Below are 144,179 nucleotides of genomic sequence, written 5' to 3'. Positions count from 1 at the left end.
TCAATACGTGAATCTACCTACTAGAGAAGGTGCAACACTTGCCTTACTCTTGGGAAATAAGGCAGGGCAGGTGACTGAGGTGTCAGTGGGGCCAGTAACCATAGTTCGATTAGTTTTAAAATAGTGATGGAAAAGAATAGACTGAATCTAAAAGTTAAAGTTCTAAATTGGAGGAAGGCTGATTTTGACGGTAATAGGCAAAAACTTTCTAAAGCTGACTGGGGGCAGATGTTCGCAGGTAAATGGACGGCTGGAAAACGGGAAGTCTTCAGAAATGAGATAATGAGAGTCCAGATGCAGTATATTCCTGTTAAGGTGAAAGGAAAGTCTGGTAGGTATAAGGAATGCTGGATGATGAAAGAAATTGATAGTTAGGTTAAGAAATAGAAGGAAGCATATGTCAGGTATAGACAGGATAGATTGAGTGAATCCTTAGAAGAATATAAAGGCAGTAGGAGTATAATTAAGAGGGAAATCAGGAGGGCAAAAAGTGGACATGAGATAGCTTTGGAAAATAGGGTGAAGGAGAATCCAAAAGGTTTTTACAAATACATTAAGGTCGAAAGGGTAATGAGGGAGAGAAAAGAGCCCTCAAAGATCCGCAAGGCGGACTTTTGTGTGGAGCCACTGGAGATTCGGGAGATACTAAACGAGTATTTTGCATCAGTGTTTACTGTGGAGAAGGACGTGGACTGTAGGGAAATAGATGGTGACATCTTGAAGAATGTCCATAACACAGAGGAGGAAGTGCTGGATGTCTTGAAATGCATAAAGATGGATAAATCCCCAGGACCTGATCGGGTGTATACCCTAGAACTCTGTGGAAAGCTAGGGAAGTGATTGCTGGGCCTCTTGCTGAGATATTTGCATCTTCGATAGTCACAGGTGAGGTGCAGGAAGACTGGAGGTTGGCTAACGTGGTGCCACTGTTTAAGAACGGTGGTCAGGCCAAGCCAGGATCTATAGACCAGTGAGCCTGATGTCGGTGGTGGGCAAGTTGTTGGAGGGAATCCTGAGGGATAGGACGTACATGTATTTGGAAAGGCAAGGACTGATTAGGGATAGTCAACATGGCTTTGTGCATGGGAAATCATGTCTCACAAACTCAATTGAGTTTTTTGAAGAAGTAACAAAGAGGATTGATGAGGGCAGAGGATGGATGTGATCCATATGGACTTCAATAAGCCATTTGACAAGGTTCCCCATAGGAGACTGATTAGCAAGGTTAGATCTCATGGAATACAGGGAGAACTAGCCATTTGGATACCGAACTGGCTCAAAGATAGAAGAAAGAGGGTGGTGAAGGGTTTTTCAGATTGGAGGCCAGTGACCAGTGAAGTGCCACAAGGATCAGTGCTTGGTGCACTACTTTTTGTCATTTATATAAATGATTTGATTTGAACATAGAAGGTGTAGTTAGTAAGTTTGCAGCTGACACCAAAATTGGAGGTGTAGTAGAGAGCGAAGAAGGTTTCCTCAGATTACAATGGGATCTTGATTAGATGGGCTAATGGGCTGAGGAGTGGCAGAAATTGTTTAATTTAAATAAATACGAGGTTTGCTAAGATTCTACAATCTTTCCCCTTTTGGGAAAGCAAATCTTAGCTGGTCTTATACACTTAATGGTAAGGTCCGAGGGAGTGTTGCTGAACAAAGAGACCTTAGAGTGCAGTTTTATAGCTCCTTGAAAGTAGAGTCACAGGTAGATAGGATAGTGAAGAAGGCATTTGGTATGCATTCCTTTATTGGTCAGAGCATCGAGTACAGGATTTGGGAGGTCATGTTGCAGCTGTACAGGACATTGGTTAGGCCACTGTTGGAATATTGCATGCAATTCTGGTCTCCTTCCTATTGGAAGATGTTGTGAAACTTGAAAGGGTTAAGAAAAGATTTACAAGGATGTTGCCAGGGTTGGAGGATTCGAGCTATAGGGAGAGGTTGAATAGGCTAGGGCTGTTTTCCATGGAGCGTCGGAGGCTTAGGGGTGACCTTATCAAGGTTTATAAAATGATGAGGGGCATGGATAGGGTAAATAAACAAGGTCTTTACCCTGGGGTAGGGGAGTCTAGAACTAGAGGGCAGTGGTTTAGGGTGAGACAGGCAATATATAAAAGAGACCTAAGGGGCAACATTTTCATGAAGAGAGTGGTGCATGTGTGGAATGAGCTGCCAGAGGATGTGGTGGAGGCTGGTACAATTGCAACGTTTAAGAGGCATCTGGATGGGTTTATGAATTATGAGGATTTGGAGGGATATGGGCTGGGTGCTGGCAAATAGGACTAGATTAGGTAGGGATATCTGGTTGGCATGGACAAGATGGACTGAAGGGTTGTTTCTATGATGTACATATCTATGACTCTATGACATGTATCCATAGACACTGGTTGAACCAAACACCTGACTGACGATGGCCAAATTCCTGGAATCAGTCGTTGACTTTCAAGCATAGTCATTTATTTGAAGCAGATACAATATGTTTGCTGCATTCAATGGCAGATGTTGCAGGTGTGACATTGACACATGTTGGGACATGCCCACTCCTTTGGCTGTTCGGTGTTCTCCACCAAGAAAAGCTCCCGTCCCTTCCTCTGCACTGAAAAACAAAGCAGAATGGTTGGCATCCTGCAACTGAGAACTAAATATTCAGTAAACTCAGAGAACAATGGGAGCCACAAATTTGCTGGCAGCCTCTAATTCTGTGCTTAAGTCAGTGAGTGTGCATTATGAATTAGATAGAGAATGCCAGTCTCTGAGTACACTCAGAGTGAGTTAAGAAAACAAGAAAAGAGCCATCAGATGCATCTTGTGCATCTCCATGAAATGCATTCAGGTCCCTGTGTGCAAAGCAGCCTGGGAGAAGTATGCATGTTGTAAGTGTCCCTGATTGCCAAAGAGCTGAGCAACAGAGAGCTATTAGGGTTGGTCTAACAGCAGGCATGGTGAGGTAGGTGGTTTCAAATGTCCACTTGCTTGGATGAAAGTTCAAATAGGGTGGCATCAATGAAGCATGCAGTGACCGTGTGCTGAAGACATGACTGAATAATTGCTGGGACAAGCAATCAGTAAGCTGCAGCTACTATATACTGTTATGACATGGGGTAAACCCTCCGCTTAATTTAAACCAGCAACACAGAAATGATTAATCCCGTGCAATAATCTGTGAAAATTCAAGGTCAAGAGCTATTTAAAGTCCAAGTTAACAACTTTATTTCTTAAAATATAACAGAGAATAATTAATTAACAACTATTTACAACTCCTTTCTCGAACCTATCTTTTACTTTCCCTCTACAATATTGGTCCGATAAAAATCTCGATTAAGATTTACAAAGCAAAACAGCTTATCTCAAAACCAGGCAGCTTTTGGCTCTTCTCTGTATTCCTGTCTTCTTTTCTTCTTGGGGGATTCTGCTTCATAGGTTACTGATTGATAAAGGTACCTTTAAGAGAGCTTTTTTTTGGCAGTTTTCACATGCTGGTGGCTTGACAGTTCTCCTCCCAACTGTTCAATTTTCCCCAGTCTTATACCCCCAAAGCATCAGATTGTGTCATTGACTTTTAAGATTGTCAATATACTAAATTCAAACTGGATTGGAGTTTGATGTTAGCATCTGGCAGAAAACCTCTGGAGGTTACCATTCGAGACTTGAAGTGAAAATTGCAGGACTTTTTCTCATTGCCAAGATTCTGATTCTATCATTCTCTCGTTTTTTTCCCAAGAAAGAGGTCAGTAGGACTTTTCTTTGTAAATCATCATAATCTTTTCATTTTCGCAATGTCTACTTTGAAGTTTATTGAAAATAACATTTATGAAGAAAGACACCAACAAGACGAAAAAAAATCAGTTTACCAAATAAGTAAATATTATAATCATAACATCCAGTCCACATGTGAGAAACTCGAGCTTCAAATACAGAAAACAACTTTTAGAAAATATTCAGAATCATTTGCAAGTTATTCTGGAGTACAATAGATAGCTTCTTAAAAATAGAGTCAATAGCTTCCCAAACCTGCTTTTGAAACCAATGAACAAAGATGGACAGATATTAACTTTTCCCAGTCCAGTCGATATTGCACCATTGTCAGATTTTGTGTGTCACACAAGTTACATTCTTTAATCCATCCAAAAGTGAAAAAAAATTAAAATTCCGTTTGAAAACCAAACAAGTCAAAACAATCTTGAGCACTTCCTCTCTAAAGAAATGAGGGGACATCATTTACATTGCTATCTACTTGAAATACATTTTGAGCCAATTTGCTCGCTCTCCACTTTTGAAATGAAATGCTACTGATAACTTCTTTTTAGCACCACATATGTGAGTACATGCTGCATTTATCTTTTAGCTCTAACTTAACTCTTTAATAATGGAGTCTCAATTCTTTATGGAAGGGGGATGACAGCAGCAATAGATTTCAAGAGTAATAAATCAAGTGGCTTTGATGGAGGAGGCTAAAGTCATGCTTCATTTATTTCATGGTCAGAAACAGAATTCATTATCCCCCAGAAAGAGGTCAGTAGGACTTTTCTTTGTAAATCATCATAATCTTTTCATTTTCGCAATGTCTACTTTGAAGTCTATTGAAAATAACATTTATGAAGAAAGACACCAACAAGACGAAAAAAATCTTTTCCTTTGCTAATACCATTCTCAAAATCAACTGAAAAGCTAATGTTGGCATTCAAATAATGAAAGATGTGTAAAGGTAGAGGAAAGATAAATGGTCAGCAGAGCAAGAGGATGGAAAAATACTATAAATGCTGACAGGAGATTGAAGTGATGGTACCTCAAATATTTAATTCGAGTCAAAACTTACCTGAGAGGGCCTGTAAAATAAATAGGGTCATTCAACACTGTCAGAAGATTTCTCTTTTTCAAGGGAGAGTATTCTCTATTCAAGGAGGTTGCTTAAGGCACTGTCCACAAACATCCTGTGGACAATCTTAAAAGAAAAGCAAAGACGTAGTCATAATATCCTATAAATGCATAGCAAACAAAATAAGACACAATTTGACACATCGTTTGGGATTCTCTAATTCGGGCAAGGCAACATTTTCACTTGTCTTCATAATTCCACCCCCAGGTCTGAGCACTTTTGTATGTCAAGCTGTTAACATGACTTTTATTATCTAATTGTGAGCCCACCATCAGCTTCAAAGTAAATGTGGGAACTCCCTCCTATATCCTAAGGACTGAGTACAGAATTAGAAGGCAGAAGCACCCCCAAAGACCTATGGTCAATCATCCTTGAAGGCAGAGATCAGGACCAATGCAAGTTTCACAGCAGCTCAAGTTGGAGGAAGGGGATTCCTGTTTGAAGCTTTCTTCTTATTTAAAAGAACCCAAGACTGTTAGTTCCTTCTGGACCATATATTATTGCCTCTTAGGACAGCATTTGAGAATATGGCAGGTAGTGAAGAAACTCCTCATCTGCTTTGGACCTATCCTTTCTACTATCACTTTTAAAAGTTGTTTTAAGTGTAAAAAAATTGTATTTTTAAGGGTCTGGAGACGATTTTAGGGAACACAAGCATAAAATCTGATGATGGTTTAGCAGTGGGATGTTGGGCAAACACTAAGAAGGCCTGCAAAATATTTCAGAAATCTATCAGGAACTGGCAGAACAACCAGAAGGTTGTGAGGTAATATCTTCTGGGAGGTTACACTTCATGGAAAGACAGTGAAAGGTTTTGATGAACAGAGAGACTTAGGGGTTCAAATATATCATGCTGGATAAGTAATTACTTGTGGGACACTAAATTAATAAGCAAAGGATAATAATTAATTTTTACTGTTGGTAAGCCACACTTGGAATACCTGTGTTTACTTTAGGAAAACCTTATAACCATTTGGTAATGTTCACCAGGGAAGAAAACTATAAAGAATATTTATGTAGTTCAGGTAGTATCTCCATTGGAGAAGTGACACTGTACAGATTAATGTTTCTTTAAAAAAGAAATAATGTTTTTTGATGGAATGAATGGAGAAACATCATTTTTGCTGTCCAGCAAGCCAGGAACCATTTTCCATCGTCGCAGACTGAGAGTGCAGATTGAGAGACGATGAGATATCTTTCACACACATGTCTATAGCAGCATGAATTGTCAAGCATGAGGAAAAATTAGACAAATTGATACTGTTATTCTTGGAGGAAGGAATGCTGAAAAGAAGTTTGATCGAGATATTTGAAATCATGAAGGGTGTGGACAGAGAGAAACTGCTACTACTTGGAAAGGATCAAGAAAGCGAGGGCACTGATTTCATGATGTTTAGTTAATGAGCTGGTGCAGGGATGATGGACTGAGGGGCTTCCTTTTGTGTCACTAACAGTTTTGTGAACACTTCTATGAAGTGGCTGGCAAAAAGTGCAAAAGTGACATGAGGTGAATGTTCGAGTACACGCGGGGAGTGGTTAAGGTCTGAAATGCACTTATGTGAGATGTGGGTATTGCTCGCTACTCTACATAGAGTCTCACATAAGACAGACATACATGAGGCGTGGGCATCAGTGGTTGGTCAGGTATTTATTGCCCATTCCCAGTTGTCCTTGTGAAGGTGGTGGTGAGCTGCCTTCTTGAACCGCTACAGTCCATTTGATTTAGGTACATCCATTCATACACATTGTGAATTCACTTTTAATTAATTCAATGTTAACTCCACCTGATGCCATCGGTGATTGAACCCAAAACCCCATAGCATTAACCTGGGCCTCAGGATCACCACTGTGCCACCTCCTTCCTACAACTGAAGAATTTAAAGGGACTGAGATTGTTATTTGAAAAGTTATAATTTGCAATGTTGCAGGAGAAGGTGGTTAATTGAATTGGGTGAATTGCACTTTTGGGAATATGGTGTGGACACAATGGGCTGAATGACCTCCTTCCAGACTCAAACAGTTCTCTGATTCTATAAAATAGTGCATTACCAGTGCAGTGTGAGTCCACTTGTGGCAATTAGTTTTCTGGGGCCATGAAGAAACTAAACCAGCAAGCCTTAAAGGAGTCCCTTTTAACTATAACCAAGTAGGAACCATTGCAGATTGTTCTCTGCACTCCCTCCCCCCCCTCCACTCCCGCCACTACCCAATGTTCTCTCTGCTTTCCAGACTTCCTATGGGATATTCATCTTCAACAGAAAAGTTGCATTGGTTCTTAGGGCATGACTGGCACTCCATAAAACTTTTATGGTAATATTCCAGTTTCAAATGATTCTTATCTCACAGTTGCTCAAACAAACCTTTATTCCTTCATGTTGTTCGGAAGGTTATTGTAATTGGATGGAGCATTCATCTCATTTGACTGATATTGTTACATTGCACTTGCTCTTAATCCAAATTTCTAAATATGTAGGACTGAATCTTTTTATTTAGTGAACTGTGAGGTGTGTCATTTTTAGGAGAGTTTAGCACTGCAAAACCTAACATGTATTGTCACCATATCTTAGCAACCTCACCTACCCTGTATCCAATTCAGTCCCATCTGACCATGTGTTGTTCTCAGAACTATTTGCCAAACACTGGCTAGCTACTGAAAGACCAGTATCACTTTTGTCATAGAGTCATAGAGATGTACAGCATGGAAACAGATCCTTTGGTCCAACCCATCCATGCTGACCAGATATCCCAACCCAATCTAGTCCCACCTGCCAGCACCCGGCCCATATCCCTCCAAACTCTTCCTATTCATATACCCATCCAAATGCCTCTTAAATGTTGTAATTGTACCAGCCTCCACCACTTCCTCTGACAGCTCATTCCATACACGTACCCACCCTCTGTGTGAAAAAGTTGCCCCTTAGGTCTCTTTTATATCTTTGCCCTCTCAACCTATGCCCTCTAGTTCTGGACTCCCCCATCCCAGGGAAAATACTTTGCATATTTATCCTATCCATGCCCCTCATAATTTTGTAAACTTCTATAAGGTCACCCCTCAGCCTCCGACGCTCCAGGGAAAACAGACCCAGCCTGTTCAGCCTCTCCCTATAGCTCAGATCTTCCAACTCTGGCAACATCCTTGTAAATCGTTTCTGAATCCTTTCAAGTTTCACAACATCTTTCCGATAGGAAGGAGACCAGACTTGCATGCAATATTCCAACAGTGGCCTAACCAATGTCCTGTACAGCCGCAACATGACCTCCCAATTCTTCTACTCAGTACTCTGACCAATAAAGGAAAGCATACCAAACGCCTTCTTCACTATCCTATCTACCTGCAACTCCACTTTCACGGAGCTATGATCCTGCAATCCAAGGTCTTTTTGTTCAGCAAGACTTCCTATGACCTTACCATTCAGTGTATACGTCCTGCTAAGATTTGCTTCGCCAAAATGCAGCACTTTGCATTTATCTGAATTAAACTCCACCTGCCACTTCTCAGCCCATTGGCCCATTTGGTCCAGATCCTGTTGTAATCTGAGGTAACCCTCTTTGCTGTCCGCTACACCTCCAATTTTTGTGTCATCTGCAAGCTTACTAACTGTACCTCTTATGCTCTCAACTAAATCATTTATGTAAATGACAAAAAAATAGAGGACCCAGCACCAATCCTTATGGCACTCCACTGGTCACAGGCCTCCAGTCTGAAAAACAACCCTCCACCACCACCCTCTGTCTTCTACCTTTCAGCCAGTTCGGTATCCAAATGGCTAGTTTTTTTAGATTAGATTACTTACAGTGTGGAAACAGGCCCTTCGGCCCAACAAGTCCACACCGACCCGCCGAAGCGCAACCCACCCATACCCCTACATTTACCCCTTCCTAACACTACGGGCAATTTAGCGTGGCCAATTCACCTGACCTGCATATCTTTGGACTGTGGGAGGAAACCGGAGCACCTGGAGGAAACCCACGCAGACACGGGGAGAACGTGCAAACTCCACACAGTTAGTCGCCTGAGGCGGGAATTGAACCCGGGTCTCTGGCGCTGTGAGGCAGCAGTGCTAACCACTGTGCCACCGTGCCGCCCATAAGAATTTTTTTTTTTACCTGTTTCCCCCCCCCCCCCCCACCAGCCAGCCTCCAGAAAAGATTACCCTTCCCCTCCCAGTTCTCCCTATATTCCGTGAGATCTAACCTTGCTAATCAGTCTCCTATGGGGAACCTTGTCGAACGCCTCCCTGAAGTCCATATAGATCACAATCTACCACTCTGCCCTCATCAATCCTCTTTGTTACTTCCTCAAAAAACTCAATCAAGTTTGTGAGACATGATTTCCCACGCACAAAGCTATGTTGACTATCCCTAATCAGTCCTTGCTTTTCCAAATACACGTACATCCTGTCCCTCAGGATTCCCTCCAACAACTCGCCCACCACCGACGTCAGGCTCATTGGTCTATAGTTCCCTGGCTTGTCCTTACCACCCTTCTTAAACAGTGGCACCACGTTAGGTAACCTCCAGTCTTCCAGCACCTCACCTGTGACTATCGATGATACAAATAACTCAGCAAGAGGCCCAGCAATCACTTCCCTAGCTTCCCACAGAGTTCTAGGGTACACCTGATCAGGTCCTGGGGATTTATCCACCTTTAACTGTTTCAAGACATCCAGCACTTCCGCCTTTTGCAAGATGTCACCATCCCTACTGTCTATATCTTCCATATCCTTACAGGTCTCTGTGCACCCAGCCACACTGGCATTCTGAAGCTGCCTTGCTCTGTCCAGGAAGTTTCAAGAAGGCGTTGGAGTAGGGGAATGTGGCTCTTCAATTCATCGGCAGACACCTGGAGCTCTTAGTTGAGGAAGAAGTGCAAACGAAAGGAATCCTTTTCCTGGAAGGTTAGCGGAGAAGATCTACTCCTTGTTTTCTGAAGGTATGAATAGTGAGGCTTGAGTGAAAGTATCAACAAACATATCTCCTGCACCCCACTCCAGCCCAAAGACTGATCCCTCGGGGGGAATACAATCCAGTGAGCACTGTGGCTAAGGAAGAAACACCCCAGGCTGCTGACACTTGAAGGCTAGCTGGTGACTCCTCTTGAAGTCAGGATGCTCTTGAACGTGTACGAATCCCCTCTGCCACATGAGTTCTTCCTATCCTGGCTTTACCATATTCCCCCCCCTTTGTATATACACTTGTCCCCTCTTTACAATTATCTTCCACCTTCCCACAAACTACAGCCCCCAGGCCCAAAGAATAAGAGAAGATAATACCAGAAGACATGGAAGTAGTAGTTAGCCATTCAGTCAAGAATGCACCACCATTCAATATGATTAAAACTGATCTGACTGTAGCCTATAGTCCACTTTCCTATTTATCTGCATAGCCTTTGACTTCCTTGTTGATTAGAAATATGTCTAACTCAATCTTCAATACATTTGCTGATCCACTCTCCATTACTCTCAATCAAACAGAATTCTAAAGACTAGTAAATCCTCTGAGAGAAGAAATTCATCTTCATCTCTAACTTAAGTAGTACACCTCACATTTTTAAAATGGACACCCTTGTTCTGGATTCTTTGTGAATGGAAATATCTTCTCAACATTTACCCTTTCAAAACAACCTTACTAATAACATCCACATTCAAGATTTGTCCAGTATTATAAAGAATGTTCAACATTAGAAATGCTGTAAATAACTGGAAAAGGAATAAAAATGTAATATGGAACAACAGTGAGGCATTTTCACATCACTTTCATTCACTAAGGAAACATATTATTATAAATCCAAGACTGCCTGACTTTTAAGTTGATTCAGGTCTTCATCTGCTTGTCCTTCTACTGTCAGCAGTAAGGACTGCTGAGGTGGTTTCAATGGGCATGTATCACTTATAGCCCTGCCAATATCTTACTGTCAATCAGCTATGGAACTGCCACAGGGAACTTTCCAACACTAGACAAATGACAACATATTTTCCAGACTGGCAATGATTCAGGTGGATGTGCACGAAACCACTCTGCTGACTTTTTACTAGCAAACCCAATAAGGGAAAAGTCTGTTATTCCAACTTCTGGAGACAATTAAACATAACTGCCAAAACTAATAGCTCAGAACCTTTCCCCAGTTGAGTTGAAGAGAAAAAAAAGCTTTATAGATAAAATAGGTCAATGGTGGAAGTTACGGTTTGAAAATCAAAAGCATTGCAATTTTTTATTTTTATGACCTTGGCAAAACTGGGCATATGATAATTTTGTAAAAGCAAAGGAACAGAAGTGTATTTCCAAGCCTAATAATCTGATCTTTTTCTGTGTGTCCATGGGATGAGGGCATCACTGACAAGGTGATCATTTACTAATTGCTATGGAGAATGAGCTGCTCAGCTTCCTTCTTGAACGAGAGCAATCCCTGGGCTGGCGGGATAACCACAATGTTGTTCGGTGAAAGGGAATTCCAGGACTTTGATTCAGCCGCAGTTAAGGGTTGGTGATATATTCCAAGTGATATATTCCCGAGGAATCACGATTATCTGGCAAGATGCAAGGTCTTAATACTCGGCTAAGTAATGTTACCTGGCATTTGATTATCCGGAATTTGCTTGTTTGAACGAAATACTCCCCGCGGTGTCTTTCGGATAATCAAGATTCTTCTGTCGGTAGTACACACTGCCACCACTGTGTGTCAGTGATGAAGGAAGTGCAAGTTGAAGTTGGTAGATCAGGTAGCAACCAGTACGAGCTGTTTTGTCCTTGATAGCTTCTTCAGTGTTCTTCAAGCTGCACCCATCCAAGCAAGTGGGGAGGATGTCTTCAGTTGTGTCTTGTAGATGGGGCATTGGGACAACAGGAGGTGAGTTACTTGCTGTAGAATTCCTCGCCTCTGACCTTCTCTTGTAATTACAAGATATCTGTGGCTAGACCAGTTGAGCTTCTGGTTTCAATCATATATGGGTTCATCTAGAAACAAATATCTTCCAAAATTGAAAATACACTTCTGTTCCTTTGGCTTCACAAAATTGTCATATGTCCAGTTTTCCCAAGGTCATAAAAATTAAAAATTTGCAATGCTTTTGATTCCCTTATTCTCATTCCATCCAACTAAAAAATTCTCTGTTAATACAATTCACTAATTAATAAAGATCTACATTCAAATATTTAATAAGAATGAATAATTTCTGTAAATTACCAATCTGATCATATTTGATATTGATTTTTTTTCCTCATTTAGTTGTTACTGTAAACACTGGCAGATTTACTGAGCATGATGAGAAGAAAGCTAAGGACAAAATGTTTTCTCTCTATAATATCACTGAAAGTCTCTGCGATGAGGATAAGCCATGCAGGCACTGAAAAGTAGAGAGTTTGTAGGAGAACGTCCTGATGGAATAGTCAGAGGACACCAAGCTATTACTGCTGTCTCAGAAGAAAGATGATCATAGTGGCTGTGCTACAAATTGAAGCAGTGAGAAGATGAAAGGTAGGATTTATGTGAGTATTTATAACCCATCCGATAAAATGGTGACATTGAAATCAAGAGAGCTGTAAACAGTAAAATGCTTTCAGTATAATTGCAAATATTCACAGCAGCAATCCTCAATCCTTTATTTCTTTCTTTATTCCATTCTTTGTGTTGAAGGTTAACTCAATGGTTATTATCTTGATCATGTCATTCATTTCTGTTTTTAAAAATAAATCATTGCTGGGATGTGAGCATCACAGGGACATTTGGATTTTTTGCTTATCGTCTGTCACCCTTGGAAAGAAAATGATGTATAGTTTTGTGCTGCTATAGACAATGTGCTAAAGGGTGGTGGGCAGGGAGTTCCAGGATGTTTACTCAGAACCAGTAAATGTCTAACCTGGGGATATCTGGAAAATTTCTGGTCTCTTATTCGGCCCTTGTATCTGGTTTATACCAGTAGACTGATACCATGCGATATGCTTGCTAGTTAACAACAAGCCTATTTGATCCTGAGTGGTCTTGACAGGGTAAATGTGGGAAGCACAGTTCCTCTTTGGAAGAAACTGGCTCTAGGGATCAGTGATTAAATATTGGGGTCCTCCTTTTTCAACAGAGATTTAGGCAATTATTTTTTTCTTTTAGAGGGTCATGAATCATTGAAAACTTATTTCTGAAAAGGTGACAATAAGCCTAGAAGACATAGGAGCAGAAGGATGCCATTCGGCTTATCAGGTTTGCCCCACCAATCAATGAGATAAGATTAATGACTGACATTGAAATCAAGAAAGCTATAAACAGTAAAATGCTTTCAATATAATTGCAAATATTAACATCAACAATTCTCAATCCTTTATTCCTTTCTTTAATCCTTTCTTTGGGTTGAAGGTTAACTCAATGATATTATAACCCTCAACTCCACAATCCTGCCTTTTCATCATAACCTTTGATTTCCTTACTGCTGAAAAATTTGTCTAACCCAGCCTTGAATATGTTAATGACTGAGCCTCAATAGCCCTCTGTGGTAATGAATTTCACAAATTCATTTACCCTCAGAGAGAAAAATATTTCCCACATCTGTGTTTTAAATAGGAATCTGCTTACTCTGAAACTGTGCCCTCTGGTCCTACAGGTGGAAACAACCTTTAGCATTTAGGGTGGCATTGTATCTTAAGTGGTTAGCACTGCTGCCTCACAGTGCCAGGAACCCGGGTTTTATTTCCAGCCTTGGGCTGCTGTCTGTGTAGAGTTTGCACATTCACCTCATGTCTGCGTGGGTTTCCTCTGGCTGCTCTGGCTTCCTCCCGCAGTACAAAGATGTGCAGATTAGGTAGATCAGTCATGCTAAATTGCTCATAGTGTCCAGGGATGTGCAGCCTTGGTGGATTAGCCAGAGGAAGTGCAGGGTTAAAGGTAAGGTGGTAGGTCTAATAGGATGGTTATCAGAGGGTTGGTGTGGACTTAATGGGCTGAATGGCCTGTTTCCATGTTGTAAGGATGCTATTATTTACCCCATTAAGCTGCCTAAGAATCTTGTATGCTTAAATAAGGTCTATTCTCAATCTTCTAAACTCCAAATACAAGCCCAACATACTCAAACTCTCCTTAAAAGAAAGTTCATTCATGCACAAATCAACCTAGAATTTCTGGACATCCTTCAATGCCCATATATTCTTCCTTCAATAAGGGGACAACAATTGTTTACATTCTTCCAGGTCTTGCCTGACTAATGCCTTGCATAGTTTTCACAAAATCTCCCACTTTTATATTTCATTTCCTTTAAAATCAAATGTCCATTGTCTTCCTTACTAGACATTGAACTTGAATGCTAGCTATTTAGGATTTGTTCACAAGGATCTTAACACCCCTCTGTGTTGCAGCTTCCTGCAGTCTTTCCCCATTTGAATAATATGCAGCTCTTCTGTTCTTCCAGCCAAAGTGATTACCCTCACATTTTCCCACACTATGCTCTCGATTCCAACATTCTGTACACTACCTTAGGGGTAGGCAGGATTTGAGACATGAACGTAACATTCATAAACTTGTTTTGTATACCTCAGAACAGTGCTCCTGTATGGCTAATTTATTCATTTCCAAGTGTTACTTTTTTAAAATGCTAGTTTGCCCTCTATCCAATTACTTGTCAGTTTCCTACTATTACCATTCATTCCCTCTATGTAATTAGTAATGTTCCAATTTACTCCTTTAGTCCCAATTTACTCCTCAGCCCAGGCCTTTGTGAGTTTCCATGCCTTGTTAGCCATATGCACTTCTCATACTGAGGCCAGAGTTATTCTGAATTTTGAGATGCCATCTCTGTCAGTTTACCGTCCTCTTCCATGCCGAATGGAGCCCCAACCCCCTATATGGAATTACCCCTTTTCATCAACATTAGTCCTCAGTGACAGAGTCCTATCTCCAGACTTGAGCTTTGCATTTTTCTCAGGACTCCATGAACTGCACCCTGATTAGCCTTCATTATTCCCGATGCCCAAATCTCCAGAACTGATTCTGACACAGCCTCAGATTAATTTAGCAGGACAGCCCTGACTGAGAATGACACATCCACTGGACTGATGTCTCCACACATTCGTGATTGGTTTGGGGGGAGAGGGAGATGGGGATGCTGACTCAGTACCCCTGACTGATCTAACTGTAATCCTTGGACTAGTTACACTTGACCTTCAAGGCTAACTGTGGGCCAACCCCAGACAGTAAGGACAATGATTCACAGACTCTGACAGGATCAGGTATATCACTGTGATCAACTCCAGACTGAGACTGGTCAAGCCTGTTGAGTGTAGCAGCATCCCTGGTCTGATCATAGTTCCCTTAGCTCCAATAAGAACTGGGCCTCTTTGACTTTCAGACATGGCCATTTGATTGAAGCACATGCAACATGTCTTCTATGTAAGCTGTTGGCACATGCTGTACATGTGACAGTGACTTAACATGGCACTACATGTCTGCCTCCATGACTGTTCAGTTCTCTTCACAGTGGCAGGCTGCCTGCCTTTCCCTCTGTGCTAAAGAGCAATGCAAACTGTCATGTCACCTAATCAGTACAACATGAGTGAACACTGAGGCAGCAAGGTGGGAGCTGTAAGATAAATCTTGTGCAGAGGCATGAGATGCATGGTGTCTCTGCACACAAAGTAGCCTGCCATAAACATGCAAGATATAAGTGCATCAGAGCTGCAAAGGCCTGATACACTTATGAAGTGGTGTGTGAGTTGATCTAAAAGCCAACCATGGTGAAGCTCCTGGTTTGGCAATGCCCACCCACATTCATGAAGTGTAGAAGAGGATGGCATCCCTGGAGCATGCAAGGATGTCATGATGAAGACAGAGTTGGAGGAAACCCTGTAGAAGCAAGTGGTGATCTGCTGCCATTCGGATGTTCATGTTAGAAATTGGCATGTCTGGTATCTCAGGGAGGGAGGGGATAATTGGGAGCTGCACAAAAGATGAGTTGAGTTTAGCTCTGATTGAGATATAAATGCCTGGAACTGAGGTAGTCACTGCTCATTAATGAGATTCAAAACTCACCATTTGAAATGGAAGGTGAAAATTGGAAATTTCTTTCTCAGCATTGGGAATCTGTTATTTCACCTTCTTGCCATATTTTCAAAGCTGTTTCACCATTTCCCATGCTGCTGAAGGCAGAAGCAAGTTCTGCTTTATGTCTTGACCCTCTCCTCTTTTCTCTCACACTTATTTTCTTATTTTCCCTCTTCTGCTCTGTCTCTTACCTCTCTCTCCTGCAGCCTAGTTGCCTTTTATGCTCTTTCTCTCCTTCAGCCACATGCAGGCATTGAGTTTGGAAAGGACCAGCCCAGGCTATCCACCAGCGAGAGGATGGAAATGGATAACGCCGTCAGATGAACACAAGTATCTTTGTTGAAGCCAGCTCTATGAGCATTCAGGCAAAATCTGTGCTGAGCTAATTGTAATGGACTGGATACATGGTTAAAAAGCATCTCCCCAAACAGTTCCTATTCTGTCAATACTCAATGGCCTCAATTCTGTTGGTGGATGAAAAAATGCTACAAAATCATTCAGAAACTCTCCTTGAAATGCAGAGATATTGACATTAAAGACTGGAGAAGCTTGCTACAAATTAGTCAAAACTGTAAAAACTTTGTCCAATAAGCAATGTCATACTTTGAGTCTAAGAGCCTGAATGATGAGTGAGAACAATGGCTCAGAATAAAAACAAAGGGCTCAACGGTAGACGTCCGGTACATGGCCACCGCCATCCGACGCCTTAAAACGGCGGTGCTCGGACCCGACGTAGTGCACCAGTTGGAGGACGCTCAGGTGTGCGGTGGGATCCCGTCCGCGCTCACCCCAGCCCGGATGGAATTTCACATTGGCCCCAAGGTCCCGTACTTCCCGCGGGAGCCTGTGCCCCACAACCTGAGCCGCCTCCGGAATTTTAATTTTGTTCCCTTAAGGGATATAAAAAGGAAGGCCCTGTATTGACTGCTGCTGCACACCGTCCACCTCTTCTCCCTCATCCACCGTCCGGACACGCCTTGGCGTGCCCATTTGCCACCGGGCGGTGGAGATCCCCAGTGGAGGGCTCTCTACGCGGGAGTCCTCCCCCTTTCTCTCGGGGATCTGGGGTGGAAGGTGCTGCACGCAGCAGTCCCCTGCAACCGCAGGTTGCGGTTGTTCACGGACTCCCAGCCCAACTGCTTGTTCTGTGGCATTGTGGAGTCCGTGGACCATGTATATATTGGGTGTGGGCGTTTGCACTCCCTTTTTGATTTTCTCAAAAACCTTCTCCTCTGTTTCTGGCTGCACTTCAGTCCCACGCTCCTGATCTTCGGGCACCCGGTACGGAGGAGGGAGGGCAGGTCCGAAGGCCTCCTCGTGGGTCTGCTCCTGGGCCTGGCCAAACTGGCCATCAACAGGTCGAGGCAGCGGGCCGTGGAGGGGGTCGTTAGGGCCGACTGCCTGCCCCTCTTCCAGGGTTATGCTGGAGCCCGGGTGTCCTTGGAGAAGGAGCACGCGGTGTCCACCAACACCCTGGAGTCGTTCAGGGAGAGGTGGGCGCCGCAGGGAGTGGAGTGCATTATTTCCCCCTCCAACTCTATTTTGATTTAGTCCCTACCCTCCCCTTCACTGTTTTGCTCACACAGCATTGCCCCTTGATGTGAAGGGCAGTGCCTGTCATTGGCCACTCGGGTGTTTTTCATATCTTCCTGGTGGTGGAAATTGAATAAAGATTCGTGCACTTTGTGTCTTTTCACTGTGTCTCACACCTGCACACACACACCATGGGTGCTGGGGAAAAAATAAGCACTACCGCAGTTAGGCGGTAGTGTGGAGAAAAGAAAAAAAAATAACCAGGAGATTTGATTGCCCTTTGATGTGAAGGGCAGTGCTTGTCACTGGCCACTAGGGTGTTAAGAAAAAAGAAAAAAAAATAAAAACAAAGGGCTCAAGTCCACCGTTCCGTCTCCCACTATAGTCTGGACATCCTAACCCATGTAACCCTAAGATTCATGGGTTAAGTATAAGCATGTACATTCATGTGAAGTCCCACAGCAGAAACTCATGATAGAGTTGATGTCATTCTCAAATTGAGGGACAAGTGAGAATGAATGATTAAAAAAAAATGCATAGCAGCTTGTGAAAATGGCTGGTTTATGGACGTTGCTAATTTTCAGATAGCCAGATGTGTGAGACAGTATCTCTATTACACAATTTCAATATGTGTATTATTAAGGAATAAAAACAGCTGAGTCACTGTATTGATATTATGACTACGGCTTGAATTTTAGAAAGAATATATAGAAGTGATTTGTGGTCCATTGTTGTACTTATGTCGGTGGTAATTAAACAGTTGGGACTACAGATTGTAACCCAGCCTCTGACTCAGAATCCCTGCTAGCCCAGCTTCTGGGAATAGAGAATTATGGTATCATCCTTACATTTATATTAATAATAAAAATGACCTACTCAGATTTAGTAGATAAAAAACCTAAATAAACAGAAGTAATAGGATGCCCAGGTCTTGTGGATTTCACAAAGGTCAAAAATCATTTATTTAACTTATTTGATTTGACATCAATAATAAGTTCCCTTCCATTTATTTTGGGGAAATAAGTCACTGGATGACAAGGGATTTATGAGTCATTTATCTTGACATACTGGACTCTTAATGTAGCGGCTGCTTGCATTGGAACCTGCTGAAGTGAGCTCTCCATGTTCACTGCTTGGCTCGAGAATGTGATCTGCTATATTTAAATGCTACCCTTCTAGTTTTGCTCTTGTGGTTTTGGCTGGAGGAGCTGGGGAAGTGCTTCACAGTTCTGTTGAAAGCAAAATATAAAAAAGTTGCTTTTTACAAACTTGAATCAATTGCAGTTGCTTTTAATAGTCTAGTAGTGTTTTAATAATGAAAGGTAGTGAGCAAAGTCATGGGTGAGTCTTTCAGTAGCAAGCATGGAGAGGAGTGAGGCTGGCACGGCTGGTTGATAGGGCTGTAAAGTGGGAAAAAGAAGCTGCAATGGGGTAGAGAGACTATCAGGGAGAGAAACAGCTTTAAACCTGTGAATAAATTCATATTCTGCTAATTGGGACTCAAGGAAAGCTGAAGTCTCTGAAGCAAGTAATACGTTGTGACAGGATATGGACACCCTAATTTAAGGCTGCGCAGGTGGACTCACTGTTGAGAAGGTCTTAGATGTTAAAAGCTACAGATAGTCAGAAGAGGAGCTGTACTGACTGTGGGTAGACTACATCTTCAAGTGAAGAAAGTGAAGACTGCAGATGCTGGAGATCTGAGTAAAGAGTGTGGCACTGGAAAAGTACAACAGCTCAGGCAGCGTCCGAGGAGGAGGAGAAACAATGTTTCGAGCATAAGCTCTTCATCAGGAAGGGGGTAGGGAGGGGGGGCACCCAAGGGGGCTGAGAGATAAATGGGAGGGGGTGTGGCTTTAGTAGATGAAGGCTGAGGATAATGGTGATAGGTTGGAGTGCAGGATGGAGTGGATAAGTGGGAAGGAAGATAGACAGGTAGGACAGTTCAAGAGGATGGTGCCGAGTTGGAGAGTTGGATCTGGGATAAGGTGGGGAAGGGGAGATGAGGAAACTGGTGAAATCGACATTGATTCCATGCAGTTGGAGGGTCCCAAAGTGGAAGATGAAGTGTTCTTCCTCCAGGCATTGGGTGGTTCAGGTTTGGTGGTGGAGGAGGTCCAGGACTTGCATGTCCGTGATGGAGTGGGAGGGGGAGTTAAAGTGGTTGGTCACCGAACGGTGGGGTTGTTCAGATGTTCTCTGAAATGTTCTGCAAGTTGGCGTCATGTGTCCCCAGTGTAGAAGAGATCACATCAAGAGCAACAGACACAGTAGATGAGGTGTTTGGATGTGCAGGAAAATCTCTCTTAGATGAGGAAGGATGCTTTGGGGCCTTGGATGGAGGTGAGGTGGCAGGTGTGGACAGAGATTTTATACCTCTAGTGGTGGCAAGGGAAGGTGCTGGGAGTGGAGGGTGGTTTGATGGCAGGCGTGGAACTAAAGCAGGAGTTGCGGAGGGAATGGTCTCTATGGAATGCAGATAAAGGTGGAGAGGGAAATATATCTATGTGCTAGGGTATTACTGTAGTTGGCAGGAGTGGAGAAGGATAATGTATTGTATCCAGAGATTGGTGGGGTGGAAGATAAGGACTGGGGTATTCTATCCTTGTTGGGGTTGGAGGGGTAGGGTTCAAGGGCAGAGGTGCAGGAAGTGGAGGAGACGCGCTGGAGGGCATTGTTGACCATGTGGGAAGTGAAGGAACTGCTTGGACCCCATTAGTAGCATGGTCACTACAGTCACCATAGCGGCAAATGATGACATCAGTTCCACCTTCGCCGCGCCACATGACTGTGGCCACCACTGACTATACTGCCTCCCTGATCACTGCCAGGACCTCTGCCTCCATGATTGCCATTAGCACCACCGAAACCACCACGAAATCTAGCCATCACATCACTTCTGCCCCCATAGTTGCCACTGTCTCAGCCACTTCCGCCCCTCTCGACCTCACTCACTGGAACACCGTGGCTGAACACGTAGCCACCACCAAAGGCATTGCAAATGCCACATAGAAAGTCACTTTTGCCCCTGTGAATGCCACCGAATGCATTGCTTCCGCACTCCTGATCCCCACGGTGTGTGTCACTTCCTTGCTGACATCATCCACTTGAGAGAGTTTCTGACCCCACTCCCAATTCCAGCCCCATACCAGGTCCTAGCCCCCAACCCTGCCGTGCTTTTACCACCCCCCCCAGATCTTTCCCTCACTGACAATGAACGATCAGTCCTCAGCAAAGGCCTCACCTTCATTTCACTACACTCCCAGATCAACAAATTCAACACGCATTGCGGCATCGAATTTGTCTTCCACAGCCTTTGTCTCCGTGCTTACTTTTTCCATCAGGATTCCTACCTACCTTCCGAGGACCCCTTCGCTTACCTTGAAAATACCCCATCCACTTGACACCCCGTGCTGGTCTGTTACCTGCCTTCAATCTCTTCATCTCCAACTGCCTCAACCTGTCCATCTCACTCACCCCCTCCAGCATCTCACCTGCACAACGCATAGTCTTCCACTCCCTCTGCTTCAACCCCAACCTCACATCAAACAGCGTTAAAGGTCGGGTGGGGTGCGGGGGCAGTGGTAGATTGCTGCACTGACTTGAACATCACTGAAGCCAGGCACCAATAAACAGACACCTCCTCCTACTGCCCCCTCATTTCCCATCACCAAATTATCATCTCCCAGACCATCCACAGCCTCAACACCTCAGGGGATCTCCCTTCCATAGCCTCTAACCTTATAGTCCAGGAACCCCGCACTGACCGGTTCTACCACTGGGCTACACCTCCTCTCACTGCGCCTCCCCTCACCCCCCGGTAAAAAGGTTATCCCTTACTCCTAATTCCTCCAGCTCCGACATATCTGCTCCCAGGAGGAGCAATTCCACTCCAGGATATCCCAGATGGCGCCCTATTTCAAGGACCACAATTTCGCCTCCCACGTGGTCAACAATGCCCTCCAGCACATCACCGCCACTTCCCGAACCTCTGCCCTTGAACCAACCTCAACAAAGATAGAATACACCTGCTCCTCAACTTCTACCCCACCAATCTCCTGATAGAGCATTATCATCGTCCGCCATTTCTGCCACCTACAGTCAGACCCCACTGCCAGTGATATATTTTCCTCTCCTATGCGACTCCCTCTTTATGTCTACGCCCCCCCAACAAACACACCATCCATTTCCCGACATCTTTCCTTGCCACTGCATGTAGTGTAAAACCTGCACCCATACCTGCTCACTCACCTCCATCCAAGGCCCCAAAGGATCCTTCCACATCTGACAGAGATTTTCCTGCATATCCAAACACCTCACCTACTGTGTCCGTTGCTCTTGATGTGACCTCCTCTACATTGGGGAGACAGGACACCAACTTCTGGAACATTTCAGAGAACATCTTAGGGATACACACACTAAACAACTCTACCGCCCTGTGGCCGACCACTTCAGCTCTCCCTCCCACTCCGCCAAGGACATATAAGTCCTGGGCCTCATCCACCACCCCTAACCACCTGACGACCTTACCTTCTGCCTTGAGACCCTCCAACTGCATGGAGTCAATGTTGATTTCATCAGTTTCCTCATCTCCCCTTCCCCCACCTTATCCCAGATCCAACCCTCCAACTCGGCACACCCTCTTGAACTGTTCCACCTGGCCATTGTCCTTCCCAACTATTCACTCCACCCTCCTCACCAACCTATCGCCATTGTGCCCCACCTTCATCCACTTATCACCTTCCAAGCTATGCCCTCCCCAGCCCCACCCCCCTCCTATTCATCTCTCAGCCCCCTTGGCACCACCCCCCCATCCCCCCCTGCCCCCACCCCGGGCCACATTCCTGATGAAGAGCTTATGCTCAAAACGTCAACTCTCCTGCTCGTGGGATGTTGCCTGACCGGCTGTGCTTTTCCAGCAGCACACCTTTGACTACTGGTCTCCAAGAGTTTAAGATGCTGGGAATGCCAGGCTTTATAAATAGTTATGCTTTAAACTGTGTTTGATTCCAAAGTAAAATAGAGTTAGAAGACAGTTGACATGGATACAAATCCCATATGACTTACTTTAGAGATGCGTTTTGTGAAGGATAGAGTAAAAAGTATTAAATTATTAACTTACATTATGATCTGTGGTATCAGATAATGAGTTTTCCAAGATATTGCTAAAACTCATAGACATAAGTTGGTTTGCAAGAATCTGAGAAAGAGAGCAGGAAAACACAACAACCAGTCTTGTTGAGAGTAGAGAAAATGCTACGTCAATGGGCGGCCTCATAATCTGTAGTTTTGAACTCATTTTCAATTTGAAGGCATTGTATTTTTGAGGATTTAAATAAGGCTGGAAGGTTCATTTAGCTGAACTAGATGGTGAAATCTCTGGTGCAATGCTCACAGTGGAAATCGTTCTGGGATTGAAAATTAATTCTGTCAAAGGAAGGGAAAAAGAAGCAAGCCATCAGGAGCTGAGAGTAGCTTTGAGCTGGTTCCTAAAGAGGAAAATGTCTATTCGGGGAATAGTGTAATGTATAACCGGGCAGGGGATTTTCTGCTATGTTCAAAAGCAAATGGGGAATTCCTTATCTGTCATTTAAGTTAGTTGAATAACCTTTAAATAATGTTGCTGTTACTGTGCTTGGCACAGTAAAGAGTTTTAAACTTAAGACTTTATAGTGTAATTGACATGGAAACTGGAAATTCCAATATCTATTTAAAAATTATTGGCCTCTACAGGGAGTGTAGCATATGTTGCCAACTTGTTCATTGTACTAAAAGGTATATAAGCTGTGTTTTGTACCGACATATCAATACTACAAATTAAATCTTAAGAGTAAAAAACAATACAATAGATTGAAGTTAAATATTTAAACATATCGCATTTGCCTCATATTAAAGAACCATTAATACAAATGTGTATTTGCAAATGAGCATTTATTTATACAATCACAGTCAGGACTTCAATTCACTTTTGATTAGATAATCAAAAGTAAGTTATCTAACATATTTTCTTTGTATAATAATGTCAAGCACATCTTAATGATCTGCTATTATTATACTTCAACTTCTTCTATGTACATACTACGATTGTTATAATAATAACCAAAAAAACATCAGCCACACAGGAATCATATAACCTTTGTTTCCATTTTCAAGAATCTCCTGAGTAGAGTCAATCCTTTGGATTTTACTGCAAGCAACAGTATATTAAACAATTTTGGAGTGTCTTGCTTAGGCCTTATTAGGAATATTGACGTATTAGCAGGATTACATTTGCTTTTAGACTTGTCTTTTTCGACTGGGAATAATTTTCTGAAAAACAAAATGATTTATGATGTTTAAAAAACATGTAACATTTCAAAACTATAAAGGTAATTATTCATATTTACGGTGATAGGTTATCTTCACATCCATGAGATTCTGCTAAATTCAAAGATTTTATGATAATGTGTTCATTGAATATTGAAGTAGGTAATTTTAAAAGCTGCTGTGAATTAGTCACTGTGGTCTATCTGGAATTTGAAGGTTATTTACATTCCACTATCAATCTGTTGTGCAATGAATTATACAAGCTGTAATTCTCCCCATTTACTCACCAATCACATGAAGTTCACAATCCAGCAAGAATCAGAATTTAATGCACTGATAAGTCTTATTCTTTAAAAGACCTTTACCCATTGTCACTCTGCACCAGTGACAAATACCTTTGTTCATGTTCAGCATTGTCTTCTATTGAAGCTTCTTGAAGTCATATATTTGACTTTTTTGTTGAGTTAGTCAGTTGTTGAACTACTTAATACTATGTCAACTGACTCTTCATTTTATAATATTATCAAACATACAATCCATTTAAACACATGACAATACTTTTAATCACATCAACTCATCTTCACAATGTGTGAATGAGTAATTGATAAAAGGAGAAATTGGGTCTTAATTATGTTATTGTAACTAAAAACATCTAAATTTGACACGTATTGTCTAGCTTCTGTTGCATTGCCACTAAAATACATGCATATTTGTGGTATAAAACTGTTATCAGCTCCATTTGCACTGTGACCGGCGATTCCTTTTAAAATTCACTAAAATATACAAAAATGACATACAGATCAAGTAAGCATCATCAAAAGATGCAAATTATTACTGAATAATTACAGCAATTTCAAATTTGCAGGATTCTGATTTTGAGCTTCAGAATCAGGTCCAGATGAGTACAGAGCTGCAAAACATGTGCGAGATGGTTCTTGTGGAGAATAAAGCAATTGACCTGAGGTCAAGTCGAGGCTGGCTACATATCTGGAGGAAACTGTCAGCGATAATCTCCAAGCTTCTGGTTTGCTTACGATAACATTCAATATCTCAAATGAGGCGAACAGGTCAGTTTGTTACTATGGAAACTGTCTGAATGATGGAAGGATTAGTGTGTTGCGTGGAAGTTCATTTGTAATAAAACAGGGCTACTTATAATCCTTATAAAATATGTTAACTCTTCTTTTAATGTATTATTATCATAGAATACATTCCCTACAGTGTGGAAACAGGCCATTTGGTCCAAGTCCATGCCAACCCTCCAAAGACTATCCCACCCAGACCCATTCCCCCAAGCTATTAGACTACATTTCCAATGATTGGTACACCTAACCTATACATCCCTGGACACTACAGGCAATTCAGCATGGCCAATCCACCTAAACTGCACATCTTTGGACTGTGGGAGGAATCTGAAACACCCGGAGAAAACACACGCAGACACGGAGAGAAGGTGCAAACTCCATTTAGACAGTTGCCCAAGGCTGGAGTTGAACCTGGGTCCCTGGTGCCATGAGGCAGCAGTGCTAAAAAAACTGAATCACTATGCCACCCAATTTTAACACATTTATTCCTGAAGTAGCTTACAAAGTGCTCTTTATTACACAGTCATAATAAAATATTTACCAATAAAGAACTTATATAAAGTTCTTGTACAGTCATTGTAATATATTTTGTAATAATCAGCTGCATGAAACACTATTTATATCTTACTTCTGTGACTTTACATGGATATTGATGGTAACATTACAGACAGGGTCAAAGTAATAACAAAGAAAAATAATTATTGTTTAATTGTAATAATACAATGTGCAAATATTAAGAAGTGCAATAAAAAACTTGCAGGTGGCACAGTGGTTAGCCCTGCTGCCTCACAGTGCTGGGGCCTGGGTTTGATTCCCACCTTGGGTGACTGTCTGTGTGGAAATTGCATGTTCTCCCCATGTCTGTGTGGATTTCCTTTGGGTGCTCCAGTTTCCTCCCACAGTCCAAAGATGTGCAGATTAGGTGGCTTGGTCATGCTAAATTGCCCATAGCGTTAGATGCATTAGTCAGGGATAAATGTAAGGTAGGGGAATGGACCTGGGTGGGTTACTCTTTGGAGAGTCAGTGTGGACTTTTTGGGCCAAATGGCCTGTGCCACCTGCAAGTTTTTATTGCATTTCTTAATATTTGCACATTGCATTATTACAATTAAACAATAATTATTTTTCTTGTTATTACTTTGACCCTGTCTGTAATGTTACCATCAATATCCATGTAAAGTCACAGAAGTAAGATATAAATAGTGTAGGGAATCTAATCTAAAAATGTTCCTAATTTTCCACTAGTACTAAATCAGTGGGAGGCTGTTGATAACTATCATTGTGATAGATCTTAATAACATTACTAAGACACACTTTGAATATTGGAGATATTTTTGAAGCCTTGTTGATGACAATGTTTTGGGATTGGATGGGCAGGTCATAGAGTCATATTAAGAACTTTAAATTCCACAAACTCAGTTCTAATTCACTCCAAAAGTGCCAACTTAAAGTTTGAATTCAGGCAGATAGGGAATGGAGAAGCAGTCTACTTTTAAGAAGACTAGTCACAAAATCACCAATATAAACTCATCACCAGTTTTAACACGTAAAGGAGGGGATTCCCAGGCTTTGGCAATTCTGATAGATTAATTAAGGGAATAAAGACCTTCTTCTTAATGATCTTGACTTGGGTGTGCAGGACCACATTACAAAATTTGCAGATGATAAAAACTTGGAAGTATTATGAGTTCTTTGAAAAAAGAGTCCTGCTACCAGACCTGCTTAGTTTCTCCAGCCTTCTCTGTGGTTGTTTCAAATTTCCAGCAGTTGCAGCACTTTGTTCGTATTTAAGACTCTTAAGTAGTCAATTAAGAACAACCACCACTGCTGAGATGAACCTCAGCTTCAATTGTAAAGGGCCTGTTACTATGCGAGGCCTGGTATCTCTGGCTGAAGAGGCAAAGTTTCAACAGGCAAGACACGGTAAGGCAGGAATGCACTGAGCATCGAAATAGTCTTGAAATGAGTGAGCACAATGGAAGCGAGTAGGGAGCTCGGAGATGCAGCCTTGTCTAGTCCATGATTAGATACATGTGTATCCCTGAGTGCACAGTGCCAATATTGCAGCATTACAGTGGAAGTTGCCAGTGCAATATTGAAGTGTGAAAGTTACCTCTAAGTGGATTGGAGATGTGCAATAAGAGTTCTTAGAGGCTTGCACATATCAGATGCCAATGTTCAGTGTCAAACATGGAGGTCATATAGAGCAGGCAGGGAGATGAATCTACCAGGTACATGGTCTGGTCAAGTGTTCCTGATGTCAAATCTTTTTTGACAAGTTTGGCAAGATGGTAGCCAGAATATTAAAGTGGTGAATTTGGCTGTTAGCAAGGTGGTTAACAATCAGTAATGGCAGTCAATCGGCAATTTGCCACTGCCCAGTGAGACTTTAAGAGGCCACTTGTGAAAAGCGTAAAAGGCGGAGTGAATTGATTTCGACAGCACAATGGACTGTGCCAGGCTCCTCACCCGATTGTATCACACATCTCACCATAGCTCCTATTGCTCAGACTCTGAGAAGATTCCTCCTGTTGTTTCTTCACTGTTGTGAATTAAAATCTTGGAATGCCACCCTGGGGTTTGTTGTACCTTATAGTCTACAACGATAAAGGAAGACAGCTCACCCCTAGTGTTTTCCAGGACATTTAGGGATGGGCAAAAATTTTTGGCTTAGCCAGTGATGTGCACAACCCATGAATGAATGAATGAGAAAAAGGGGCAGATGCTTTTGAAAATTGCCTACTAAAAGCTTTGGATTAAACCATTGCTTATTTTGTAGGCAGAAATTAAATATAAATGTCCAATACCAGGTTCTCTTCTCATGGCTTTCTTAGCAATGCATCCACGCTCAGGTCTTACCTGTGATCTCAGGTATAGGAGAAGGCAACGCAAACAGCTCTTGCTTATCCCCCTTTCCCCGCTCACCATCATTAAACTTGGTGGGAAGGTCAACAGCTGGTTGGCAAGGTAACAACAGGTTGGGGACAGGGAGATTCTTCATAACATTTTCAGTGAGAAGAGCCTGGTGAAAAGTCATACTGTCCATCTTCCCTGCTGTCCTCACATTGGACCAGCCAATATTTTATGATGCTCGGAAATCCACTTGGATAACCTCCACCATTCATCCTCCATATGAATGCCATTTTCTATTCAACCTTACAATTTCTGTAACTGTTCTTTGACTTGTAACATGTGTTTCAGATCTTTTGGTGGATTTTGCTGGAGGATAGGTGAACCACCCCTCCTAATGTGAAAACTGTGGTGATATTGGACTGAGGGGGACCTTAATTATCTGCCTCTCAGGGATAATTATTTTTTTTTATGGAGAGCTTTGTAGTTTCAGTGTCAGAGACTATGAATGGCACTACAACCGGTTCATACAATAAAGTGAAGATCCCTGATTCTGGATTTCAGATAGGTCTGAGAGTTTGGACTTGCGATTCTCATGAAGGTGGTGGAGAGGGTAATCAGGTACGAGACTGAGGCCAGATGGAAGTGACATAGGAGATGGAGAGGTAACTACCCCCTAAAGGTTGTTACATACCTTCTGCCTGACAGCTGTCTGTGCAGGCACAGTGACTGGGTAGATTGCTTTCCCCTGAGGAGTGAAAAATGTCAGCAATGGCAGAATGAAGCCCTGAAGTGGCAGTTAATGTCCAGCTGAAGGGCCACAATAGGTTTAAGCTTGTCTGGTGCTTCACTTACCCATTGTAACATGGGGGATGAGATCAGGAAGGTGTCCTGAATGCAAAGATACTTATGGGGGAGGTGTGAAGGTTACTCCTTTACAATTTCTCTTAGATACTTGGTTTTCTTTACACTTTTTATGATTTCTGGTCTGTTATGTGTTTACATTCTTTTTTTAATGTAATATTAGCTCCAGGCTTGTTTCATACCTCATTATAAACCTACTTTTAATTGCCATACAGATCAAAGAACTTGGTTTATCTTATTCTGACAGTATCCTATTTGAACTTTCTTGTTGTAAGTATTTTTCTTATTTGACAATTTAGCTTTTTGATCTTTAACTTTTTTTAACCTGGACTAGTTGTCTTTTTATTTCTTTGAAGTGGGCTTTATTTCACCTGCTTTTTTCTCAATAAGTTCCTGTTTCTTAAATGTTCCCCTTTCCTTATACAACCTCTTTGTTGCATTGCATTCCATATAACTACATTTAGCATGCCCTGTTTCCTTATTGAGCAAAATATATAATGAAAAGGTTCATTATAATTCCTGCAGCAGTGATATGAAGGTGTTAGTGAAAAACATAACAAACGAGGAAGAATATAAAAATAATTGCAGAAGTTCAACACCCCTCAATTTAACCTAATAAGGTGTTTGGGAAAATTGATGCATCGAGGTGCTGGAACTGAAAAACTTGACTTTTATCTTATTGGCATTGAACAAAAGAAATTTTAACCCATGTACAGTCAGCAGTGGGAATGTCAGTTTGATAATATTTTAAGAAACTTGCGTAGAAGAATAGGACATATATTGTACAAAACCAGATTCATATGGCATGAAAAGATTGCATGAAAATGATGAATAAGAAATTACCAAAGATACAAAGAAATGAACATGGAATATAGAACATTACAGCTCAGTGCAGGCCCTTCAGCCCTCGATGGTGCACCACCCTGTGAAACCAATCTGAAGCCCATCTAACCTACACTATTCCATTCTCATCCATACGTCCATCCAATGGCCATTTAAATACTCGTAAAGTTGGCGAGTCTATAACTGTTGCAGTCATTTCGTTCCACACCCCTACTATTGTCTGAGTAAAGAACTACCTCTGACATCTATCCTATATTTATCACCCAGATAAAGGCCGATAAACTTTGAGATGGTGGCAAGATCATTTTGTCAGTTAGTTCTGGCCTCAAAGATGGACAGAATCACAGAATTATTACAATGCAAAAGATCACTTAGTTCAATATGCCTGCACCAGCTTGCTGTACACCATAACTTAGTTCCATTCTCCTGCCTTTTCTTTGTAACTCAGCACATTACTTCTATTTAAATAATGACCCAATATCCTCTGAGATACCTTGATTGAACCTACCACTAACACACTTCTGGGCACTGTATTCTAGACTCTCATGACTTGCTGTGAGAAAAAGGTATTTCTTCCATTAGATTTGCTTCTTTTGAAAGTTACTTCAAATTCTTGCCCTCCTATTTACAATCCTTTTATGAGCGTGGACAGTTTCTCTGTTTCTACTTTGTCCAGACTCCTCATGATTTGAAAACTTCAATAAAATGTCCTCTTAGTCTTCATTCAAGAAAAGCAGTCCCAACTCCTCCAATCTACTCACAACTACAGTTTCCCATTCCTGGAACCGTTCTTGTAAACCTCTTCTGAACTCACTCCAAAGAGTTCACATCCTATCTGAAGTGTTGTTCTCAAGACTGTACACAATTCTCCAGCTAAGATCTAACCCAGTGTCTTATACAAATTCAGCATCAGCTCCTTGCTCTTGTACTCTATATTCAAACTAATAAAGCCCAGGATACTGTATGGTTTATTAATTGCTTTTGCCACCTACCCTGTCACTTTGATGACCTTTGCACATATACTCCCAGGCCCCTCTGCTCCTGCATATCCCTTATAATAGTAGCATTTATTTTATGCAGCCTTTTAACCAAAATGTATAACCTAACACTTGTCAGCAATGAACTTTATTTGCCACCTATTCACCTACTCCACCAACTTGTCAATATCTTACAAAGTTCTACACTGCCCTCCTCACAGTTTAAAAAGCTTCAAAGTTTTTCATTATCTGCAAACTTAGATACTGCTTCATAGACCAAGGTCAAATTGATAGTATATATCAAGGAAAACAATACTTTTTTGAGGTCTAATTGGCTCATAGTTCTGTAGTGTAACACTGTATCAAACACCTTTGGAAATCCATACAACATTAATTGTGTTACTCTTATCAACTGTCTAGATTATGCTTCTAGAAATCTCCAGCAAAATAATTAAATAGAGTCTTCCCTTAAGGGATCCATGCTGGCTCTTCTTAACTAACCCACATTTGTCCACGTGATTATTAAACCTATGGTGAATGATCATGTGTAGATTTTGCCCCATCACTTAAACTAAACTGATTGGTCTGCGATAATTGCTAAAGTTATGCTTCAGCCCTTTTTGGAACAATGTTTGCATTTCTCCAGTCCTCTGGAACCATCCTTGTGTGTAATAGTGACTGAAAAATTATGGCCATGTGTCATGAAGCAAATCTCTCTCGTCTCCACCTTGGGTCAAGCTTAACCATGAAGTGTGTATGTGTCAGAATACTATATGTAACTTCCATATCTATGTTAGCTGAAACATGGCTTGTGAAATACCCATAATCTAGATGGAATTGATGATTTCCTGAATGTTTTTGATTTATAAATATGTATTTAATGTTCTATCTAAATGAAAGAGGGGAGTGCAAAAATAAACTGTGACTGTGAAGAGATCTCTTTTACTATCATCTTAACAGAATACTGTGGTCCTTAGATTAAGGGATGCAGGTGATGGTTTGTTTATTCAGCAATATAATTTTAAACTATTCTTATTGCTTTAAATATTCTTTACTTACCTGGCCTTCCTTTTAAGAACCTTTTGTGAATCTGGATAATTCATAAGAATTTCATTCAGAGTCTTCTTGTCCAAAATAAATAAATTTGTAAATCCACTTGCAATCACATTAGCAGTTCGCCGATTCCCTCCAACTCCAGCCAGAAGACTGCAACAATAAGAAAATATAGTCTGGTCAAAAAAAGACTTAATCAGGAGGATGAGTAACTCACGGTGGTCAAGGAGAGAATTTATTAAAAACTAAAACTTACAACACAGCAGAAACTAGTGGTAGGTCAGAAGATTGTGAATACTTTAGGAACCAGTAGCAGATGGTTAGGAAGCTAATAAAAAGGTAATGAAAGTAAATTGGCCAGAAGTAGAACACTATATAGCAAGTGCTTCTATGGGTTTTTAAGAAGACAGTAGCTAAAGTAAGTACAGGATCTTTGGAAGTTACAGCTGGGGAATTGATAACGGGGAAGAGGGAAACGGCAGATAATTTAAAGCAATATTTTGTTCATGGTTGAGGACACTATAACCATCCCAAATATAACAGATAAACAAGTTGCTAATGGGAGGAAAGATTTTGTAAAAGTCTTTATAACGAAGGATAAGTAGCTGATAAACTAAAAGGATTAAAGACAGACAAGTCACCAGGATTTGATGGCTGGCATCCAAGGATTTTAAAGAAAGTGGATGAAGGATTTGTGGAGACGTTAGGTGGAATATTCCAGATCTCACTGGATTCCGGGAAGGTTTCATTGGATTGAAAAATTGCTTATGTGATTTCCCTGTTCGAGAAAGGAGGGAGACAGAAAGTTGGAATCTGTGGCCAGTTAGCCCAAGACCTATCACTGGAAAAATGCTGGAGTCCAATATTATGGAAGAAATAGCAGGGCATTTAGTAAAAGGTCAATATCATTTTGTGAAAGGAATTAGACTTAAATAAAATAGCATTAAATTGCTGTAGAACGGTCCTAGGATCATGGACTGGATCACACAGAGGGGAGAGGATCCCCATAAAATTCAACCTAGTTATCTAGAGATTATTGGGAAGCTTCCTGGAAAGGATAGACTAATGAACAGAGTGAAGATTGAGTGATTAAAGACAAAAGATGTTTATCAAACTTGACTGAGCTTTTTGATGAGCTAACAGAAATACTGGATGAGGATAAAGCAGTTGATATTCTGGAAGTGGACTTTCAAAAGTCTCTTGATACAGTACCACATGATGGCCCAGATATTGTGAATACCAGAGAGTTGTTGGAGCAGCATAACCAGGAGGTGCACATCAGGCCAATGGAGATACACCAACACTGTAGACACTATAGGAATTGCCTCGGAAATTCAAACTTTTAATGAGCGTACCCTCTGCATCTGGAACCCTCTGTAGTGGAGTATAGATTAAAAGTGATTGCCACAAAGAACCAATGAAGATTTTTTTAAATGTACTGAATGGTTAAGATTGGAATGCATCACCTGATAGGTTGGTGGATACAGATTCAATAGTAGACTTCAAAAGGAAGAAAAATCTAGCCCAAGTAGGGTGTAGCAGGGAATGGGGTGAATTGTATTACTTTTTAATGGAAGAATGTGAATCCCACACTATTCCATAATTGCACATAAAGGTTAGAAGTTCTGAGTTAGGAACATGGGCGATATGATCTTTAATGCTCTGTTGCCGTTGAAGTTGGTTGATAGATACAATTCAATGCAATGCAAGTGTGATGTGATACTTTGAGTATAACTTTAAGGTCTAAAAGGAGAGACAGACAAATCGTAAATCATATTTCCTGTTTTGTTTGTTCATTCAGGGCCACAGGCAACGTTACAGATGAAGTATAGATTGTTAGCTCAGTTGGCTAGACTGCTGGCTTGTAATCCAAAATGATGCCAACAGTGCTGTTTCAGTTCTGGCAGCAGATAAGTGTATTGTTAAGGACTCTCCTTCTCAACCTCTACTCTTACTGATGAAGGGCCTTTGCCTGAAACTTTGATGTTTCTGCTCTGTGGATGCTGCCTGACCTGCTGTGCTTTTTCAGCACCACGCTCTTGACTCTAACCTCCAGCGTCTGCAGAATGCACTTTTGCCTGGGTTAGCTGCATTGTTCAGGGGTAAATATCGGGTAATAGCTTAGGGGAATGAGTCTGGGTGGGTTACTCTTCGGAAGGTTGGTGTTGGGCCGAAGGACCTGTTTCCACACTATAGGGATTCTATGATAATCATGAACAGCTTAACAGATGGAAGTTTATTAATTTGTTGTGGTTGGAGACAATCATCATAAATCTTGATTTCAGAGTTTACACCTACTTGTTGATAAATATTTTTCAGCAATGGTACAACAAAAATCAATTACTAGGACTGTCTGTGACCTCTACTACTGAGATATTTGCATCTAACATAATTGGTTGTAAAACGGATTATTGTGCCATATTGCCTATTCCAAAGATCACTGCTCCAAGTCAGAGAAGGCTTGCATAAATAAAGTATTTGAATTCATAATTGTGCTCATATAATTTATATTAGCTATGTTTTCATTTGACTGTAGCATAGGTAATCCTTAGTGATGAACAGAAAAATATAATATCTGTTCAAGCTTGACAAAGCTATATTGGGGAAAAATATATGTGCGCTGGTGCCACTTCAAGTTGTGTTATGCAGAATTAGATTGATTTCCCAGCAACAAAGTCACAGCCAATTTGCCCTGAATGGATATCCTCATTGTCGAAGGCTGCACAGGTCATGCAAGGAGTGGTGTGCAACACCATCTGTCAGAATTGATGTGGTCTATTAGGCACAATGTGAACAGGTTTTTATCCCCATTGAAATTGGAGACGTACAAAACCTGATTCAGCAAACCAATACCAGAGCTTAATGGGGATAGGTTGCATAAACTTGACTTGAGAATGTTGAAAGTGAGGACTGCAGATGCTGGAGATCAGAGCTTAAAAATGTGTTGCTGGAAAAGCGCAGCAGGTCAGGCAGCATCAAAGGAACAGGAGAATCGATGTTTCGGGCATAAGCCCTTCTTCAGGAATGTTGAAGTATAGTTGAAGTGTATTTTAAAAGATTAAGGGCTCTGATAGGATTGAGAAAATGAACAATTTCTTCTTGAATAGAGAACACTCATTGTTGCTGGTGCTTCTTTCTCATGTCATTCTTGAGCTTCTCTTAGGATTCCAAACATTACAGGTCAACACTTCAGTGATTTAATTCACTCCTGTGATATCAAGAGACAATTGACGTCACTGAAAATTGCAAAGGCTCTGTGTCTTCATAGTGTCCTGGCTGTAGTAATGAAAACTTGTGCTCCAGAACTAGTTAAGCTGTTCCAGGGTAGCTACAACACTGGTATCTATCCAGCAAAGTGGAACGTTGACCAGGTATGCAGGACCAAATCTAGTAAAGAGCAGAATAAAATCCAACTCAACAAATTACCATCCTATCAGACCACTCTCCATCTTCAGCAATGCTATTGATGATGATTCAAGCCATGTATTGACCTTAATCAACAGTAGCAATATAATCCACTTACCTACCCTCCCTGTATCTGTCTGAAATTTAATTACTGACGGCTTTGTTGGTCAAATAGTGTCAAGGGAACGCTTATGGGATAGACCATTGGGAAGCCTGTCAACTTTCGCTGTGCGGATTGGTGTTGGGTTGGAGCAGTGTGGGCAACTCCTATATGGTTTTCCTGTGCCTATTATTGACAACTCACCCCAGGTTATCTGTCTGTTTAACTTTGCCCTGGTTCTTTGAGTCTAGTCACCAGCTTGTCATACCTCAGACTTAGCTGGTGTCCTTGGTGAGGGTTGGAGCTGCTTGAAGTCTCAGTGGTGGCCATCAATCTGCTGCTGGATATACAGTGCTGCTAGTCTATTCCATTGGCCAATAGTACTTTAATTCACACATGTAAACATGAAAAGTACCAGGAGAAATAAACCATTCGGCCCCTTGAGGCTGCAGTATGGTTAAATAAGATATGGCTCTGAACTATTTTTGTTTCACCTTCTACATTTTCATCTACCCCTTAGAATATTAGATTCCTTGCCTAACAAGAATGATCTACGTCTGTCTTAGACTAATTCACTAATCCCTAGCCACTGCCTTCTGAGGCAGAGAATTCAAAAGTCACTCACCCCCTATGAAATAAATCTTCGACTATCTGTCCTAAAGGGTGACCCCTAATTTTAAAACAGTTCTCCTTAGCTCAAGAGGAAATGTCCATCCACTTATGCTTTATCAAGATTGTTAAAGTCTGTGTATCTCTCACTCTCTGAACTCCAGTGATGCCAATGAAAATGGAGGAATGTTTCCCTTAAAGCAATCAATGCTGCTCCCAGCATAAAATCCAGGATTATGGTTACTTGGCTTTTAGGTGGAGTTGGTATGGATCCTATGTGTTAGAGTGTATGAGCCATTACATTAATTTGGGGGGAACTAGTTTGCTGAACCAATAGATCTTTTCCTGTTCAGAAGTTATTAGCCTATCTTGTCACAGACAGAAATGGGTATTTTTTTTCACGACACCACAAATTAAAAATTAAAAATTTAAGAAATTCAGCCACGGTTATGAATTGAATTCAAAATATAACTGGAACTCTATGTGTTTCGTGAATTGCATGCCATTTGTGTTGGCAACAAGAAACTGAGCTATACTTAGAACAATAATAACAAATAACAAAAAAACCCCTCAAGATTTAAAATTCCCTTATCCATGGCAATAATAAAGAATTACATTCTATAGCTTTGGAGCAGAACATGAATTATATTGAGGCCTGACCATGGATTTGTTTCTGAAACTGAAAAGATATTTGATTCATAAAGTGTTGCTAACTGGTTTCAGTTGTTTACTCTCATGAATCCTTTTTTTTCTCTCTACTAAGTCTAAGGCATGTCTAATTATCAGTGAAGAAAAGCAGAACACATCTGCTGTTTTTGGAACACATGCAGATCTTAACTGCTTCTGCATAAAAAAAAGTAACATTATCAGATTGGGTAGACTTTAGTACAATTTCCATATTACTTTATACCGTGTCTCCTCACTTTTTCCATTGCATTACACCTTTATGCATATAACTGCTTTTACATTTATCACATTCCATCTCACCTCAAGTCTCTGGTTTCACAAATGCAAGTAGTCTGGACATTTTATAATTCTTCCAGAAGGCACTGTCTTCTAAGAATGCTAAGTCTTTGCTTGAGAACTGTTGACCTTGATTCTGAATTATTTCTCCTCTGAAGAGTCTTTTACTTCTTGGATATCCTTTCTGATGAATTGTGTTCCTGTTCGACTAATGGAATTAGTCCATTATCATCAATGGAGGATTTGTAAACTCCTTAATTTCCTTTGTAGAGCAACCCCTCTTCCATGCCAACTCAATGAGCTTCCCTAAAATATCTTCTGGGCCTCTGATAATTTCATGATTATGGGTTCAGTTGACTGAACAACTGGTTTGTAATGCAGAGTGATGCTTACAGCATCGGTTCAATTTTCACACTGATTGAGGTTACCATGAAGGTTCTGCTTTATCGACCTGGTCTCTCGCCTCAGGCAGGGTGAGCCCCAGGTTAAACGATCGCAAGTCGTCTCTCTCTAAAAGAGAGCAGAACAACACCATTTTTAATTTCATGAATATCCATCATGGGAGATGGTTGCTCTGTTCAAACAAATACTTTCTTCCATACTGTAGTCAGGATGACTGGACCAGGCAATTACCTTTTAAATTGAATAAGCATTTTCATTTTTACAATATCATCCTGCCTTTCATGGCTCAAAACACAATGCATTTTCTACAGCACAAATGTTTAAATGAAGTTCTCTGGCTGAATAAATCTGGCTTTATAAATCTTCCCACTGAAATTACAGTTACTTGTGAGTAACCTGATTCTTTCAAATCTTCAGTTGATTCTGACTTTCTCCAACTCTATCTACATTTTTCTTTTCTATTTTAAATAAGTTCTGAGGCCTTCCTGATGCTGCAGCCCTATTACAATTACTTTTCTGCCTCATTCATGACTCTTTGCAGATGTACCTCATGGAACCTATTCACGATGGTGACAATGCTAATTCTTGTGAGATGAAAATTTACTTGAGAGCTTTTGTTTCCTGGTCTTTGTGCTACTTTTCTGAAGTTTTTTTTCTCCTTACTTTTACAGATATCTAACCTTATTTTTGGAAACCTTCATTCACTTCATTCAACTAACTTCACGAAAGCCTTTAACTTTTTCTCAATTTGGCTACTTTTCCCCCTAACTCACCCTGTTCTCCCTGCACCCCTTATCAGTTTCTTAGTGAAGATTTGTCTCCGGAATGTTGACATTACTCAGTTGTTACTCGCACAGTTACTGCTGACTGTCAATCTTCATGTTTCAGTTGTTGACTGAGCCTTTATAAAGCAGTAATGCTCCTTCAAAAAATCTTCCTTCAGCATCAAAGGAGATTCTGTCTGTCCACTGCTGACTACCATATCCTATTGCTGCCAACAGTCCTCCTTTCTCTATGTTGAGTCTAGGAATTGTCTCATTATGGTGGAGAGTAGACCACTGATGAGTTTTAACAGTAAAGACATTTGTCTACTTTAATAAGGTAATTCATTGAAGTAACACTAGTCACACTTCACATTAACTTGCTTGGCATAATTACTAAGCTGTACAGCACATACCTGCTCCTTTCATCAACTCTTTGCAGATCTCAGCTGTTTTCATACAAAGTCTATGTGGCATCAACATTAACTCCTCCAGAACCATGACTTATACAACACACACATTCTTCCATTGAAATCCTTCCAGCAGCTGGAAGGCCCTTGTGTGATGTACAAAATAAAGATCACAAGTTGCATAGCTGCAGCATTAGTGTAGCTCATTTTTCATCAGGTGCTGCAGATTATAAGTTACAATGAAACATTTATCAATTTCTATAGAGTTGTATTTGATTAAATGTCCACTTAATGTGAAATGACACATACCTATAGTCAAACTGCCCTCAAGATTTACTCAGGAATTTTAAAATTAGATTTATGGCATGAATAATTGCCTAAATAGGACAAATTTCCTCCAAATAATAGAGAATTTGGAGAACAGTGACAGATTTAGATGTCATGAACTGACCTTTGTTATTATCATTTTGAGGTTTTCATTTCTCATTAATCCATAATTAGACATAGCCCGCAAAAGACTACAGGCACCTTTCTCAGTTTCTTGAAGAGAAGATGGAGTGGAGATCTGATTAAAGTATTAAAAATTATGAGGGGTCTGGATAGAGAAAGTAGAATGAAAATGTTCCTACTCATGAAAGGATTGATAAAAGAGTCAAACTAATTCGTAAAAGAAGCAGAATTGAGAGAAAGAAAAAACTTTTCATGGAATGAATAGTTTGGGCCTGGTCAAGCCTTGGTGTGAGGTGGAGACAATTTCAGTTGAGCCATTCAGAAGGCAATTCGGTGGTCATTTAGCATTTTAATGCTGTCTCTTTATCATCACTTTACTTCTGGTGTTGCCTTTGATTGTGTGGTAGTTGGCGTCATGAGGATTTGTAAGAAATTGCCTCAGCTCCACTATTTAACGTGACAATCCAAAGATGGAATTTGGAGCAATTGAGAGTTGGAACAAGAGAAGACAAATTTTAAGAATGGATTCTGGAAAGTCAAATTCTCACCCTTGCCTTAATGATGTCTCCCTTGATGTACTTCTGGGGCCAATGAGGAACCCAGAAGGTCAGCATTTGGAGCACTGGAGCCACACACGAATTCAGTGCATGAAGGATCTTATGATCTAAGCAGGTAGGAAAGGTGAGTACAGCTGCATATTCACATAAATCCCGTTGTCTACATCACCCCATCCCTTAACTCTGCCTGTAACAAGCTTATCCCAGATTGGCAATCTCACTGCAGCATTGCATATATAGAATTGAAGAATCCCAACAGCATGGAAGCAGGTCATTCGGACTATTGAGTACTTTGACCCTCCTATTAACAGCCTACCCAGATCTACTCCCCCTAATCTATCCCTGTAACCCTGCATTTCCCATGCCCAATCCACCTAACCTACACATCCTTGGTCGATGGGAGGAAACCAGAACACACAGAGGAAACCCACAGAAACACAGGGAGAGTGTGAAAACTCCACACAATTGAACCCGGGTGCCTGGCACTGTGAGGCAGCAGGGCTAATTGCTGAGCTGTCATGCCATAGAGGAACACATGCCATTATACCCACTCATTAGAGGAGTAAAAGACACAAATAGTAAAGGAGAGGGAGAAAGAACACAAGGTCACTCTCAACACATCATAGAATTGAGAACTGCAGAGGAGGCAGTACACTGTTCCAGGATTTCTAATTTACAGAGAGAACGAGGGAGGAAAGATGTGCTCCATCACCCAACCCACCCTTACACCTCAGCTATCTGTTAACAAAAACAAACATACACTCATATGCAAAGGGTCTTCTGGTGCTTTGGTGGTCTCTCTACTTTTAAACCCGAAGAACTGGGTTCAAATCCAACCTGTCTTGGATGCTAATGTACCAGGCATTTCTAATAGGAAGACAGTTTAACTTGCTCTTGCCCTTCAAGAAATCACGGTCATTGTTTTATTCAATGTGGGATGGATGTGGCCTGAATTTGGTACCCATTGCTAACTGCCCTTGAGAAAGGGATGGTGAGTTGTTTTCTTGAACTACTCATGTCACTGTGGTATAGGAAAATCCTAATGCCATTTGGGAGGCAGTTCCCAGGTTTTGATCAGCAGCAATGAAGGAATGGCAATATATTTTCAAGAAAGATACATATGTGACTTGTGAGCTTGCAGATGGCATACTCCTATACATATACCACCTTTGTTCTTCAAAGTGATGGATGTCAAGAGTTTGGAAGGGGATGTGAGAGAAGTTTCCTGATGGTAAAGCAGTTTGCCGAAATGTGCTGTTTGTTGATCATGTTGATAATGACTTCAGCTAAAGCATTATAGGGGTCAACAAGCAGTGCAAGTGGATAGTTTGTATCAGAACTGTCTCCACTATCAGCTGACAGAATGTGGTGGAATTGGGATCATTGGATATTTTTAAGACATAGGTTGACAGTTTCTTGTTGCCAAGGGAATCAAGTGTACCTAGGCACGAGGGGCTGAATAGGATACTTTTACTTCTATATCATATGGTCCTACATTAGTATGTAGCTGCTACTACATTTCTATTTGCTTTCCTACTCCTTGTTATCCTTGTTTTCTCTCTCCTGCTCCTTGGATTTAACTGCAAGCAAACTGCAGCTTGTTCTTCCTGCAAGACCAAACTTCACTGCTGTAAAATATTGTGTCATGTGCAGCCCAACATGACAATTCTGGAGACTTTGGTGCATGAACACTGACTGGCAGCAGCTCCTGTTTCATTTCAGCACAATTTGAAGCATATCTTCATTGTGCTGATGACTTGTTCAATCATAACTTTGGTGGTCATCTAGTATTCATGGGTTTCTGACAACTGTCATCAAAGTTTGAAGGGCATATTCTGTGTCCTTTTGCAGGCAGTTCTTAAGTCTACTTACAGTTTGAAAATCTAAAGCATCGTGGATGAAAGCATCTTGGCAACCCTCCAGTCAGCACAAATAGCTTCCTGTGCTTGGACAGTAGCAATACATTTATTGATTGGAAGTCCTTCTGGCTTCCCAATATACCTGCTTCATCTGGAGGTCTGTAGATTGCCGTACAATTGTGCAATGGTGATACCCTGTAAGCAATTCACCTGAATGTCTCCTCTTTCTGACTGGTAACATCAGGTGAAGGTCAGATCAGTGGCAGCTTTGACAAACAACCCATCAGTCCTTTCCCTTATACAATGCTTATACATTGGCTACATTTCCAACAAAAGTTGAAAATGGTGTTAGCTTTGATAGCCACTGGTAATGACCACTGAGTCAGTAACATGCAGGGTCTCTTCAATGACGCTGCAGATATATGTTATTGTCTAACATGGCAATCTGGGCTTCCTAAAAACACTGCAGCCTCAACATCTCATAGAAGTACAGCCCAGTACACCCTGTGACATAGTCATGTCCCCTGTGAACTGGCTCCTCTTTGTTGCTCCCCAATTCACTGCTCCACTCTTTGTCCAGTTGCACATCGTTTAACATCAAGCCACTGCCAATGGGTATATTGCTCATTGCCTGAGGTCCAGTGCAATGCAGCAAAGACAACATCTACCTTAATGTGATTCAATAAAGATTCAACGTGTAAAAGTAAATTCTCTGCAAGAGTAATGTGAACAAGCCCTTTTCCACTAGTAAACAAGAAAGTTGCTGTGAGTAAGTAACATGAATTGTGTTTTCATCAGTCTTTGTATCATGCAATTGTGTTCTCCCATGGCTTTCAATGGCAAGTTTCCTGTGCAAACATCGCGGATGAGATCTTAATTTAAAAAATGTTGAAATATCAATCCAGTTGAAATATTGCATGTACTTTACAGCTTTAAACACCCATTGAGCCGAACCCATGTGTTCCTCAGTGCTAAATTCATCCTAAACAAGCTTTGCTTCCTATTCTAACAGACAAAAGTTCTGCATTTTCCGGTGAATTCTAAATATCAGTTCACACTTAGATGACTGATTTAACTGATAAGAAAACATATCCTTTGTCAATTATGTTGCATTCCCAGAACTTTCAGAAAAAGAGGGTGGGGATTTAAAAATTGCTGCCAAGCAGCCTGCAAACCGTCTTAGGCTGTGGAAGCAGCTTCAAAGAATTTCCTACATTTAGTCCAACAGAATTTTCCCAACAGTAATAGTAAATATCATCGACCTAGGAATACTGGCCATGATGAGAGACACAACCACAGGACAATTCTGTCCTGTTTCCAAATGGCCTCAATGGCTTCCCCTGAAAATTTGCACCAATATATTCAACTTCCATTGTTTCAATATTGTGTGATCTTCAGCAATATTTCAAAGGTTTCTCCTGAACCTTTTTGGATAGCTTAAAATTTTACAATTTTATACATACTATGTGTTTATTTTCCAACTTAGCATTGTTCATTAATTCCATTCCTAAATTGAAACACAATTACCTGATTTCTCCAAATACAGATCCCGCCTTCAAGGTAACCAAAACTTCTTTGTCATCAGGTCCACCAAGCACCTGGACTTGTCCTGTCTTGATGATATACATTTCCTTGCCTACATCTCCCTAAAATGTAAAATATGAGGTTAAAACTGTCATGAATTTGTGCCACATTCTCCCTTATTGCAGTCCTGAAATTATAGTCAACTGAGCCTTCACACCGATCTCTGAGTCAGAGGCTTGTGAATTTAATATTGATTACAGGTTGACAACACATAATGCTGCTGTGTACTATTTAGAGAATGCTGCACTTGTCCATGGGTTCTGCATATCTTTGAAGTAGACCCCAGTTCTCCATTGGTATTCAGCCAAAATTCATCCATTACACAATAACAATTTAAAAGCAATAATTAGTTGTTTAACTCATTGCTGTTTGTGAGACTTTACTATGTTCTCATTGGCCACCATATTTATCTACAAAAACAGCTCTTGTCCCAAGAAGTAATGTATTGGCCAAGTAACCTGATTAGCCAAATAAAATAAACCATTTAATTTATTGCCAAAAATCCACAATATTGACTGAATATAAATAGAAACATAATGAGTTTTGTGTCTATATTAATATTATTTACTGCATGTAAATATAAAACCAGAGCTGGGAACACGTAGCAGGGTTTGGAGCATTTGGTTTTCTCAATTAAGGTAGCTTTTGTCAACACGTTAACATAGAATTCATGAGCAAATTAAATCTCAAGGATGCATCCATGAAATGAAAACAATTTCAACCTGGAAACATGGAAATGGAACTTTAAGACGAACCATTAAGTATGCTGTCAAGACAGATCAAATGCTCATTGGTAACTTAAGGCTATGGCTTGTGTGAAAGAGCCACAAGATTTACTGATTGTGTGGAAAAGACAATGGCTGGTTCATGGATGGTTGTAGGTGCAAGTGGCAGAATTTCCTTGTTGAATTTACCATGCACATCCAGTTAATGACCCACAGTCAGCCAATCGTGGTCTATGGATGGGTGTTCTTACTTTTGATACACCTCACTTTTGGGTCATTACTTGTCATCAAGACGTAAAGGTTAGAATTATAGACCAGTCTGTGACCATTACTGTAATATAGCTATTTATTTTGAGGCATAAAAAATGTTTGCAGACACATTATCAATATGGAGTTCTGGGCATTAGGGAACAAATCCTTGTTGGGAAGTAGCAACAGGAGTCAGCCATTCTGCCCATCGGGCCTGCCTCACCATTCTAGATCCTGGGTGATTACTTCCACATTGCTAATTTTCTGGATGTCTCCAAAATCTTTTAATTTTATTGTTTTCCAGAAGTCGATTGATTTTTGTCTGGAACCTATCCAATGATTGAACTCCCACAGCCTGCTTTAAGGATTGAGTTATTTTCAACAATGAATACTTTTGAGTTGATTTAGCAATTGAGGGATCACAGAATATTCGATTTAATTGTGGTTGGTTGTTAAACAGTTTCTGTAAAGAAGAGATCATGTGGCCAGGTGAAAAGGAACATTGATGGTTTTAAGACTATTTTATGCCTCAAACTAATCTAAATTTAGGCTAACACACATGCTTTGTTGTAAAAAGGATTTTATTCATATAAACTGCTGTGTTCTAAAACTCATGTAACAAAGTTTGTAACATGACTTGTTTTATATATATCCTAAATTGACTGGTATCCTTGACATCGGCACCATTTTTAATATTCTGTTGTGAACCCAAACAATCACTGTCAGCTTGGAGCTGCCCTATATTGTTTCTGATATTTGCCCTGAACATGGCAGATAAGGGGGAAATTTGACATCCTGATTTGTGTGCAGAGATCTAAAGGCCATGCTGTTTGGGGTGGTGCACAGATGGGATGTCTTCTTTCCCCAGGATCAACAGAAGAGGCCATGATCACAGACTATGCCACCCTCATACTTGGTTGGCACTTGGGTCAGTGCAGTCTTAGTCATCTGGAAGTATGCACTAAATTGTCATAAGAAAGTCTTTGAAATTCGCCACTCTGCCAGTGGAAGTCTTTCCTTTGATGTCTTACTCGCATTCTATCTCCACTGCTGTACCCACCTCCCCCTGACAAGATCCAAACCCCACCACTCTCACTATTGCCTGCAACACCTTCCCTCACATTGTCACTGACTCTAACTCCAACACTACTAACACTCCCTCACACTCTGTGCTGCCTCACACACTTGCTTTGGACACTTTCTCATTTGCAAGAAGTAACAACCATGCCACCCACTTTAATTTCCCTTACTACTTGTATCCTTCTCATTCCAGGAGGAAATTGGCCCTCAGGTAGGGCAGAAATACAGGTGACAAACTACCCTCTACATACCATGCTAGGACACCCTGCCTCAAGGATTTTTTTAATAGAATCCCTACAGTATGAAAACAGGCCCTTCAGCACAGCGAGTCCACACCGACACTTTGAAGAATAACCCACCCAGACCCATTCCCCTATATTTACACCTGACTAATGCACCTAACCTAGGCATCCCTGAACACTATGGGCAATTTAGCATGGCCAATTCACCTAAGCTGCACATCTTTGGATTGGGGAGGAAACACACACAGACATGGGGAGAATGTGCAAACTCCACACAGACGGTCACCCAAAGATTAAATCGAACCCGGGTCCCTGGCAGTGTGAGGCAGCAGTGCTAACCACTGAGCCACTGTGCCACCCACATCTCCCTCTCTCTTCACTTAATGAAAGACTGGTGACAAACATGACACACTTCTTGTATTTGGGTCTGTGTGAGGCACAATGCTAAAACAGCTGTACTTTAAGGCTGGCATCCCTGACTGAGGGAAGGCAAAACAATGCAGGCAGGGTGCTGTGAGCATCCAAGTAGGATTCAAGTGAGTGAATGTTAGAAAATGAGCAGATTAGAGCTGCATCCTTGTTTAGGACATGTGCTGAGTTGGGTGGTGGCAATGGTAGTGCAGGAGGATTGCATACTTATTGCTTCTGTTATAGTCAAGCAGGAAACTCCAAAATCTGAAAAATCTTGCCGAAACCACAGTAGAAATATTTTACATCCGATGCCCCCTTCTAGCCAACTGTTGTAAATGCAAATCTGAAATATGTCACTCAAAGATCTTTATAAATATAATCTCATGCTCACACAATCATTTTGTCATTCATCTTTCACAGTATGTGAACACAACTGCTCAGTGCAGCAATATTTCTCTATCCCGAGGTGCCCTTAACAATGTGGTGTTGAGCTGCTTCTTTGAATTATTACTGCCTATGTGGTCCATGTCATCAAGACCCAGTGTACACATAAGAAGGGAGCTCCATGATTTTGACACATTGGTAGTAAAGAGACTCTGGCTAGAGGTAAAAATTATATGATCATTCCTACTTGCCTTTTAGAAGGTCGTGGTGAGCTGCCTTCTTGAACCGCTGCAGTCCATTTGGTCTACACACACCCACAATGCTGTTAGGGAAAGAGGTTCTGGGGTTGGACCCAATAACAGTAAAGGAATGGCAATATATGTCCAGATATGGGTGGGAAGTGGTTTGGAGGGAAACTTGCAGTTGGTAATATTCCTAATTAACAGCTCTTGATTAATTTCTGTAGTACATCCTGTAGATGTTACTCGCTGCTGCTATGGTGTACTGGCGATGGAGGGAATGGATGCTACTAGATACATTGCCAATCAAGTGGGTTGCTTTGTCTTGAATGATGCCTGGCTTCTTGAGTATTGTAAGAGCAGCACAATCAAGGCAAGTAGAAAGGTCATGGTGATTTACTCACTGCAGGATTCCTAGCCTCTGACTTGTTGTTGTAGCCACAAATGGCTTAGTGAACTAGTTAAACAGCTGCAAAATAATAAGGAATGAAACTTGATGGACCACACATTTGTACCAGAAACGATAACTGCAAATCCAGATCTGTTAACCTTGCAAAGTTATCAGAACTTGGGTTGTGTGACAAAATTGGTTCCACAGACTAGTCAAGGAACAGCCTGATCTAGCCCCACAAACAGAATCTCGTTGGTTGGACTCATACCTGGAACAAAAGAAGATGGTTATAGTTGTTGGAGGTGAGTTATTTCATCTCCAGAACATCTCTGTAGGAGTTCCTCAGGGAAATGTCCTAGGACCAGCCAGCTTCAGCTTCTTCATCAATGATTTTCGATCCAGAATAAGGTCAGAAGCGAGGAGGTTCACTGGTGATTGCACGATGTTCAGTAACATGTGTGACTCCTCAAATACTGAAGCATTCCATACAGCAGATCTTGGACAATATACAGATCTGGGCTGAGAAGTGGCAAGTAACATTCATGCCACACAAATGCCAGACAATGACCATCTCTAAAAAGAGAGAAACTAACCATTTTTTCCCTTGATATTCAATGGTATTACCATTAATGAATCCCCAACTATCCTCATCCTAGGGTTCACCATTGATCAGAAACTGAACTGGACCAGCCATACAGCCTACAAGAGCAGGTCAGATGCTAGGAATACTACAGCAAGTAACTCACCTCTTGTCTCCGAAAGCTTGATCAGATGTTCCCTATTTGCTTGCATGAGTGCAGCTCCATCAAAAAATGAAATTCATGACCTGATCATTCATTTAAGGTGCTAGAAGAGAGATATGTGTGGCCAGGATACTGGATAGACTCCTCTACTCTTTTTTGACTATTAACATGAAATCTTTTACTTTCACCTGAGAGGGTAGAAGGGGCTTTATTTAATGTCTCAGCTGAAAAGATATGCCTTCAATAGTGTAGCCCTCCCTCAACTTGGTACTTAAATGTAAGCCTTGATTACTTGCTCAATTCACTGAAATGGGATTTATGTTAACAATTTTCTGATGCATGGGCAAAAGTATTCTCACTGAGCCAAAGCTAATGCTGTTTAGCTTGTTTGGAAAAGCTTGGTTTGTTTAGATAAATTTCATTAAGATGTGATACCATCATGAGTGAAGTGATACATAACACATACCCCTCCCTGAACCAAAAAAGGATTTATCAGAAGTCTTTTCAGACAAGCAGCTGTGGTTTGGTTTTTAACAATAGTTTTATCATAATTATAAATGAACAAACAAATATTCTCTCACAAGAGAACACAGTAAATCAAACAATTAAAAAATAAAGTTCAGATTTTAGTCATGAATGGCAACCACAGTTTCCATACACAGGTTTGGAAGTATAACCAGCAATATAACAGGAAAAACAGATGAACACTATGTTACAAATAATAATGAATAGGAAGAAGGATTTCAATGCTTGAATTATTTTTGGTGGCCTGGGAATTTTTATCTCAAAGCCACTTTGCTAATAATATATCATTAAACATCCCAATAATAATTTGTATTAATAGTGAAAGCTTTTGACAGTCTTTATTTTTTTTAGGACATGACTAAAAGGTAATTAAATTACTATGTTTCCATAATTGCAACTTGCAAACATTTTTGTAAAGTGAGACTTGTAAGCCTCAGTTCTTGATGCATTTGTAATTTCACATCAGTGCTAATTCTGAGAAAAATAATGTTTATCCATGAGTGAACTGTATGACTGTATTTAGTTAGGCACATTTGACAATGATGAACCTAAAAATAATTAAAATTACCTTCTTACATACAAAATCACCAGGCAAATACACAACTGATTTTAGCTTGAGCAGCATGTCATATGTCATTTGTTTGTCACACTCCTAGAGAGAAGCAAGGAAATATAATATTGATTAAAGACTAATCAGGTAAGTATTTTAGTAGCTTTTAGACACTAACAATGACAAAGGAAATGGAGCTTATTTCTTATTTACTGAATTATGTATGTAGCTGGAGGTTGGTGCAACAAATCCTTCATTTTGATGCTGTTCTTTCAAAGTATCGCATGAATTCGAAGTTGGATTGATTCAGGAATTTTTGAAGCTGAATGTTTGGGTTGAGTTTTAACAGATGGGGCTTTGGTGGACATGGTCTGTACAGGTTGGGAGGTGGGAAATTAAATATCCAATAGATGTTGAGGCATTGAAACTATACATGATCCTTTTCACTTCCAACAAAACCCAGTCTGGTTGATCCTGCAAAGACTTGAGTAGATGATACTTTCTCTTAAGGTTCCCAGCATCACAGATGTCATTCTTTAGCCAATTCGATTCACTCACATGATATCAAGAAATGGCTGAAGGCAGTGGATATTGCAAAGACCATGGCCTGGACAACATTCTGGCAATAGCACCAAAGATTTGTGATCCAAGGTTAGCCACATCTAGTCCATAACACTGGCATCTACGCAACAATCTGAACAATTGTCCAGTACACCCAGTCCATTAAAAAAAAGGACAAATCCAACTTAGTCATTTATCATCATATCAGTATTCACTCAAACAGTGCTAGTAGGCATCATTAACAACAATAACCTACTAACTGAGGCTGAGTCTAGATTCTGACAGGGCCACTCAGCTTCTGAACTCATTCTAGCCTTGGTCCAAAAATCACCAAAGTAACTAAATTCCACAGCTGAGATGAGACACACCAACCTGGGAAACAAGGCATGATTTCACTGAGTGTGGCAGTGAGGCATTCTGGTAGAATTGGAATCAATGGGAAACAGCTAGTTAGATTCATATCCATGGTAAAGGAGAATGGTTTTGGTTGTTAGAGATTAATTATCTGATCGCCAGGAAATCCCACTGCAGGAGTTCCGAAATTTCTGGGATCCATCTGAAATGAAGTCATTCTAACTCCTCAGGCAACTGTCTGTGTGGAGTTTGCATGTTCTCCTTGTACCTGCATGGGTTTCCTCTGGGTGCTCCGGTTTCCTCCCACAGTCCAAAGATGTGCAGGTTAAGTGGATTGGCTGTGCTAAATTTCCCATAGTGTCCAGGGATGTTCAGGCTAGGTGGATTAACCATGGGAAATGCAGGGTTGCAGGAATGGCTTGGGTCTCGTTAGGATGCCGTTCAGAGGGTCGGTGTAGACTCGATGGCCTGCTTCCACACTGTAGGGAGTCTGTGATTCTATCACCCCTGTTGGTGACTTTGAAACATAAATCCTTCTTTTCATTCTGTATTTACTTGGGAAACCAGGAAGTCAGGTGCTACTATTGGAGTTGAGTTAAACAGTGTGTTAGTTACATGAAAACTGTCACCCTGTTTCTTTGACTTCTGGACTTTGGCAGGCTTTCAAACCCTGAAACAATGGCCTGAGTCCACTGAATCTAGATCTTGTCTAGGTCAAACAAGTATACTGTCTGTTATAATTTCACCAAAGTACAAAACATGCATGTTTAAAATATTTTAGATAGGATACAGTGCAGAGCATATTATTTGTAATGATTCTCTTGGCAAAAGCACAAAGTCAGTTGACATTGAAAAGAAGAAGATACAGCCGAGGTTACCATGTTTCTTATAATTGCTCTCCAAATCTAACCATCCACAATAAATGCTCATGTACAGCTGGAGGCTGATGCATATTTCATTAAGAAACTATGTATTGAGTTTGATCATTTCACGGCAGGGTGTAAGTTAATTTCTCTGCAGCATACCATTAACAGTACACTGAGTATGGGTTTCAGAAAAAGGAATTATATTTTCAATTTTTTTGTTGGCCTTTGAAGTGATAATTGTTCACGTTGGTAATAGAATACTTTGCTACTCACATAAGTGCTGTGCAATTTTAGAAGCAGAGTAGAGCTTACTCAACTCAGTCTCATTAATCTGTCTTGCAGTCAACTTAATAATAATAATTAAAATAATTTTGTTGTGCAAATAGATTTTTATTCTTTTTCTCACGGTAACCACCTTAATGGGGATCTCTGAGTCATAGTCAATTTCCATCAAATTATGTGCATTCTTGTAATGCCACTTCAGTCATTCCTGGGAGCTTGAATGCCTGTTTGCTATGTAAGCTCAATCTGGTGCTTGCTATTTTGGAAATAAAATGCTCTACTTTGAGAGCTGCTGGCTTATCACATGGTACCTTCGTAGAGCATGGAGAGCACTTTCCACCAGCTGAACCCTTCAGGAAACATAGGGTGCCTGACTAGGAGGGCTCCCCTCCTTTACCCCAAGTGCAGGTTGCCAGGACATAGCTGGTCTAACCACATGGCAAGGACTTCCCACGTGGCAGGATCAGGCCCCTAAGTGGCCCTTAATTAACCCCTGATTTAGCCTATGGGTGAGAAACTCATGTTTACATAACATTTTAAACCCAGCAGTCGCCACAGGAGTCAAATCCAGGACAGTACCTTAACTAACCTTGTCACAGAACTCATTATGTTGCTTCCTGGTTTGTAGATCATAATACAATCTGAAATGGTGTGGAGCTAGGGTAGAGCTTCATTGATTGAATCAGAAATTAGAGACATCGTAACACCTTTCAATGCAATTGAAATACACCTTTCCTACTCCTATGTCAGTATAGTACCAGATGTTCAAAGTTTGTGAGAAGATTTGTAGCTCGGGTGCTCGTTGTTATGGTTCTGTTCACCGAGCTGAGAATTTGTGTTGCAGACGTTTCGTCTCCTGTCTAGGTGACATCCTCAGTGCTTGGGAGTCTCCTGTGAAGCGCTTCTATGATGTTTCCTCCGGCATTTATAGTGGCCTGTCTCTGCCGCTTCCAGTTGTCAGTTCCAGCTGTCAGTCACTGCAGCGGACAGCTGGAACTGACAACCGGAAGTGGTAGGGACAAACCACTATAAATGCCGGAGGAAACATCATAGAAGCGCTTCACAGGAGACTCCCAAGCACTGAGGATGTCACCAAGACAGGGGACGAAACGTCTCCAACACAAATTCCCAGCTCGGCGAACAGAATCACAACAAGTACCAGATGTATTGCTCATTTATTGTTGCTAAGGGGATTAGCGACAAGTAGGAATTAGTTTAAATGCAAGGCATCTTTAAGTGAAAAGTTTTTTGCATATTTAGGATTTTCTAACTTTTTTGTGTTCCATTATTTCTTTCCATTTAGGCTTTCACATGTCTTTGTGTTAACTTAATGCTGTGATTTGTCTTTACTTCCGTTACTATCTGCGTGAACCCGTGTTTTCCAAATTTATGCACAGCAACGTGAACTGCATGTCTGTCCAGGATGCTCAGTTGATTTTAGTAGCTAGACTTCAACTGGATACTACTTACCCAACTAACTGTTTGTGACCGGCTGTCTGGATGATGAAGTGGAGGTTACTGGAGACCAGAACTAGAGATGTGGAACAAAGCTATGTGGATAGATCGGGTGGAAGAGATAATCAGTTTGAGAGAAGATTAAAGGTTATTGTGGGATTCTGTGCATTGTTTGTGATCCTTAAGGGATATTAAACAATGTAATTAATGATTAATGAACAATTGAGAGCCTTGCTAATGTTTTTGACAGGGTTAGTTTGATGGACTGCTCTGTTTCTCTGCTTACATCTCAAATTAAATTGACTAAGTGACAGGGAAGCAAGACCAATGACCAATGGATATTATTTTGGACAGGAAGAAAGTTTATAGTGAATTTCCAAGGATTGATTTTGGAGCCCTTGCTTTGCCTGTTATATATTAATGATCTGGATTTGGTGTGCAGGGGACAATTTTAAAGTTTTCAAGTGATATGAACCTTGGAAGAATTGTAAACTGTACGGAAAACTCTAAAAGGATATTTCTAAATGGTGGAGTGTGTTGATAGGTGGTGGATCTGGATTAATGCAGAGGAGTGTGAGGTGACACAATTTGGTGGGAAGAACATTGAAAAACAATATAAAACAGGGGCTACAATTCTAAAGATGTTGAAGGAGCAGAGGAACCTGGGTACATATGAACACAGATCATTGAAGGTGGCAGGACAGGTGGAGAATGCAATTTAGAAAGCATGCAATGTCTGTGGCTTTACTAGTAGTATATAGCATAAAACAGAGGGAATGATACAAGACCATAAAATATAGGAGTTGAAAAGTGTGGCATTGGAAAAGCACAGCAGGTCAGGTAGTATCCAAGGAGCAGGAACCTTTCATGATCATCATCATCTTGATCATCGTTCTATAATTCTGTGATTCATGCCCTGATAATGGCTATCAGAGATGGATCTTCATGTTTAAGGAGAAACCTGGCAGCGTGGGCAAGGTAAAACTATAAACTTGCAATTGGTTAGTGGGAATAGATTGGGTAGGTTCTTCATTCCCTTTTTACCTTCTTCATTGCCTAATATCACCCCAGTGGGGATAGATGACATGTAAAATTACTCATTCCTAGTTTATCCCAGGAGATCAATTAAAATCAAGGTCAAAGGATTGTGTTTTTTTAGGACTTAACAGTGGTGACTGAAAAGCTAATAACAAAAGATAAAATTGATTATAAACATAAATTGGCATATAAAAACAGACTGCAAGTGTCTATATGAATATAAAAAGAAAAACAGGAGCTAACATAAGCATAGGACCTATGGATGCAACTGGTGAATTGATAATGGGAAATAGGGAAATGGCAGATAATTTTAACCAATATTTTGCTTCAACCTTCATGTAGCAGGATCCTATAAACACCCCAAAGATATCAGATAAGCCAAGGTGTTAATGGGACAAAATACTCTTATATCAGTCTCTAAAACGAGGGACAATGTAATGGGTCTAAAGGCAGACAAATCACCAGGGCCTAATGGTCTGCATCCCAGAGTTTTAAAGCAAGTGGCTGGAGAGATAGTAGAAGCATTGGTTGAAATATTCCGGAACTCACTGGATTCTGGAAGGGTACCAGTGGATTGGAAAACTGTTAATGTGATACAGAAAACTAAAAGCAAGTTTATTTAACATCTGTCATAACCTATCTATTATTATGGATAAAATGGTAGAACATTTAGAAAAGTTTATCACAATCAAACAGGGTCAACATGGATTTGTGCAAGGGAAATCATGCTTGACAAATTTGCTAGAGTTCTTTGAGGATGTACAAGCAGAATTGATAAATGGGAACAGATAGATGGAGTGCATTTACTTTTCAGTAGGCATTTCATATGATGCCACATTGAAGTTATTGCACAAGATCTAAGCTCATGGTATTGCGGGTAATTTATTAGAATGGCTTGTGACTGGTTAACACACAGAAGACAGTCAGGATTAAGGGTCTTTTACGTCTCACTGATCAAAATTTAGTTGGAGAATCAGTCTTTTTTAACATTGCAAATCTAATTTCTCTCTCTATTTTCTCAACCGTGTCACCAATGCCAACTGACTCATCAGTCACAATTGCCAAGGTTCTGTCTCTTGAAACATATTAGCTTTAGAGGTACCTGTCATATACAAATTCTGATTTTTAACAGACTTGTTAAAATGTTTGCATCAAATTTTTGAATACTCTATTATTTTAGCTGAGTTAAGAAATATGTTAAAAAGACACAGCAAGGAAACTAAAGCAAACATGTAAAACAGTTCTTAAAAATAACACTGGTGAATTTCAAAGCACATTGTCAATAGCTTACTTGATTAAAATACACATACCTTAAACAGGTCAACTTTGCTGACTATTGCATAGTTTTGATCAATAGCAATTGATAGTTGCATCTTTACTGGCAAATTTTCCAATAGCTCAGATGATGCTGAAGGAAATAAAGTTCATTTTTAGTGTAAAAGAAGTTACCAGAGAAATTTCCAAAAAACAAGCAAGGGGTAAGCTTAATTTACATACCCAGCAGGCCTTGTGATTCCCAAGTGTATTCATACCACTTACGCACACGATTTTGCACACATTTTGAAACTGAATATGCATTCATGTAATTCATTGTGTTGTCAATTGAACTTTGGTAATAACTAAATTCCGTAGTGGCTTTGCCAATGATATCGCGCATCTGAAAATGGGGAAAAAAAAACAATTCATCGAACATTTCCATTAATTGCTATGGTGAGCTTGCTACATTCTCTGTTGTCAGGAGAGCCCAGTTTACTCTTTAACAGAAAATCTCAGAGACTACTTAATAATGACTGTATTGTTTACTCTGTCTATATGAACTTGTAAGTCAATATTGATAAAAGCAAATGTTTTGTATTTTTCAGCCCACATGCAATAGGGTAATTTTGACTTTGAGCAATGTTGGAAAATGGATGTTACCTGTTCAGTGTCTCTCTCTAATTTAATTGTTATTGCTCACACTGATCAGTGGATGGAGGGGTGACTGTGGGGTGGTGTGGTGGGATTGATATAAGATCACATGCTATCTCTATTATGGAAATGTGGAAAAATGTTTTGATGGCCACACTTTCAATAAATGCTAAGCATTTGCTTATGTAAGGCCATCAAAACCAGCCATCAGTTCTTCCTGAAATTGAAATCACTTTGATAAATTTGGATGATTTACTCAAGTAATTAAGATCAGATAATTTACCTATGGTTAAAAGAATAATCAAATGATTGTTTGAAAAGGAAAATACAGAATAAACATTTTCTTCCCAGTTCTGTGCATCAAACAAGAAGGTTCACTTTAGAAAAGTATAATTGAACTTTGCAGGTGTGAGGAGTCTAGCAAGTCTACTTTATAGTGGATTATATTGCAGGGCTGACTTTTAACATGAATTTGGATTTGGATGGAATGCGGCAAAAAGTGTCAAAGATAGGAAAAATTTAAGATCATAAGACCATAAAGTTATAAGACCATCAGAAATAGAAATAGAAATAACCTGGAGAGCTTGCTCCATCATTCAATAGGATCATGGCTGAGCCAACATTCTTCATGCCTAATGACCCTAGATTTCCCTACTGATCAAAAATCTCTCCCCCATTAGCTCTCTGCGGCAAAACATTCCGAAGACTCTCAACCCTCTGAGTGAAGACATTTCTTCGGATCTAAGGCTGAAATTGGCACCCCTTTTCTCTGAGATTATGCCCTCTGGTTCTAGATATCCCTATGAGGTGAAACATGCTTTCAGCATTTTCCCTATCCAACCCTTGAAGAATCCTACATGTTTCAATAAGATCACCTCTCATTCTTCTAAACTCCGGTGAGTAGATCCAAACCTGTTTAGCCTGCGCTCATAAGGCAATCCCTCCAAAACAGGCATCATCTTAGTGAACCTTCTCTGAACTGCCTCCAATGAAATACCTTTCCTTAAGTAAAGGGACTAAACTGCTCTCAGTACTCCAGATGTGGTCTCAACCAGCACCTTGTATAGTCGCAGTAAGACTTCCCTACTCTTATCGTCCAACATCCTTGAAATATAGTCCGACATTCCATTAGCCTTCCTGATTACCAGCTGCACCTGTTTGCACCTGTTTTTTGTACAAGTATATTCACGTGACTTTGTATTGCAGCTTTCTGCAATTTTTCTCCATTTCAATAATATTCTGCTCATTTGTTATCCCTGCAAAATGAAAAACTTTACATTTTTCCAGATTATATTCCATTTGTCAACTTATTAGTCACTTATTTAATCTATCAATATCTCTCTGTTAACCGTCTATATCCCTCTTGCAACGTGCCTTTCTACTTCTTATTGTGTTGTTTGCAAATTTGGCTACAGTATATTTGCTTCCTTCTTCCAAGTCATTAATGTATATTGTTAACAGTTGCAGTACCATCACTGATCCCTGTGGAACTCCGCTGGTTATAGGTTACAAGCCTGAAAAAGTACCCCCTATCCCAACTCGCTATTTCCTGCAGATTTACTACTTCTCTATTCGTGCCAATATACTACCTCCAAGACTATATGTCTCCTATCTTACCATTTAACCTCCTGTGAGATCTTTGCACTGAGAAGCATACAGAACTGAAGGAGGTCAATTGGCCCATTCTGCATGTAACAGCTCTTTAATATTAGTTGCACAGTTCTGTCCTTCCATGCCACCTTGCAAATGTTTTTGTTTTATTTATATATTCACTTTCTTTTTGAAAGTTTTGTTGACTCCATTTCAACACCATTTCAGAAAATGTGTCATAGGTTATAAAAAAAAACCGGAAGAAATTGTTCTCATCCTATTTCTGCTCTGTTCTTTTATCTGTCAACTAGCTGAGACGTTTACTAACATATTTTGGGTGAGATACCCCTTCCAACTAAAAACAGTCTTTTAATTTTGTTGAATATATCAATTCAACATTGAGAATCCATTGTAATTTTGCTATGTGATACACTCCTTATGGATTAATGTAAGTTCAAAGGCACACTAGTTTGTTGGAAAACAATTCTGCCTCATGTCAAACTTCTGAAACAAAGTTTTCTAATATAGTGCAATAAAGTTTTGAAAACAAATTACTTCATAGTATTTGACTAAGGGATCATTAGCTTCAAATCTTTCCTTTAGTTGTCACTTTCATTCTTTATCCTAATCCATAACTGATAAGTGATACAATGAATACACTGTAGTGAACAGTGATTCATTTTGAGGTGTGTCCATTTACCTGTCCAAGTAAGCTGGAGAAAACAAAGACACCTATGAAATAATTGCACCCCTGAAAGATTATTTCAAAGAGGGTGACTGGTTCGGAAATACCACCAATAGTGATCAAAGAGCGGACTGCCCAATAATAACATCTCAGGTACCTGGAGAACACAAATATTTTTTAGTAGTTGAAACTTTGCTTAAATTAAGGGAAAATTTTGGAATGAAAGTTGTTGGTTAGCACAACAGTATTTCTAGAAACAAGAAGGATTTAAAAAAAACGTTGCTTTTACATCATGCCTTCCTCATTCTCTCAGCTGTTCATTGCACATTATAAGCACTTAATTACTTAAGTTGGCATCTTACATAATTAAAGTGCAGAAGTACCCACACTAAAGAACTTCAAAAGTACAAAAGAGAGGCCACCATACTAACTATAGGTGCAAAAAAACCATTCCTCAGTTCCATTGAGCAAAATACAATACATAATTTTAAAAAACTAGATCAACTATGAGTCTGAATGGTGACCTTATAGAGGTTTATAAAATCATGAGGGGCATGGATATAGTAAATAGACAAGGTTTCTTCCCCTGGGGTGGGAGAGTCCAGAACTAGAGGGCATAGGTTTAGTGTGAGAGGGGGAAAAATTTAAAAGGGATCCAAGGAGCAACTTTTTCACACAGAGGGTGGTGAATGTATGGAATGAGCTGCCAGAGGAAGTGGTGGAGGCTGGTACAATTACTACATTTAAAAGGCATCAGGATAGGTATATGAATAGTAAGGGTTTAGAGGGATATGAGCCACGTGCTGACAAATGAGACAAGATTAAGTTAGGACATCTGGTTAGCATGGACGAGTTGGACGGAAGGTTTTATTTCCATGCTATGCATTTTCTATGACTACAAAGTCATTCACAGTGTTGTTTGGGCAATATCCACTTGATTGTATAACAAGAATCAGTTTATCCCTATACTAACTATTCAGTGAATGTTTTGTGAGATATTCACAGAATCATAGAATCCCTATAGTGTGCAAGAGCTGGCCATTCAGCCCACTAAGTCCACACCGACCCTCCAAAGATCATCCCAACCAGACCCATTTCATCCCTGTCATGTTGCGTTTCCCATGGCTAGTCTTCACATCCCTAGACACAATGGGCAATTTAGCATGATTAATCCGCCTAACCTGCACATCTTTGTACTGTGGGAGGAAACCAGAGCACCAAGAGGAAACCCATGCAGATCCTTCCAGAATGTGCAAAATATGCTTTCGTTACTCCCTACCTACTTGCATGGCCACTTTCAGAGAACTTTGGACTTGAATCCCAAGATCTCTCTGTACATCGGTGCTGTTCAGGATCCTGCCATTAACTGTATACTTTTCCTTAACATTTGGTCTCCCAAAGTGCAGCACCTCACACTTACAGAGATTAAACTCCATCTGCTATTTCTCCACATATCTGCAGTTGATCTCTATCCCTCATCAGTTGCTGATTTTTAGCTGAGTTGGTTGAAACTAAACTGGAGATCTGCCAACTTATAAAGAACAAAGTACACAAACAACACATAAAAATCAGGTCCAAAAGGACTTTGTTCATCAAATAATAAGCAGTTTAAAGAAAACAAATTCTGTAATTTGAATAAAGTGCCAAAGTTATTAAGTGCAGCTAACCCCAAAATATAATTGCACATGTACAATACTTGCTCAAGTCCATTTGGAATCTTAGCAAGCCTCAGAAGGGATTTCTGGGTATAAAGGAAACAGCTGATGTCTTAAAAAAAAACTACCAACAGGCCAAGAAGGAAAAAAAAACTGAATAAAGAAAAACAGTAAAAGATTTTCAGCTTCTAGCATAAATCTAAATGGATGTCAATACTTAAAACTAAGTTACCGTCAAAGTTCCATGTTAAATTGTAAAGAAAATATATAAACATTGTTCTTAATAAGCTTTAAGCACTCTGCATGGTTAAAGAGAAGAAACTATTCAATATGCAGAGGTGAAACAATCAGAACTTAATTGAAAATAAAAGCCAATTGACAAACAGTCAGATTTTGATAAATGAATAGTATATGATTTGAACTTGATCCTTATTGTAATGATTTTAATAAATTATTGAATTGCATTTCTACATTCTGCCCATAAATCTCTCAGTGTGATTATGAGGCAATGTACTGAATTGAAACTGCAGTAGCAGCTCTGAAACAGAGATCACCTCGACCCCAAAACTGGAAAACGGTTTTATTAATCTACAAAGTCAGATAATTGTTTAAATTTGTCCAGACTTCTTTTTAACATGGAGTATTAATATAATGTTTGCATCCTAGATTTTAACTGCAGAATTGAAACAGTAAAATCTTCAGTGTTCAAAAATGAACAAGTTATAATTGTACACAGATGCGATGGTTTCAAGTTCAGTGAAGTAATGTAATACAGCCAAAAACACTTAAATTGTTCTTGTACAGTGGACTTCAATATTTTTGTTTGTCAGGTAGCAAATATTAAACATGAATAAGTTTGAATTTTAAAACATATCTTACTCTTTTCCTATTTTGCAGCTAACTCAAAATGGAAAAAAAAATTACCTATTTCCTTTGCCATTGTAGACCCATTTAGTGCTGCTAATACCTTCATACACTGATGCCCAGTAATAAATGCAAGCATTTATATGCAAGAGGTAAAGCAGGTATCCTGTTGTTCGTACAATTCTATAAAGAGAATGAAATGAGTGTGCTAGTTAGCTAGTTAATGAATCACTTGCTTTGCAACAAATTAGCTGCAGCATTGGTTTTCTGATTTGCTATTTATTTGAGTATTCTCAGATTATATTAAAATCACTGGGACAGCACTGAGGAGCAATTATACTAAAGCACCTTGTATGATAAATATTATACATACAAGCATATACAGAGGATAAATATTATAACCCACATTGGGACTAAGTTTAATCTGTGTGTTAAGTGAAAGTGTTAAAAATTTCAAATCTGAGAACTCAAGCCATGTCAAATCCATTCACTTCCATTATTATCAAAGGGATGGGTGACCAATATGCTCTCAGGAGATGTATCTTTTATTTACGTATTTTTATTGGGCTGTTTGTTTCAAAGTTTGGGCTCAGTTTTAACTCTGTAAAAGTGAATGGGTTCTGAGTGAGATAAAACCTCACCCAGGATCTCTGGTTCAGCTGTAGAACTGGTCAGCACGAGAAGGGACATGAGGATAGCTTTTCTCATTGCTTGTGTACCAGAAGGAGCAGGAGCGTTTTAACTGCACCATCTATTGGACCACCCTCTGCAATCAAACTTTTTACTCTGGAAACTAGTCTTCTCCAATGTGCACTACGGCCCTTGACGTTTGGCTGGTACACCCCACCCCATGATCACTTTCCTAAATATCCTCCCTCCTCCCTCCTGTCAACTTGCATCTTCTACTTGGCCTGTGAGCTCCCAGGCCCTCCTCCCCCACTGACAACTCCACAATCTTTCTGTCCAAACATCCTTCATGCTCCTTGAGTCACCAGCCTGACATCCAAACTATCTTTCTATTGGCTGCCTTTGATCAGGAAATGGATTCCAAAACAATAATCATATCCGACCATGACGTTCTGATGACTAGAGAAAGCCTCATGCTTATAAGAGCATCATAAACTGCTTTCTTACTTGTCAGTTTCAAATACCATTTGGTTACACCATGAACCTACTTCTCCAATATTTATTTCATGATTTGCATATCGTTATAATTTTCTATTTTGCTTTACCTTCATAATTGTATCATAATGTCTCAGTAAATCTTTGACAACCTTTTAGGGATAAATGTTATGATTTCCTAGGTACTGGAATTCATCATCCTGTAATGCCAGGTTTGTCACTTAACATTCCACAAAATATTGAAGAGAATTGTAATGTAATACTCAATATTAGCAATGGATAATATCATCCGGCTCTCAGTGTCGATAAAGAACAGTGACAACCATCAGGAGAGACCACTCTGATCTATAATTTACTATTAGGGAAGCCTTTACATTGTTCTGATCTACCATTTAATGCCTTAAAGAAGGGCAATTTATTAGATTAGATTCCCTACAGTGTGGAAACAGGCCCTTTGGCCCAACAAGTCCACACCGACCCTCTGAAGAGTAACCCACCCAGACCCATCTCCCTCTGATTAATGCACCTAACACTATGGGCAATTTAGCATGGCCAATTCACCTGATCTGCACATGTTTGGACTGTGGGAGGAAACCGGAGCAACCCAGGGAGAGTGTGCAAACTCCACACAGAGAGTTGCTCGAGGCTGGAATCGAACCTGGATCCCTGATGCTGTGAGGCAGCAGTGCTAACCACTGAGCCAGTGTGCCGCCCCCATTACCTAAATGAATATTTTTGCTTGGGCAGTTAACATCTCACCAGAAGTGCTCATTCCATCATTTTGACAAATCCTAAGCCAATGCATGAGTTCATTATTTAAATTATTAAACTCTCCTTCCTTTAATGTCTTGTGAACTGCTGTAACTTTCTCACTTCCACTTTGTTAAAAAATAAATGATCTGATCCTTTTGGATCTTTAAATCATGCACTATGGCTAATCCGACATTATAAGCCTCACACAGTGCGGATACTGATGAGTCTCAATCTAACTTTGTCAATGATTCTATTGCTGTGTTCATCAAGCTATGTTTATGCTTTGCTACTCTCTTTAATGCTATTTCAAACTCTTTAATGGTGAAAAGCCAAGAAGTGTGACAGGTATTAAATGCTGGAAATATTTATTTGCTGCCTGCTCTTTAAAATGTGATTTCTGGGATCTATCACCTTTCTGTGATTTGAAGTCCCTTTTCAGCCCTTCAATCTGGAGTATGGTGTAGAGTTTTGGACACCTCACTTGATGAAGGATGTAACTGCATTGGAGGCAGTTCAGAGAATGTTCACCAGATTAATTCCAGAGATGAAAGGCTTGTCCTGAGGAGAGATTGAGCAGCTTTGGCCGTTATTTGCAAAGTTTACAAGAATGAGAGAAAATCCAGTTGAGGGATATAAGATACTAAATGGGATTCTCAATGTAGTTGTAGACAGGGTGTTTTCTCATGTGAAGCACTTTATAACGAGGTGTCATAGTTTTAAACTCAAGGTGGAAGATTTAAAACAGAGATGAGAGTGAATTTCTTCTCTCAAAAGGTCATAAATCTGTGGAATTCACAACTCAGAGTGTGATGAATGTTGGTACATTGACTAAATTTAAGGAGGACATATGTTTTTAATTAGTAATAGGTTGAAAGTTTGAAGCGAGTGGGCAGAAAAAATGGTATTGAGACCAAGATGAGATCAGCCATGATTGTAATAAATGACAAAGCAGGCTTGGAGGAGCTGAATTGCCTACTCCCACTCTTAGTTCTTACGTTCTTCAATGCTGGGAATGATGACATTTAAATGAGTGGAACTTTGTTTTCTGTCCATCAAACCACCTTTACAGCAGTTAAATGCCTGGAAATTTTCAGTGCTGCTTGTAAAATGTGTCTTCTTTAGAAAATCTGAAACATCTGCACAGAGGGTTCTTCAGAATACCGGATTGGAGGTGCCAGAGCACCAAGATTGCCAGAACAGAGACTGCCAGATTAGCGAGGTACAACCTATATGGGTAGACACCCAATACCCGGGGATACACAGAAGTATATATCACACTATGGCAGCAGCATATTGAACCATGATGAACTTGGTATTAAAGTAATAGGGATTGCTAACTCTGGTTGGACATATTCCAGAGGATGTGGGCAGAACAATTGCCCTGAAAGTTTCTGGAAAATGACATCATGTAAAGCTTAGCAAGAGTGGGTGATATGAATTCCACTGTTAGTGAAAACCAAGGAGGAGACATAATCTTAGAGTATGAGATATGCCTAGTAAATTATACTCCAATGCAAACTGCTAGTTTCACTGCAAAAATATATTAACACAATTTATTTTGATTTAAAAGAGAGGCAATTTTTCAATTATGTCTTTTGTGCCAAAATCTACTGCATTTCGTAATATTGATTCAATAAACATGGCATTTTATTACCAAAGACTTTCACAAAAAATGTATATTTATTTGTCTTTTAGATGGTTGCTTACCTGTATATATAGGCTTTTTCCATTATCGCCTCCAATCGATAATTAAATTCAAAGAATGCTAAATACTGGAGCAATAAAAAGTGAAGAAATCAGAACAATGCTCTTGATTATTTCTATTCAAACATTTTCTGGTAGCTGCAGTGTTTAGCTCTGTAGAGGTTTCATTGTTGGTGTTGTTATTTATCCACAATATTGATATTTTAATGCACCTTATTATGTCTCCTAGAGATCCCAAGTACTTCAAATTTAATTAGATACTGTTGATGTGCAATCATTATTGTTATGTAGTTAAATTAGTTATAATAAAAAAAAACCATATGAGAGTGGGTGAACCCTTAGTTGAGTGAAGGCTGTTTACTTTTATATCTAGAAGTGCTCTTACACATAACTGAATAGCTTTTTCCATCACATATGGTATTTGTTCATCTATTAAGCACGACTGTGTTTTCTAAAGGATTAATTTACATGCAAAGCCTATTAAGGACAATGCGGATCATACAATGTGAGGGAGAGGTAGGGAAAAAGGGAGGGGGCTAAATTAAAATGGAGTTGGAAGGTAAACTAACTCCACAGAGATCGATATCCCACAAACCGAGTGACCCTTTATTTACATGTGGGCAGTCCTTGACACTGACCCAGCTTCCTCACAGCAGCTATCAGAAAACAATCACAAAACACCAGGTTATAGTCCACCAAGTTTATTTGGAAGCACTAGCTTTCAGAGCACTGCTCCTTCATCAGGTGGTTGTACACCAGTTCAACACCAACATCTCCAAATCTCAGCTCTCAGAGTGAACAGGATGTCTGACACTCCTGTTCTTATCTTTCAGCCAGGGGTCCCTGATTGGACCAGATTAAGAACCCCAATCAGATAACTCATATTCTATTAGGTCTCCCTGGCTGACTTCATTACAATCACCACAGAAGGAGAGATAAAATATTCTATCCCCTGCCACTTCTCTTTAAAGGTTGTGAAGACTGCTCATTCCAGATGACTAATTAATCTCACCATGAAAAAGAGTTTAACAACTGAAATCAGCAGCAAAAAGAATGAGTACTATTGTTTAAGTTTATATTACCCTTTGCCAAATCCAAAACTAGGCATGGTCTAGGAAGAGCTTGCACAATGAGTTGGAATTAAGTGAAAGCATTTGTGAATTTTACAGTGACACATTTTTTAAAAAGTTCTTAATTTATCAAAGTTTTGTACACAGAATGAAGTCCAAATACCAGGAAATGTATTTAAAATAGCTTATAGATGAATTGCACCATGCAATATTTTATTTTCTGTTAACAAGAAAATTACTTGGAAACATTAGCAATTAAAAATTGAAATCACTTCATCCTGAGACACAAAAGGATGGATGAAGTAAATCACTGTTGTACAAAATACAAGGATATCTGAAGGTAACTTGAATGACTCTACCCAGCTGGTTTACACTCTCTTTTAATGGGAGTAGATTAAAATTAGTTCCTGGAAAACCAAATGTGCTGAACTCCACACCCAGTTCTTGATTTACAGTCCCTATACGTGCTGGGAGTATAAAATGAGCGAATTAACCATTGTTGTCTGGTTTGCAATTCAGTGATTTCTGGTTACCCAACTGAAAGAATGAACTGCCCATTTGCAACTAACTAACAGTAACCCCAGTCTCGTGAATATCACAATACATGTATTTTCTAAATTTGTGACTGCTGCATAGTCCAATTATTGCTTTAATGGTTAATAATTGCACCAAGAAAACAAGTCCTGAACATCTCAGACAAAAGTTAGGCTTTATGACTGTGGTGCATCAGTCAAATATACACCAGGTCTTTTCAGTTTGAATTCATTTTGAACACTATTCATTACTTCCATGTAAATGATATTTTTGGCTGCAGAATGTTGGCCTGGGGTGAAGAAAATTAGGAAGAATAAACATTCCTAATGATGAAAATTGATTTTGCTGAAAGGTGTGCATAAGTGGGTTTTAGATTAAGACAGGCCCTTGTTTACAGTGGACAGATGAATTATCATTATTCATTGTCTATATTTACACATCAAACTGTAACATATGGGCAATAACTCCAAGTAGAGCCCCAGTCAGCCTTTTCTGTTTCGAAAAAACTAGAACCTATTCAGTTTCTCTTCATTGTTAACATGCTCAATCCAAGGCAAATCTTCGTGAATCTCTTCTGCACCACATATCATGTAAACACATCAATCCCATAGTGAGGCAACAGAACTGCACTCAATACTCCTGCTGCAGATGTGTCAAAGTTTTGTTCGGCTCTAACATTGGCTTGAAGATAGCATCCAGAGGGTGGTGGTAGACGGTTGTTTGTTGGACTGGAGGCCTGTGACCAGTGGTGTGCCGCAAGATTAGTGCTGGGCCCACTGCTTTTTGTCATTTATATGAATGATTTGGATGTGAATATGGGAAGCATGGTTCGCAAGTTTGCAGATGACCAAAATTGGTGGAGCAGTGGACAGAGCAGCAGGTTATCTCAGAGTACAATGGGATCTTAATCTGCAGCAGGAGTATTGTGTGCAGTTCTGTCACCTCATTATGGGATTGATGTGTTTACATGACATGGGGTGCAGAAGAGATTCATAAAGATGTTGCCTTGTATTGAGCATGGGCCAATGGGCTGAGGGGTGGCAAGTGGAGTTTCTTTTAGATAAATGTGAGGTGTTGCATTTTGGTAAGGCAAATCAGGACAGGACTTATACAGTTAATAGTTGGGCCCTGGAGAGTATTGCTGAACATAGAGACATAGAGGTGCAAATGCATAGTTCCTTGAAAGTGAAGTTATAAGTAGATAGGCTGGTGAAGAAGGCATTTGCATGCTTGCCTTTATTGGTCTCCGCATTGAATGCAGACATTGGTTAGGCCATTTTTAGAATACTGTGTTCAGTTCTCATCTCCATGCTATATGAATGATGTTGTTCAACTTGAAAGGCTTCAGAAAAGATTTACAAGGACATTGTTGGGATTGGAGAATTTGAACTATAGGGAGAGGGTGAATAGGCTGGGACTATTTTCCCTGGAATGTCAGAAGCTGAGGGGTGACCTTATAGAGGTTTGTAAAATCGTGATAGGATGAATAGCCAAGGTCTTTTTCCCAGAGGATTCCAAAAGTAGAGGGCATATATTTAAGAGGGAAAAGATTTAAAAGGGACCTAAGGGACAACCTTTTCACGCAGAGGGTGGTGCGTGTATGGAATGACCTGCCAGAGGAAGTGGTGGAGGCTGGTACAATTACAATATTTAAAAGGCATCTGGATGGGTATATGAAGAGGCAGAGTTGAGAGGGATATGGGCTAAATGCTGGTAAATGGGACTGGATCAGTTTAGGATATCTAGTCTGCATAGATGAGTTGCACCGAATGACCTATTTCCATCCTGTACAACTGTATGACTCAATGACTCTAAAAACTCCCTGATTTAATCTATGCCAAGACTGACAAAGACAAGTGTATCTGGCTTCTTAATATGCCTTCTCAATTACCCTATTGACCTGTCCTGTCACCTTCAGGGATATGAAACCCCAAAATCCTTCTATTCCTCTACATTTCTAGTGTCCTCCATTCATTGAGTACCCCCTTGTCTTGTTGTTGTCTTGACTATGGAAGTATAGCTTAGCTTTCCTGAAATTACATGAGTCGTGTACTTCGGGAAGGGTGGAAGAGACACAGGGCTGGAAAGAAGCAGTCCTGAGATTCTTCCAAGGTTGCTGCCTTTACATTGCCACTTATATTGTTGGCTATTTAGTTCTCACCTAGGACCACAGAAAAAGGCCATTCAGCCCATCATATCTGCAGTAGGTAAGTAATCTATTCAAGCATGTGGGACCTCTGTTCATAAATAGAGCTATTCAGTAGAAATCTAGGAAAGTTATGCTGAACTGATATAAAGCTGTGCTGCAGCCATAAGTAGAATATTTAATTCTTTTCTGGTCACCTCACTCCAGGAAGGAAATGAGGTACATTGTGAAGATACAAAGGCAATTCCAAAATGCTTTCAGGGATAGGTGATTTTGGTTGCAAAGTAGGGTTGGAGAATTTATTCTCCTTGGAGCAATGGTTGAGGAGGATTTGATAAAGGTTTACAACATTGTGACAGGTTTAGATATAGTAGTATTATTGAAAGTACAAGCACCAGGGGACACAGATTTAAAGTCTCATGCAATAGATATCAAGGGGATGTGAATCCGAACATTTTAAAAATAACTAGCGCCAATATGTGGTGCTCACTTCCTATGAGGGTAGTGGAACAGCAACAATAAGTGATTTTAAAATGAGAGCATGTCTGCTGATATCCCCAAAATACTCTCATGATTTATATAAGAAAAGCAGGCCTGTGGAGTACCCCTGTCAATAAAGCTAGTAATGTCATTCAATCTCATTTGCTTATATTGGCGATGCTTATTTTGGTGCAGCCATTTTCTTTTTACTGTCAGGGTGTTTCACTAAGTGTGTATGTGCAGAACCTTCTGCATACACAGTGTCAACATTGCAAGAGCATCAGGGGATATGGTCTTAAAGTAAATCAGATCAGAACTTGAGGAAGATAACCTTACAGTATAAAGAGGCTATAGCTGGGGAATGGGATTGATTAGATTGCTTTAGAGAGAGCCAGCCTGGAGTCTGTGAGCTGAATATTTTTCTTTTAAGCTACTATGACTTTATTATTTGATAATGTTATGATTCTATGAATCTCTGTATCGTAGCATCATGGAGTTATAAATTAGACTGTTTTCTAGAGCAGGGTGTATTCTGTTTTGACTAATAGTATTTTCCCAGTCCTCGAGTGGCAGGGAAATAGTGAGAAATTTGGGAGAATTTCTCCTTAAAGTATCAATAAGAACCTCACTAGTAAATGAATGAAGACCCCGGTTGCATTCATTAGCATTTCACTATAAGCTAATCTTGCCTACTTCTATGCAGTTTGTGATTTGCTCAGGTACCAGTGAAAAATTAAAAGGTGCCAATTGAATGTCTGAGTATTTACCTTGCAGCTGCAGCTTGCTAAATTCCTCGTATTCATGTTGGCACAGCGACTGACCCCAACCTCCATTCACATTGGAAAACACTTGCCTTACAATATCATTACTGCCCACTGTATAGGATGGGCCAAACAGCTAAAAGTTAGTGATCCTATTTGACAGCTGCATGAGAAAGTAGATTGCATTGGATGGGCTGAAGGGCTGAAATTGTTGATGACACTCAACAAGCTGCATGACCTTAATGAATGTGCCACAGGCAGCACATTCAAAACTTGTTTTCAGTACTAGCAAGCAATTTTGTCTTCTGTAACTGTTTTTCCTCTGTGCTGGAAGGTTTGTAACACTGTATAAGAGAGAGAGAGAGTTTCATTCTAAGTTGTTGAACTTCACCTTGGAATCGCGAATGGTTCCAGGAACAAACTAAGCTTCCAGACCAGCCGACGATCGAGGGGTCCCTGACATGCAGGAGGGTATGAGGCTCATTGCTTTCTTTTCCATTTTTTAAATTACTTAATAAATGTTCATAGTTCAGTCTTTTATTTTTCCTTCTTTTTACATCTTTTATCATTACTCAATAAAGTCTGTTCAGCCTCTTATCACTGCAGATGATGAGCTAAAGTGGTGGGTCAATGCACCCATCATTGTCATCCTAAGTTATGTTGTCCCTATAATCCCAAAACCCTGATGGTCAGGTCCGTAAGATATGAGGCACTGTGACTCACAGTGCTTCACAGTGCCAGGGATCTGGGTTCAATTCTAGTTTCCTCCAACAGGTGGATTGGCCATGGGAAATGCAGGGTTATAGGGATAAGGTAGGGGGGTTAATCTGAGTGGGCTGCCGTTTGGATGGTTAGCGCGGATGGTTGGTCTCTATGGGCCAAATGGTCTGCTTCTGCACTATAAGGACTTTATGTGGCAAAGCAGATAGGAGCAATGAGGAAGTGAATTCCATATTTGTGACCCATCAACACTGAAGTTACGGTGCTATATTTTCAAGTCAGGATCTTGGAGGGGAAGATAGCAATGGTATTTGCTAACATTGTCTTTCCATATGGTGGACAATGTTGGTTTCGAAGTTGTTCTGTGAGTAGCCTTGCTGAGTTGCGAGTTTTAATTTTTTACGATATAGTTACAGGTATAATTTTACTGCCCTGTCCCAAGTCATTCTCTTACTCTTAATACATTTGGATTTTCCTCAATTTTACCTAACAATACAATTTCATATCTTCTATTTGATTTCCTAATTTCAATCTGTCAGTTCACCTCTGTACATTTTATAAGCACTTGAGCTTCCTAAAGTATTACTTTTCCTGAAATTGCCAATAAGCTGCATTTTATAGAGTCATAGAGTCATAGAGATGTACAGCATGGAAACAGACCCTTCGGTCCAACCCATCCACGCCGACCAGATATCCCAACCCAATCTAGTCCCACCTGCCAGTACCCGGCCCATATCCCTCCAAACCCTTCCTATTCATATACTCATCCAAATGCCTCTTACATTGTACCAGCCTCCACCACATCCTCTGGCAGCTCATTCCATACACGTACCACTCTCTGTGTGAAAAAGTTGCCCCTTAGGTCTCTTTTATATCTTTCCTCTCTCACCCTAAACCTATGCCCTCTAGGTCTGGACTCCCTGACCCCAGTGAAAAGACTTTGTCTATTTATCCTATCCATGCACCTCATAATTTTGTAAACCTCTATAAGGTCACCCCTCAGCCTCCGATGCTCCAGGGAAAACAGCCCCAGCTTGTTCAGCTTCTCCCTGTAGCTCAGATCCTCCAACCCTGGCAACATCCTTGTAAATCTTTTCTGAACCCATTCAAGTTTCACAACATCTTAACTGGTATGCTTCTGGATAACCAAGGTCCTCCAGGTTTGTCAGTATCATCCTTTTACTTTGTCAGGATATGTCTACACTGTGCCATTAGAACCTATGACACCCCTGCTCCATTGGGAAAATATTCCTTGTTTTTCCACAGAATTGGTCAACCTGGTGGAATGTCAGAGAGGTCAGTCTGGTGGAGTGGGCACAGCAGCACCAGAAGGAAAGCTAGCAGGCCAATTGGAATGGGATGGGTGAGTTAAAATGCTTATGATTGCTCCCACAGCCCTAACAAGCTGGGATTACTTTTGAATGCTTTAATCCTGGATCATGAATATCTGTGATCAAGAGTGGTTCCAAATTATGCAACTTGTTTTCAAATGATTTACTGATACATTTCAAATATCATTTGGATAAAATGAATCAAACAATACCATCATTTTCTAGTTGGGAAAGCTTGCCTTCCATGTTGATTCAAAATCTTTCAAATGCAAATAATATATTCAAAATATTTGGCCTTTCCTTCTCACTGAAGAAGTGACTTGCCAGACTAATGCTATCTGAGAAGGAATTTCTCCTCATATCCATCTTAAACAGAATCATAGAATCCCCAAGTGTACAAGCAGGCCATTTGGCCCATTAAGTCCACACTGACCCTCCAAAGAGCAACCCACCCAGAACCACTCACCCCCGTGCCAACCATATCCCTATAACCCTTCATATTCCATAGCTATTCCACCTACCTTACACATCCCAGGATGCTATGGATAATTTAGGTTGGCCAATCCATCTAACCTCCACATCTTTGGACTGTGGGACGAAACTGGAGCACCCAGAGGAAATCCACGCAGATGCAGGGAGAACGTGTAAACTCCACACAGACAGTCATCTGAGGTTGAAAGTAAATCTGGGTCCCTGGCACTGTCAGGCAGTAGTGCTAACAATTGTGCCCCATGCTACCCAGACCGTGTCCCTATAGCACCCTTGAGTTTGAAATTGTGCCCTCTAATTTTAGCTTTCCCTATGAAGGGAAACATCCTTCCTGCATCTAACTTTCCAAGTCCCTCAGAATCAAGAATGTTCCAATTGGATCACTTCTCATTCTTCTAAACTTCAGTCAGTTCACTTCAAAATCTCCAATGAATATTGGCTAAACCTGGTCAATCTTTCCTCATAGGAAAATCCTTTTAACCCAGAAATCAACTTCTATCTGTTATAATTTCTGAGGTCTGCGGTACATGGCTGATGAGCTTTAAAAGTTAAGGTGAAAGGATGCAAATTCATTATTATATTTTAATGACATGCTTGCTTCCTAAGATCAAGTTAGTTATCATCAACTCAACTCAACATCAACTCAACTCGGGTCAAACCAGAAGTAGCTCAGTTAGAGATTGCTTAAAGATAAGGTTTTATAATTTTAAATATTTAATACCCACAGTTCCATTCTGCCTCTCTGGGTCTCCAATTTAGGCCTCTATAATATTTATGTTTTACTTCTTATTGCAGGATGCATTGAAGGTATTAGTTATGGTTCTTGTGACTCTACAGTGCTCAGCAAGGGACTAGGCTACTTTTATTTTGCTTCCAGCTATTCAAAATGTTCCACAGAACTGAACTGTGCTTTATTGTCAAAGGAAGATGACTAAATCATGACCCTATTTGCCAATGTCAAGCAATAAGTATTGTTAGTGGATATGTTGTATTGGTGCAATAATGTTCAATGTATTAGATAGTTAAAATTGATTTATAATTTCCAATCAACCTGAATACAGAACTTTTGATTGACTTGACATTCAGCCAGCGCCAACAGTGCAAAATGTGTCCAATGGTGTCTGGCAGAGGCATGTGCAAAATTGGGACCTGTGGCTCATGTGATTAAAATTGGTGAGCTGTCAGTTTTTCTCAACATTAATTCACAGTTTGCCAACAAATTTGGAGGCTCCAATAGTGATTTTATGGCTGAGATTTGGACAAATGTAGTTAAACTTCTCTCCCTGTGAGTTCAAATCATTGGCTAGTTTTAGCATTCCTTCACTGCCAACTTTATCAATGAGTTCAAACACTTCACAAACCAAAGGAAAATTTGATGCAGATAATCCCTTTCAGTCAATTTTAGTTCAGTAGTGATTGAATTTATGCTGATATGTACATAGCATGCAGCCCCACCACAGTGTGACACAAGGAAAAAGGACAGCAAAAAAGATCTATCACTTTACTTCCAATTAATATGAACATAGAAACCTAGAAAACAGGAGCAGTAATAGGCCATTCAGCCCTTCAAGCTTGCTGTACCATTCATTATGATCATGGCTGAGCAATCAATTCACTAGATTGTGTCTGCTTTTCCACCGTATCCTTTGATCCCTTTAGTCTGAAATGCTCGATCTAACACCTTCAAATCATTCAATATTTTGACTTTGACTGCTTTCTGAAATAGGAAATTCACCAGACTCATCACTCTCTGGGTGAAGAAATTTCTCCTCAACTCAGTTTTAAGTGGTCTACCCCCTATCTTGAGACTGTGACCCCCAGTTCTGGACTTCCCAGTCATTGGACATTCTTCCTGCACCTACCTTGTCTAGTCCTGTTAGAATTTTATGCAATTTTATGAGCTACTTCTCATTTTTATGAACGCCAGCAAATAAAATCCTAACTAATTCAATTTCTCCTCTTACATCAGTCCTACCATTCCAGAACAGTCTGGTAAACTTCTGCTGCACTCCCTCCATAGCAAGAACATCCTTCCTCCGATAATGAAACCTAAACTGTACACAATATTACATGTGTGGCCTCACTATGTTCAAAGACACCCAGGTTTTGTTGCATGTTCCCCTCTCTCAAATTATTTTACTCCTCAGTTATCCATATTATACTCCATCTGCCATGCATTTTCCCATTCACTCAGCTTGTCTAAACCACAATGAAGCAACTCTGCATCCTCTGCACAACACACCCCTCCACCCATCTTTGTTTCACCTACAAATTTGAAGACATTATAGTTCATTTCCCATGTCAGAGTCATTAAAGTATATATTGTGAACAGCTGGAGCCCCAGCAGTGATCTCTGCGGTACCCCACTTTTACTGCCTACCATCCAAAGAAAGCCCTGTTTACTCTTCCTCTTTGTTTCCTGTCTGCCAGACAATTCTCTGTCCATCTTAATATATTATCCTCTGTTTCATTTGCTTTAATTTTACATGCTATTATTTCCATGCTTTTGATAGATTTCTGAAAGTCCAAATAAACTAAATCATCTGGCTCCCCCTCATCAATTCTATGAGTCACATCCAGAAAGGATTCCAGTAGTTTTGTCAAGCATGATTTCCCTTTTATAAATAGGTTCATAATAGGTTTGACATCTTGAGAAAACATTCAAAAGAGGAGCCTTAGGAGCTTATATTTGTCTTGGTGATATATACCTATAAAATATTATATATATTTTTGTACATTATGAAAATTGTATTTTAATGGATCGGAATAGAGATTTTATATGAATACATTAATTGAAATAAATGGTTACATCATATCACTCTCATGTGTAACACTCTTTCAATATTTTCACTTGCCTGCCCAATGATCTAAGATTGTGTATTCCAAATTAGTCAATAGGTAGTTAAACTTTACCTGTCTCGAATATGATTTGTAGATCTTACCAAACCTTGGTAATCCATACACATTCTACAGTCTCATAAAATAGAGAAAGGATGAGATTTACACTACAGCGTGAGTTAAATTGAACCCTGGCCACTATGAAGCCAATAACCAAAGTGTACTTACCTTAAGTAAACGATTCAGTCGAAACAGGGGATTGCAATCAAACACCAAGTAGAATAAATCAAATGGAATTACTGATGCCAGATCAAGCTAAGAAAACAGAATTTAAATTTGAAAGCATACTCTTAAACACCAAAAGTAACTGTCAAAAAATATATTTGCTAATTGCTGGATATTCATAGCTAAATGTGTGCTTACCTTGAATTTCAATGATTGCATGTAATATTTTTTCATTTCTTCTTTATTATTCTAAACAAGATAAAGTGTAAAATAAAAGATCAATAACATACAATTAAAATATTTTTTAACTTTCGATTTTTTATTTTTTAGTTTGTACATCAAATGAGTAAGGATATCATTTGGAAATAGAACACTTTTCACTTTTATTGATTAGGTTTAGTATCAACTGTTTGCTGTGTGAGTATATGTCCAACAGATACAGGGTAAAATTGTTACCCTACTTTGCATTCTTTGTTCAAATAAGAGTTAGCATTTTCTACTTTCTGGAGTATTAAATGTGACTGAAAATAACACTGAGATTTTGTGCTTCCCATTGTGAGTAATAATACAACTGGCTGGTATTGTTGAAGTGTTCCAAGTCCTGGTGTGCCACAAATGCTCATTTAATTTTCTTCCCATGATTTTCTGTCCAAAGTCCCTCACATTCATGTTTTGGTGCAAGTTTAATATATTTATGTTGGGAGGTGTGTGATTTATATTTAATATTGTTTTTTAAGAGTTTGGATTTCAAACTAGTGACATATGATTTAGGCCTAATTTTTATGAATTACCTAGATCTGTCTTCTAGAGCCATGATTTTATACCAGTTTTTGTCAGAAAGCAGATGACTGCAAGGCTTCCTGAAGTGTTAATGAAAGTTTTATTTTATGTTGTAGATGTTTAATACAGGAGAAAGAAAAGATTAAAAGATATTAGCTTACTTTGAGCTTAAAATAATCATGGATCGATTTTAGCTGAAAAATAAACAGAGATTGGAAAGCCCTTTGAGTCTGGTATGACTCCTCTTTGGAACATTACTAATTACTGGACTAGTATAGCATCAAGTGAAAATATTAAAAATATATTACAGATAGATTGACATGCTTTTTATATCATTCACTCAGAAGACTTGAGATTTGCTGGCTGGGCCAACATTTATTGGCCATCTCTAACTGCTCTTGAGAAGGTAGTGCTGAACTGCCTTTGTGAACTGCAAGGCACCAATAATGCCGTTGAAGAGGGAGTTCCAGGATTTTGACTCAGCAATTCTGAAGGAGTGGCAATATATTTCAAAGCCAGGATGGTGAGTGGCCTGGAGGTGACCTTGCATGTTCCCATGTGTCTGTTTCACTTGACCTTCTAGACAGTAGTGGTTTGAATTTAGAAAGTGCAGTCTAAGTTACTGTAATAATTTGCAATTAGCTTATTTGTGTAAAATCCTTATTCTGTTCCTAAGAAATACAATTTGGTTTTGTTAGTATTCATCCCAATTATTTTCTCAGGAGTTGGGGACAGGTCAAAAACTTGGAGATGGCAGGACTTGCGGGAGCAGTTATTAAAGAATTTCAGAATATTGGTGGCATTTCCATAGCTAAATGCATATAATAAAGAATATTATTTTGGATTTCTTAAATGAAGTTATTCAGTAGAAATGCAGGAAAATGCTGCTGAATTGATTGTGATTAAGCTGCAATTGGAATATTGATTTGATTTGGTTAGATTTATTATTGTCACATGTACCTAGTTACAGTTAAAAAGTTGTATTTTGTCTGCAGTACAAGAAAGCATCACATGCAAAGACATAAAGATTGTAGGGTGATTGAACAAAGCGGGGAATACAAGGTTAAGGCCTCAAAGAAGGTGCACAAAAATACAAAATCAACATTAGATTTGAAATTTGAGAGGGCCATTCAGAAGTCTAATAGCAATGAGGAAGAAGCCATACCTGAACCGATTGCATTCATTTCTGATCACCACAATTGAGGGAAGTTCTGAAGAATGATCATTGGATCTGAAAGGTTAACTCTAATTTCTCTCCACTGATGCTTCCAGACCTGCTGAGATTTTCTAGCCATTTCTGGTTTTGTTTCAGATTTCTAGCATCTGCAGTTCTTTCAGTTTTTTTGAAGGAAGTGAGGCTCCACATGGGAATGCAGAGGCAATGAATGAGTTTAGTTACAAAATTAGGTTAGAGAAGCTGAGCTTATTCTCCTTGGAGCAAAGAAGATTTGATAGATGTCTGTGAGATTATGACAGGTTTTGGTAAGCAATATAAAGAAACGCTCTTGCCATTAGCTGATAATACAATGACTAAGGGCCACAAATTAAAGGTTTTACGTAGTAGATTTAGGCTGGATTGTGAATAAACACTTTCTAATGCAGTTAGTGCAATAACTGGAACTCATGATGGAGAGTCATGGAATCCCTACAGTGTGGAAGCAGACCATTCAGCCCATTGAGTTAATACCAACCCTCTTGGGGGTTCTCGTTATCTGAAGAACATCCCATCCAGACACACCCCTCTACTATCACTGTAACCCTGCATTTCCCACGACCAGTCCACCTAACCTGCACATCTTTGGACCGTGGGAGGAAATGGGAGCACCCAGAGGAAACCCACACAGATATGAGGAGAATGTGTAAGCTCCACACATCCACACAGACAGTCACCCAAGATAGGAATTGAACCCAGGTTTCTTGTGCTATGAGGCATCGAATTCACAGTTATCCTATTAACAGTTACATTTATTAACTATCCAGTCTCTTGGTATTTGGCTGTGGCTTCAGCGGAACCCACCTACTGAGTGGGTGCCCTGTTATATGAAAGCAAATGAAACTTCTTTAACCCCCAGTTTATGGGGTTACCATTGTCCATATGACTGTCCTGTCTCTGGGGTGGCTGTCTACATCCCCATGGTAAGCACGAACTGCTGGACCTTCGCTGGGCTGAGGTAGCTATCCAGCTCCTCACTGGGGTCATTTGCCCGCTCTGGTGTCATTGAGCCAAGGCAAGGGTCCTCCCTGCGCAGTTCTGTGTCTGACAGTGGGACTGTCAGAGGATCACAGATCTCGGTTGCCTGTAGTTGTGGGCCAGTGGGTACCTCCTGGTTCTCACTGGGTGGAGGGTGGACTTTGGGGGGTCCGTTGTTTCCTGGTTGGGAGGAAATGCCCTCCTCTTTACCGACGGCGCTCTGTCTCTTCTTCTGGTGGTGATGGCCTTCTTTGCGTCCATCTTCCCCCTCCGAAGAGCTGGCCATCCCTCCCTCGTGCAGCTGTCTTTTCCCCTTTTGCTGGGGGGCTCTGGGAGCCTGGCAAGATTTCCTCTTCCTGTTTTTAACAGGTATCCACTCCTCTGCCTGCTTGATTACCTCCTCCTCCATTTCTTCCATCTGCCCGGCTAGAGCTAGGATCAGCTGCTGTGACTCCCCGCTGGCTGCCGCCTCCTCGACTCCAGCCTGTTCTTCTTTCTGGGTGCCATCAGACTCCGTTTCCCTGCTGTCCAGGTGGACCTTACTGGTCTTTGGGGGTCCACGGGTCACATTGCCACCTCCCGCCATCTGTGCGTAAGTGGGGTCCCCACGTCTTGGGCAGGTCTTATACATGTGGCCCGCCTCTCCACACAGGTTGCAGCTCTTTTCTTCCTGACAGTTCCTGCAGATGGTCACTTTGCAATCCACTGCCACGTGTCCCGACTTCCCGCAGGTTCGGCACACTTTCGGCTGCCCTGCATATGTCAGGTAGCCTCTGCTCTCTCCAGTTGCGAAGCTCGAGGGTGGGTGGAGGATGTTCCCACTGTCATCGGCCCTCAGAGTTACCCTGACCTGCCGCTTACTGGTCCAGATCCCAAAGGGGTCGATCACATCAGTGGCTTCTCCCTCAACTTGGACGTACCTTCCCAGGAAGGTCAGAACATCAGCCGCTGGAACATAAGGGTTGTACATATGGATTGTAACAACCTGATTCCTCTGTGCAGGAAGCACACACAATGGGGTCGCTGACAAGATGGAAAACAGCGGCTCCCCTTCCTTCTCCTTGAAGACCTTCAGGAGCTGATCGCACTGCTTCACGCTTCTGAAGGTCACATCAAAGTAGCCTGCCCCAGGGAAATCCTGCAGGCAGTACTTTTTTTTTATTTCAAAAATATACTTTATTCATAAATGATTTGATGGTCTGTACATTTGATCATGCCATACATATGTCCACATTTACAAACACAGATTCAAATTTATCCTTGTCATTTACAATCCTGTGCATTTTTCAATCTTGTACATATATTTGGCTGAGGCATCAGCAGAGCCCAAAAAAACGTCCGCATGGGCCCCCTGTTCTTCTTTAGGCAGGCCGATCTTACACGGTGGTCTTTCCCCACCGCGCCTTGGCGGCAGCTGCCCCAAGCTTCAGCGCGTCCCTCAACACGTAGTCTTGGGCCTTGGAATGTGCCAGTCTGCAACACTCGGTCGGGGTCAACTCCTTCAGCTGGAAGATCAACAGGTTTCGGACTGCCCAGAGAGCGTCCTTCACCGAGTTGGTGATCCTCCAGGCGCAGTTAATGTTCGTCTCGTTGTGAGTCCCAGAGAACAGGCCGTAGAGCACGGAGTCCCGCGTCACGGCGCTGCTCGGGACGAACCTCGACAAGCACCACTGCATTCCTCTCCAGACTTCCTCTGCATAGGCACATTCCAGAAGGAGGTGTGTGACAGTCTCGTCCCTCCCGCAGCCACTTCGAGGGCAGCGTGCGGTGCGGCAGAGAGTCCGGCGTGCATAAAGGATCTCACAGGCAGAGCCCTTCTCACCACCAGCCAAGCCACGTCTTGGTGCTTGTTGGAAAGTTCTGGCAATGAGGCATTCTGCCAAATGGCTTTGACAGTCTGCTCAGGGAACCACTCGACAGGATCCGCCCTCTCCTTTTCCCGAAGGGTCTCAAGGACGCTACGTGCTGACCACTTCCTGATGGACTTGTGGTCAAAGGTGTTTTTCCTCATAAATTTCTCCACGAAGGACAGGTGATACGGAACGGTCCAACTACTCGGAGCGTTCCGCGGCAGCGAGGCCAGGCCCATCCTTCGCAACACCGGGGACAGGTAGAACCTCAGTACGTAGTGACACTTGGTGTTTGCGTACCAGGGATCCACGCACAGCTTGATGCAGCCACACACAAAGGTGGCCATCAGGGTGAGGGTGGCATTGGGCGTGTTTTTTCCCCCATTGCACCGGTCTTTGTACATAGAGTCTCTTCGGACCCGGTCCATCTTTGATCTCCAAATGAATTGGAAGATGGCCCGGGTGACTGCGGCGGCACAGGTCCTGGGGATAGGCCAGACCTGTGCCACATATAGCAATACTGAGAGTACCTCACACCTGATGACCAGGTTTTTTCCCGCGATGGAGAGCGACTGTTGCCCCCATCTGCCTAGTTTCTGTCTCATCTTCCTGATCCGCTCCTCCCAGGTCTTGGCGCACGCCCCAGCCCCCCCGAACCAAATACCCAGCACCTTCAGGTGGTCGGTCCTGACGGTGAAGGGGATAGAGGATTGGTCGGCCCAGTTCCCGAAGAGCATGGCCTCACTCTTGCCTCGGTTTACCTTGGCCCCCGAGGCCCATTCGAACTGGTCACAGATGCACACGAGTCTGTGCACGGACAGCGGATCTGAGCAGAAAACAGCGACGTCATCCATGTACAGGGAGGCCTTAACCTGCAGGCCCCCGCTGCCAGGAATAGTCACCCCTCTCAGGCTCGCATCCTTCCTGATGGATTCGGCAAATGGCTCTATGCAACACACAAACAAGGCGGGTGAGAGGGGGCATCCCTGCCTGACTCCAGATCTTACAGGGAAGCTATCTGATTCCCACCCATTGATTGAGACTGCACTGACAATGTTGGTGTAGAGCAGTCTGATCCAATTTCCGATTCCCTCCCCAAAGCCCATTTTGGAGAGGACATCCCTCATATATGTATGCGATAGCCTGTCAAAGGCTTTCTCCTGGTCCAGGCTGATGAGGCAGGTGTCCACCCCCCTGTCCTGCACGTAGGCGATCGTATCCCTGAGGAGTGCGAGACTCTCAGAGACCTTCCTGCCCGGTACAGCACAGGTTTGGTCCGGGTGGATCACCGATCCCAGAGCAGACCTGACCCGGTTGGCGATGACCTTTGACAAGATTTTGTAGTCTGCATTTAACAGTGAGATCGGTCTCCAATTTCTAATTTCCTCCCTCTCCCCCTTCTGCTTGTAGACGAGGGTGATGATGCCTTTCCTCATGGATTCACTCATGGTACCTGCCCGAAGCATACTGACATACACCTCCAGCAGGTCCTGGCCGATCAAGTCCCAAAGAGCGGAATAAACCTCGACTGGTAAGCCGTCGCTTCCGGGAGTTTTATTCTTTTTGAAGGACTCGAGGGCCTTGGTCAGTTCATCCAGAGATAGCGGCTGGTCCAGCCTCTCTCGTGTTCCGTCATCTAGGACCTCCATGATAGAGGACAGGAACGACTGGGAGGCCGCGCTGTCGGTTGGCTTCGAGTCATACAGGCTGGCGTAGAAGGATTTGCTGATCCTCATGACGTCAGCCTGAGATGACGTTGCCGAGCCATCTTCTTTCTTCAGGCTGCTGAGCACGGAGCTCTCTTTGTGCACCTTCTGGAAGAAGAAACGTGAGCACGTCTCGTCCTGCTCCACCGAGCGGACCCTGGACCGGAAGATTATCCTGGAGGCCTCCGAGGCAAAGAGCGAGGCTTGCTGGCCCTTCACCTCCTTGAGGTCCTCCGTGACATCGACCCCCATCGTCTGCAGCAGGAGCAGGTTCTGCATACTTTCCTGGAGCTGGGACAGTTTTCCCCGCCTCTCTCTCGCCTCCTGGACACCTTTGAGGATAAAGAACCTCTTGATGTTCCCTTTTACCGTTTCCCACCAGTCCGCTGGAGACTCAAAGAGGGGCTTCACGGTTCTCCAACCTGCGTAATCCCTCTTGAGCTCTTCGATGTTTCCCGGGGTCAACAGCTTAGTGTTCAGTTTCCACGTTCCCTTGCCCGCCCGCTGTTCGTCCTGTAGGTGACAGTCGGCCAGCAGGAGGCAGTGGTCAGAGAAGAACACCGGCTTGACGTCGGTGGATCTGACCGAGAGTGTTCGGGACACAAACAGGTAATCTATCCTTGAGCGGATAGACCCGTCTGCCCGTGACCAGGTGTATCTACGCTGCGCTCCATCTGCAGGGGTGCTGAAGACATCGTGCAGCTTGGCGTCTTTGACCGTTTCCATCAGGGCCCTGGACGTAGCGTCCGGTTTACTGTCCCCCCTGCCGGATCGTCCATCTGCATCAATGATGCAGTTGAAGTCTCCGGCCAGAATGTCCAGCCTGGACGTAGCCAGCAGCAGTGGAAGCTGTTGCAGGACGGCCAACCGTTCACTCTTACCTGCTGGGGCATACACGTTGATTAGTCTCAAGGGAGCGTTTCTGTATTTAACGTCCGCGACGAGGAGGCGCCCGCCCACCACCTCCTTAACCTCGGAGATGGTGAAGTTGCCTCCCCGCAACAGGATACCCAGGCCGGAGGTGCGGCTATCGTTGCCCCCCGACCACACTGACGGCCCGTGGGCCCACAAGCTCGACCATCTCCTGTAACTGCTGAGGTGCGGTATCCCACACTCCTGCAGAAACAGGACATCGGCTTTGACGTTGGCCAGGAAGGCCAGCGTTGAAACACATCGCGTAGCCGATTTAATGCTACGCACATTTATGCTGGCAATTTTAAACCCCATTTTACCAGTTTACAGGGTTACCAGTGTCCATTTTCTTCTGGTCTTGCTCCAGTGGGGTAGCTGTGTGCATCCCCGTGGTGACGGCAAACTGCTGGACCTTCCCGGGGCTGAGGTAGTTGTCCGGCTCCACGCTGGAGTCATTTCCCCGCTCTGGTGTCATCGTGTCAGACCCAGGGTCCGCATCGCCCCGTTCTCCATCTGACAGCAGGGCTGTCACTGGGACGCTGCTCCCAGTTACCTGGAGCTGTGGGCCGGTGGGTACCCCTTGGTTCTCACCGGGTAGGGGGAGGCCTTCACCCATCCCCTCAGAGGGATCGTCTTTTCCTTCTTGGGCGGTGCTGCCCTCCTTTCTCCCCACGGCGCTCTGCCTCTTCCTCCGGAGGTGACCCTTCTTGCGCCCGTCCTCACCCTCGGAGGAGCTGCCTGTATCCTCCTCTTGGAGGTGTCTCTTCCCCCTTCGCTTGGTGGCTTTGGGGCCCTCGAGAGGTTTCCTCTTCCTGTTTTTGACGATGATCCACTGCTCTGCCTCCCTTGATCCCTCCTCTTCCATTTCCTCCGTCTGTCTTGCAGGAGCTTGGGTCGGCTGCTGCATCTCCCCGCTGTCTGCCGCCTGCTCCTCTACAACCTTCCCTTCCTTCTGGGTGCCTCCAGGCACCGTTCCTTTGCTGATTCGCGGTACCTCGTTGGACTTTGTCGGTCCGCGGCTCGTGTTGCCACCTCCGGCCATCTGTGCGTAGGTGGCGGCTCCTCGTCTTGGGCAGGCCTTGTACATGTGGCCCGCCTCTCCGCACAGGTTGCAGCTCTTTTCTTCCTGACAGTCCTTAGTCAAGTGACCCTCCTGTTTGCAGTTCCTGCAGATGGTCACTTTGCAATCCACCGCCACGTGTCCCGACTTCCCGCAGGTTCGGCACACTTTCGGCTGCCCTGCATATGTCAGGTAGCCTCTGCTCCCTCCGATTGCGAAGCTCGAGGGTGGGTGGAGGATGTTCCCACTGTCATCGGCCCTCAGAGTTACCCTAACCTGCCGCTTACTGGTCCAGATCCCAAAGGGGTCGATCACATCAGTGGCTTCTCCCTCAACTTGGACGTACCTTCCCAGGAAGGTCAGGACATCAGCCGCTGGAACGTAGGGGTTGTACATATGAATTGTAACAACCCGATTCCTCTGTGCAGGAAGCACACACAATGGGGTCGCCGACAAGATGGAAAACAGCAGCTCCCCTTCCTTCTCCTTGAAGACCTTCAGGAGCTGATCGCACTGCTTCACGCTTCTGAATGTCACATCGAAGTAGCCTGCCCCAGGGAAATCCTGCAGGCAGTACACATCCGCAGCTGCAAGGCCGCAACACTCCAGCAGAACTTTCTTCACAAACACCGTCCGATCCACCGGTGTGTGCTCCTCCACCTTCTTCACAGTCACCCTGGCCCGGGCGTCGAGTGGCTGCTGAGGCCATAGCTCAGAGGTTGGCTGGTCCCGGAATTGGCGTTAGGCCGAAGCCAGCATGAAGATCCACCAAGAGTAGGTCAGCACAACCAAATGATCCTCCAACGTCCAATCACGATCCAGCAATGGTCTCCAGCAGCTCCAACGACTCGCAACACGATCCCAGTGGTCCTTCCCCCACCAGCACGCTTCTGCTGCGTCGAACCTCCAACACTCGAGCAGAATCTCTTCCTCTGGTCCTCAGGAACGACACATATTCCGAGCCAAAAGGCCGAGCATATGTCAGGTACACTTCCGCAGCAGTGAACCCACACCATCCCAACAGGACCTTCTTGATAAACAGGGTGCGGTCGAGTGGTGTATGATCCTCAATCTTCTTCACAGTCACCCTGACTGTGTTCCAAACCCCCTGCCCAGGACTGCGGGCAGCTGTCAAGGCCATAGCTCTGAGGTTGGCTGGTCCCTGAATTGGCGTTAGGCCAAAGCCAGTATGAAGATCCACCAATAGCAGGTCAGCACAACCAAACGATCCTCCAACGTCCAATCACGATCCAGCGATAATCTCTTCACTAGTTCTGATGACTCGCAACTCGACACCTGTCCTGATAAGAACAGACACTTGATCTTAGCCAAAAGGCCGAGAAGCAACTCTTTCATTTCCCTTATTTTAGTTGAGGTGACTGTTTTGAGACTAAACTTGCTCTCTCTCAAACTAAATTTGAAATTCTATCATCTGTGACTACAACCCCAAGAGGATACTCAGCTATAGGATCTCCTATTAATCCTACCTCATTACACACTACTAGATTTAAAATAGTCTGTCTCCAGGTTGGTTATGCAAAACATTGCTCCCTGCAATAACCTTTGATGTACTCCACAAGCTAAGTATTAATGAGTTGCAATGCAAGGATCAAGTGGAAATCCCAACTTTGCAAAGTACTGGAGGATCAAATCACATGCAATACTAGATCCATTAACTTTAATTTGTCGTCTGGGAATGCATGCTTTTATGATATGATCATCAAAGTTCTTGGTAGTTCAGGACTAAAACCCTGCTGGCAAGGAACACAATGTGAAAGCTTTTCCTTTGGATCTCTTTAGGACTTAGATGCAAGAAACCAAATATATGAATATCAATTTACACAGTATGTGAAGAGGGTGCTGACTGGTTCAGCAATGGTTCATGTGGAGATACCATTGGAACTGTTAACTGTCAAACTTAGTTAGCTGATTAAAAAAAGATATTGAGTAATTTCATATTTGCAGTTGAAAGTGTTTTGTTCAGTGAGATTCAAGGCATCTGGTCTGCTCAGAGCCGATTTTACATTTCTTGTCAATTTATGTTCATAATCAGTTTTATCTCTTTTTATTAGCTTTTTACTCATTTGCTCAGAACAATTTTTCTCACAAACATCTGCTCCTCACCTCATCAGTGATGAAACTGAGTGCTTTGGTGGAATTCTTGTGCAATTGCATGGCAGGAGAGGTAGAAGTATCTGCCAATGCCAACATCTTCCAGTGATAGTGCTGCTGGCATCATATTTAGAGGCCAACTGCACAACATTTCAGATGCTGCAAGTCAGGAACGCCTCCCCTCACCAAAGTTCTGGAACATTATTGGTGCAAAAAGGGCAGCTCATATCCTGCTCTGTGGACAGGTACACAGAGTTGCTGGTGAGTGGGGTGGTGGAGAGGAGGTTCATCCATTGTCTAGCAGTCTGCCATAAGAGGCCTTGCCACCAGACACAGCCAGCCTGGACACAATTTACATCATGAGTTCATGCTGTGTCCAGGAGAAAGTGAGACACCCAGTGATGCAGAAAAATATCACAACTTTTCCGTGCCCAACAAAGTGCTATTTCACACACAAAGATGGCCACTCACTCAAGCTATGCCAATATATATTCTTTTTACCAAGGCTCTTGGACTACAGTTCTCACTAGGACATGCATCATATCCCACTCAATTGGTCTTAGGCACCTAATTCTTCCAAAGTACTAACTCTTCTTCCCTCTGAGCTTCCTACTCACTCACTGGAGTCACCTCATCGCTTCTCCTCCTCTGGCATCATTATTTGTGTGTGTCACTGCACCCAAAACAACCTGACTGAAGCATGCATCCCTAAATTCTGAAGTAAAGTATTGAAGGCCTGAAGTGATGTGTGAATTACTCCAAGAGCAGGCATGATGATGAAGTGAGGCTGGTAGCTTTGCTAATGGTGACTTGTGTGGACAAAGGATTGAGAAGGATGGTATATCCAAGGAGCATGTTCTGACATTACATTGAAGACACGGTTGGATTATGGTCAGAACAAGAAATAGATGAGCTGCAGCTGTTACGTACCAATACTGATTTGCAAGTTGGGAGTTTGCATTATCTAGTTTATAGGGGAGGAGAAGAGAATTGGAAGTGTCACATAAATAAAGTAAGTTGGGTTGTTAACAAGATAAAAATATGTGGAAATAAATGAGATTCTGATCTGATTTCATTTATTTATTGTCACATGTATTTTGTTACAAAATACAGTGAAAAGTGTTGTATAATGTCGCCATTGTCCAGCGCTACCTTGAACACACAAAAAAAAACATAGTATACAAGCACAGAAAAATAAAAAAGTGATTAATTTTACATGCTCCGCCATTGGCCATGGGCCTGGTGGCCAGGGACATGTCTCCTTTAATGCCCCACCATCACCGCTGGAACCAAGGTCGCCACTCATCAGTGCCATCTTGTCTCCACTGAAGCCCTTCCCACTATGGGTTCTCACCAATACAGATGCCACCAATGCCGCCAGGTACTGAACTAGCCCAAACACAACTCCACCTCTGCCATGAGTCTGCTTGTGGCCTACCTCACCAATGCAGCCACTGCCGATGCCACCAGTTCTTGTATTGGGCCTAAGGTCGCCTCTGCCACTAACTCCATGAATCAACGCTCGACGCAGGTCGTATTGTTTACCCTAACACACCTATGTCACAGCAGCTCTGAGTAGGTGTTAGGACTGCCTTATCGATGCAGAACCTGGGAACCCAAACTCGTCTCTGCTGCTGCTGCTGTGGATCCACGCTGGGCTCACTCACCACTGCTGATTACCTCACTGCAACTAAGCTCTTCAACACAAAGTAAGTAAAATAAAAGAGATAGACAACATTTAAAAATGAGAAAAGAGAAAAAAGAAAGAAAAGGAATGAAAAGAAAAATGGATATAACAGAAGCCCTACTTCACTGTCATCTTACCGGATGTGAATTCTGAAATCACCATTTATGGCTTAAAAGGACATTTTTTGTCATGTTGAAATTCTGACTTTCTCATTCTTTCCGTATTCACCCAACCTTCTCATCATTGCTCATGCCACACCAAACAAGGAAGTGAAAATTCCATCCCAAGCACGGAGAACCTGATTGGTCAATGTGTTGCCTTAGGGATTGCAGCAGCAAACTCCATGACCCCTTTCTGAATTAAACCGATTCAATGTATGGATGAATTCCTTTTGGCTGAAAGGAACTAGGTTCTAATGCCAGTCTGTAATATACACTCCAGGATTTTTCCTTCATTGTTACTTCCAGAAAACTGGTCAGTCAGGAATCAATGTTGTGAATGCTAATTTTGTATCTTTTCAATGTCTACAATGATTGCACAATATATTAAATAATGCCTTGGGGTTTCCAGTAACGTATGCTTTGCAGAAACAAGGCATAGAAATCATTTAGCAGCTTTCTCATGAATTGTATTTTAGATCTTATGCCATAAAGGAGTTGATGCATACGATTGTGGAAAGAAAGACAGCTGTATTTTGCTGGTCAGCACTCAGAACGACAAAGCCCACAGGCAGGATGCATGCGGAGACTGTTTGCAGCTCCTAGATATGGAAAGCGATCAGCAAAAATGTTCAATGATCCAAAAAAGAGTGGATAAGATAAGCCTACAGAAATACAGTAAGGATTTGTGCCAGTTGAATAAAGTCACGCATGTCAACAATCTTCTACAGCGAGTAACCCATTTCTATCAGTACAATTTGCAAAGATAGCTTTGATTGTTTTTACATATATACATTTGTTAATCAGTACCACTGCTCTTCAGGGAAATGTAGTCAAATGCAAACAATGATTTTATTTGTTTCTTATAAATCTCAGAGACAGCGGGCAAATAGAGTGACAACATACTTCTCTCTTGTAAGACAACAGCCACACAAGTCCCTAGTCAGCTGTGCTCAATTAATTGATTGTCACATTGAAATGTGCAACACTATTACGGATGAACCTTTTTTAGATGTATTCAATTATATGTCAGTTTAATATTTATGCACAAACAGAAACACTGCTGTAAATATTAATATATCTTTACTAAGGCACAATCTTTAAAAAAATACAACTTCTGCTTACTAGGGGAAAAGAATGCAATCATCAACCAAATGAGAACTGGCACTTTCAAAGGTACTGCTGCTGTATAAATTATGCATTGTTGCATGCATCAGTATGATAATATCACTAGGACTAATGATGTCAAATGAGGATATTCAAACACAGTCTAATATACATAACTCTAGAATTATGACTTATGATTGACTGTCACAATATAACAGCCTAAAATAAATAATCTATTTGTGCAATTACTATTTTTGGTTTGATTTGCTGTGAAGTACTTTGTTTTGTTTAGTTAAGTAAACCTTTGCCTAAAGACCTGGATGCAGCGAATTTAGATGACTAGAGTATTTCACTTCTGATTACCATTGTCCACTATAAACTTCCCCTGCTTCCTCTTCACTTCTTTTCAGAAGTGCAGTGACCACAAACAATGCAATGTTCGAGTTCTGGCCTAGTTCAAGGGACAGAATTTTGTGAATTGAGCTGTAGTCAGGAGGGCTATGCTGCTTGTTATGATCTTCCAGCCTTTCGGATGTAAGACTTACATATCTGGCATCATACTGGCACTAAAATTTGTATATCCCATTCCTCACTTTCACAATATATATAATTTATTGAGCATATCCTTTCAGATGGACACATCAAGTCAGGTGCTCACCATATTTACCCAGTGCATCCTTGCAAAACTCACACCACCATGTCTAACATTAGAAGTGATTCCACAATTGATAACATTTGCAGGGCAATCTTGAATGTGTGATGAATTATGCTGCATTCAGATTGGACTCTGGTCAGCATGGATGAGTTGGACTGAAGGGTCGATTTCCAGGCTGTACATCTCTATGACTCTATGACTTGAACTGTTTTGCGCCGACATATATTAATACACAGGGCCTTGTTCTTTGCAGACAGAAAGAACATGCATGTGCATTGTGTCTGTCTCAACTCAGCAACTGGGATAAATGTGGGTTCTGTGTATTTTTACTGGTACAAATTTGATTGGCCAAACAGCGTCTGCTGTACTATGTGATTCTATGAAACTGGATGACAGTCATTTGCTGATTTATTTCTTAGAGTGATGGCCTTGACTAATCAGAGTCAACCTGCCTGGTTTAAAATTTAAATAAATTCTGGAAACTAGCTCTCAATCAGCATTGCTTACTTTCTCTTTGGCAATGTTTTTTGCCCTAGATTGTCATTCTTGTGAATTGTCCTGTTGAATGCAAAAACAAAAGCATTAGCAAATTGAGTGTTTTGACAGCAAGTTCCATACCATAACAGACCATTCAAAATTGAGTAAAATTTAACCTTTGGAGCAAAGTCCCTTTGGACTAAGTGCTGTGTCTACACAAACTGTGTCGCCTACACATGGCTCCCTCTTTGAAATAAAAACTACTTGCCTCATCCAGACTGCGTAACAATTGCTTACAATGTGCTGGCAAGCCTCACCACCAGATGGAGGTCAATTTGCTGTTAGCAAAATATTGATGATGTGGTAAAATTACAATCTCCATGTTTAAATTTGGTCCTTACCTCCTTGAGAAAGAAGGTTCATTGTAAATCAACTCTGTCATCTATAAAGTTCCCTAATAGTAGTGCAGCATCAAGTACCTGTCCAATGCAAATTTCCTTTGTTTCACTGGCCTCACCCACCTTCTGGCACTGTTTGCATTCTCTCTGATATGCTCTAACCATTGTCAAAGGTCAATGCTTATGAACCCCATACACCATCAGGATGTTTAGAGCTGGCCAAGCACTGAACCATGGGGAACACTATGGTTTGCCATCCTCCAATTTGAAAAATACCATTTTCCATACTTCGCTGTTCTCTGTCCTTAAGTCAATTCTTGCATCCATTGATTCTCTTAGTCCACAATATTGACAACAATATTACTAACCGGTTTTTTATGCAGTACTTTGTCAGCCTGTTCTAAAAATCCATATACATAGCATACATTACATTCTCTCATTAACCTTATGTTACTTCAACAACAAAAAATAAGATTAGTTAAGCATGATCTACTTTTTACAAATTTCTACTGGGTCTTCTTAACAAACTAAACTGTTTTGTTTCCCTGATTATCATGTCTAAAATCTTATTGTTAATGTTTACATGGCTCATGTGTAATTAGCAGCACCATCCTTACAAACATTCTAGAATGTGGGTGTCACATCTGTTGCATACCAATTAGTATAAATGGAAGACAAATTCAATCAATATTATAAGACCATAAGACAAAGGAGCAGAAATTAGATCATTCGACCTATCGGGGCTGTTCTGGTATTTGATCATGGCTGATAGGTTTTCCAAACCCATTTTCACGCTTTCCTGCCATAATCTTTGATCCCCTTGGCAATCAAGAAGTTATCTATCTCTGTTTTAAATGTATTAAATGACCGGGCCTCCACAGCACTCTGTGCCAATGAAATCCTCAGTTTCACCACACTCTGGCTAAAGATGTTTCTCCTTATCTCTGTAATGGTCTTCCCTTTACTCTAAGGCTGTGTCCTCGGGTCCTCGTCTCTCCTGCCAATGAAAACATCTTCCCAACATCCACTCTGTCCAGGTCATTCAGAATTCTGTAAGTTTCAACCAGATCCTCCCTCCTCCTTTTAACCTCCATTGAGTGTAGTCCCAGTGTCCTCAAACATTCCTCAGACATTAAGTCTTTCATTCTGGGAAGCATTCTCGTAAACCTCTGGACCCGCTTCAGGGCCAATACATCTTTCCTGAGATATGGGGCCCAAAATTGCTCACAAAACATATGCTGATTGTTGTCCATCAATCATAGGAAGACTTATTGTCTCCAGTTGAATGACCTCTTGCTACACTGGTAGCTATGATATAATCAATCAATCCTGGTCTCTCCTGAGTGGGCTTGGTTGTGGAGATGACCTCATAGTTTGACTGGTTTACAATGGAAGTTGAGCTAAGTTAAAGTCTAAAATAGGAAAAGAAAGGATGAATTCAAATTATGATTTGTTAGCAATGAGAAGGCAGAGTAAAGGAAAAGATATACTCTAAAAAGAGGGGCAGGAGCAAAGGGAATGAAAGTCATTGAGCAAACTGAGAATAAGGCCTATCGAATCCTAGGCTTTATACACTGAATAGAACTAATGAGACAAACTGCAGTAGAATAAGCTGAAATGCTCTTGCAGAGAGGTAGTGCAGATATCATGAGCCAAATTACCTTCTTCTATGGTCTAACTCTTCATGATTTTGTGACATGTGGCTAACTCATTAGGAGCTCTTAAGTCTAAATTGGGCAGATAGTGGTTTCTTAGATTCAGAACATAATCAAAATAAATGCACAGCTGGGATATCCTCTACAATCCAGACATGGTGAAACAATGTAAAACCAAGAGAGGAAGATATTTCAACTTGAAAATAAAAATAGATGGAAGAGCTAAGCAATGCCTTCTACAGGGTTATGAAACAGCACCTGGGAAACTGGCAAAACAGTAAAGACACCCTAGGCCGATATTTAAACTGTCAAAGGCAGCTATGAATTACAGGAGAGTTTAAAAAATGTGAATATATAGATCGATGCTTGTGTACCTATGGGTGTTGCAACTAGAAGTAATTTAGCCTTATGATCTTTTGCTTTTGAAGGTTATGTTTTGAGTATTTTAATCAATGCCTTTTCTACAAACATGTCTTGTCATAAGTTAGTTACTTGTTTTGACTGTGCATAAATACATACGTTATTCTTCAAATATTTTGAGTCATTTTTTAGTCTGATTTGATTTAAACATTAAAAATTCATTAGGTCATGATTTGGGAATATCATACAAACATTTTGCACTTCCTGTGTTAAATTTGTACTAAGTGTGAATGCGTCAAGCATACTGATTTCAATCTAAGATATCTATGATGGAATCTGCTAACAAAGTGAGAAGATCAACTATGGATAGTAGCTCCTTATGAAAACTTGTAAGACACCAAACACATGGAAGTAGGAATTGGTTCTGGATGTAGGTTTGCTCGTTGAGCTGGAAGGTTTGTTTTCAGACATTTTGTCACCATACTAGGTAACATCATCTGTGAGCCTCCTGATGAAGCACTGGTGGCTTGGCCCACTTTCTATTTATATTTTATTGGGTTGGTGATTCCTGAAGAAGGGCTTATGCCCGAAACATTGATTCTCCTGCTCCTTTGATGCTGTCTGACCTGCTGCGCTTTTCCAGCAACACATTTTTCAGCTCTGATCTCCAGCATCTGCAGTCCTCACTTTCCCCTCCTTGGTGATGTCATGTCCTGTGGTGACACTATTTCCTGTGATGACATCATTTCCTGTTCTTTTTCTCAGGGGGTGGTAAATGGGATCCCCAAGTCAATGTGCTTGTTGATAGAGATCCAGTTGGAATGCCATGCTTCTAGGAGTTTTTGTGCGTGCCTCTGTTTGGCTTGTCCTAGGATAGATGTGTTGTCCCAGTCAAAGTGGTATCCTTCTTCATCTGTATGTAAAGATACTAGTGAGAGTGGGTCATGTCTTTTTGTGGCTAGTTGATGTTCATGTATCCTGGTGGCAATTTTCCTGCATGTATGTACAATGTAGTGTTTGTTCCAGTTCTTGCATGGTATTTTGTATTTTGCTTGTTGTCTGTATAGGGTCTTTCAAGTTCATTAGCTGTTGTTTTAGTGTGTTGGTTTGTTTGTGGGCTACCATGATGCCAAGAGGTCTGAGTAGTCTGGTGGCCATTTCTGAGATGTCTTTGATGTAGGGAAGAGTGGCTAGGGTTTCTGGATGTGTTTTGTCTGCTTGTGGGGGTTTGTTGATGAGAAATTAGTGGACTGTATTCATTGGGTACCCATTCTTTTTGAATATGCTGTATAGTTGACTTTCCTTTGCTCTGCGTAGTTCCTCTGTGCTGCGGTGTGGGGTGGCTCATTGAAATAATGTTCTAATGCAGCTTCGTTTGTGGGTGTTGTGTTGATTGCTTCCGTAGTTCAGTATTTAATCCGTATGTGTTGTTTTCCTGAGACGCTGGTTTGAAGTTCCCCATTGGCTGTTCGCTCTACTGCAATCTAAGAATGGCAGTTTGTTGTTGTTTTCCTCCTCTTTAGTGAATTTTATGCCAGTAAGGGTATTATTGATGGTCTTGAAGAGTTCCTCTAATTTGTTTTGTTTAGTGATGACAAAGATGTTATCCATGTAGTGGACCCAAAGTTTGGTTGGATTGTTGGCAGAGCTATTTGTTTGAGTCTCTGCACTACTGCCTCATCAGGAATGTTCCTGATGAAGGGCTTTTGCCCAAAGCGTTGACTCTCCTGCTGCTTGGATGCTGCCTGACTTGCTGTGCTTTTCCAGCACCACATGCTCGACCTTGAATAACAAGTCTTTGCAGGTGATCAAAAGCATCAAACTGTCTGAATAGCAAGGGAAGGGATGACCTATGAACTGATTAATTCAGTCAGAGAGATAATTACAAAAAAATCAAAAATAAGATTGTGCTAGAAACAAACCAAATGGCTGGAATAACATGATAGGTAACAGAGTCGCATGATGAAGTAATCCAGAACAATTCAAATTAATTAAGGTAGAGATAAGGACAAGTTATCATGGTGATAATGTCAAAATAGCACAATAAGGAAGATTTTACAAACACAGACCAATTTGGTGGGGTTACATGTACACCAGCACGACATGAACCTAAGGTCACAATTGAGGCCTTCCTCATGGGTAGGGAACTTAGCCACCAGTTTCTGCTTGGTGATTCTGCTTTCTTGTGTATCTTGAAGTCTGCCTTAGATGACACCTACTCAAAGACCGGAGGCTGAATGTACTTAACCACTGCAGTGTTCCCTGACTGGTAGGGAACATTCCTGCCTCGTGATTGTTGCGCCGTCCCCGATCATCCACTGTTGCAGCACCCCCAAGGTCTCACCGACATATCATGCCTGGTGTCATGTGACTTCTGACTTTGTGCAGTTCAACAGTGGCACCTCCATATCAATTCTCCCTATTAACATTAGAGGGCTGCTGCCCAAATTAGGTGAACTGCTCTTGAAGCATACAAGATTTTTACATTTATTAGCCAACCTCACATTGTTCTTCCTGATGACAACTGGGTGTGTAATACATCATTAGGATATTGGGTCAATTGGAAGTGAGACAAGGGTAGTATCCCAGAAGGGAGTCCTCATTGTGACTCTGAATGCCATTGAACTCCTGCTTTCAGGTCAAACACAGTGAAGGACATATCCCTCAATCACCGCTGCTCTCCCACTCCAAAAGGATGATTCATCATCATTTTTATCCTTAACAACAAATGGGGAAGCACCGTTTCAGAACGCACAGCTGCCAGACTATCAAGACCAGTCTGGATAGTTAATATTCTCTTCTTATTTAAGCCAACTATTTAAAAATTACCTTTTAACCAAGCTTTTGGTTAACCATCCTATTATCTCCTTGTGTGGCTTGGTGTCAAATTCTGCTTGATACTGTTAATTGAAATGTTCCTGTGAAATGCCAATCTGAATGAATCCTGAAGGACAATATTGCCACATTAGGCCCACTTCAAGTTATCAATAAATCAAACTAATTTACTTGATCTCATTGTTGGAGGAGAAAGTGAGGACTGCAGATGCTGGAGATCAGAGCTGAAAATGTGTTGCTGGAAAAGCACAGCAGATCAGGCAGCATCCAAGGAGCAGGAGAATTGACGTTTTGGGCATGAGCCCTTCTTCAGGAATGAGCCCTTCTTCATCCTTGGTCTCATTGTTATTGACTTACATATTGCAGACACATCTATCAATGATAAAATTGGCAGAAGTGACTGGCAAAGATGCTTGTGAAGTTTTGTTTTGACAATGAAGACATCTTCCATTAGATGGTCTGGCACTTCATCTTCTCAGTTTGGAATAGGCTGAAGATATATTTCACAGTACAAAACTGTGAATCCATGAGTGCTTGAGTGCAATACACCATAATCGCTGAATCTATGATGCAAGAAGGTGATAGGCTGCATTCCCATTATCATCCTGCCTACCATTTTGTCCACAAGAAAAGGTAGTTCATGACCCACCCATAATCCAATTGAACTGCTTGAGTGCTCAATTATGGTACTCTTCCTGCCCCCATAAGGCTTTTACCCGTGATTGGAAGGTCCAGCTTACTTGTGGGAAGAGCACCAGGTAAAACCCAAGTGGCCTCCCAGTAGAATCTGGGGAAGGTGGCCCTACGTTTTGGGCTCCCATTGGCCCAGACTGTCTGACTGATCTCGGTATTCTTACACTTGTTACACCTGACCCTGAAGCTGCACATCTGTTGGTGCACCCTTATCTTCCAGATGCAGCTTCAACAGTGCCACCACTTTCTTTGGCACAGTTACTGAGAATTTTCTGATTGGACTGGCAGCTTATGGGGCATGCCACCATCCCTACAAAGGAAGACTGTCCCACTGGCAGCTACTTAATTGGCTTTCTCAAATAGACGTAGCCCAGGCCCTGATGATGGATGATCTGTACTCACTCCTAACCAGGTTTTTGGTCTGAGTAGCAAGGCCACTTTTACCCACTGTTATGGACTAGGCTAGACCCCCTCAAAATATTTTAAGAAGGTAGTCCAGACCCTAATGTTATCTTGTTTTAAAGGCAAATGTGAGGTGGGTGTTCCAGGTGTGATGCAGCTGGTCAAACCATTTGGCTTTAAGTAAAACAAAATTTATTTAAACAGTACAGTTGAACTATGAACAAAATAAAACAGAATTTAGAAAAAACTGAACTATTGGAAAACTTAACAAGCCTGATATAGCAACTTAACTAACAGCACAGAAGCGCTTCACAGGAGGCTCCCAAGCACTGAGGATGTCACCTAGACAGGGGACGAAACGTTTGCAAAACAAATTCCCAGCTCGGCGAACAGAACCACAACAACGAGCACCCGAGCTACAAATATTCTACCAAACTTTGAACTAATTAACTGTTCCAATACAGTAACATCCCATAAACACACCCTTTGGCAAAAAGGTAAATTCAAACACAGATTCTTATAGGCAGGAGGGAACAACTTCAAGTGAGAGATTTCAGAAAAAAGTCAGAGGTATTCTTTACTGAAGCTTGCAACTCCCCTGGACTCACACATCTTGAGACTGCTACAGCTAAAATCAAACTAGAAAAATCTGAACTGGGAGAACTGGCCACTCTCCTTCCATTATTAAAGCAGACTCTTTGGCACTTCTGCCTTTATGATCTCTTCAAAAAAAACCCAGGACAAAATAACCTTCTTAAAGTGACAGCATTGTCACACCAACTCAGAGAGACATTAAGTCATAATGACAAAAATGTTATTGAATCCAAGTTGGCTCCCTGTTGTGTTTCCTACATCTGCAATTCAATGAAAGAGAACTTCACTCTCATGAGGCTCTGTGACGAAAGGCATCATATAAATATCAGTTGTTTTTCTTGTTCTGAATGCTTTGAGATGACATGCAAACTGGGAAAGCCCTATCTCAGTGGAAAAATTGGATGCTGTGAATAAGCAGGTCTCATTGACAAAGCAACATCAGTAACACCTCTTCTGCAAATACATAATGAATAGTTAATCATTTTGTTTACTGATTTGTAACGCCTGAGAGGACATTTTTGTTTTATATTTTTATGTAGGTTATATAAGTCTAAAGATAATTAGAGAAGGGACATGTACTGTAACAAAAGAAAATGAAATAAGAAAGGGTGGTTGCAGGAGTTGCACCATGGTAAATCAGAAATAAAAGAAAATCAGTTATTCATGTCATTCTTGTACGAACAGTGCAAGCCAAATATAAAAGTGATTTGAATTCATATTGATGTAATTGTTCAAAGAAAGTGTATTATCTAATAGCTCAAGAAAAAGGATAGGTCGTGCTAAAATTATGATTCACATAAATGGCCTGACATCAGAACACCTCTGTTTCTATTTCTGCAGATGCCTGACTTTTTTTTTTAGATTAGATTAGATTACTTACAGTGTGGAAACAGGCCCTTCGGCCCAACAAGTCCACACCGCCCCGCCGAAGCGTACCCACCCATACCCCTACATCTACCCCTTACCTAACACTACGGGCAATTTAGCATGGACAATTCACCTGACCTGCACATCTTTGGAGTGTGGGAGGAATCCGGAGCACCCGGAGGAAACCCACGCAGACACGGGGAGAACGTGCAAACTCTACACAGTCAGTCGCCTGAGGCGGGAATTGAACCCGGGTCTCTGGTGCTGTGAGGCAGCAGTGCTAACCACTGTGCCACCGTGCCGCCCACTTCTTCGGCATTTCTCATATTTCTTGTTTTTATTTTAGATATTTTAGATATCTAGGAAACACAGCAATTTGCTATTATTTAATACTGAATATTCTGACCATAAGCTTTAGCATTCTGTAAAATGTATCTGACAAGAACATAGAGTCACAGAGATGTACAGCATGGAAATAGAACATTCGGTCCAACTCGTCCATGCTGACCAGATATCCCAACCTAATCTAGTCCCATTTGCCAGTACTTGGCCCATATCCCTCTAAATCCATCCTATTCATATACCCATCCAGATGCCTCTTAAATGTTGCAATTGTACCAGCCTCCACCACTTCCTCTGACAGCTCATTCCACACATGGCCTGTTGTTAACTCACAGTCAGGCTGGCCTTTTGGAATTTTGTGATTACCCTGTTCAATTTTGTTCAAAGCATGGAGCTGAATATTTAAACCATCAACATGTTTAAACAAAGCAGTAGAACATACTGGTAATATCAGGAAAATAAAGTCACCACTGTCTACTCAATTCATAGGCAGTATTTTGATACTGGCTCTGGAAAAGCTCAATGGATCCAACCATAATCTGAATTATAGGTCAGTTGAAAACATGATGAAACTATTTGCTTCACAAGCAAAATGTGAGGAGCAATTAACAAGTTATGACTATGGTCATCCAAGTCAGACTAACTCCCATATGCTGAACCTCTGCTCTGAGAAGGCCAGTCATGGTAGCATTGCAACCACTTACATCATGGTAGCTGAGGCTGTTGAATAGAATATTAATCTTGACATTGAACTATAACTACTCACCCCACCATACAGTCGGTTTTGATATGATACTATAGTTCCATTCTCATCCAATCTCACATTATAAGAATACCGTGCAACAGGTGTGCCTTTTAACTATTGGGACCAGAATCATATTATAGCCAATATAGGTTAGGAAAGTTTGCATTCTGTAAATAACGGTCCAAGTTCTTCAATTGTGTTAAAGCCAATTCACATTGAAGAAATGCATGTTATCATAGAATCAACTGTTTGAATAAATAAAAAATCAACCGAGTTTAAATTTATGAGCTATTATAGTGGAATTTAAAGCCACACCTTCAGATCATTAGCTCAGGCCTCCAGATTAATAATCTATTAACGTAAACAGTGGGCTAATGTACTTAAAGAGATGGGATGTTTGCTGTATCAGTCACGGCGCTGAATGCATGAACAGGGGAGGTTATCATGGCACTCTAAATAATGTTAGTTAGCACATAGCTATTGTGTATAGTTCTGGTTGCCACACTACATGAAGGATGTGGTTATACTAGACAGGATGCAAAAGAGATTCACCAAGATGCTCCTGGGCTGGAGTGATTCAGCTATTAAGAGAGACTAAATAGGTTAGAGCTGTTTTCCTTAGAGTAGAGAAGGCCGTTGGGGGGGGGATGTGATTGAGGTTTACAAAGTTCTTAGGGGCATCAACAAAGTAGACAGGGAGAAATACTCTTTCTAAACGGGGTGGGGGGTGGTCAATAACCTGAGGGCACAGATTTAATCTGAGGAGCTGAAGGTTTAGAGGTGATTTGAGGAAAAAGCATTTCCTCTAGAGAGTTGTAGACATTTGGAACTCACTGCCTGAAAGGCTGGTAGAGGTGGGAACCCTGAAGCCATGTAAGAATATTTAGGTGCACGCCCTCTTGATTGAACTACCTTAGCACGCAAAGTTATGGGTCAAGTGCTATAAAATATGATTAGAGTAGATGGCTATTTGATGATTAGCATGGACACAATAGGCTAAGGCTGTGCTGTAAAACTCTATGATGCTATCATGTGGTAGGTTGGTATTCTGAGTTAAGTGAGCTAAAACTAGCCTTTAAAGTGAACAGGCCAAGAGGGCATGAACACCAAATATTGTGGAGGACTTTTAACGTTTTCATTTTTAATGTAAGATTCTTTCATGAAGGTTGAAAATGTGTTGCTGGAAAAACGCAGCAGCCCTTCCTGACGAAGGGCTCATGCCCGAAACGTCGATTCTCCTGCTCCTTGGATGCTGCCTGACCTGCTGCGCTTTTCCAGCAACACATTTTCAGCTCTGATCTCCAGCATCTGCAGTCCTCACTTTCTCCTTCATGAAGGTCACAATGTAATCATTTCATTTCTAGGATGTTTGTTGCAATTGAGCAACATTGTGTCCAAACTGCAAACATCTCACTACTGGAGATCTGATATCTTGACCCAACATGTTGTACAGTATAAGGTAATGATTTTAAAAAGGGTTAATGTTGAAACTGCATTAAGCTCCACTCAGTCCTATGATATCATAAGGAATTGGTCGGGAAAGACAGAACGTTTTTTGTCTTGAAGGGCTTTTGTGTGCAGTTTTGAAACACATTATATGAGGGATGTAATAGCACTGGAGAGGATGTAAAGGATATTGTCTGGCCTAGAGAGTTTTGGATATGAAGGAGGATTGGACACACTGAGGTTGTTTTCCTTAGAGCAGAGGAGACTGACAGGGGACAAGACTGAGATGTGTAAGATTATGAGCGTTACTTGTAAGGTAGACAGAAGGTGGAAGGACCAATGACCAAGGGCATAGATTTAAGGTAAGGGGCAGAACTTTAGAGGTGATGTGAGTAAAAATCTTGTCACCCAAAGGGTGTTGAAAATCTGGAATTCACTGCCTCTAAGGGTAGTGGAGGCAGAAGCTCTCAAACATTTAAGAAGTAATTAGATGTGCACTTGTGATGTCAAAACTTACAGGACTATGGGCCAAATACTAGAAAATGAGATAGAGTAATTAGGTGGTTGTTTTTGACTGCTGTGATGGGCTGGACGGCTTTTCCTCTATGCTGTAGGTTTCTATAACTCTATAACACACCTATTATCCTGTCCAGTAGTCTTAGTAACAATGGTTCTCTCACTAATGTAATTTCTACCTAATTGCTATCAAGTGATAAGATGCATCTTGTTCAAGACAAGAGCCTGTTCTTATTAGACCACCTTGTAGTTTTTCTCTACCACTTTAGATTGAGTAGGCGTGATAGATCCAGTCAGAAAAGAAGGATGGAGGCAGTGGTTATCATCACATGTTCTTATGACACAACACATTTTGGAGGAAACAATGAAGTGGTTGGTACAAATAACTGCTCCCTAGATTTTAGTGACCAGGTAGGTTATATTATTCAAAAAGAGTTAACACACTTAATATCTCATTTTTTGGTCTTTAGTTATGCTGCATTGTCTATTTATTGTAAAGCTGTATCTGATATTTCTTTTTACTGTTGTTTCATATCTGCTGAAGGCACTGTGTCACATCATTCTCAATATGGACCATGGAACTAAGAGTGCACCAAATAGCGGCAGTATTGAAGCTGCACATAATGGCTGTGGTTTGTCATAATAGCTTAGTGGTGATCTGAAGTGAATGAGTTATTAAACTTGTTTGTTTCATACTGTGATCCGTTACTGAATTGGAACTGATTGATGTGTACGTCTTTTTATGGAATTTCTGTTTTTGTCCCATAGCTGTCATTGTTGTTGTATGATTCATTGAGACCAGATGCATTTAGAGCTGAGTAAGTGTCTTTAGTACTTTCTTTCCCTTGATAAAGTTGCCCACCGTAGTAAAAGCTCTCAATTTAGTTAGCTGGCCCAAAACAAAGCAAAATTGATGTCTTGCTGGTGACAGATAGGTTTGAGTGACGTGCACTTTGGAGACTTCAGCTTAAAACAATTTAGCTGCTAAATGTTTCAACAAAGTAAAAGGTATGGATAGGGACTGTGTGTTGTAAAGAGTCTCTATATAAATATATTTGTATAAATATTAAGGATATTGCTGAAGTTTATTACTAACAAAATATTTTAATTTCTATCAGGTCATTAAACTTGCATAAACTCTCTTCTTTGCATATTTCACACTATTATTACTTTGTACCCATAGGAAGGAAAAGACCAGTAAAACTTACTTTTGTTTTGTGGACCCGCATTGTGAAAACAAGCTTGCAATCACATGGCTCTGGATGAAATATAAGCAAAGTACTTGTAGATGTTGGAAACCTGAAACTAAAGCTGAAAATGCTCAGCAGGCCTGGCAGCATTTAAGAAGAGAGAAACAGAGCTATGTTTCCCAGTCAATCTGACTTTTCTTCAGAACTGAACTTCATACAGGTCATGTAGGATTCAAAACTCTGTTTCTCTCTCCACAGATGCTGCCAGATTTACTGAGTACTCCGGCAGTTTGCTGTAGATGAGATATTGTTTCCTGGACTTTAATCTATTGCTAAGATTGAAATGTAATTATTTCATCAGACCACTAACTTCACAGTCCCTCAGTGATGTGGTTTGTGGGAAGGGAAAGTTTGTTTGTCAACTGCTTTCGGTTAACCCTCAGTATTACTGACTGGAATTGTAAACCAATCACTGAATGGCTCTCCTGAATGTTCCCCAATCTGTCAAGTGGGGAGGTAAGAAAAAAATGAACAGATTAACAGAAGAATCGAATTAAGTATTAGAACAGTTTGGACTTTTCAGTTCAGTTCAAACTGCATTCTGAAAAGCAAATACTTTCTTACAATTCAACTTTCTTAACATTTTACAAAAGTTATCTATTTTAAATTTGAAAATACTAAGTCGTGGGACTGGATTTTTTTTTCCTAAATAACTGCCTGTTTCTGACTGGTGCAGAGGAAGAAATTAGAGGTAAATTAGGATGGAAAAGCTGTCAAAATTTTATTCTTCAAATTTACCACAGGTCGTTTGGAGTGGAGGAATCCAGTGGTTATTAGTTCACCCTATCACATGTTAACAACCGCAAGAAGATGGGGTTATTATCTGCTGGCTTGTTTTCTTTCATCATTACCCTGACTCTGCCTCTGGGGAAAGATGCCTACAGGAATAGCCAAACAAGAGTTTTATTATTGCTACAGTTGTGTGATTTATAAGAGTATTATGTTTTAGAATTGCCTTTTTTGGTTTCTAAGATTACAATATGTTGCTATCGAAGCTTTAATTCTAATATGTATGAAATGGGTCAGGTGACCTGTGCTGGATTCCGTCTGACAGTAAACTGGGTAGTTTAATTGTTAGAGAGCTGAGGAAGACTTGGTGTTCGATTGAGAGGGAAGTGCAAGGCAATTATTTTTGACAATAATGAAAGCAGTTTCCAAATTCAAAAATAAACCCCGAGTTTCTGCAAATCCCTGAAATGCAATATAGATAATTTACAACATTTTAATTTACTATCCCTTTATAGGTAAAGTCACCATATTCCTACTCTCTTGTTAAAAAGAGAGATAGACAATTGTTGTTGGCTTACCTTGAGTGTCACTATACCTCAGGTGAGGGGACAGGGTAAGAAAGAGAGTCTTTCATGGTAACCTCAGCAGTGTGGGAACTCAATCCAAGATGTTAGCATCACTCTGCATTGCAACCCAGTCAACTGAACAAACTGAGCCCTACTGTTTCTACATGAAAGGAACTTGGAAACAAGGGTAACTGATTAGCATTGTTACTTGAGACACATCTAATGTATTTCTGTTGCCATTGGGAAGAGCATTGTGGAATCTACTTTCAGACCAGGTTAATGAATTCCCTGTAAACCCTAGGATATCACAAATAGAAAGTTGTTTCAATTTTCTCTATTGTGGTATGTAGCCAACTGAGAATAGAGATATGAAGAGATAGAACTAGCAAGCTAACATTTTAATCAGAGGAAATGCTGACTCTATCATTCACAATACAGAACTAAGGGAATGTTTAATGCAATTTGAAGACTAGTTTGTCAGAAGTTAATGGAGGCTGGAAAACTTGATTGCTGTGAAGGTTGAGGGAGCAGTCAGAAGGACTTCATCTTTTTATTTAGGATTGTGGACCAAAAATTAGGAAAAAGACTATTTTAAACTAAGGATTGTGGAAGGAGTTGCTGCATTCTTAAAAACAAATTTTGGAACTCAGTATGAGTTGTGTTTACACTGTTGCTTTATTCAAGCTGAGTGAGCTTTACCCAGAGACAGATTGATGATTGAGTTGTGCAGTTAGGATTAATTGCAGAGGCCAGGACTCATCAAGTGATAACATGCCTGTGACTGACAGGTAAAAAGAGTGTGTGCGTGTGAATGATACAGAGGTAGAAGCCACCAGAATGCGATGGAAAAAATCTCTCTCTCTCTCTCTTTCTTTGTTGTGAAGTAACCAAAACCTATTCTCCATCACTCTTTGCTATAAGCTGTTTCCTCTAACCAGTGATGGGAAAACTCAACAATTTATGTGCCAATTCTCCTGTGCTTCCAGGAAGAAACAAAAAGAACTTGGAAAGTATAAGAAGCTTACAGATTAGAATGATTTGGAAGAAGCAAATGGTGTGCTTCATGAAATTCTGTGGACTGATCTGTTGAACTATGTTTTCCCAGTATTTTTCGTCACCTGTAACATTTATGCTTGCTTGTCTGTCTGTTTTTCTGTAAGTGCAAGTAAGAGTTTAGGAAGAAGGTTAGAGTTTTAAATGGTAAAGCTAATGTTGATAATTCAGAGTTTTATTTGCCAGTGGTTAGGATTTTTTTGTCATAAATAATAGTGAAGTACAAAAACATGGTCAATAATTTCTGTTAACCTTAGTTCAGCAAACCAGTAAACACAACACTTCTGTGACTATTCCAGGAGAAGTGAGACTTATGTATCATTGCATTTTTCCAAGTGGGTCACGACACAGTGTGTAGTGCAATACTCACAGTGAAAGGGAGTTCTGGGATTAAAGGATATTTAGTAAGAAAATGTAAAGGAAGCAACACAGTAGATGGATAAATCTGAACTCTTTGCGATAAGAGCTATAATTTCGTGGAGAATGTATGCATCCTACAGGATCTTACAGGGACCTGAAAAATATGGGTGATGGTGAGAAATGTGGCAGAATCATATAAGGATTCCAATGACGGTTTTCTTGATGTCAGAAATAACTTGTTGCTTCTTTCAAATAAGTTTCAGGCGTTGAAGTGAGATTCTTGCTAAGCAGTGACAACCTGCTAGCAACCTTATTAACTGCACAGCTCAACTCATTAATACACAGCTTTCTTTGACACTACAGAGTCTGCAAACAAACGAGAAACCAAGACTCCTTGTCATGCAAGTTAGAGCAGGTACCTGATGACTGCAGGTCACCTCTTGCTCTGAAGGATTTCCACGTTGCCAACCAGTCACCAAAATCTCAGGACACATTTGATGGGCACTAGCCCCATGCACCTCATGTCCACAGACATTGACATCTGTGTGGCGCTGGAAAAGCACAGCAGGTCAGGCAGCATCCAAAGAGGAGGAGAATCGGCGATTCGGGCATAACCATGTCTTCAGCTTTGGGTGACTGTCTGTGTGGAGTTTGCACATTCTTCCCATGTCTGTGCGGGTTTCCTCTGGGTGCTCTGGTTTTCCCCACAGTCCAAAGATATGCAGGTTAGGTGAAATGGCCATGGAAATTGCCCATTGTGTTCAGGGATGTGTAGGTTAGGTGCATTAGTCAGAGGAAATGTAAAGTAATAGAGTAGGGGAAATGGGTCTGGGCGGGATACTCTTTGGAAGGTTGGTGTGGACTTGTTGGGCCAAATGACCTGTTTCCATACTGTTAGGAATTCTATGATGATAATGAATTGGGCATGTTGCTTAAAGGGGAGCCTGTACAGTTAGTAAATGCTCTGGCGGTGGGTGAGCTGGATTTGGTGTGAATAAGGTCATAGATTGCAGAGTTTTAGTGATTTCAAATTTATGAAGGGTGTAGTGTGGGAGGCTAAGATTAATCAGTGGAGTTGAATAAAAGGTATCAGGTGGCATCCAATGTTGGAAAGTTATGCACTTTGGTAGGAAGAATAGAAGAATAGACTATTTTCTAAATGGGGAGGGACTTTGGAAATCTGAAGCACAAAAGGACTTGAGAGTTGTGATTCAGGGTTCTCTTACAATTAACATGCATGTTCAACTGACAGTCTGGAAGGCAAATGCAATGCTAGAATTCATTTCAAGAGGGCTAGAATATAAGAGCAGAGATGTACTGCTGAGGTTGTAAAAGACGTTGGTCAGACCATATTTGGAATATTGTGAGCGATTTTGTGCCCCATATCAAAGAAGGATGCATTGGCATTGGAGGAGCTCAGAGGAGATTTACAAGAATGATCCTAGGGATGAGGGGCTTGCCATCTGAGAAGCAGTTCAGGACTCTGGGTCTGCAGTCATTGGAGTTTCTAAGGATGAGGAGGGACCTGAATGAAGCTTACAAAATACTGAGAGGCCTGGATCGAGTGGAAATTGAGAAGATGTTTCTACTAGTAGGAAAGATTAGGACCCGATGGCACAGACTCAGAGTGAAGGGACAACTCTTTGGAATTGAGATGAGGCAGAATTTCTTCAGCTAATGGCTGATAAATTTGTCAAACTCATTCTGCAGAGGGCCTTGGAGGCCAAGTCATTGAATGTGTTGAAGACAGAGATAGATAGATAGATTGTTGATTGGTAAGAGGATCAAGGGTTATAGGGAGAAAGCAGGAGAATGGGATTGAGAAACATATTAACAATAATCGAATGCTAGAGCAGATTCAATGACTGAATGGCATGGTTCTGCTCCTTAATTTTATGCTCTTATGATCTTACAAAGGGAAGCATGAGGGTCTCCGTTGCAGACAAATTGAGGCAGGAACCAAAGAGAACAATATCACGGAGGTGGATGTATTGACAGAAACTCATCTCAATGTCAAATATGACACCAAAGGTGAAAACAATCAAACCCTTCAGAAGGAAAGATTTGAAAGGAATATGACTGGGAGACATCTCTGAACTTGTAATTAATTCAATTCGAGCAAAACAGGAAAGTGTTCCAGCAGCGATGCCCCTGAACACTTCCCACATTCAGCAGCTATTCAATGAAAGATATTAAGGCCATTATCTTTCTTTCATTCTTTCCTCACTTCTATACCTAATTGTCTCCCTTCTATAAAGCTGATAATTAAAGTTGAAATATAGCTAGATGTGTCTTGGAAATCCTCCAGGAACTCCCTTAAAGTTTGTGTTAAATTTGACAATGAATGTTGGCCAACTGTTAATGAATTTGAAGCCAGATTTTGCTCCTAAATGAATGGAAAATTAGATCGATCTATTACATTAATTTCTCAATTTTTCCACGTCATTTTTGCAAATTCATTATCAGGACTTTGCTGACAAAGATAGCATTGATTACTGGTCCCTAGTTACCCTTGAGAAAGTGATGGCAAATGTTCTTCTTTAAGCGCTGTAATCCTTTACTGAGCAAATGCAGCAGCGGAAATTCAAAGATATTCCAGCACTTATCACTAGATGGTGATCAGGACCAGGAATTCCAGTTTAATTTTTCTTCCCCACCTCAGGAAGATGAAAACCGATTGGAGCACCTCCATTTCTACAGAAAATAGGAGCAACTGATTCAAAAGAAGCACAAAAGGACCTTTCATTTCAATATGGCATATCTGATGCATTTACAGTGACTGCTCATTCATCATTAACACATGTCCAGATCAACAAAATTATTGCTTGATTGTTTGAAATTAGTTGATGAATAATAGACTTACTATTATGTCACCTTGTTTAATGAACTGTAGTCGGGTCTGGAATACTAACATATCGAGTAGATAGATGAAATCACAGATATAATCCATGGTTAACCAATAGGGAAGAGTGTCTGGTGTCTGAAAGTTGAACGCCCAGCGCACAGGAATAAACCAGCAACTCCAGTTCCATGCAAGTGCCACCAAAAACAACCACAACACGTAGCGCCAATCTGAAACATAATGTGTATTACTTAGAGCATATTACAAGGAAGAAACATTTCTGCACAATACTGTATCAACAGCTTGGTTAACATTTATCTTGAAGCTGCGATGGTGAGATATCTCATGCGACAATACTTGTATGTCTTAGGTTTGGTAAACCTACAGGCTTTTATTCTTAACTTAATCCCTATTCTTTAATCCAGTCTGGGGCAGGTACGTTTTCAACAGGATAAATAAGCAGTTTACAGAGATTGTCAAGCTTTGGGAAGACAACTTAAACGAGTACTACTTACCTCACATGGTTGGGGATAACCAGAATGGTGGACATTTCTGGGGTTTATGGTTTAGAATTGCCTGGATGTTTATAAGAAATAGTCACCAAAGAAATGTGGAAATAGAACTGTAACTATCACACTTTAGCATGTGCAGGCCAGTAATGGTTCAGCGTACTTTCGCTCACATGTCTCTGAAAGTCAAAGTCTTGAGCACAAAAATCAAAGCTGACATTTTATTGCAGCACTGAAGGAGCATTGCACTGTCAGAGGTGCTGCCTTTCAGATGATACATGAAACTGAGGCCCCATCTGTCTGCTCAGTTGGATATAAAATATCCTGTGGCACTATTTCTAAAAAGTGCAGGGTGCTATCCCCAGTGTCCTGCCCAATAAATATGCTACAATGACAGTGACAAATCTGATCATTATCACATTGATGTCTGAGGGCATTCAGTGTGCACAAATTATTGGCTGTGGTCCCTACATTACAACGGCTACACTTCAACAAGTACTTTATTGGCTGCGAAGTGAAACTATCTGGTGATTGTGAAAATAAATGGAAGACATTATTTCTAATCTATTTATTACTGTTTTAAAATTTTCAAAGCTTAAAAGAAGACATTTTCATCAGAAATGATACAGAAATGGATTATTATTGCTAAGGGTAGGGGTGAAATTCCAATGAAAATTCCCCACATGTTCACTTTACCACACAAACCAGTATTGACACAGCTTTCCCAGAATGTATGAACATCCAAACATAAGAAATACGAGTAGAAGTAAGTCATTTGCCACTCCACAATGCATTGCCATTCATCAAGACCATAGTTGATCTGTTTGTGTTGAATTCCACATTTCCAGGTACCCACCATAGTTTTGATTCCTTTGCCGAATAAAAATCTAGTTACCTCGACCTTAAAAAAATGTCAATGACCTTACTTCCATTGTCTTCCAAAGTAGAGTTCCAAAGTCGGACAACCTTTTACGTCAGTCAGGAAACTTGTATGATTTTACCAATTGTTTGTATAACTGAAACAGAATGCCCTTATTTTTATGCTATTTTCCTCTTGTAATAAAGAAGGTGGGTCCATTGCCTGCTATAATCACAGATTAACTTTTTGTGGCTTGTGAACCAGACCACTTTGATCTCTTTGTGTCTCAAAATTCTGCAGTGGTTCTTTCTTAAAGTAATGTTCTACTTTTATCACATTTTCTCATATTATGCTCCAGCTGCCAGAGTTTTGTCACTCACTCAACCTATATATATATCCAGTTGCAGTCTCCTTAAGTCCTCTTGCACATACTTTCATGTTATCTGAAAATTTAGCTCCTTTTCCTTCACCCACTCATCTAAGTTATATACATAAATTGTAAAAAGCAAAGGCACTGACATCTGAGCCAATGTACTCATCATATCCCGATAATTTAAAAATGATGCATTTATGCATATTCTACTTTCTGCAAGCTGACCAGTCTTCTTTCCATGATAATATGTTAATCTCTGTATGAGAACTCTTTTCATAGTAGCCTTTTATACAGCATCTTATCAAGAGCCTCTGGAATTCTATATCCATTACAAAATGTCATGGAGCCAACCAGTGAGCAGGGTGTCTTGGATCCGGTAATGAGTAATGAGACAGGTTTAATAAAAGACACCCAAGGAAGTAGTGATCATAACATGATAGAATGTAATATCTTTTTTGAGAGTGAGAAACTTAGGTTGGAAACAACTGTGTTTAACTTAAATAAAGGGAATTGCAATGAAATGAGGATAGATTTAGCTAAAGTGAACAGGGTAGATATATTAGCAGTAAGTAAGCAGTGGCTGACGTTAAGGAGGTTATTCATGACCCTCAGCAAAAATACATCCAAGGAAAGAGGAAAGATTTTAAGAGAAGGATAAACCAATCATGGCTAACCAAAGAAGTTAAAGAGAGTATTAAGTTGAAAGAAAAAGCATATAAGGAGACCAGTGATAGCCCCAAAGACTGGGATAAATTCAGAATTCAGCAAAGGAGAACTTTAAAGACAATAAAGACAGAGAAAATAAACCATGATGACAAACTAACAAGGAATATAAAAACTGACTATAATAATAAAGACATAAAAAGGAAGACAGAGATAAAAAAGAACATAGAAAATGAATCTGGGGAGATTTGGGAAATAAGGAAATGGCAAAAGACTTGAACAGATATTTTTCATCAGTCTTTATGGTGGAAGAAACTTTGAACATTCCATTAATACTCAAGAATATGTGTGCGGAATTGGGCACCATCATTATTACTAAAGAAGTAGTATTAGACATACTAGTGGGACTAAAGGCAAATAAGTTTCCTGGCCCTGATGGCTTTCATCCCAGAATCCTTAACAAAGGTAGCTACAGAGATAATGGATGCCTTGGCTATAATTTTCCAAATATCTTTGAATTCTGGAGAAGTAACAGTGGATTGAAAAACTGCTAATGTGACATCCCTATTCAAAAAGGGAAGCCAGCTAAAAGTGGGTAACTGTAGACTGATTAGCCTAACCTTTATTTTTGCACAGGTATTGGAATCAAATATTAAGGAAGTAAGAGCAGAACATTTGGAAAATCATAATGTAGTCAAGAAAAGTCAGCCTGCCTTCATGAAAGGGAAGTCATTTCTAACTTATTTATTAAAGTTTTTCAAGGAAGTCTCAACCAGAGTAGATAGAAGGGAATTATGTGTTGTAATTTGGACTTCCAGAAGGCATTTGACAGGCACCTCACAAAAAGTTAAATCATAAGATTAGGGCCCATGGTGTTGGAAGTAGTTTATTGGGAAGGATATGACTCACAGGCAGAAATAGCAAGTTGCGCTAAGGGGTTGTTTTTCAAGTTGGTGACCCATGACCAGTTGGATTCTCCAGGGATCTGTGCTGGAACTGCAATTGTTCACAATAAATATTAATGCTTTGGAGGAGTGGAGTAAATATTCCGTAGCCAAATTTGCAGATGACATGAAAATAGATAGAATGCTAGGTGGTAAGAGGGATTCAAACAGTTTACATAGAGGCATTGATAGGTTCAATAAACAGGCAAAAATTGGTAAATGGAGTATAATATGAGGAATGTAATGTACATAACCAATTCATGATTATATAAGTCTGATACAGTCATCTCATTCAAATTATGTACAAAACTAAAGCAATGTCAGTGATGCAAAACATGGTTTGCAACACCAATAAACTTTCAACAATTTTTGATCAAAAGATAAAGGCAAAAATGAATAGGAGCCCATTAAAGGCTCTTGAGGAGTTGAGTGAGAGATGCATGTGTACAGTAAGTAAGCAGTGGCAGACATTAAGGAGGTAATTAAACGCCCTCAGCAAAAATACATCCAACTAAAGAGAAAAGGATGTTCATGCTTATCTCTCTTGATGTGGGGATCAATGAACATGAATGGCTTAATCATTTTCCATACCATTACTTCAAAAGGTAATACTAAATTGGTAATGTTCACTTACGTATTGGTAGATATATCTGCTTTTGTATTTGTAGATGATTACAAAAGAAGTAGTATGACACAGTTTGGGTTAAAACTGCACAGTATACTAAAGTATCTAACATAATTACTTGCTCTAGTACTTAGCAGCTACGAATTGGCTCAAATGGAGTCATAGATTCATAGAGATGTATAGCATGGAAACAGACCCTTCGGTCCAACCCGTCCATGCCGACGAGATATCCCAACCCAATCTAGTCCCACTTGCCAGCACCCGGCCCATATCCCTCCTATTCATATACCCATCCAAATGCCTCTTAAATGTTGCAAATGTACCAGCCTCCACCACATCCTCTGGCAGCACATTCCATACATAAAACACCCTCTGTGTGAAAAAGTTGCCCCTTAGGTCTCTTTTATATCTTTCCCCTCTCACCCTAAACTTATGCCCTCTAGTCTGGACTTCCCGACCCCAGGGAAAAGACTTTGTCTATTTATCCTATCCATGCTCCTCATAATTTTGTAAACCTCTATAAGGTCACCCCTCAGCCTCCAACGCTCCAGGGAAAACAGCCCCAGCCTGTTCAGCCTCTCCCTGTAGCTCAGATCCTCCAACCCTGGCAACATCCTTGTAAATCTTTTCTGAACCCTTTCAAGTTTCACAGCATCTTTCCAATAGTAAGGAGACCAGAATTGCACGCAATATTCCAATAGTGGCCTAACCAATGACCTGTACAGCCGCAACATGACCTCCCAACTCCTGTATTCAATACTCTGACCAATAAAGGAAAGCATACCAAACGCCTTCTTCACTATCCTATGTACCTGCGACTCCACTTTCAAGGAGTTATGAACCTGCACTCCAAGATCTCTTTGTTCAGCAACTCCCTAGGACATTACCATTAAGTGTATAAGTCCTGCTAAGATTTGCTTTCCCAAAATGCAGCATCTTGCATTTATCTGAATTAAACTCCATCTACCACTTCTCAGCCCATTGGCCCATCTGGTCCAGATCCTGTTGTAATCTGAGGTAACCCTCTTTGCTGTCCACTACATCTCCAATTATGGTGTCTTCTGCAAACTTACTAACTGTACCTCTTATGCTTGCACCCAAAACATTTCTGTAAATGACAAAAAGTAGAGGGTCCAGCACCGATCCTTGAGGCACTCCACTGGTCACAGTCCTCCATTCTTAAAAACAGCCCTCCACCACCACCCTCTGTCTTCTACCTTTCAGCCAGTTCTGTATCCAAATGGCTAGTTCTCCCTGTATTCCGTGAGATCTAACCTTGCTAATCAGTCTCCTATGGGGAACCTTGTCGAATGCCTAACTGAAGTCCATATAGATCACATCTACTGCTCTGCCCTCATCAATCTTCTTTGTTACGTCTTCAAAAAACTCAATCAAGTTTGTGAGACATGATTTATCATGCACAAAGCCATGTTGACTTTCCCTAATCAGTCCTTGCCTTTCCAAATACATGTACGTCCTGTCCCTCTGGATTCCCTCCAACAACTTGCCCACCACCGAGGTCAGGCTCACCGGTCTATATTTCCCTGGCTTGTCTTTACCCACCTTCTTAAATGGTGGCACCACGTTTGCCAACCTCCAGTCTTCCGGCACCTCACCTGTGACTATTGATGATACAAATATCTCAGCAAGAAATCTTATGACCAGCATCAAAACACCAATTTTTGACTCTGATCAGTCAAAAAATTAAACATGTACCTTTCTCCCATTTAATTGACCAATCTTCTGATGGAAGATCCTAAGCCAACAAAGGAAACCTAAGAGTCATCGGTGAAGGCAATCTGTGTGGAGGTCAAATAGTAATGCCTCCAGCAATCAATGAAACCCATTGGAGGATGTAAATTTCAGCACTATACACTTTTTTAAATATCAAAGAACATAGGCACACCAATTCTAAATTTGGTTCATTTTTCAAACTATAATGATAAAAATTATTTAATGATACTAAAGTACCTGAGTTTTCAATGCTTTCAGGGATTCTTAACTTGTGAATGATCTTTTTAATTGAAAGTCTCTTGAATTCAAAGCAAACCATGTCACAGTAATATGCCTCTTCGGTTTTGGTCTCATCATGACTTATTTCTTGTTGTTGTTTTTCTTCATCATCTTTTGGTGCAGGAGCCTTTTTGCTTGGAGCTAAGCAAAAGAGAAACATATTTCAATATGAAACAGTTTTTATATTATCTCATGAAATTACCAAAATTGTTTGAGTTGGAAGCTAATTTAAAGAAAATGAGTATTGAAATGGGATAGATATTACAGAAAGTTTCGACTGAAAGTCGAATAATCTTCAGGATGGAAGAGCTACCTAATGGTAGCCATTCAAGTGGGGCGAGTCAAAATAGATGTGGTAGTTGTAGTGGAGGCTATAGTGAGGGGGATTGACAGTGTTCTCTTCAGTAAAGAGTGAGAGACCAGGAAATTGTATTAACTGTCTAATATCAGGGCTCAGGCCATCAGCACAAGGCTGGAAAGGAATTTGGAGTGACATGGAGAGGACCCTGTCATTGTGGTTCATGTAGGTGCCAACAACAAAGGCCAAATAAGGAAAGAGAATCTGCACAGATTGTTTGAGGAGCTAGACATCAATTTAAGAAGAAGAATTTCAAAAATAACAATCTCTGGATTATTACTTGAGCCACAAGCAAAGTGGTATCAACCAACTGAAACAGAAATAAATGCATGTTTCAAGGTTGGTGTGCGAGAAGTAGGTGTGGGCTTTTGGGGAATTGGCATCAGAAAATTGAATATGTACTATCAGGATGGTCTACACTTGAATTGTGTTGAGGCCTGTAGTCCTGTGAAAACTCAGTTCTGGTAGCCCTTCTATAGAGAGGATAATATTAAATTAGAAAGGGTGCAGAAACAAGGAAGACGGTTCTACTAGAATGGGTATTATCTAACAAGCTAGGATTAATTAATAAACTCATGAAGATGCCTCTAGGTAACAGTGATCATATATGATTGAATTTTAGATTCAGTTTGTGACTGAGATCAGTGGATCTAAGAATAATATTTTAAACTTGAAGTGAGGCAATTATGAAAGCATGACAGCAGAGCTAGCTAGAGTAAACTGCCAATCTAAATAACAGATAGGTGAATAGGGATACAGTGTAAGATATTCAAGGGGATACTTTAGAATATCAGAATAATTATATTCCAACAAGCAATAATATTTCTCTGGGAGGAATACATCATCTGTGTGTATCAAACAAAGTATCAAACTGAAAGAGAAAGGATATCATTGTGCAAAAATTGTTGACAGTTCAAAAGACTAGACTGAATATAATAAACAGCAAAGAATTATTTTAAAGTTCATGACAGAAAAATTAAAGCATTAGAGAAAGCTAGCCAGAAATGTAAAAACATATAGTAAGAGTTTGTTTGGCTACTTACAAATTAAAGAAAGTTAACAAAGTGAATGTAGCTCCTAATAACAGAAAATAAAGAAATTGAAAATTTTCATCAGTCTTTACTGTAGAAGATACAAGTAACAACCCTGAAATGATTGGAAATCAATATATGGAAGTGAGGGTGTAATTTGGGACAGCAATATTAAGCAATAGCAAGCAATATGGGATGGCACAGTGGCTTTGTGGCTAGCACTGCTGCCTCACAGCACCAAGAACCTGGGACTGATACCAGCCTTGAATGACTGTCTGTGTGGTGTTTGCATATTCTCCCTGTGTCTGTGTGGGTTTCCTCCTGGTGTTCAGGTTTGCTTCCACAGTCCAAAGATGTGCAGCTTAAGTGGATTAGTCATGGGAAATGCAGGATATAGGTTGGATCTGGGTGGGATGCTTTTTTGAGTGTTGGTGCAGACTTGATGAGCCGAATGTCCTGTTTCCACACTGTCGGGAATCTATGATTGTATGATGATTCTATGAACACTCTGTTGGAATTTTGGTCTAGCAAGCCTCTAGCTCCTGATGGACTTCATCCTAGGATCTTAAAATAACTTAGGCAGTTGATGCAATACTTCTAAGTTTTCAAAATTCCTTAGATTCAGTGAAGGTTTCATTAGAATGGGATATAGCAAGTATAACTCTTTTACTCAAAGAAGACAGGAAATAGGAAACTATAGGCAGTTAGCTTCATATCTGTCATATGGAAACGAAAACAGAAATAGCTGGAAAAGCTCAGCAGGTCTTGCAGCATCTGTGGAGAGAAATCAAAGTTAGCATTTTGGATCCGATGACCGTTCCTCAGAACTGCTTAGCTTTTCCAGCAACTTCTGCATTTGTTTCTGATTTATAGTATCTGCAGTTATTTTGGTTTTATCTGTCATATGGAAGATCTAATATGGAAGATGTCATTAAAATACTATAAAGTTCAAGGCATTGAGGCAGAATCAAAATAATGTTTTGAAAGAAAAATTACATTGGCAATTTATTTGAATTCTTTGAGAAAATAACATGTGCAATGGATAAAGGGATCTAGTGGATATATTGTTCTTAGATTTCTAGAAGGTATTTGATAAGGTGTCATCTCAGAAAAGTTCATGGTGCAGTTGGTACCATATTGACTATAGAAGATTGGAAACAGAGTAGGCATAAGTGGATCATTTTTGACTGGCAAGATGTAACCAATCATGTCTCACAGGGATCAGTGCTGGGACTCAAGGTTTTTACTTGAATGAAGGGACTAAAAGTATCATTGCTAAATTTGCTGATGACATAAAAATAGGTTGGAAAGTAAGTTGTGAATAGACATAAAAGTTGGCGACAAATGGTCATAGATAGGTTAAGTGAAAGGGAAAAGATCTGGATAATTTTTGTGATTTTTATAAATGCCTTGAACGAGGATGTGGAATGGTGGATATTACGTTTGCCAATGACACGAAGGTTGTTGGAGTTGTGGATAGTGTGGAGGGCTGTTGTAGGTTGCAATGGGACATTGATAGGATGTAGAACTGGGCTGATAAGTGGCAGATGGAGTTCAACTTGGAAAAGCGTGAAGTCATTCACTTTGGAAGGTCAAATGTGAATGCAGAATACAGGGTTAAAAGCAGGATTCTTGGTAGTGTGGAGGAACAGCGAGATCTTGGGGTCTATGTCCATAGATCCCTCAAAGTTGCCATCTAAGTTGATAGGTGTGTTGGCTTTCATTAGCAGGGGATTGAATTTAACAGCCATGAGGTTATGCTGCAACTCTATGGAGCCCTGGTTAAACCACATTTGGAATTCTGTACTCAGTTCTGGTTACCTCATTATAGGAAAGATTTGGAAGCTTGAGAGAGGGTGCAGAGGAGATTTACTAGAATGCTGCCTGGACTAGAGGGCATGTCTTACAAAGAAAGGTTGAGGGAGCTAGGGCTTTTCTCATTGGAGCAAAGAAGAGTGAGAGGTGACTTGATAGAGGTTTATAAGATGATGAGAGGTATAGTTAGAGTGGATAGCCAGAGACATTTTCCCATGGCAGAAATGTCTATCACAAAGGGGCATAATTTTAAAGTGATTAGAGGAAGGTTAAAGGGAGGTACCAGTGGTAGGTTCTTCACACAGAGTGCGGTGGGTGCGTGGAATGCACTGCCAGCAGTGGTAGTAGACTCAGATACATTAGGGACATTTAAGCGACTCTTGGATAGGCACATGGAAGATAGTATAATGAAGTGTATGTAGGTTAGTCTGATCTTAGAGTAGGATAAAAGGCCAGCACAACACGGAGGGCCAAAGAGCCTATAAGGTGCTGTTCTGTTCTATGCTCTATGTTCTTAAAATGGAGTATAATGAAGTGTAGAATTGTCCATTTGGTGAGAAAAGTAGGACCAAAACATATTATTTAACAATGAGAAATTGAATTCTGAGATGCAGAGGATGTGGATACCCTAGAGAATTATTAACAAAACGTTAGTGTGCTGGTGCAGCAAGAAATTACAAAAGCTAACAGAATGAAATGTTATCTTTTATTCAGATGGGAGGTGATTATAAAAGTTGAAAGGTTATGTTTCAGTTATAAAGGGCATTAAAGACACCACACCAACACTATCTACAGTGTTGATCTTCTTTAAGGAAGGACGTAAATACAGTAGCAGCAGTTCAGAGAAAGCTTACTAAACCAATACATGGAATCTTTTGAGGAATGATTGGACATGCTAGGCTTATATCCATTGGAGTTAGAAGACTAAGAAGCAACTTGATTAAAACTTGAGAAGATATTTTAAAAGTCTTCAGTAACATTCCATTATTCAATTTAAATGATAAATTTGGTTTTTGTTTATACATTCTATAATGTCCAAAAAGGACTATTTTCATACTTTGCTTTATAAAAATGCAAAGATGAGAGATTGCAAATTTTAGATATGGATTTCCTTTAAGTTGTTGGTCTGTTATTTTAAAAAAGTGACATCAATGAAATGTGTGAAGTGCAATAAATACACTTGCTTATGCTTGGGACATGGTGAATTGGGTTTCACTAAATGCCATCATGCATGAAGAGTTAACAGGAATGGAAATCAGTGAAATGAACTTTGACAATAATCAATTGGTAGATTCAAATTGAATAATTAATTGAACAATGAATCATTGAACTCGAGAAGTAGTTAAACCTTTGCATGATGTTAGGGGGAGAGTTTCAGAGAATGGATCTATATTTATACAATGCTTTTAACAAATAAAGCATTCCATGGTACTTCACCATCATCAACAAAAAATTGACAGCAAAAACAATATAGGAAGGAAGGGTCAGTTTGAAACAAGCAGCTAGAGCAGGAACGATAGTAAAGGATTCATAGAGGACATTGAGTTGTGTTACAAGTAAGTATTGTGATAGTGTAAAATACTAAACAATGTAAAATATTTTAAAATTCTGAAAGAAGATAGAAGATAAAAGGAATAAAGCACATTTGCAATGGATAAATGACAAAGAACGGGAAATTTGTGAGTAGCAGTTACTTTTTAAAAATATATTTTCTTTTGTAATGAGCAGCAAGTCAACAATCAAAAGTCAGGTGAAGACTTTGAGAAGGAGATTTCATCTTTTTAGGATAAAGGGCAGCAGATTTAAAATAGAGATGAGGAGAAATGATTTGTCCCAAAGGGTTGTGAATCCATGGAACTCACTACCCGAGAGTATGGTTGATGCTGAGATATTGAGTAAATTTAGGATGGAGATAGCCAGATTTTTAATTTGTAATGGGTTGAAGCTTTACGGAGAGTAGGCAGGACAGTGGAGTTGATGTTGAAATGAGATTAGCCATGATCATATCAAATAATCCCAAATAAGCATCTGATTGCTGAATTTCCAATGCCTGCCCCTAGGTCTTATGTTTTAATGTTTTTACAGACCTTTGGATCAAATATGTGAACTTGGTTCATTTTAAAACACCAACTCGCTCCCAGCTACCTTCCTTGTATACTTTCAGTTTAGCCTCCTTGTTTGATCCCAACCTTCCAAATTGACAATAAGCTGTAATCTGCACTCTGTTCTGCTATCCTAATGCACTTGATATGGTACAATCTGCCTATATAGCATGCGAAACAACACTTTCCGCTGTATCTCGTTACATGTGACAACAATAAATCAAATTCAAAAAAGCTCCTGCCTCTTAATTTTCTGCTTCAAATGAGACTGCCTCAAGAAATTGTTCTCTGTCATCTACCTGGCCTCTTTGTACATTTGCTACTTGTTGCTCTACGTGAAGTGCTCCAAATGCTCTCTGCCCAGACTTGAACACAAACATTCATAATGTTTACTATGGATGTCCTGCTACAGTCGTTGTTGATGTGATTGCCATACTTGAATTCTCTCTGTTAAATTGGTTATTACATATTCTGAATTTATTCACACAGTTTCACAGACAACAGACTTCAAACTTGGCACATTAAAATAAAATAGGTTGGGTATGGAAAGGGAAAATTGAGCTGTTAGGTGTTACTCTGTTAGGTGTTATCTGAGGTGTGAGATGCAAAGTAAGGGAGCCTGGACTGAGGTTGTTCTGTTATCAAATGTGATTTTGGAATTTGATGCAAACACTTCTTGGCAAGTTGTAAGTATGAAATATTTTAATGCTGTCGGCGAATCTCCAGTGATGTTGTTCAGAAGTTAGTCACGGGAATTAGTATGACTTTGAGCTATAATTATTGTGCTCATCATGGAAGAATAAGCAGAAAAGAAATTGACAGATGGAGCTTAGCAATTCAAGCCACAATGCCAGTGGGAGAATTTAATACAGGTGTTACTGTGTAACATATTAAAAGAAATAGAAACAGATATTACTGTTATCCTTAATGTAGTAATAAATGTCACAGAAACATTGTCAATGTCACATAACATAACAACATCACGACCACAGAAATCTGGAGTGTGAAACAGGAAGACTCAGGAAATTACCTGTCATTTCTGGTAATCACTGACTTTTAATATTTAAGTCATGCTGATTTTTTTTTGGATGAATGCTCCTAATGTAAGCAGCTTCCTCACTTTGAGGCAGTAAGAAGAAGAGGAATGTTTTTGCATGTAATAAGTTTTAGTAGATGTCAATACTGGACCCCAAATAAGCATCTGATTGTAACCATCACATTTCTGAATAAAGGTGATAGTTTCCTTTGTGTTGTTGTGAAGCTGCATATCCTCCAGTCATTTTCTGAGGAAAGGAAAAGCTCATGGAATAAGAAAAGTCTATTTAGATCATTAAGCCTATTTCATCTAAAGTATCCACTCTAGCATGTACTCTACTGGAATCATTTAATTCCCAAGCCAGATTCAAAAGGAAATAGAAGGTTATTTAATTTTTGAACCTCATTCCTTAATGTTGAAAATCCAACATTGTGATATATTCTGAGCTATTTATGTTTCTAAATAATGTTAAATTGATTAATATGATGAAGATAACATTGGTCTGTGAAATCAAGTGTATGTTATTAGTTACGTTAGCTCTGGATACGTTACTCATCTAGGCGGAGCAGGTAATGGCTGTCTGGTGGTGTTTTTTTAAGTCGCGGTATAGTCCAGTTATTGTTTTTTTAACGGCTAAAATTTAAAGTTTTTTTTAAGCGCCTAGCGGACCCGGAAGCTGGTGTCGTGCTAGCTTATCTGGGAAGGTTTTTTTTCTTATAAAAGCGCGCAGGCGAGGAACCCGAGGCACTATAGGGGTAGAGCCTCCCACCCACCCTCCTCCTCTAACCTAATAATATGACCCATTGCGATAAGCAGGTAAGTGCTGCATTTTGCTTGTTTGTTTCTTTAGATATAGTTTTTAAAGTTTACCTTTTAGAGGGATGGCAGCGAAGGCAGTGCAATGTTCCTCTTGCAACATGTATGAGGTAAGAGAAGCCATTAGCGTCCCTCCTGATTACACTTGCAAGAAGTGCACCCATCTCCAGCTCCTCCAAGACCGTGTTAGGGAACTGGAGCTGGAGTTGGATGAACTGCGGATCATTCAGGAGGCAGAGGTGGTCATAGATCAGAGCTTTAGGGAAGTAGTTACTCCGAAAGTTATAGAGAGATGGGTGACAGTGAGGGGGAGTGGGAGGAAGCAGCCAGTGCAGGGACCCCCTGCGGTCATTCCCCTCAAGAACAAGTATACCGTTTTGGATACTTGTGGGGGGAATGACTTACCAGGGATAAGCAACGAGGTTATGGCCTCTGGCACGGAGCCTGTCCTCGTTGCTCAGAAGGGAAGGGCGGAGAAAGGTAGAGCGATAGTTATTGGGGACTCAATAGCGAGGGGCACAGATAGGCGGTTTTGCGGGGGCGACAGAGACTCACGATTGGTATGTTGCCTCCCAGGTGCAAGGGTACGTGATGTCTCTGATCGTGTTTTCCGGGTCCTTAAGGGGGAGGGGGAGCAGCCCCAGATCGTGGTCCACGTTGGTAACAACGACATAGGTAGGAAGAGGGGTGAGGATGTTAGACAGGCTTTCAGGGAGCTAGGTTGAAAGCTCAGAGCTAGAACAAACAGAGTTGTTGTCTCTGATTTGTTACCCGTGCCACGTGATAGAGAGTCGAGGAATAGGGAGAGAGAGGAGTTAAATGCGTGGCTATAGGGGTGGTGCAGGAGGGAGGGATTCCGGTATTTGGATAACTGGGGTTCTTTCTGGGGAAGGTGGGACCTCTATAAACAGGATGGTCTACACCTGAACCTGAGGGGCACCAGTATCCTTGGGGGGAGGTTTGCTAGTACTCTTTGGGAGGGTTTAAACTAACTCTGCAGGGGCATGGGAACCTGGAGTGTAGCTTTAGGGTACAGGACCTTGAGTGTAGGGAGGTTAGGAACATGGCATCGATCTCGAAGGAGAGTGCCTGTAAACAGGAAGGTGGCTTGAAGTGTGTATACTTCAATGCCAGAAGTATAGGAAATAAGGTAGGTGAGCTTGCAGCATGGGTTGGTACCTGGGACTTCGATGTTGTGGCCATTACAGAGACGTGGGTAGAACAGGGACAGGAATGTCTGTTGCAGGTTCCAGGGTTTAAATGTTTCAGTAGGGTCAGAGATGGGGGTAAAAGAGGGGAAGGTGTGGCATTGCTTGTCAAGGATAGTATTACAGCAGTAGAAAGGGAGATGGAGGAAGACTTGCCATCTGAGGTAGTTTGGGCGGAGGTTAGAAATAGGAAAGGTGAGGTCACCCTGTTAGGAGTTTTCTACAGGCCTCCTAATAGTCCGAGAGAATTAGAGGAAAGTATTGCGAGGATGATTCAGGAGAAGAGTGAAAGTAGCAGGGTGGTTGTTATGGGGGACTTTAACTTCCCAGATATTGACTGGGAAAGCTATAGCTCGAGTTCGTTAGATGGGTCGGTGTTTGTCCAATGTGTGCAGGAGGGTTTCCTGACACAATATGTAGACAGGCCAACAAGAGGTGAGGCCATACTGGATTTGATTCTAGGTAATGAACCAGGCCAGGTGTTAGACTTGGAGGTAGGTGAGCACTTCGGGGGCAGTGACCACAACTCGGTGACTTTTACTCTAGTGATGGAGAAGGATAAGTGTGCACTGCAGGGCAACAGTTATAGCTGGGGGCAGGGAAATTATGATGCGGTGAGGCATGACTTAGGATGCGTGGATTGGAAAAATAGGCTTCAAGGGAAGAACACAAATGATATGTGGAGATTGTTCAAGGAACAGCTAATGGGTGTCCTTGATAAGTATGTACCAGTCAGGCAGGGAGTAAAGTGTCTTGTGAGGGAGCCGTGGTTTAACAAGGAATTGGAATCCCTTGTGAAAGGGAAGAGGGCGGCCTATGTAAAGATGAGGCGTGAAGGTTCAGTTGGGGCGATTGAGAGTTATAAGGTAGCCAGGAAGGATCTAAAGAGAGAGCTAAGAGCAGCGAGAAGGGGACATGAAAAGTCCTTAGTTGGTAGGATTAGGGAAAACCCAAAGGCTTTCTATAGATATGTCAGGAAGAAAAGGATGACAAGGGTAGGTATCGATCCAGTCAAGGATAGTAGTGGGAAGTTGTGTGTGGAGGTGGAGGAGATTGGTGAGACACTAAATCAATACTTTTCGTCAGTATTCACTCAGGAACAGGACATTGTTGCCGATGTGAATACTGAGTCACAATTAATTAGAATGGACGACTTTGAGGTATGTAGGGAAGAGGTGTTGGAAATTCTGGAAAGGATGAAAATAGATAAGTCCCCTGAGCCTGATGGCATTTATCCTAGGATCTTCTGGGAAGCTAGGGAGGAGATAGCAGAGCCATTGGCCTTGATTTTTATGTCGTCGTTGTCTACGGGAATAGTGCCAGAAGACTGGAGGATAGCGAATGTGGTCCCCTTGTTCGAGAAGGAGAGCAGGGATAGCCCGAGTAACTATAGGCCAGTGAGTCTCACTTCTGTTGTGGGCAAAGTCTTAGAGAGAATTGTAAGGGATAGGACTTATGAACATCTGGATAGGAATAATATGATCAAGGATAGTCTGCATGGTTTTGTGAAGGGCAGGTCGTGCCTCACAAACCTTATTGAATTCTTTGAGAAGGTGACCAAGGAAGTGGACGAGGGTAAAGCAGTAGATGCGGTGTATATGGATTTTAGCAAGGCGTTCGATAAGGTACCCCATGGCAGGCTAATGCAAAAACTACGGAGGTATGGCATTGAGGGTGCATTAGAGGTTTGGATTAGGAATTGGTTGGCTGGAAGGAGACAGAGGGTAGTAGTTGATGGTATAGGTTCATCTTGGAGCGCAGTTACTAGCGGTGTTCCACAAGGATCTGTTTTGGGACCATTGCAGTTTGTCATTTTTATAAATGACCTGGAGGAGGGGCTTGAAGGCTAGGTGAGCAAGTTTGCGGATGACACGAAAGTCGGTGGAGTTGTGGACAGCGAAGAAGAATGTGGCAGGTTACAGCGGGCTATAGATAAGTTGCAGAGCTGGGCAGTAAGGTGGCAAATGGAATTCAATGTAGCTAAGTGTGAAGTCATTCACTTTGGTAGGAGTAACAAGAAGATGGATTACTGGGCTAATGGTAGACTACTTGGTAGTGTGGATGAGCAGAGGGATCTTGGTGTCCATGTACACAGATCTTTGAAAGTTGCCACCCAGGTAAATAGTGCTGTGAAGAAGGCATATGGTGTACTGGGCTTTATTGGTAGAGGAATTGAGTTCTGGAGTCCTGAGGTCATGTTGCAGTTGTATAAGACTCTGGTGCGGCCTCATCTGGAGTATTGTGTGCAGTTTTGGTTGCCATATTATAGGAAGGATGTGGAGGCATTGGAACGAATGCAGAGGAGGTTTACCAGGATGTTGCCTGGCATGGTAGGAAGATCGTATGAGGAAAGGCTGAGGCACTTGGGGCTTTTCTCATTGGAGAAAAGAAGGTTTAGGGGAGATTTGATAGAGGTGTACAAGATGATTAGGGGTTTAGATAGGGTTGACAGTGAGAACCTTTTTCTGCTAATGAAGTCAGCTGTTACTAGGGGACACAGCTTTAAATTAAGGGGTGGTAGGTATAGGACAGATGTTAGGGGTAGATCTTTTACTCAGCGGGTTGTGAGTTCATGGAATGCCCTGCCAGTAGCAGTGGTGGACTCTCCATCTTTATGGTCATTTAAGCGGGCATTGGACAAGCATATGGAGGTTATTGGGCTAGTGTAGGTTAGGTAGGCTTCGGTCGGCGCAACATCGAGGGCCGAAGGGCCTGTACTGCGCTGTATTTTTCTATGTTCTATGTTCTATGTTCATCAGTTGACCAAAGTCCCAGCATATTAATTACCAAGTGCTGTGTGATTCACTGGATATCAGCCTTTTGGCTCTAAGGATTGAACTTACAAGCTGGTGGAGTTTCATCTGATGAAGAACCATCCTCACTAATCAACTTTTCTTTGTATAATGATGTCCTTTCCCGCACACGTAACACTAAGCTGTGAAGCTGTGCATCAGCTCTATCACTGAGAAATACTCGTTGCTCTTGCTCGCATTCACTAGAGGAGGTGTTGCTGCAAAATATAAATGTAGAAATTGAAATCAACACTTTAATGTTCAATCCTGAACCAATTCACTAAACTATATTGAAAATGTATTATCAGGCTTTTTACTGTTTAATTCAAAAATTAGTGGCTATGTTCATCAAGTTGTGGCAAGGATGTAGAATACATATTGAGTATACCCAGCTTATAATTTCAATGGCCATGTTTCTAGTTCTGAAATCAGATGTTGACAACACTTTCTGTCGAAGATTATAAGAATCCTTGGCAGTTATTGTCATTTATTCTACATTGACATAGTGTTCTCATAAGAAACCTGGGCTTGACAAGAGTGAATCACTGATAGGAAAACATTACATCTCCATTTGACATGGAACTAATTTAGAGGAAACATATGAGACTTTGCTGTAAGGAATCTGTGTTGAGAGTGTGCTCTTGGAAAAGCATAGCAGGTCAGGCAGCATCCGAGAAGCAGGAGAATTGACATTTTGGGCATAAGTTCTTCATCCTCTTTCCTGTTGAAGGGCTTATGCCTGAAATGTCGATTCTCCTGCTCCTCAGATGCTGCCTGACCTGCTGTGCTTTTCCAGCACCACACTCTCGACTCTGATCTCCAGCATCTGCAGTCCTCACTTTCTCCTCCCTGTCAGGAGTCTGCCATTCCTGATAACAGAAGCCCGGTCAAATAATTCAGAATGTGTTCACTCCCTCCACCTCTCAATTCAAACAGGGCCTGTTAACTTTAGGAGTGTTGATGTTCCAATGCTACACTCCTTTCCAGACACGAAAGAATAGTTCTTAAGGAGCTTTACACTGTTGTCAAGGGCTCAAGGTACATAAGATCACTACATCTCTATGTTTTTCTCCAAGTCAAGCACCATCTTAATTTGAATGTATTTTGTTATTCCTTCACAATTGTTTGTTGAAAAGTCTGGAGCAACCTCCCTATTAATGCTGTGGACTTCAGATGGTTTAAGAAGGTGATCATAAAGCCATAAGATGTTGGAGCAGAAGTAGGCCATTTGGCCCATTAAATTTGTTCTACCGTTCATTGAGATCATGGCTGAGCTGATAATCCTCAACTCTGGTTTCCTGCTTTATCCCGAAAATCCTTGATTCCCTTACTGATTAAAACTCTGCCTATCTCAATCTTGAATATACTTAATGACACAACTTCAACAGTTCTCCGTGGTAATAAATTCCACAGATTCACTATCCTCCGATGTCTTAAAAAGGTGACCCCTTATTCTGGAATTATGCCCTTTGGTCCAATTATCCTGCAAGCAGAAACAACCTCTCTATATTTACCCAGTCAAATCCCCTAAGATTCTTACAACTTTCACTAAGGCCTACACTCTTTCTTCTAAATTCAACAGTGGCCTGTAGAATTCAATCAGCAACTAACCTGATAGTTAATTAATTAGAAGTAATGATTGTATAAACTATTCTTGGTGAATAGTCCTTCTTAATGTTAAATACACACTTAGCTATGCATGTTTAAGGAAAACCTTTGCTGAACTGTTGAATACTAAAGTTGCAGAACTAGAGTCAATATTATGCACTGATTGACATCATGACCTTCCTACTCTGTAGACTTTCAGTGCACACTCCATGTCTACATTAATGTACGATCCAAGTTGGTGTGGAGAGTGGCTTGTACCAAAACTTGTTTTCACTCTGATATCAATTTAGAACCAAACAGAATGATGGGCCCTCCAGATGTGAGTTTCACAGTTTTTTATAAAGAATGTAAATAACTACACTCTGCCAAGTAAAATAGCAATTCATCAATCCATATGACAGCACAGACTTCTGGTAGATGGCTCTAATTTTGAAACCAGCAGTATTAGTATTAAATAGGTCCCAATGTTTGGAGGATGCTTTGTGTTATGATGTAATGTAATTAGACTAAATGATCTTCCTTTGATTCTACACAAACACACAAAAATAGTTTCCTTAGTTCACTCAACACTGCATCGAAAAAGAGCAGGAGAAGGTGCATAAAGCAAACTAATTGCAATAGCAGAGAATTGCAACAAAATAAAATGAAAAGACGACAAGTACACTGATACAACTCACAATTGAAAAAGAGCAGCTGAATGTGCTGAATATTGTTTGAAAGCTGTGTGTTTGTTAACCTCTAAAAAAGGAGTTTTTAATCTGAAACAAAATTAGAAGTTGCTGGAAAAAGCTCAGCACATCTGGCAACATCTGTAAAGAGAAATCAGAGTTAACATTTTGGGTCCAGTGACTCTTCTTCAGGACTGATGGTAGCTAGGAAAGCATTGTTTTTTATGCAGAGGATAGGGAGTAAATGATAGGTGGAGTTAGAGCCCAAAGAGAGAGAACATCTGGACAGATGAAGGGATGGATAATGATCAGCCCATCAGAATAAATAGCTACTAATGAGGTGTATTAGTGGCTAACAATGAATTGTGTGTAATAGAAGACCATGTGATAACAATTTTGCTTCCAATATCCACCCTGCTCTCACCTTCACCTTCACCATCTCTGACTCCTCACTTCCCTTCCTCGACATTTCTGTTTCCACAAATTGGGGTGGCACAATGGCTCAGTGGTTAGCACTGCTGCCTCACAGCATGAGGATTCCAGGTTCAATTCCAGCCTTGTGCAACTGTCTGTGTGGAGTTTGCACGTTCTCCCCGTGTCTGTGTGGGTTTCCTCCAGGTGCTCTGGTTTCTTCCCACAGTCCACAAAGACATGCAGGTCAGGTGAATTTGCCATGTTAAATTGTCCATACTGTTAGGTGCATTAGTCAGAAGGAAATGGGTCTGGGTGGGTTACTCTTCGGAGGGTCAGTATGGACTTGTTGGGCTGAAGGGCCTGTTTCCACACTGTAGGGAATCTAATCTAAACATTACTGGAGATAAAATGGCCACCAATATCCACTGAAAACCAACTGACTCCCACAGTTATCTTGACGTTATATCCTTCTTCCTGTAAAGACTCTATTCCATTCTCCCAGTTCCTCTGTCACCATTGCATCCATTCTGATAATGCCAACTTCAACAAGGAGGCCTCTGAAATGTTCACCTTCTTCCTCAACTTAGGATTCCCCAGCATCATAGTTGACAGGTCCCTCAGTTGGGTCTGACACGTCTCCTGCACTTTGGTCCTCACCCCATCTTTTCTTTCCCACAACAGTGATATCATTGTTTACTTAATAATGGTTAGTCAATGTTGCTTTTTATTGACTTTTTAAAGTAATGATCTTAACCATTACCTACCATCCCACCAGCATCCACATCCAGAGGATCATCAGCCACCATTTCTGCCATCTCCAGCAAGATGCCACCACCAGACACAAATTCTCCTTCCCTCTCTTGTCAGCCTTCCACAGGGGCTGTTCATTTTGGGTTATGGTGGTTCACTCCTCTTTCATTCCCAACACCCCCCCGACCACAGCCCATTGGCACATTCCCTTGCTACTGCAGAATTTCCCCGTTAGAATTATTATTATCCTTAACCATGATGTAATCAGGGTCAGCTGTTACTAATGTAACAGTTTGCATTTAAAGCTTTTGCTCCCCCCCACCCCCCACATCTATCATATTGTAAAGGAAGTCAAATCTGAATATTCAGAGGATAAAAATCAACTGAGTTTAGGTTTAGTTGGTTTACTGAAACCAGACCATCCTTAAATCTTACATCCAAGGACACAAATGAATTTTGAGCATTCATTGCAAGTGTTAGAAATGTGTAGCATTTCATCACTGTCAACATATTACTTAGCTTTCAGTAGACCCATAGCCTGTACTTAATTACTTCTGAAGCAGAACAAGGTTGCTCCTTTTGTTTAATATTTTAGAATTCGGTTTTAAAATGGTTTTTATGATGAAGGGAAAAGATTGTCAAGGTGTCAGTTTAGTTTTATATGGTCCCGTTTCACATTTTAATAAAATATTTTGAAGAATAAGACTAGAGTTTTAATGTCAATTTCAATGCTTGTGCATTATAAGGTGTTAATTTGTTCTCACTGAATGCTACTTACTGAAGTCCAACTTCTTCTTCCATTGATGCAGGTTCTATGTGTAAGCTTGATTCAACTCCCTGTTTGGAGACAGTTGCATTTGTTGTTTGAGACTTTGGTTCTTTAGTACGATTCCAGCACGGAGGAGACTGGGACATTGCTGCTGAAAAATATAACCTTTTTCATTAAAGCATTTATATTTGTGAATAAATAATACAGTGCAACATGTATCATTTTAAAATATTGTTTCAAAAATGTACAAAATCAAAAGCAATTTGTTTCAATTAAAACATATAATAATAACATTTCTGATATGAATATTGATATGATCCTCATGGAGTCAAACAACCTTAAACAAGAGATCTGAATGCTCAGTAACTAATTTATAGAAATTGAATGACAACATTTCAAATTTTAAGGCCATTACTTTAAAAAACAATGAAAAGCAACATTGACTAACAATTATTCAGTAAGCAACTGAGATTCTAATATATAGAAAGCATCGGAACATAGGAATTAGGAGCAGGAGTAGGCAATTCAGCCCTTTAAACCCACTCTGCCATTTAACATGATCATGGCTAATCTTATCCTGGTCTCTAGTCCACTCTTTAGTCAGCTCCCCAGAGCTCTTTATCCCGCTTTTCAGATACATATCTATTTATTTCTTGAATCTGTTGATTGATTTTGCCTCTACTGCACTCTTGGGCAGTGAGTTCCACAGATTCACAATCCCCTGAGAGAATTAGTTTCTCCTCATCTCAGCTTTGAACCTACCTCCTCTAACTCTATATCCATGAGCTCTTGATTGAGACTGTCCCACAAGGGGCAACATTTATTTAACATCTACCTTATCAATCTCCTTTAACATTTAATACACTTCAATCAGATAACCCCTCATTCTTCTAAACTCCAGTGAGTACAAGCCCAAGCTATTCAACTGCTCGTCATGCAACAGTTCTTTCATCCTTGTGATGAACCTCCTCCAAACTGTCTCCAATGCTGCCACATCCTTCCTCAAGTAAAGAGACCAACTGAACACAATACCTCAGGTACGATCTCACCAATGCCTTATATAATTGTAACAACACTTTTATGATCCAGTCCTTTTGCATTAAATGCTTGAATTCCTTTCTCACTGTACTTTGCACTTGTAAACCTAGTTTGTGTGATTGATGCAGGACACCCAGTTCCCTTTGCACTGACACACTTTGAATCTCTTTCCAGTTAAGGAATATTTTTCTGGCCAAAATGGACAACCTGCATTAAACTTTATCTGTCAGATTCTGGCCCATTCTCCAAGCCTATCAATATCAAAAAACAACACTTATTATTATGTTAAAATGGCTAATAATCACACAGCTCATATGTATATATCAAAACAACGCTCCCACAGGCTTATAGGAACATAAGAAACAGTCCAGAGCTATTCATGACTTACAATGACTTCAAATCTCTCCATCGTTTTGAGTCATACTTTCAAGTGTAAGGTGCATCCTTCAGTTTTTGAAGACTTTTTTAAATGATTGTCCCAAATATTTCTCCTTCTGGAAATAACCAGGGTATATGTTCTTTGGATCACCACTGGATTTGCCTCGGAGATAGTCCTCCTGCCATATTCTGCCACAAAACTTCCAGAGAACCTGTAGCTTTCTTCTCTTGCCTGGTCACATCAGTTGTAATCTTTCCCTCTCTGAAAGACTCAGCTCTCTGTTTTAAATAAAAGCTGAAGAACTGATCACTGTTAACTTGACCATGTCAGTCTTGGTAGTCAGATGCTGGACTGGGGTGGAAAAAGTCAAAACATGTGGCGCTGGAAAAGCACAACAGGTAAGGCATCATCTGTGGAACAGGACAATCAACATTTTGGAGCATAAGTCTTTTCATCAGGAATGTGGGGGTGGAGGAAGAGGTCTGATAGATAAATAGGAAGTGGGGCAGAGTTGGGGTAAGATAGCTGGGAAAGCGATGGGTAGCTGCAGGCAGGGAATGATGGTAATAGGTTGGAGTGGAGGCTGGAATGGATAGGTGGGAAGGAAGATGGACAGGTGGGACAGATCAAGAGGGCGATGCTACGTTGGATGGTTGGATCTGGGATGAGGTGGAGGGGAGATGAGGAAACTGGTGAAACCGTTGTTGATGCCATGTGGTTGGAGGATCTCAAGGTGGAAGATGAAGCGTTCTTCTTCTAGGTTTCGGGTGGCTAGGATTGGGCGATGGAGGAGGCCCAGAACTTGCACGTCCTTGGCGGAGTGGGAGGGGGTGTTGAAGTGGTTGGTCACAGGGTGGTGGGGTTGTTTGGTGTGTGTCCCAGAGATGTTCTGTGAAATGTTCGACAAGTTGACATCCTGTCTCTTCAATGTAGAGGAGACCTAATCAAAGGTAACAGGCCCAGTAAATGAGGTGTTTGGAAGTGCAGGAAAATCTCTGCCAAACGTGGAAGGATCCTTTGGGGCCTTGGATGGAGGTGCAGGGAGAGGTGTCAGCACACGTTTTATACTTCTTGTGGTGGCAAGTGAAGGTGCTGGGAGTGGAGGGTGGGTTCTTGGGGGTGTGTGGACGTAACGAGGGAGTCATGGAAGGAATGGTCTCCGTCAACTCGCGGAGCACTTCAGAGAATATCTCCACCCTCCGCTTCAAACAACCACCATCACCCCTCCCACCTTCATCTACTTTTTGCATTCCCAGCTACCTTCCCCCCACCCCCTTCCCCCTATCTATCTCTCAGCCCCCTTCCACCCCTCCATCTCCCCACATCCCTGATGAAAGGCCTATGCCCGAAACATCGATTCTCCTACTCTCAGATGCTGCCTGACCTGCTGTGCTTTTCCAGCACCACACTTTTCGACTCTGATCTCCAGTATCTGTATTCCTCACTTTCTCCTGGGGTGGACAAAGTCAGAAGTCACATGACACCAGGAGTGACTTCACCTGAAGAAGCAGCAGTACTCTGAAAACTTGTGATTTCAAATAAACCTATTGGACTATGACCTAGTGTCATGTGACCTCTGACTTGATAGTCAGATGTGAAATACAGCAAATACTCTCAAACTGGGCCTCTTTCCTCAATATTTTTAAAGCATTGTGATTCAGAATGATTTATAATCATGTAGAAACCAATTCTGTTAGTGGTTAAATAGCACTGCCCTCTGGCTGTAGTCACTTTTCTGTGCTTCAGCCATGCATTAAATTTATTGAACTCCTGTCACGTTTTACAGACATTCTGCTCGGAATACACCTCATCACACTTTGGTTATTTTTGAACAGAGAATGTGGACAAGCATTGAAGCATCCGTAAAGACAGAATAAAATCTAATTGTGGAATTTTGTGAACATTTAGCTATAACCTTTAAATGTAAAACAGCTTTTGAAAGCTATCAGTGCTTCCAAGCCTTGCAGCAATGGACGTATTAAATATACCAATAGTTAGATCCGTAAATAGTAACTGCTCTTGTTCCAAATTGGTTCCATATGGTGAATTTGATGTTAATTGCATGGTTTTTCCCTCCAGTGACAATATTGTAAGATTAATTATTTAATAAAGTGTCATAAGAGAGTGAAAACTGGCATACTCAAATAATTGAGTGTTTCTCTGCATCAAACATCATTTGAAGAAGCACTGTGGGTAGCAAAGAGTCAGAGTGCACTCTGATTGGGTTACTTCAAAGTTCATTACCAAGAGTAGCTTGGTAGCACCACCATTGACTTAAAAGGCCAAGTCCTGAAAAACACATCTGCTGGATTGGACCATGTGAAAGATATAGAAACAGTGAGAGGGAAAAGAAACCTATCTGACTTCATCGTCATTATCCTATCATCTGTCCACAACAGAATTTGAGGAGCTACCATCACACAGTTCTTATGGAGCCAAAGTTTCAAGTTTACATTCAAGATACTCATTAAAATATTGTAAGTCAATACCATTGTGCTGAACAGATCCAGCAGCTCAAAACTGGGCAGCTTTGAAGAAGTTTTATTCTACAAGGATGTAACGGTTTGAAAAGTTAACGCTTGGCTGTAGAGTGCACTAATGGACTTCTGTTTATTTTGAATTGTTTGTGACTCAGCATAGTAACTAATAGAGACTCAAAGATTTTTGGGGGAAGTTTTGGAATCTGCTTCTGTTAAGCATAAAGGAAACCCCCCTTACTGAGAGACCGTTAATGTTTGGGTAGTTTATTTTAGTGCTAGGAAGGTCTTGTAACAATAGGACTATATTGAGCAATGCTCCTGAGAAGAGAAGGATATAGTGAGTTAGGTCTTTAGAGTGAAGAGTTAATGTTGTTTCCAGTTCAGATAAAGACCTGGAAATAATTAGTTCAATAAGTGCAGTGAAGCTTGAGGAGAAGCTATCATAGTTCCTGTTTAACACCTAAAGTCCAAGTGACTTAAACCTACTGAGCTGCCAGATGCAGGAATATTGGTATGAATATTATACGAATGGTGCTTTAAGAACTGTACCATGACTGTTTTGTTTCTTTTTGATTTATGGAGGGGTGCTGTGTAATAGGATTATTGCTTTACTGTGTGTTTCAAAATCTTTTAGAATTGTATTATAAGTAGATAGTTTGGATTATTTTATTTTTCTTAGTTTCTTTGTAATGTGTTCCCATTTTCTTATTAGAGTGTGGCGAACTTATGTTTCAGCACGAGATAATTTAATTAAAAGTAAAACAAATAAGGTCATGATTTATCAAGCTGGGTATCTGTCTGGGATCTACTTGTCTGGTAATAATGTCTGCTGGGACCATAACTGTTAGCCTTGAATATAATCAATTAGTCAGTCTATGTTATATCTAGAGAAGAGAATTCCAAAATTAACAACCCTCTGAGAGAAGAAATAATTCCTCATGTTTATCTTAAATATCCAATCCCTTCTTTTTAAATTGTGTCCCTTAGTTCCAGATTCTGCATTGTGGGGAAGAATTCTCTTAACATCTACCTAATCAAACCCCTCAGAATCCTATATATGATATTTATAGTGAAGTATGGTGAGCATAGTATACATTCTAGTCTTGTCTACTGGAACCATCTCAGGTGCCTTGAGTAGATTCACCACTATGAATCTTTCCTATTGGTATGAGTCTGAGTACTGATATCAAGTGGGGAAGGATCCCACACAAAGTCTTTGGTAGAAAGACACCTCATTCTTGAATAAATAGCATAGATTTGTTAAATAGTAATTAATAGCTGGTTACTTTATGTATACGTTTCATGATATTCTCTTCTGCAACATCAAGCTTGACTAAAAAAACAATTGTACTCTATCATTAGTTAGATGGAATTTAACATTTTAAGCTGTAATTCAGCAAATTTCCAAAATATAAGAACACTAGTCAGCTCCTCTCTGGAACAGAACTTTAGATCTGACAGACAGATCATATTTGATGGCATTGGTTAGGTGCAAACATTTTTCTTGGGGTCAGTGGCATTCTTCTGAGACCTATGAAGTCTTCCCCTTGTTTAGAAATATTATGTTGATCACTGGCATTTGGCTTCTAATGGCTCAAATTTCTTCAACATATTGTAGATCTTAAGAGTGAAGCGTGCTTTTCTGCTCAGACATGATAGATATATGTTTTTAATGATGCATACCAGTACTACATTGCATCAATTTCTAAATTTTGTGACTACTGTTAACATTCTTTTGATTTTCAGCAGTATCCTGCTTGCACCCTGCAGATATCTGTCAACAAGTTGTAATTTACTTCTCTTGAATCAAGGTGTGATTTCAGATAACGCAGTAACATTTGTCCTGAAATTAAATTTGAACTTGATGAATAACCATTAACCACTATAGGCTCTCTCACATCTAGTTTAGAGGAACAACCAACTACCATAGGAATGATTGAGTCACATTTTCCAAAGATGAAGTATCATCATGTGTGTTCACATAATGATATGTGTTCTAATGAAGATAATCTAGTGTTTTCATCCAATGGTGTTTGCTGTAAGGTGATAACTTCCTCAAGCTTACTTGCATAAAGAGGTTATATGATCCACAAGATGACGGAACTATGCACATCCACTGGAAACATCATATTTTCTTTGTAATTCTGTGATGATTTAAATCTGGACATTGTTTCTATTTATTTTTTAAAACTGTTTTTTTGTTTGCTCACCGGATGTGGGTGTTGCTAGCCTGGCCAGCATTTATTATCCATCCATGATTGCATTTGAGAATACGGTGGTGACTAGCCTTTTTAAATCACTGCAGTCCATGAGCTGTATGTGGATCACAGTGCTCTTAGGGAGGGAATTCCAGAATTTTGACCCAGTGACACTAAAGGGATGACAATGTATTTCCAAGTTTGGATGGTGAATAGTTTGGAAAGGAACTTGCAAGTGGTGTTGCATTCTGTTTAACTCAGCATATAGCACTACTATCTGTGCTCAGACTGGCTATGTCTGGTGGTGTAGCCTTCTTTGGCAGTCCACAGGAAGAAGGATGACCTTCCTCTCTCCCATTCCCAGCAGTTTCAATTCGCCATTCATAAAGTGGGGAGTGAACTTACCTTTCTGGGAGGACCACAGTTTAGGAACAGGTCCTGGCCAGCAGCACCTGAAGTAATGTGCGGCTAGTTTTTAAACATGGCGGGAGCAATGTGAACACAGAAAGATCCTGGCAATGATGAATGCACTGATCTCGCTGGCCACATGATTGCACTAGAAGAACACAGTCGAGGTTTTTTGGATAATTAGTCAGGTGAAGAAAGGAAGGTTGTGTGAGAAACGTCGCTGTGAACCTGAGTAGATGAGACATCTTCAACTTCAATCAACAAAACACTTCAACTGCAAATCAGAACATTTCTCCCCATGGATTTAGTTTGACTGTTTTCATGTACTTTTTCAAACACAGTACTGAGCTTGTAAAATTTGGCCAAATGACCTAAACACATTAACAGTATTTATGATAATACTTTTAACACTGCAATGTATCTACTGTTCAGTCTATACCTTGAGTGTTCGTAGAAACTGACTTGAACTCTGTGTCTTTTTCCTCAGCCTTCAAGGACTCATTTTCTCTTACTTTAGTTTCCTACAAAAAAATGAGTTAAACAAGGGGTAGAAAATGACACATAATTTATACGATATCAGAACCCATTGGAAAAATCAATTAGTTTTATACTGACCTGTTCCTTTGATTTTTGGTCTTTTTGCTGAGATGTAACCTTTTGAATGCCTTCCAGCACTTCCTGTTTTGGTGTTACTTTTTGAACCCATAGTTTAGAAAACATTTTGAGACGATGCTTTTGCAGCACCAACAAAACAATCTAAAGGTACTTTGCTGGCTTAGTTTAAAGAAATTGAATAGGATTACATCTGTAATCATGGCTTACTCTGGATTAATCTTGCATACATTTAGCTCTCTTATTGAGATTTCAGGATAAAGCCCAGTCTTAGTTTAGAGTACAAGTTAGATTTCAACCTCAGTTTTTTGCCTGTTTTTAAAAAATATTTAGTTAATATTTCCAGGAGGTGCTGCTATTGCACCTCTTTTAATGGCATAACATGAATTACATATTGAGTAATACCAACAAGCTCTGAAAAGTGACCACTGAAGGTAAGGAGCACCACAGAAGTTAACAAAATATTTTAGACAGAATGAGCTTTATAACAAAATTTTCATTGTATATTTAAATTATTCCATCAATTTATAATTTATTTATATGCTGGGAAATCATTGGATCAGAGTGCACAAGCATAAATCAGTTCTCACTTTTGTCATGATTCAAAATTTCCATTGTCGCAGTCTTGTGTTTGGAAGTACATATGGGAACTGCTGGATTAAATCCAATAGGCTGAATGGCCTCTTTCTGTGCCAGAACAATTCTATGACTAGCAAATTTCAGCATCAGCATTATTGGATCACAACAGTTGACTTCAGTGTCACTTGCCAAGTGGGTGTGACAATCAGTCAAGTTACCTATTTCTGATTGTTGTGCAAATCCTGTGATAATGCATCAGAATGGATGTTGCATTTTGACTGAATTGGGCTGATATATGTTCAAAGTCAAATAGATTGGTGGTTCTGTTTGTGGCTACTTATGGATTCAGGGTGTATGGAAGATGTCATGAAAGAGTGCTTTCAGAAATAGAAAAAAATGTTTTTTTTAACTTTTTGAAATATAGGAATATATTATCTTGTACATTTACTTGATGTAACAAATTGTAACAATCTGTAGCACGTTAGTAGCATTTTGGGATTGGTGATGAGGCAAGTTTACTAATCCTATCTTCATAATTTTAGTTAATATTAATTGTACAATGAATGCAAACATCAGGCATAAATGATAGACAGGGCTAGCATAAATATCAAAGCACTCTGTTTAATTACAAAACAAAGTTTCCACTTAAATAAGATTAAGTCAAAGCAGTCCTATTATTGTCTAATTAACTGCTTAGCAGTTGATTCCTTCAAAGTATGAAGAAAGACAATTTTTTTTTGTGACAAGAACCTTCAGGCACACTTTTATAATGTTGAGATACCTAAATTCAATGCAAAATTATATGATTGTTGCATCCTAGGTGATATTGAAATTAATTTAAGTAAAGTGATTAAAAAGCATATTATTTTACAATTTATTTTTAAAACTAAGCCAGCAAGAGATTTTCACTTGTGTCATCTAAATCTTTTATCTTCTTATAGTGGATGAGAGTTTATTGTACCATGTCACAAAGAATTGACTGCCCAATAATTGCCAGATTTTGAAATAGTCCAGGTATTGGATAGAAGCAAAAACTAGAATGAAAACTTAAAGATTGGCAGAATGACGATGAAAGCACCTTTAGTAGATATGGTCATGACAGCAGAGGACAAATTTTGAACAACAATAATGAATGAATTAAACGAAGAATCTTAAGGAGAAATTATAAGGTGCTTCAAAAGTAAATTGAAATGTCATTACACGGTGAACTGCCCAAAGAAAAGAGGCATGATCTTGATTAGTAAGGGGATCAAGGGTTACAGGGAGAAGGCAGGAGAATGGGGTTGAGAAACATATCAACCATGATCGAATAGCAACCTTGATAGGCTGATTAGCTAATTCTGCTCCTATATCTTATGGTTTTATGGAATGAAGTGAGTTCTGAAGAGGAGATAAAAATTATGATATATGTGAACAAATTACACTGTCATGAATGTGTTAGTCACATCTTATAACTCTTATAATTCTGCTGTGCATGATAGTTCTTACACTTCATGTTAAACAAATTGATTAAACTGTTGGTTAGAAATTTCTTCACTGGACCTAAATCGCCAATATTGAATTTGCTAATGGAGCAACAGTTAATTTTGGGATCCTGTGCTCACTCTGGAAAAGTATGTAATGACTCACTCTCTCCCAGTGCTGGGTCGACTCTCTCCTGCATTGGGCTCAACCTCCCTCCATGCTGGGCTCGCTTTCCTTCACTTTGCTCTGCCATGTGGCCGTGCTGGGAGAAAGCACCTCACTAATGTTGTCCAAACTCTTCATAGTAAGTGAGTAAAGTAAGGAGGTAAGTAAAAAAGGAAAAAAAAATGAGAAACAAAAAAAGAGAATTAAAATAAAAATGGATGAACCCTCATCTCAGGAACCTTCATCTCTGCCGCCATCTTGCTTCAACTGATTGCATTATGGTCACTGTCCCCTAGGATTTCATTCTCATTAAACACCTTAATCAAATCTGCTTCATTACATATCACCAAATCTAGAATTGCTTGTTCCCTTGTGTGTTCTACCACAAGCTGCTCTAAAACAAACTGAGACATTCCATAAATTTGTTTTCTTGAGATCTGCTGCTAACCTGATTTTCCTAGTCTACTAGCACATTGGAGTTCCCCATTGTTATTATAATAGTGTCTTTCTTACATGCCTTTTTTATGTCCTGATTTATTTTCTTCCCCACATTCTGGCTAGGAAGCCTATACACAGTTCTCATCATCATCTTGGCTCCTTTGAGTTTCCTCAAATCTTCCCCTACAGATTCAATGCTTCTTAGTATTGATTTAGTTTTATTTCTTACTAACAAGGAAAGTGAGGGAGAGCAAACCCAGCTCAGGGGAAGAGTGGGCCCAGTGTAGGGAGAGTGTGGGACCAATGCGAGGGTCAACAAGCCCAATGTGTGCAGAAAGTGACCCCAAAGCAGGGGAGAGTGGGCCAAATGCTGGCATACAGTGAGTCCTGACTTACTTTTCTGGAATGAGCATGGGACCCTGGAATCAACTGCTGCTATATCGACAGGATATGTATCCTTGGATATTTATTTCCCAATCCCGATCCCTTTGCAGCCATGTCTCTGTTATACTCACAAAATTTTAGCCAGCAATTTCAAACTGTGCTACAAACTCATTTACCTTACCCTCAGCTTTTCTGATTAATTCTCTGTCACAGTCATGGAGTCATAGAAATGTACAGTACAGAAACAGACCCTTCGGTCCAACTTGTCAATGCTGACCAGATAGCCCAACCCAATCTAGTTCCACCTGCCAGCACTTGCCCCATATCCTTCCAAACCCTTCCTATTCATATACCCATTCAGACGCCTTTTAAATGTTACAATTGTACTAGCCTCCACCACTTCACATGCAAGTTACTATTAGGAGTTTGAAGACTACACCTACTAGTGCCTTCCTTCCTTGTTATTTCTTACTTCCAACCATATGGATTCGACATCATCTGATCTAAAATTATTTCTTGCTAGTTTATTAATTCCACCTCGTACTAACCATCACCCTTCCCTTCCTGTTTAGCCTTTTGAAAGGTCCCATACTTCTGAATGTTCATCTTATAGCTTTGATTTCCTTGTAACCACATCTCTTTAATGGCGATAAATTATAAATCCATTAACCTCTACTTGTTCTATTGATTTGTCTATCTTAATCTGAATCCAACATATATTCAAGTAAAAATCAATTATTTTTCCTTATTACCTTTTGTTCTCCCTTTGTCCCTATTTGTCACCATTTTTATGCTTGAATACTTTGCCTCTTCTGGGTATTTGCTTCAGTCCTGCCTTATCCTTTTGTCTTGGTTACTAGGTGAAAAAAATACCATGGGTTATTTTGTGATTGGAAAAAATAGTTCAGTTGTGTGTAAGACCTTCCCAAGAAGACATCTTTCCTGTTCCATTGGAGATGTCAGCAAAGGTTTTCTGGCCTCAGCGGCTTGGTCTCGGATTGAAGGCAACAGTCAGCCTGGAGAGGAGGCAGGTCTAGTGCATTTCATAACATTCCAAAGCGTTTTACAAATACTAAAGTACATTATGACAATGTAGGAAGCACCAGTAAGTCACCAACCGTATTTTAGGTGCTGGAGGTGATTTCCTCAAATTCCAGGAGCAGCAATTACTGTTTTATATGCTGATGCAGTGTTTTGGAACTTCGGAAAAAAAAAAGTCAAAACAACAGCAGTTTTAAAAAGGAGAAGTAAAGACAAAGGAAGCACAGGGTGAGGTCAGTGTAGGAGACAGACAGAGAGAGAGAACCTGCACAGTTACTGCCTTTGCTGTTTGAATTCATGTATCGCTGGACATTGGAGTGCATCTGGGAAAATTAACAAACAGTGAAATTCACAATTGATCTTGGAGGAACTATTGGGCGAAGTTCACAGCACAGAATCAGATAAGTTAGTTGTTGTTTTAAGTGTAGCCTACAGAGAATCTGCAGTAGTAAGTAGGTTGGGTCTTTCTTGATTATATGTTTTTGGAGATATGTCTCTTGATTAAACTTAAAATATAAACCATACCTATTAGTTTAATCTGGGGCAGAATTTGTAGAGGAATAAGACAGTGTTATTTTCTGGGTATGTAGATTGTGAAGGAGCAAAAATGGTGTTTAATATGTACTTCTTGTCAGATGTGAGAGTTTAAAGAGAGTTTAAGGGTTACTGTGGATTATATCTGCCATAAATGCTGTTGGCTGTGAATCTTATCAGATTGAATGGATCAGTTGGAGAGACAGTTAGAAGCAATGACGAATTTGCAACAGCAACAGTATATGATGGATGGCAGTTATAGGAAGGGGGGATGTCTCAGATACAGTCATATAGATGGGTTAACTCCAGGAAAGGTAAGAGAGGTAGCCAGCTAGTGTAGGAGTCTTTTGTGGATATACCCATTTCAAGCAGGTATGCTGTTTTGGAAAATGTAGGGGGTGATGGATTCTCAGGGGAACGTAGCACGAACAGCTAAGTTTCTGATATTGAGACTGGCTCTAATGCAACGAGGGGTACGTTAGCTTCCAAGAGATCAATTGTATTCGGGAATTCTCTAGTCAGAGGCACAGGCAGACATTACTGTGGCCAGCAGCGAAAAAGCAGAATGGTATGTTGTTCCCCTGGTGCCAGGATCAAGGATGTCTCAGAGAGGGTGCAGAATGTTTTCATGGGGAATAGGGGCCAGCAAGAGGTCATTGTCCACATTGGAACCAATGACATAGGAAGGGAAAAGGTTGAGATTCTGAAGGGAGATTACAGAGAGTTAGGCAGAAATTTAAAAAGGAGGTCCTCGAGAGTAATAACATCTGGACTACTCCCAGTGCAGAGAGCTAGTGAGGGCAGGAATAAGAGGATAAGATAGAGCAGTTGAATGCATGGCTGAAGAACTGTGTATGGGAGAAGGATTCACATTTTTGGATCATTGGAATCTCTTTTGGGGTAGAAGTGACCTGTACAAGAAGGACGGGTTGCACGTAAATTGGAAGGGGACTAATATACAGGCAGGGAAATTTGCTAGAGCTGCTCAAGAGGATTTAAGCTAGTAAGGCAAGGGGGTGGGACACAAGGAGATAGTGAAGAAAGAGATCAATCTGAGACTGGTACGGCTGAGAACAGAAGCGAGTCAAGCAGTCAGGGCAGGCAGGGACAAGGTAGGACTAATAAATTAAACTGTATTTATTTCATTGCAAGGAGCCTAACAGGGAAGGCAGATGAACTCAGGGCATGGTTAGGAAAATGGGACTGGGATATCATAGCAATTACAGAAACATGGCTCAGGGATGGGCAGGACTGGCAGCTTAAAGATCCAGGATACAAATGCTACAGGAAGGATAGAAAGGGAGGCAAGAGAGGAGGGGGAGTGACATTTTTGATAAGGGATAGCATTACAGCTGTGCTGAGGGAGGATATTCCCGGAAATACATCCAGGGAAGTTATTTGGGTGGAACTGAGAAATAAGAAAGGGATGATAACCTTATTGGAATGGTATTATAGACCCCCTAATAGTCAGAGGGAAATTGAGAAACAAACTTGTAAGGAGATCTCAGCTATCTGTAAGAATAATAGGGTGGTTATGGTAGGGGATTTTAACTTTCCAAACATAGACTGGGACTGCCATAGTGTTAAAGATTTAGATGGTGAGGAATTTGTTAAGTGTGTACAAGACAATCTTCGGATTCAGTATGTGGATGTACCTACAAGAGAAGGTGCAAAACTTGACCTACTCTTGGGAAATAAGGCAGGACAGATGACTGAGGTGTCAGTGGGGCAGCACTTTGGGACAGCGAGCATAATTCTATTAGATTTAAAATAATGACGGAAAAGGATAGACCAGATCTAAAAGTTGAATTTCTAAATTGGAGAAAGGCCAATTTTGATGGAATTAGGCAAGAACTTTCGAAAGCTGATTGGGGGCAGATGTTTGCAGGTAAAGGGACAGCTGGAAAATGGGAAGCCTTAGAAATGAGATATCGAGAATCCAGAGAAAGTATATTTCTGTTAGGGTGAAAGGGAAGGCTGGTAGGTATAGGGAATACTGGATGACTAAAGAAATTGAGGATTTGGTTAAGAAAAAGAAAGAAGCATATGTAAGGTGTGGACAGGATAGATTGAGTGCATCCTGAGAAGAGCATAAAGAAAGTAGGAGTATACTTAAGAGGGAAATCAGGAGGGCAAAATGGGGACATGAAATAGCTTTGGCAAATAAAATTAAGGAGAATCCAAAGAGTTTTTACAAATACATAAAGGACAAAAGGGTAACTAGGGAGAGAATCGGGCCCCAGTGCTTTTCCAGCAACACATTTTCAGCTCTGATCTCCAGCATCTGCAGTCCTCACTTTCTCCTAGAGAATAGGGCCCCTCAAAGATCAACAAGACTGCCTTTGTGTGGAGCCACAGAAAATGGGGGAGATACTAAATAAGTATTTTGCATCGGAATTTACTGTGAAAAAGGATATGGAAGATATAGACTGTCGGGAAATAGATGGTGAAATCTTGCAAAATGTCCAGATTACAGAGGAGGAAGCGTTGGATGTCTTGAAATGCATAAAAGTGGATAAATCCCCAGGACGTGATCAGGTGTACCCTAAGCCTCTGTGGGAAGCTAGAGAAGTGATTGCTGGGCCTCTTGCTGAGATATTTGTATCATCGATAGTCACAGGTAAGGTGCCGGAAAACTGGAGGTTAGCTAATGTGGTGCCACTGTTTAAGAAGAGTGGTAAGGACAAGCCAGGGAACTACAGACCAATGAGCCTGACGTCGGTCATGGGCAAGTTGTTTGACAGAATCCTGAGGGACAGGCTGTACATGTATTTGGAAAGGCAGGGTCTGATTTGGGATATTCAACATGGCTTTGTGCGTAGAAAATCATGTCTCACAAACTTGATTGAGTTTTTTGAGGAAGTAGCAAAGAGGATTGATGACGACAGAGTGGTAAGATGTGATCTATACGGACTTCACTAAGGCGTTCAACAAGGTTCCCCATGGGAGACTGATTAGCAAGGTTAGATCTCATGGAATAAAGGGAGAACTTGCCATTTGAATACAGAACTGGCTGAAAGGTAGAAGACAGAGGTGGTGGTGGAGGGTTGTTTTTCAGTCTGGAGGCCTGTGACCAGTGGAATGCCACAAGGATTGGTGCTGTGTCCTCTAAATTTTGTCATTTACATAAATGATTTGGATGCAAGCACAAGAAGGACAGTTAGTAAGTTTGCAGATGACACCAAAATTGGAGGTGTAGCAGACAGTGAAGAGGATTACCTCAGATTACAACAGGATCTTGACCAGATGGGCCAATGGGCTAAGAAGTTGCAGAGGGAGTTTAATTCAGATAAATGCGAGGTGTTGCATTTTGGGAAAGCAAATCTTAGCATGACCCAGACACTCAATGATAAGGTCCTAGGGAGTGTTGCTGAACAAACAGACCTTGGAGTGCAGGTTCATAGCTCCTTGAAAGTGGAGTCGCAGGTAGATAGGATAGTGAAGAAGGCATTTGGTATGCTTTCCTTTATTGGTCTGAGAATTGAGTTGGGAGGTCATGTTGCGGCTGTACAGGACATTGGTTAGTCCACTGTTGGAATACTGCATACAATTCTGGTCTCCTTCCTATCGGAAAGATGTTGTGAAACTTGAAAGGATTCAGAAAAGATTTACAAGGATGTTGCCAGGGTTGGAGGATTTGAATTACAGGGAGAGGCTGAATAGGCTGGGATGTTTTCCCTGGAGTGCCGAAGGCTGAGGGGTGACCTTATAGAGGTTGACAAAATTATGAGGGGCATGCATTGGGTAAATAGGCAAAGTCTTTTCCCTGGGGTCAGGTAGTCCAGAACTAGAGGGCATAGGTTTAGGGTGAGAGAGGAAAGATATAAAAGAGACCTGAGGGGCAACGTTTTCACACAGAGGATGGTACATGTATGGAATGAGCTGCCAGAAGAATTGGTGGAGGCTGGTACCATTGCAACATTTAAGAGGCATTTGGGTGGGTGTAAGGATTCTGGGTAATCCAAGATGGAGGATGGGAAAACTTTCTGGCTGTAAGAGCTGCTCCTTTTTTTGAGGTATTTAGGTGCTGGAGGTGATTTCCTCGAACTCCAGGAGCAGCAATTACCATTTTATATGCTGTTGCATTGTTTTGGAACTTTGGAAAAAAAAAGTCAAACAGCAGTTTTAAAAGGGAGAACAGCAGACAAAGGAAGCACATGGTGAGGACAGTGTAGGAGAGAGAGAGAGAGAGAGAGAGAACCTGCACAGTTACTGCCTTTGCTGTTTTTGAATTCATGTGTCGCTGGACATCAGAGTGCATCTGGGAAAATTAACAAACAGTGAATTTCACAACTAACCTTGGAGGAACCAGTTTGGGTGAAGTTCACAACACAGAATCAAATAAGTTAATTGTTGTTTTAAGTCTGTCCAAGAGAAAGACTGTACTAGTAAGTACAGTGGGTTCTTTCTTGATTATATGTTTTTGGAGATATGTCTCTTGATTAAACTTAAAATATAAGCCATAGCTATTAATTTAACCTGGTGCAGTGCTTTATAGAGGAATAAGATGGTATTATTTTCTGGATCTGTAGATTGTGAAGGAGCAAAAATGGCCTTTGCAGTGATATATACTTCTTGTCAGATGTGGGAGTTTAAAGAGACTATAAGGGTTACTGCAGATTATATCTGCCATAACTGCTGTTGGATGTGAATCTTATCAGATCGAGTGGATCGGTTGGAGTGACAGATAGAAGTGATGATAAATTTGCAACAGCAACAGTATGTGATGGATGGCAACTATAGGAAGGGGGGAATGTCTCAGATACAGTCATATAGATGGGTTAACTCCAGGAAGGATAAGAGAGGTCGGCACCTGGGGCAAGAGTCTTTTGTGGATATACACATTTCAAAAAGGTATGCTGATTTGGAAAATGTAGGGGGTGATGGATTCTCAGGGGAATGTAGCACGAACAGCTAAGTTTCTGGTATTGAGACTGGCTCTAATGCAACAAGGGGTTGGCTTCCAAGAGATCAATTGTGTTAGGGAATTCTATAGTCCGAGGTACAGATAGACGTTTCTGTGGCCAGCAGCGAAAAAGCAGAATGGTGTGTTGTTCCCCTGGTGCCAGGATCAAGGATGTCTCAGAGAGGGTGCACAATGTTCTGACGGGGGAGAGGAACAACGATATAGGAAGGGAAAAGGTTGGGATTCTGAAGGGAGATTACAGACAGGCAGAAATTTAAAAAGGAGGTCCTCAAGGGTAGTAATATCTGGATTACTCCCAGTGCTACGAGCTAGTGAGGGCAGGAATAGGAAGATAGAGCAGATGAATGCATGGCTGAAGAG

The 144,179-nt window shown here is 40.7% G+C and overlaps 1 protein-coding gene across 4 annotated transcripts; it reads right to left on the bottom strand.

The window, feature by feature from the left end:
• Positions 1 to 23,378: 23,378 nt before the first annotated feature.
• Positions 23,379 to 134,410, bottom strand: LOC140477071 (cyclic nucleotide-gated channel beta-3-like). 4 transcript variants are annotated; one of them, XM_072570291.1, is made up of 17 exons: positions 134,291 to 134,410; positions 134,115 to 134,196; positions 127,182 to 127,323; positions 123,015 to 123,181; positions 111,764 to 111,946; positions 105,841 to 106,049; positions 73,670 to 73,720; positions 73,475 to 73,561; positions 62,881 to 62,945; positions 59,359 to 59,481; positions 56,795 to 56,936; positions 54,094 to 54,253; positions 53,907 to 54,004; positions 48,059 to 48,142; positions 42,445 to 42,563; positions 31,408 to 31,554; positions 23,379 to 23,732 (listed from the first exon to the last, which is right to left on the bottom strand). In XM_072570291.1, the coding sequence occupies exons 1-17, from the start codon at positions 134,393 to 134,395 to the stop codon at positions 23,549 to 23,551; spliced, it is 2,148 nt and encodes a 715-aa protein (XP_072426392.1). In that variant the 5' UTR covers positions 134,396 to 134,410; the 3' UTR covers positions 23,379 to 23,548. The 4 variants fall into 4 exon arrangements, with proteins under 4 accessions (XP_072426392.1, XP_072426393.1, XP_072426394.1 ...); XM_072570292.1 differs by having other exon boundaries at positions 127,182 to 127,320; XM_072570293.1 differs by lacking the exon at positions 48,059 to 48,142.
• Between the last annotated feature and the right edge of the window lie 9,769 nt (positions 134,411 to 144,179).

The sequence above is a fragment of the Chiloscyllium punctatum genome, chromosome 5, assembly GCF_047496795.1.
Source record: "Chiloscyllium punctatum isolate Juve2018m chromosome 5, sChiPun1.3, whole genome shotgun sequence".
Lineage (NCBI taxonomy): Eukaryota > Metazoa > Chordata > Chondrichthyes > Orectolobiformes > Hemiscylliidae > Chiloscyllium > Chiloscyllium punctatum.
The sequence above is the reverse complement of the archived record's forward strand: the minus strand, read 5'-3'. Positions and strand labels throughout refer to the sequence as shown.

What these genes read in the sequence shown, in the direction of transcription:
- LOC140477071 (XM_072570291.1), bottom strand. Translation starts at nt 134,395, where the DNA reads ATGTTTTCTAAACTATGGGTTCAAAAAGTAACACCAAAACAGGAAGTG. An exon ending in GAAAAAGCCTATATATACAG is followed by an intron (nt 59,482 to 62,880) that starts GTAAGCAACCAT and finishes TTCTCTTTATAG; the next exon opens with AATTGTACGAACAACAGGAT. An exon ending in GTTCTTAAAAGGAAGGCCAG is followed by an intron (nt 23,733 to 31,407) that starts GTAAGTAAAGAA and finishes TTTGTTTTTCAG; the next exon opens with AAAATTATTCCCAGTCGAAA.